Source organism: Sinohyriopsis cumingii, unplaced genomic scaffold (genome assembly GCF_028554795.1).
Source record: "Sinohyriopsis cumingii isolate HCF-2022 unplaced genomic scaffold, ASM2855479v2 utg001505l, whole genome shotgun sequence".
Classification (NCBI taxonomy): domain Eukaryota; kingdom Metazoa; phylum Mollusca; class Bivalvia; order Unionida; family Unionidae; genus Sinohyriopsis; species Sinohyriopsis cumingii.
This window is the reverse complement of record NW_028316006.1, coordinates 160,787-304,965: the sequence shown is the minus strand read 5'-3', so window position 1 is coordinate 304,965 and position 144,179 is coordinate 160,787. Positions and strand designations below refer to the sequence as shown.

At 35.6% G+C, this 144,179-nt stretch overlaps 3 protein-coding genes across 4 annotated transcripts; 2 read left to right on the top strand and 1 right to left on the bottom strand.

Annotated features, from left to right (window-relative positions):
* Positions 1 to 15,917: 15,917 nt before the first annotated feature.
* LOC149772432 (N-acyl-phosphatidylethanolamine-hydrolyzing phospholipase D-like) lies at positions 15,918 to 43,621 on the top strand. Its single transcript, XM_089947827.1, has 6 exons — positions 15,918 to 16,061; positions 24,423 to 24,597; positions 31,943 to 32,458; positions 38,769 to 38,920; positions 40,365 to 40,479; positions 42,742 to 43,621. The coding sequence occupies exons 1-6, from the start codon at positions 16,012 to 16,014 to the stop codon at positions 42,853 to 42,855; spliced, it is 1,122 nt and encodes a 373-aa protein (XP_089803953.1). The 5' UTR covers positions 15,918 to 16,011; the 3' UTR covers positions 42,856 to 43,621.
* Positions 43,622 to 45,833: 2,212 nt separating this feature from the next.
* LOC149772431 (uncharacterized) lies at positions 45,834 to 92,358 on the bottom strand. Of its 2 annotated transcripts, none has more exons than XM_089947824.1 (12): positions 92,200 to 92,358; positions 90,299 to 90,408; positions 86,470 to 86,542; positions 80,942 to 81,030; positions 74,850 to 74,903; positions 72,177 to 72,391; positions 69,144 to 69,251; positions 65,309 to 65,431; positions 62,390 to 62,691; positions 55,618 to 57,985; positions 53,509 to 53,639; positions 45,834 to 49,157 (listed from the first exon to the last, which is right to left on the bottom strand). In XM_089947824.1, the coding sequence occupies exons 1-12, from the start codon at positions 92,320 to 92,322 to the stop codon at positions 49,041 to 49,043; spliced, it is 3,813 nt and encodes a 1,270-aa protein (XP_089803950.1). In that variant the 5' UTR covers positions 92,323 to 92,358; the 3' UTR covers positions 45,834 to 49,040. The 2 variants fall into 2 exon arrangements, with proteins under 2 accessions (XP_089803950.1, XP_089803951.1); XM_089947825.1 differs by having other exon boundaries at positions 92,220 to 92,340.
* A 237-nt stretch (positions 92,359 to 92,595) lies between these two features.
* LOC149772430 (partitioning defective protein 6-like) lies at positions 92,596 to 134,087 on the top strand. Its single transcript, XM_089947806.1, has 3 exons — positions 92,596 to 92,753; positions 110,561 to 110,783; positions 133,060 to 134,087. The coding sequence occupies exons 1-3, from the start codon at positions 92,691 to 92,693 to the stop codon at positions 133,872 to 133,874; spliced, it is 1,101 nt and encodes a 366-aa protein (XP_089803932.1). The 5' UTR covers positions 92,596 to 92,690; the 3' UTR covers positions 133,875 to 134,087.
* The last annotated feature ends 10,092 nt before the right edge of the window (positions 134,088 to 144,179 follow it).

Genomic DNA, 144,179 nt, shown 5'->3' with positions numbered 1-144,179 from the left:
ACCAGGTGCGGTAAGATGTCGATGTACTTGAGAGTGCGTAGAATATTTCCACATGCGTTCTTTCAATGTGCGTTGAAAACGTTCTTCGATGCTAGCTTTTGTTTCTGGAATCTCGCTTGTGAAAAAATAAATGCCTAGTTTCTTTGATTCTGTTTGGAAGCCTTGGTTCAGAAATTCGGTGCCTTTGTCGGTTTGTCATCGAAGTAGGTGACGACCACTTTGTTTGAACACCAGTTTTAGGGCTCGCACTAACTCAGTGCTCGATTTGGAAGTCAATGGCACGTCCCAGGCAAATTTAGAAAAGACGTCCATGACACAAAACAAATATTTATAGTCACGATTGTAGGTGACCAAATGAGAGAAATCTGCTAAATCAGCTTGCCATTGATGATCGATGCCCTCCACTAGGGTGCGACTTCTGGAAAACTTTCGTCGAATGGGTTTGTGTAAAGTTTACGTGGCTTGTTATTGTAACCATCGTTGCACTTGAGGTAAACGGACACTTTTCAGTCGAGTTTTTGCAGAACGATACAATTTCTGAACACCTCCGTGTACCGCGGAATGGGTTGGATCGTAGTAAATGCTGGGTAACAAATTCTCCATCAAGACTATCTCTCTCTCTCTCTTCAATAAATCACACACTCTTCACTGATGATACTCCGGCTGCGGTCCGACGTGCCACTGGAGTAGAAGTCGAGGGTAGTAGCTGTGGAAATCGCATGGTTTTGTCTTGCTTTCTTTTTTCACTTCTGCTTTCGCTTCTTTCTTTTTCACTTCAGTCAAAGGAGGAGTGTACATCAACTTTTCAATCCAAACTATAAGTTATTATCGCTGAGGTGTGGGGGAAAGGGTCAACAAGGACGCATCGATCTTACCATGGATGGTAGGCGCTGACGGTTTTGAAAGACTTCTCGGGCCTCGTCTTCCACAGGCACCCGTGTTGCTGCATCTGTCATGGTTACTGGGGGTTGGTGGGGTGGCAATGTACTTTTCATCAAGGTCGTTAAATCGGTGGAGCTGTTTCGTCTAAAGCTTTCTGATGAAAGAGTTGAAATTGCTGCAACACTTGACCGTACCGTTGCGATTTTGTCGTATCTGACAAATCGCTGCGATCCATCAACAATTGCAATTCGTGTTGTAACCGAGACATCTTGGTAAAACGAGGATTGGGAGGTAAATGCGTGGTGCGTTGTTTTTGCCAACCATGAAATTTCATCCAAAGTTTCGAAGGCACTAATGTTAGCTGTCGTCCTTCCATCAGATTCCAAAAGTCACGTCTGAGATATTTTGACCCTAGAGGCCCCTTTTATCTTCATGGACCTTTTTACCTTGGATCCATGGGTAAAACACCTCCCAGGAGTCCTTCAAGCTTTGCTCAAACTAGTCCTTTTATAATGGGACCTATCATGGGTAAAAATCTTCCACGTTGCACCAACATCTTTTTTTTGACGAATGGGGATTTCTTTTGAACCATTTGGCGAAGAACTTAATGTTTGGCGAAACGTTTTTAATGGTGTTTAGACAAAGGAATCGTTTCTTTCAAGGCATTCAGACAACATTCTCACACGGTATTGACCACGTCTTTGGAGGCTGTTTGAATGAGTTGTTTTCGCATGGATGGAGGGGCTTTGGACAGAACGGACGACATGCCGCTATGTTTTTCATTTTCTTTCCTTTATTGGTGGTTTGCACTTCTTTTAGATGACATCTTTTTTTGTTCCGGAGCAAAAATACACTGACAGGACTAAATCGGGTCAGTCCTTGCTTGGATAAATCCAGTAAACTATGTAACATACCCGATCTCTCTTGGACTTTGATTTGGGGGAGGGAACATTGTTAGCAGCTACCTCAGCAGCAAAAGCGGAGGAGGGTGTGACCGCTGAAGGAGAAGTTCATGGAGACATGTGTTTCCATTTTTATCATCAAATTAGAAATGACTTTTGTAAAATTGGGTTTGGCTGACATCACTAGGAACGGAGAAGTTAAAGAACCTGAGGATACTGGAGACGCGGTCACCGTCGCTGCAGGTCGTGGCTTTTGCATGTAAAGTTGCGTCCTGGCAGCATTGCCTTCTTGCGAGTAGAAGCTGACTTCTGGGGTCTTGTCTTGGAACTTTTCTTTTTCTGCGGCTGTGACCTGGTCTTGACACCACAGTTGTTTTTCTTCGAGGTACGTTTGGGTCGAGGAGTGGCTTTTTTCTTGGTGATGACTTTTGGTGCATTGGGATCCCATTTGAAGAGGGAGTGAATGATGACACCTCCTAGAGAACCGCTGACTCCAGGTTTCAAATTGATATACATTTTGGGTTGAGTGTAAGTGAGGAGATGTGCCAATTGCGTCACGGCTACTTTGTTTCTGTCAAAAAAGCGTTTGGTTTGATAAGGGACGTGAATGATACCTTGAAGTAGTTGACGTGCTGTCACCGTAAATCAGCACATGACTTCTTTGAGAATGCTTCTGAGACACGATCACATATTTGTGGATTTTTGCTGCGACTGATGCTGTACAAGGCACGAATGAGTTTGACGAGATGATACTGAAGGGACGTCATGTTGACGATGTGTGAGACAGACCAAAAGCGTCCGAGGTTTCTATAGATTTTTTTAAGTCGACGGTGACGTGTACAAGACAAGGCTCTCCGTCATGGCACCAGTGGTGAAACAGATGGGTACGATATTGCAAATAAATTGAGGGTATTGTGTTTCAAATCAACTAGTAAATAAGCGTGAGGGGTTTGAGTGGCATCATTGATCGCATGAGTCAGCCAAGGAGTTCCTAACTGTTTGGCTAACATTTGCACTTGCAATTAATCTCTAAGACGTTTATACAGGACCACGTAATGAACTGATGGTGCAAAGGGCTTTACTTCTTTGAAACATATTTTCGGTCATGTAAATAAAACAGTGCATCACAATGATGCCTTTTGTGCGCGAACCACTGTTTAATTTCTTCCTTGTCTTCTCCTAACATGTCGTCGAAGATGACCAGATGGGTTTAACTGGGATCAGACACGATCCCGTCGTCTTCGCTAGGAATGCCTTCCACAAACACAGGAGACTGTGTTGGTCGATAAGTTTGAAAGTAGAGGAAGAGGGAGCAGAGGTAGCCATCATGAAGATGATATCAATTCTGAAACGAACACAAACAAGACAAAGAGTTTGTATACTTTTGCAGGACACGTTTATTTCAAATTTGTTAAAATGAACATGAAAGACAAAAGTACATAAGAGGCAAATGGTTAAGTACATCGACAAAATACACATTAACATGATAAAAGTGGAATATAAACAAGTCACTGTACAACATTTTTTGTGACGAAGGTGTGGTGACACTTGGTAATGATCTTATAGTCTTTACACCACTTGGCAGTCTCAAAGTACCGGAAAGACCTGTCTGTGGTATCCATGTCAGTGACAGTCTCGTCCTGAATGGGCTGATTTTCTTCAGTGTTGGGTTCTTCTTCTGGCACCGTGGCTAACATATGTTTAAAAGTTACTTTTTTCACTGGACCTCTAAAGTCATGTTCTCAGTTCTTTGGCATACTGAACCACTTCTTTTGTCCAAGCATCGAAACCAAGATTTTTCCAGTCACGTACATCTTGCCAGTGAGGATGTAAGTCACAAGCTATACACACATCTTCGTAAACATCCTAAAAGTTCATAAATCACCTTCTCCCAGGGAGGTAGAGTAGTATCGTGATGACAGCCCAAGGCGTTTAACAGAATGAGTCTCTCGTGTATATTTAAAAGTATCACCCTCATGTTTTGGTGGTAGGTACTAATCGTAAAGAGCCCACAAAGAATCGGCTGGTAAACGGAATGCCATAAAGGAAGTCACTAAGAAAGACACCACACGACGACCCCAATTCCAAGGACACAGCTCTCGTAATAGGTGTTGGTAATCCTCCACAGTCTGAATAGTGTCATTGACTGCCTTCCACGGTATTTGCTGTGTCACGGCTGATATAGGTCGTGGTATGTAGCAATTTTTTATACCCTCTTTTGTTGAAGGTAATACATGTACTTTTTGAACAGAAGAGGTTTGATTTTAGTACCGAACCAAAATTGTTTAGTCACTAACTCACACACCACACGTTGCACAGAAGTTTCCTCTTGAACCAAGAAATGTTCGCGTAAACGATTTTGGTAATCCTCTGTCTCTTTGTCTGGAATTCGGTGTAATATTGCCACCTTGTAAGTGGAATTTGTAGCATCCAAAGAATTTTGAATCTCGTGTGATTCATCAATGTCTGACCATTGGAACACTTTTACATGAACCAATCCTCTTATACCATTCAAGTACCAGTGGTTCCAACATCTGTGATGTAAATAAAGCAATTGTTTTTTGCGTTTCACTTATATTTTGACAAACGCGTGCTAAATGCGTTCTCTCAGCTCCAGAGGTAGATTCTGAATGTACTCTTCTAAATTAAACATTCATATCAATATCTTGTTGGAGGCAATCATTGTACGTTCTGCGCAGAGCTGATCATACTCCAGTGTCGATTCTGAATTGTTCAGTCACTACCTTACACACCACACACCATACAAAAGTTTTCCTCTTCAGCCCAAATAAGATTGTGTACACGATTTTGGTAATCCTCTAACTCTTCCTGTGGAATTCCTTGCAGTAAGTCTACCTTATAGTAAACAGAATCATTAATGAACGAATCCTTCTCGTCCTTGGGTAGTTGACCAATGTCTGACCACTGGAACGCTCCCATCAGAATCAGTCCTCTTATAGCATTCAGGTACCAGTGGTTTAAACATTGGTGACATAACAGATGCAATTGTTCTTTGCATTTCACTTGTATTTTGACGAATTGTCTGTAAATACGTTATCTCGACTCCATAGGCAAACCACGCGCGTTCTCTTGTAAAGTATCAGTCCAGAGATTACTGAGGTCCCACTAAAGGTTGGTAGTGACAGTGCAGAGACCATCGAGCATGTTTCATGCAAGCTGAATCTTTCCGCTCCCACTCGTGAAGTGATACAGCGCAGCTGAAGCAGTTGACTTTATCACCTTCGTCCAAGTAGATAAATCCGGCTGTAACTAATTCTTCAAGGGGTAGGTCCTTCCAGATATTTATGCCACTTTTCATGGAAATTTTGGAATCGACTTTCAATGTCACATTATTCAGAAAAACGCACAGGAAACGAATTTTCTTCTTTCACATGTTCATATCGAGGAGAGTACGGTGAAAACTGAAATAGTTTGCTCATGCATGGGCGGCATCCATATGGTTGTAGCCGCATGGTTTCACGTTGAGGATGCAAACCAATAAAGAGTCCACTATAAAGAACAACGTCACTTTTCACGGTAGGCGTTGTAGTGGTAGTCATAGCCAAGTTCCCATGATGTCCTGCTGAATCGCGTCACAGCGTACGGCATCGCTGAAGTCGCAAGGCATAGCATCGCATTTCACTTGAGAATCACCGAACTTGAACCATATCTGTCTGAAAGGGATTCATCTTTTTATCTTGGTAAGTGTAGTCACAAAGACCTATCGGTCTTGGACGTTTTCCCGATTTATATGCTTAACAATATCGCCGTAGCGGTAAGGTAATGTGAAATTTGGTGTGTGGCTAAACGTACAATTTTGTGAGGCTCGTAGGTGGTCACATTAAAATGTCGATCCCCTCTTGACTGGTGCGATAATTTAGAGTCGATGTACAGTTTTCATTGTTGTTTCCGGTATTCGCACCCGTACATTTTTGGACCGCCACTAGCAAACCTTAGAATCTTGTCGTCGGGTATTCGTCCGTCCAGTCTCCTACACGATCTGCTTCGATGTCAGGGTGACGGTGACCAAGGCGATGAAACTGTCTGTGTCAAAGTACAGACACGATCTCCTAGCTGCTGCAAGGCTTCTTGCAATTGTTAGCAAGCATGGGCTGCCACTTAGGCTGCTATGAAGATACTTCCAAATTCGTTGGCCTGTACAAAGTCCAGTTCTTCGTAATTGAGCAGAATTAAGTCTTCACGAAGGACATGCACATGTTTCATGTATTTGGTTTTGTCGTGAATCATCTGGAAGTAGCGGGAAGATTCTGGCAAATACTCTGTCTTGGGTAAACACGATTTGTTGTACCATTTTGCCCCACAAACAATTCACCATCCCACGCAATGTATTTCTCTTTGAATTACTCTTGGTCTTCAGAAGTCTGGCGCCAGGAAGGATAGCCGCTGTGTTCTTGTTTCAGTTTTAAAAAGGCATCCACGTTGTCTGCAAAAATACCTGTCTCGTCGCCTTTGTGATACTGTTCTGTCTTGGGAAAGTGGTAAATATCATACACTTCTTTCAACTCGTATCCCAGGTCCAGAACTTTGAACGAGTCTACGTTGACATACGTCCCTGTCAATGAGCCTTCTTCCAAGGTGTGATGAAAAGGTTGGTCTTGATTGCATGTTTCGGCACAAGTACGGCACCAGGGAAATATCAGTTTTCTTTGGCAATAGTGAGGTCTTCCTTGTCGCACAAGTAATGTAGCCAGCTTAGAGCTTTGAGCGAGTATTGACGTTTGACAAAATTGGTCGTCTGAGGGCGTGTGACAGCCAGGGAATCTCAGCATGAATCGTTTGCGGTACATTAACGAACACGCTATGGCGCAGGCTTTCTTCGATGGATCTATCCCTTCGTGTTCCTTGAACAATTTTCGAAATTTTCCACAACATTGCCGTAAAATGTCCACGTCGGAACGACATTTCTTTCTGAAAGTCGAAGGGGTTCGAAGCAGAAGTTTGGTCCAAGCGCAGAAAGCTTTTAGTTGTTATGTGTGCATGTTGTCGAGGTCGTAGCAGTGAGCATCAGGAAAATGTGACAACACGGTGTGTATTCCTATAATTCCAAATGTTTTAGGCATTCGACGCAAAGGGATGACCGGGTAACTCATCGAATCTTTAAATTGCACTTGTTTCACTTGCATGGAAATTAGGTTGGCTCCATTCAAAGTCACTTTAGGACGTTCGGTGCATTGTTCCGTATAGTATCTGAGAAGAAACTGTCATTGTATCCTGAGAAATTGTGAGCCATCACCGTGGTATAGCGATGGCAATCTCCGTAACGTTCGATGTCTTCTTGAGTCCACATTTCGTCGATAGGGTCTAAGATCCATTGGGCAAGATCGATCAGCGTATTAGGTCCCCGAAAGATTTTTTTCACGTCCTTCAGGAATCTAGCTACAATGAAGGGAATGACAAAAGATCGTTTCTTGGATGCAATTCTCGCATGATCGATGAGCCACGCAGAAATTATGAATGTTAATGTCGGCATGTATTTGAAATCGAAAAAGATGAAATCGCCTTTCTTCTTGTGGTCATCGTCTACCTCCTGTTGGGGTTGTTATTTTTTAATGAAGCATTCATGTTCCAAGTCCACGATTTTGTGACAAATGTGACATCGTTTCTTTTCTGATCATACGTGCGCCTTGGTACGTATCACACTTGTTCACAAGTTGAACACAATATCAGCAGTTGGCAAATACTTTTCTGCAGTGAACTTTGCGTGATCAGATGTTGCTGGTAACATGTTGGACTGAGAAATGTTCGTTGACAAGCTGGGCAATGCACTCGTTCATGCCCTTCATCAAGACAGGGTTTAGAGGCCAAACATAACTCATATTTAGATCCACATTGCTTGTGTTGCTCTCCATTGTTATAGCCAGTTACAGTTCTCACAATAATAACTGTATCCCAGGAATCCAATGATACTGGTAATGGCATCGAAATGTCCATCGTGATCATGGACGTGAATGTGTTTTCCGTCTTGGAAATCTTTGCCTCGAAACAACAGAGGACGCGCACTTCTTGAGTCTGCACTTTCAAGGTGTAGCGTGGAGATAAGACGTCTTGCAATTTTCGGATTTCAGGACTGCCACAAGTGGTGTCTTTGGATAGGCCGGCTTGCTGTAACAGGAGCTCTACTTCACTTCGTTGTTTGGCTCGGTCCGATCGTTGAATAGTTTTCCAGGCTCCTTTCCATCCTATTGTGTAGTTCTTGTCTGCATTCGATAATCCTACCACGATAGCCAGGGCTACACACATATTGTCCTGAGTGTTGTAAATTCGGACGAGGCTTGTTTTTGATGCTTCAAAGGTCGTCTACCAATAATACCTTTTTGGTTCAGGTCCATTTGGTTAACAAAAGATCCCCCAAATCAGCGATGAACCCCTCTGTTTTCTTCAACGGTACGTCTGACTTGAAGTCTTTAAATTTCACCGTGTACGTACAGGCCGTGATTCAAAATTTTCTAGAGAAACGTTTACCCGTCTCTCGAATGTGGTAGTAGTTTCAGGCATCACTGGTGGTGGACTTTGGTTTGATATAGACTCTCTGGGTCTGGATTCTGGCTCACTCATGTAATCTTCAAAATCGATGACATAAATCTGAGCCAAGACTAGCTACTGTGAGAGGCGATATCTCACGTTTCTGCCTCTTATTTTCTTCTTCTTTCTCCACGAAATGGCGCGATCGTTTCATCTTGATTGCAGAATGTCAAATGGCTACATTTTAAACGCCACGGACCCCTATATATCAATGTAAGGCCAGTGTATTCCTTATATAAAGGGTCAGTGTCTTCGCTCAAAGTATTCATTTCACTTTCAGTCCTACCAGAAAGAGGGATAGGCCAATACAGATCGAACTTCTGATCAAAGCTTTGCGAGATGTCATACAAAGGTTTTATTCAGAGAAGCCGACGGATTATTTTCCCTCCTTTTGAGATGAAAGTCAAAATACTTACTGTGCCTGTCAGAAGAAAGGGCATTGGTCTTCAGAATGTCCACAATGTCAAAGCAAGACAGTCATTAAGAGGGACAATGGTCGAGATAACTGTTATTGCTGTCAAGAGAAAGGACATTGGTCTTCAGAAAGCCTTAAGAAAAAAGAGAACCGAACAAAGAAACAACAGGAGGAGGAGGAGAGGACTTCCGAACAGGAAGAAAAGGTACTCTCCGAAAAGGAAGAAGAACCTTTTCACGTGAAGAAAGAGACGAAGATGAGAAGAAGGTGATGGAAAAGATTATAAATTATAATACCCAAGAACCATCTGAAAAATTGTAATGACAGAGGAATGTAAAACTGTTACATTATGGACCATTCTAAACACTGTTGCAGATTCGGGTACCAGCTCTGAGTCACATAACTAACACATGTTGAGCAGCAGACTGGATACTGTGTGAGGTTTGATGATGTCAGAATAGCTGGCAAGGAATTGTAATATGACTTACTGACTAGAAAAATAAAAATAGTGAAATGCTTTTTTTTAAACACTCATTTGAGGAGGGGGAGGGAAGCATATGGAAAAGATTAATAAGAACACAATTACTGTCAGTGGTCACTAACCTAATACCACCATTATTCTGCCTGTGTTATGCAAAGGACCTGTTGGTAATAAGCACGATATACATGTATAAATTGATATTGCAAAGTCATTACTTGCAAATCCAAGTTTTGGTAGGACTTCAGGACATTTATTTTAGCTGAAAACAAATTATTAAAGACTGCATTCGAGTTGGACAGCAATGGGGTGTTCCAGTTTCACTCCACAGTGTATGATCTTGCCAACGACAGGGACATATCCCAGTTTACTCTGTGAATTGTCCACCATTTTTGTGCCAGATTTCATGGAAAATCTTCGTACACTGTAATCGTTTAGCAGAATGAACTTATTGAATGTACTGATATGTTTTCTTACAGTTGTCATTATAATGGAATATACTAAAATTAAAGGTTTGTACTTTTGATTTCCAAACTAGTATTATGGGTTCCAATAATAATATATAAAAACTGGCATAAGCTCATATTGCACTTAATATAGACAGGTTTTAAGATGACCTATTAGCTTTGTGGTGGCTGAGTGTTTATTTCAAATGACGCCAATAGGGGAGATCATTGGAAACGTATTAGCCAATACATTACATGAATCAAGTGAAGCAAGGAAGATTTATATACCGTTATCGTCTATAAGATTGTGTTATTATCATGTAACTCAACTGTAACTCATCCAATCATTTTAACACTTGACAATTTTATCTGGATACAGACTTTCCCTAGCAATAATAATTCTTCTTAAATGACGACTAAAGCTCTTCGCAAACTCTTCCAATACTCTTCTGGAGTTAAGAGCATTTCAAGAGCATTTCAAAAGCTGTAGAATAAGAAACAACGTTCGTCATATGCCTGAAGAGTTTTGAAGTAATATGTCAACTGACCAGAATTGGGAAGAGAATTGGAATACTTTTGTAATAAATACTAAAGTGCATTTAGGGATTGTTGTTGCTCTGCTATAATTCTTTCAGTGCAATATCTCTTGAAGATGTAAAGAAATATTGGAATTTTACTTCTTGTAACCTTTTGGCAAATGCTCTGCAACAATTATACAAATGCTCTTCAAGATTTACGACCGTTAGGGAATTTTCGAAGAAAATTAAGGTTAATTCTAACTTTTCTCACATACCTGGACTGCTTTGATCTGATATTTCTAATGTCTCTAAATGGGGAGATCATTGGAGATGTATTAGCCAATACGTTACAAGAATTAAGCGAAGCAAGCAAGATTTATATACCGTTATCGTCTTTAATGGTTGGCTATTATGCTGTAACTGCAATATAACTCTTCCAATCATTATAACACTTAAAAATATTAACGGGATACAGATTATCCATAGGAATAAGAATTATTCTTAAATGACGACTGAAGCTTCTCGGAAACTCATCCAATGCTCTCCTGGTGGTAATGTCATTTCAAGTGCATTTCAAAACCTTTGGCATAATAACCAGCGTTCGTCTTTTCCCTGATCAGTTTTTCATGTAATATGTCAACTCTCACGATTTGGAAAAAGAATCGGAAGATTTTAACAAGAATTACCAAAGGGTATTTTAGGATTTCTGTTGCTGTGCAATAATTATTACATTGCATTTATCTCTTAAATACGTAACTGAGATACATATCTTCCCTTGGAATCTTACTTCTTGTAATCTATAGTCAAATGCTCTTAGCTAACTATACAGATGCTCCTCAAGATTTACGACCGTTAGGGAACTTTGGAAGAATATTAGGATCAGTCAAAACTTTTGTCACATACCTGAATTGTTTTGATTTGATATTTCAACTGACGACAATAGGGGAGATCACTGGAAACGTGTTAGCCAATACGTTACAAGAATTAAGTGAAGCAAGGGAGATTTATATACCGTTATCGTTTTTAATGGTTTGCTATTATGTTGTAGCTGCACTGTAACTCTTCCAATCATTATAACACTTGAAAATATTAACGGTATACAGGTCTTTGTTAGGAATAATAATTCTTCTTAAATGACGTCTTAAACTATTCGCAAACTCTTCCAATGCTCTTTTGGAGTTAAGATCATTTCAAGAGCATTTCAAGAGCATTAGCGTAAGAACCGACGTCTTATGCCTAAAGAGTTTTTAGGTAATATGTCAACTGTCCCGATTTGGTAATAGAATAGGAATACTTTAGCAAGAATTACCAAAGGGCATTTGAGGATTGCTGTTGCTCTGCTATAATTATTCCGGTGCATTAACTGTTAAAGACGTAAACGAGATACATATCTTCCTTTGGAATCTTACTTCTTGTAACCTATTGGCAAATGCTCTTCGCAAACTATATAAATACTCTTCAAGATTTAAGAGCGTTATGTAATTTTGGAAGAAAATTAGGATAAGTCCAAACTTTTGTCACATACGTGGACTGCTTTGATCTGATATTTCTAATGTCTCCAATAGGGAAGATCACTGGAGACGTATTAGTCAATACGTTACAAGAATTAAGCGAAGCAAGCAAGATTTATATACCATTATCATCTTTAATGGTTAGTTATTATGAAGTAGTCCACGATAATTCTTCAAATCATTTTAACACTTGAAAGATTTATATCGTGGTTAATGGTAAACATATTATGCTGTACCTCGACTATATCTATGCCAATCATTTAAACACTGGAAATGACTTTGTCTTATATACGGACGATTCTGACAGGGGTGTGGTGCAGTTTTAATTCAGGAACATGATGGGAACTTATTTCCGATTGCTCATGGTAGGAGGAAGTTGTCGCCAGCAGAACGTAATTATTCTGTTACCGAAAGAGAATGCTAGCGATTATCTTTGGGATCTCTAAATTTCAGTGTTATGTGTATGGGCGAAAGTTTATTCTGGAAGCTGATCACCAACCACTTGCTTATTTGGCCCAAACTAAATTGACAAATGGACGTTTAATGAGATGGTCATTATTTTTCAGCAATATCAAATTCAATTGCATTATATTAAGGAAAGCGCCAATGTAGAAGCAGATTGTCTGAGTAGACTGATTGATTCTGAGGTTATGGGTCACTTCGGAACATGTAAACAATAACTTGAAATGCAGCTTCAAAATTCGGAGAGCAAAATCCCTGATTTTACTCTTTAAGGAGGATCTATGTAAAGTGTCGAATTCTGAATAGTATTGAACCTGAAAGTTGAATGCATTGAGCATTACAATGTTATCACATTTAAGCCAGAAAAGTCTTTGTAAAGAGTCACTTCGACCTTTCTCCCCCCCCCCCCATGTCTGCATTAAACTTGAAAGGCCAACATCTACGACTCGTTGAGATTTGACCAAGGTATCGCAACGCTGTCCTGAGAAAGCAGACATCTGAGCTACCAACTAGAACCGCTTGATAGGAACTCATGTCACATAGTCATTTTCAAAGGGAAGTTGATTGCATCCTAGTTCTGAGATTCTAGGCTGTCCAAAATTTGACGAAATAAATGATTATGTTGGGAAAAATTTAGGAACCGCTGCGCACGATAGATCAGAGTAAATTAAGGCGTACACTTTGGAAGTAATGTAAATTTAAAGTGACGACCTTGGTCGAAATTCTTTAGTCCAAAATGTCCTGAGAGAGGAGTTTTTTCTTCACGGAGGCCTAAAAAGAATAGTGCTTTCTTCGTTCAACAAGAAAAGGAGACCAGGTGGCTGTCTTGTAAGAAAAAACAGGTTTTAGTGCAATGACGCACAATTTTTGAAAGAGAACAGCATTTAATTTTACAGTTACTAGTTCATTGGTAGAATTGACGGATTGCATGCGATCCAAATTTCTATATGTGTAGTATTTCATAGGGTTTATGAAATAATTTCCTTTGTCTGTTAGGACGATACTGGTTATCGTGAGTTAACGATAATCCCATGTTTATACCTGATTTTGTAATATTTAAATAATCTTGTAGGTTAGGGATTGCTGTGAGCTAGAATTTTGTGAATTTTATGCATAAGTAATCGAGCATGTGGTAGCGTAGGTAGAAATACGGTAATGTTAAATACACCGCTCACATGTTAATTTATGGTCGATCGCTGTGAAGCGAGAGTGATGATCTATCGAATTAGATCCGAATTTAAGCAGTGTTTGGATAGCTATTTATGCTTACGAGTAACGTAAGTGATTGAATTTTATGTACGTATAGCAAGTGATACGTATAGAGATTTAGGGGTAATTTTGTCCTTTAAGAAATTAGCTTTCTGGGAGAGACAGGACAGTCCGAAGACGGAAGTCGGAAGTCCAGAAATAGACGACGTGTTCAGAATAAAAGACTAGGAAGACCAGGAAGAGATGAAGCGTTCAGAACAGGAAGACTAGAGAATAGGAAGACGTGATACACAGGTCAAGAGAAGAAGGTGATGCAATGAGCCGTGGAACTTGCGCTCTTGTCATCGCTCGTTATTATGATGAAATAAATCCAAATTAGACACTGCTATTAAATTCTGTTGACATAACTTAGATTGATTTGAAGTTGCCGATACTAATTGTTATTGATTAAATTTTGTTATTTTTCTTGTCTAAGGGGGCTCGTATTGCATTATTTCATCCCAATAGCCTTGCTCATTTTTCTGTTGATATTCTATCTATCCACTCCCACCGGGCTATAAAATCGAGGGAGGTCATTTCCTAGATAACGCCAAAATCCAAATAAATCACACCTCTTATTAAGAGGGCAACGTTACAATCAAGGACGCAGAATTTGAAATAACTTAGGAATGATTCTGATTTTTGCTAGATAATGCCTTTAATTATTTTGGTTCCTGGTGAGAATGCTATGATCGCTGATGTAAGTGCTCGTATTCGACATATTATGGGTACTAGATTAAAAAATAAATTAAAAAAACAGTCGTGAATTTGTATAGGGCTATAGGGATCTTATACCTTGACATTTTTTTCTGAGGTATGTATTCGAGAGTTATAAAAAAATTAAACATTCTGAAACCAGTGGGCTTAGTTCGAGGTGAGGATGGTGTAAGGAAGCCTGCAATACGAAATATAATTACGTCTTTTGTACTAGGATTTGTTTGTTCGATGTCAGAGTTTACCCATATTAATCGATGATTCCAAAAGGTCCATTACTGAATTTTGTGCAGGCATAATACGCTCTGTAAGGTACTGTAGCTCGTGTGATTATTTAATTCCTATCGCGCATCTATCTAAATGAGAGAGAGAGAGAGAGAGAGAGAGAGAGAGAGAGAGAGAGAGAGAGAGGGAGGGTGGGTGGGTTATAAGATTCACTGTTGCTCTGTGTGTGCGTGCGTGACATGTGAGTGTGTGTGTGTGTGTGTGTGTGTGTGAGAGAGAGAGAGAGAGAGAGAGAGAGAGAGAGAGAGAGAGAGAGAGTCACTGTTGATGTCATATTTAGTAGTAGAAATAAGCTTTTATTTACTAATGGAAAATTTAACATGAACAATGATAGTTCCAAACTGAGGTTTAATGTTTTGCAAACAAATTTTCTCTGCAAAAGTAAATAATAACGTATGTGATGATTTTGTCATGTTGCATTGAGATATCAAAAGTGAGAGAGAGAGAGAGAGAGAGAGAGAGAGAGAGAGAGAGATGTGTGTGTGTGTGTGTGTTTTCATATGCCTTCGCTTTAGCCATGAGAAGGAAAAAATGAAAATCACTTTACATTACAGCACTCCGTGCGCAAAGAAATATTGTGATTATTTCACTTTACTTGAATAGAGAGAGGTAACCGATTTATTAGCTCTTTTGTTGTTGTTGTTATTATTTGTGTCATTGTTAATAATGGAAAATTACTCTTAAATTGGTTCCCATTGTGAATGTTTGGTAGCGGGAATCAGATCACAATTAATAGTTCCGGTTCATTACCCACGAATGTAGTTCTAGTCTATTTTTAGAACATTTTTCCTTTCTCATTTTGATGGTGATAGAAGAGTTAGATTTATGCATTTTCGGTAGGGATTTAAAGGTAATTGTTTATTCTTAAGAATATGAGCTCAGGGTCTGGTTGTCCGTATGTATTTCAGAAACAGTACACAATGAATAATACGGCATTGGTGATGACCCGGAAGTGAGATCTGTGTTCTGTTTACATGCTGCTCTGTTTACGGTCTAGCCTTTCCAAAAAAAATGCAGGTGAACCTTTGACAAGAACTTCAGTATGAAGTCATCTTTGAAAGCATTTTAGATTAACATATGACTTGTATTTATTCTCACACAGTGGAAAGTGCAGTACTGAGAAACAAATGTAGAGAATATATAATAACATTAATTGTGTTATATGTCCTGTCAGTGCAGGATTTGAGAAAAGTTTAAATTGGTATAAAGTCTTTATTATTAATGATAGACACATGAAATTTGAATATGTTATGTATATCGACTTTGAAGATATATGAATGAACCTAAAAATAAAAAATTTAAATGAAATTTTAAAAAAATAAAAAAATAAACATTTTCACCCCAAATGCACATACGTAATATTTTTTGTGTGAATGACATTAAATGATATGAACATGTATATATTCCCACACCATATGCAAGTGCTGGTGATGGATATTTGTCAAATTTTATCAGAGAAAATATCTTTGTAAATCAAAACGAAAATTGTGTTCTATATCCAGTGGTTCTCGCTGTGGACTTCCGGTTCCGGATTTGCACGTTGTTGCTACACAGTGGCAGTGCAAGTCAATCGACAACCAGTACCACAGTATCTCGTAATAGGGCTCATGGCTTCAGCCGGTGGAACGAATGACTATCTACTTGAGGAGTCTTTGCGGTATGATTTCTACATTAATACAAGCAACGACGTATTGATTTTAGCCATGCACGATGTAGACAAATAATTATAGTCAGGGAAAGATTCCAGTCATAAAATTTACGGGGTTTTAAGCATTGGTGATGCCACTTCATGCAATTTTCTTGCAAGTCGTTTATAACGAGGGGTGGGAGGTTGGGGTTAGGTTTGTGATTGGGTTTTATAACCAACTGAAAAATGACGCACGAATCAGTATCAAAATATAAAATAATAGGATGGACCTATGAAAAGTAATTTAAAAATAACCCCAAAAAACGAAAAAAACGAAACTACACTAAAATCTGATGTAAATGATTATTGGGGGTGGGGTGGGGAGTGGGTGCAATATTTATTGAAGTGATTTTTATATATGAGAAATATCTGTTCAATGCAGCAGAACTTGATTTCTACTTAGAAGCTGTGCAGATTGTAAATTTATCAATAATTCATTTTCTACTTTCACTTTTGGTTTCATTTGGAAATTTCCTAGTGTCTTTCAATATTAAATTTTAATTTTACATGTAGTTTGTTACTTATCAGTGAAATATGAGCGGATAGCCAAATTAACGAGCGCTTTGACAAGCTAACAAATTCAACCAATTAAGGAATCTCTGAGAGGAAACTTCACCATATACATCCCCAGTGATTCAGTGAAGGTCCTTTTTAATTATTCTTGTACTATGACAGAAACGTTTTGGTGATTTCATCCCCATCTCTCAGTGTCCTGCAAGCATCTACTCTGACATCTGTACTTTTGTTTTGTAACATTAACACTGCCTGGAACTTAAAGCAGTGATTCAGCACTGCTGGAATGTTTTACTTTGGATCCAGCACATGGCTCAGATCTTTGGACATTTCTTTCTTTATTGAATCAATGCAATATTATCAATTGTCTCAACATTTAAATTGATTGGTCCAGTGATAAGGTCAGTTAGGTACACATAAAATACACAGTTAACTTCAGAATGCAATTTGCGGATGCAAAAGAAACACACATAAAATTAATGCATAATGTAAGTTGTATACGTGTTTTGAGGAAAGCAATTTGAAAATGTTATCTAAGAAAAAAACAACCTGATAATTGTAGTAATACAGTGTATAGTTAAAAGCTTAAGACCTCACAGAATATTTCTTTATTTTCATAATGTTTTTCCTGTAATGAATCTTTGAGATTTGGAAAATGCTAGAAATCACATGAGCTAAATCTGGGGTTGGGATGGGAGGACACCTTGTCCTAGTATAGAAAGAAGGCACCGCTCAAATAAGTCAGGACACTTTTGCCAATAGCCTCACATAAATTATACCTGATTACTGTGGTATAGTACTGTCCATTCACTAGTTTTCTGTTATGATGTGGTTAAAAATTATTGCTTGTGTGTTGAATACCATATTTGGGAAGACATGCTTATATATGATGGTGAACTTGAGCACTTTACACTGCTTTGTTTCTTACTCAAAATAATGTATCCAAGTTTCATCATGCATAATGATCTTATTCAAGAAATTATAGCCTTCTCCAGTATACCTGTATAATAATTCCACATGAATTATATAGTCTTCTCCAGTATAACTACCTGTATAATAATTCCCCGTGGATCTTATGGCCTTCTCCTTTATACCTGTATAATAATTCCCCATGGACCTTACAGCCTTCTCCAGTATACCTGTATAATAATTCACCATGGATCTTATGGCCTTCTCCTTTATACCTGTATAATAATTCCCCATGGATCTTATGGCCTTCTCCTTTAAACCTGTATAATAATTTCCCATGGATCTTATGGCCTTCTCCGTTATACCTGTATAATATTTCCCCATGGATCTTATGGCCTTCTCCATTATACCTGTATAATATTTCCCCATGGATCTTATGGCCTTCTCCTTTATACCTGTATAATAATTCACCATGGATCTTATGGCCTTCTCCTTTATACCTGTATAATAATTCCCCATGGATCTTATAGCCTTCTCCAGTATACCTGTATAATAATTCCCCGTGGATCATATTGTCTTCTCCAGTATACCTGTATAATAATTCCCCGTGGATCATATAGTCTTCTCCAGCATACCTGTATAATAATTCCACATGGATCATATAGCCTTCTCCAGTATACCTGTATAATATTTCCCCATGGATCTTATGGCCTTCTCCTTTATACCTGTATAATAATTCCCCATGGATCTTATGGCCTTCTCCTTTATACCTGTATAATAATTCCCCATGGATCTTATAGCCTTCTTCAGTATACCTGTATAATAATTCCCCGTGGATCATATTGTCTTCTCCAGTATACCTGTATAATAATTCCCCGTGGATCATATAGTCTTCTCCAGTATACCTGTATAATAATTCCACATGGATCATATAGCCTTCTCCAGTATACCTGTATAATAATTCCCCGTGGATCATATTGTCTTCTCCAGTATACCTGTATAATAATTCCCCGTGGATCATATAGTCTTCTCCTTTATACCTGTATAATAATTCCCCGTGGATCATATAGCCTTCTCCAGTATACCTGTATGATAATTCCCCGTGGATCATATTGTCTTCTCCAGTATACCTGTATAATATTTCCCCATGGATCTTATGGCCTTCTCCGTTATACCTGTATAATATTTCCGCATGGATCTTATGGCCTTCTCCTTTATACCTGTATAGGTATAACGATACCAATTGCGCAAGTCGAGGTGGGCGGAGCTTAAGGTGTATGGAACATTGTATTCAGAATTAAAGAACAACACTAGCTGTGATTGGTGCATTATGTAAGAGTTGTACTTTCTGTTTGGCTTAAAAATAAGTTGAGCCTCTTGGCAACATGTGAGTTTGTGTTAATTTCTATCTAGATCATATTTTGTATTTTTTATGATTTTTTTAAAATATGGTACACATGGCTGAAAATGTGCTTGTTGTGACTAGATAACTCTTACCCCTGTCTAGTTCCAGTAGAGTTATCTCTCTTAAATGCAATGGAGTACCTGGTTATGTCATTGTCAAATTGACAATCTAGCATTGTTCTATATGACAGTGTGTGACATGCATGCCCAAGTAGGACAGAAAGTATATTTATTTCACAAAACATTAGCATTGAGGTATATGGAAAAACAATTGGTACCGTGATAGCTATAATAATTCACCATGGATCTTATGGCCTTCTCCTTTATACCTGTATAATAATTCCCCATGGATCTTATAGCCTTCTCCAGTATACCTGTATAATAATTCCCCGTGGATCATATTGTCTTCTCCAGTATACCTGTATAATAATTCCCCGTGGATCATATAGTCTTCTCCAGTATACCTGTATAATAATTCCCCATGGATCTTATGGTCTTCTCCTTTATATCTGTATAATAATTCCCGGTGGATCTTATGGCCTTCTCCTTTATACCTGTATAATAATTCCCCATGGATCTTATGGTCTTCTCCTTTATACCTGTATAATAATTCCCCGTGGATCTTATGGCCTTCTCCAGTATACCTGTATAATAATTCCCCATGGACCTTACAGCCTTCTCCTTTATACCTGTATAATAATTCCCCATGGACCTTACAGCCTTCTCCAGTAAACCTGTATAATAATTCCACATGGATCTTATGGCTTTCTCCTTTATACTTGTATAATAATTCCACATGGATCTTATGGCCTTCTCCTTTATACCTGTATAATAATTCCCCATGGATCTTATGGCCTTCTCCTTTATACCTGTATAATAATTCACCATGGATCTTATGGCCTTCTCCTTTATACCTGTATAATAATTCCACATGGATCTTATAGCCTTCTCCTTTATACCTGTATAATAATTCCCCATGGATCTTATGGCCTTCTCCTTTTACCTGTATAATATTTCCATGTGGATCTTATGGCCTTCTCCAGTATACCTGTATAATAATTCCACATGGATCTTATGGCCTTCTCCTTTATATCTGTATAATAATTCCCCATGGACCTTACAGCCTTCTCCAGTATACCTGTATAATAATTCCACATGGATCTTATGGCCTTCTCCTTTATACCTGTATAATAATTCCCCATGGATCTTATGGCCTTCTCCTTTATATCTGTATAATAATTCCATGTGGATCTTATAGCCTTCTCCAGTATACCTGTATAATACCTTCCCTGTGGATCTTTACCTTAATACCATATAATTATCATACTTTTCTCGTACTCAGAACATAAATATTAGAGTTTGAAACTTTTGGCAGTATCATACTGCCATCATCAGCAGTTACTATTGAAAACATGACTTGTAATTATCACGTGATACAAGGAGACTGTTGTAAGATGGGTGGTAATTCAGGCCTCTTGTCCCCCTAGTGTTGGCCTCAGCTATTGTATTTCAACTGCCTTCTCCACCTTCCTTTTGTAAGTGTTGTCCTCAGATGTGTTGACGTTGGGAACTATGGATTGTCCCATATTGCGATGTATTACAGATGACTGAATCTCTTTTGATGTGTTCCTTAATCCTTGTTTCTAATACTCTGCCTGTTTCACCAATATACTCATTCTCACAAATACTACATTTGATGTGATAAACCATGACCCATTTTTTTCAATTTTCTGTTTTGTGTAAGTTGTTAGAATTCTATGATATACATGAATCACATATTGTCTGAATACTCTTGTTAGGACTTCAGATGTGTGACAAACTCGTGTTGGTTTTATTCTGGGCCACAGCTGCTTTTATTTGTTTTTTGTTTGTTTTTTTTGGCTTTGGTTGTTGAAAATTCATCAGGATAACCATTTACTCATAGTACAGCTTTCATGTGCTCTACTTCTTCACTTTGATCTATCTCTTCAGTAACTAGTGAGTTAGCTTGGTGCAAGACCTCACTGCCTCACTACTGACCTCTTATGTTCTAGATGATAACTGGAAAAAAGTTAAGGAACTGGTCAGTGTGGTTGGTTTTCTATGCACAGTTAAGGAACTGATCAGTGTGGGTTGGTTTTCTGTACACAGTTAAGGAACTGGTCAGTGTGGGTTGGTATTCTATACACAGTGACTTTGGCTGATCCATCATCATTTATGTGTATACACATGTTGAATAATGGCAGTTTGCCTATTTCTGTTTGTTCAAAAGTGAATTGAATATGCAAGTCAATGGAGTTGGAATGATTGGAGAACTCCTGCACATGCTACTCATATAGTTCACCAAAGTCTCATCCACAGATCTGAACCACACAGATGGTGGATTCTTGGCTGATTCCAAGGTCTTTTTCTTAAAAACTGCATAAATTGGCAATTATTGGTGAGACTGGGGACCCCATTGCTGCTCCCTGTTTCTGTCAGGAAAACTGCCCATTATAGATAAAGTATGTGGTGTCCAAACATAGTCTTAATAAGGTGCAGATATGTTCAGTAAAGATGTTACATCTAGATTTCAGAGTGTTGTCTGCCTCTAATTTTCCTCTGATCGCACTCATAACTTTATCCACCAGTCTCCTCATGTCACTCAACTATTATAAGTCATGTGAGGCCCCAAAAAAATATGTGTGCGTCCTACTGCGCTGGTTTTAAAATTAGGGTGGGTAGGTATATATTATAATGATTAGTATATATAATTAGGGTGGGTAGGTATATATTATAACGATTAGTATATATAATTAGGGTGGGTAGGTATATATTATAATGATTAGTATATATAATTAGGGTAAGTAGGTATATATATTATAATGATTAGTATATATAATTAGGGTAAGTAGGTATATATATTATAATGATTAGTATATATAATTAGGGTAAGTAGGTATATATATTATAATGATTAGTATATATAATTAGGGTAGGTAGGTATATATTATAATGATTAGTATATATAATGTACTAAGCACTTCAAGTACTGGGCTGAACTGGTTCGTATAGATGCACAAATCAATTTCAGGAGTTTTCACCATTATGCTAATCTAAGATCAGTATATTTGCCAATGGATCACCAAGATCCCAGTCATAACAGGTCTGTTGAATCAGTCAGATTTCTTCCATTAGCTGTTAGGAATTACTGAGTAGTTTTGTTTCAGATGTATGTAATGAAACATAGGATGGCGTTCTTTTTCATTGTTATTTAATCATTTCATTGTGTTAATTGAGTAATTGCTGTGACTGTGCACTTGATGAAGTATAAATGAAAATTTTCAGAGTGGAAATAGACATGTGTTCTTCCATGCATCCAGTGAAGAAGTGTACTGAGTGCCAAAACAGTCAGAATGCACATCGGTCTAGCTGGTTATTCAGTACCGATGATACAAAATGATGCATAATAGGGTACACTAGTCTAGCTGGTTATTCAGTAAAGATGATACAAAATGATGTACAGTAGGGTACACTGGTCTAGCTGGTTATTCAGTACAGATGGTACAAAATGATGTACAATAGGGTACACCAGTCTAACTGGTTATTCAGTACAGATGATACAAAATGATGTACGATAGGGTACACCTGTCTAGCTGGTTATTCAGTACAGATGGTACAAAATGCTGTACAGTAGGGTACCAGGGTAGTATCATAGTCGCAAGTGGTGAAATTTGCCAACACGTGACTCTAATGCAAATATAGAAAGAAAGGTCAAGATCTTGACAGTTCAGAAAATGTCGTATCGGCCATTTTAGTGAATGTATAATGCAAGTTGTATACATGTTTTGAGGAAAGCAATTTGAAAATTATCTTACAAAAGAAAAACTAATAATAACACTTAAGTCTAACAAACATATTTTATAACATCTGCCATCTGATATATCGCTGGCTGAAAATGTTATCTCAAGAAACTGCAGAACAAAAGTTAAGCAACTTAGTCACAAAGCATATGAGCACTGGAGAAATAATGCTAATATGCCTTCAAATATAGATGAAGTGACAAAGGTAGAGAAATATTGAAACACTTGTTTTCATTATATATACAAAGAACAAGAAATTTCAGCAGAAAGCAGACTACTGACTGATTTTTTTGGGTCAGCTGCTGATTCATTTGATTTTTAAGGCAGAGTGATCTTTAGACACTCATCACTGGTAGACAGGTTAGAAGTTAAGGTCACAATGTCTTCTCCATTTTATATCAACAACATTAGCAAATAGATTGCCATTTGGGCAAGGAGGAAACCTTTTGTTTAGCATGTCAAAGTCATGGTCACTGATAACCATTTGTCAGTAATGGGACCTGATTTTTGTAAAGAAAATCCCTGAGGCCCCCACTCACACCAGAATAAACAGTTAGTTCCAAATGTACCACTCTCTGTACTCTTGACTGCGAACAGTAGCTGACAAAGAGTTATTGATTTATCTACATGTAGTCAGAGTCTTAATATTGAATGTTTGACTACACTGTTATACATCTCTTTATTATTTTTATTATCATACATAATTATAGTTTGTCAGAGTTATTTAGTTAATATTATAATACTGGTTTTCTTATTGAATGGATTTTAAGGTTGAGTTTTCCAAGTAAACTTCAAGTCCTGTGAATGAAGGTAATGGGGTTTTTGTCAAGGCTATGTGGACCTATTGTAATTCTTGATTAGCTAGTATAACCATTGTGACCCTGTTTACCTGTTCGATATACAATGAAATTGAGTCATTGAACTGTCACTGTTTTAGTCATTGTGTAAAAGTTATCTGTATAAGAGAATTGTTTCATGGAATTTGGGCATTCTTATTAGTACTACCAGTCTTGGAAGTTATTCAGTTATATTGAGAGGATTAATTCATTTATTAATTAAATCATTTGTTGTAATTATTGTGCTTGAAAATATTCAGGTTAATTGGAATAAAAGCTGTAAAGAATTACTGTCAATGCATTTAAAGAATCTTTGGATATATAGCTGTCATGGGATTACTGTGAATTCATTTAAAGACATTTTGGGATTGTATCATCTTGATTCTTCTGTACTGTTTATTCATCATTACATTCCTGACCATCATTCAGAAATTAAGTTATTTTTACTTTTTGACTCTTTATTTTAGGGAAAAGTAATATTTTCAAGTTTACACATTTTGTTGGTTTTCACTTTTTCTCCTTGCTTATTTTAAGACAAATAGATATGATTAAGTCATAACACCAGCTTAATGTGTGATTACGAATATTAAATTATAACGGATGTAATTGTATCAAGAATTTACTGTATTCTAACATTTTTGTTTCTTCTATGCATGGGGAAAATTAATTATCAGTTAGGAATAATAATTTCAGGAGAAAACTGCAAAATTGAGGACTTTTACTTGATTTTGAAATATTTTTAAATTTATATTGGGGTTGGGGTATGTGCCTATTTTTGACACCCCAAGGACCCTTTAATAAATCCCTGATTCTTGTAAATCAAATACTATATATCATTTTTTCTACAGTGACTTGAAACTCAAAGATGCAGAAGATGCTAACCCCGTACCAGAAAAATTCAAAGCTCATAAAGGTGTCAGTCAATGGAAAAGTTTGTGGAATCCATGGGAACGTCCTGGTATTGCGAAGTTATGGGCATGGTATCTAGAAAAGGATAACAGCAATATACCTAAAAATGAAGAGGTGAAAATATATGTTTTTTCATCAGGTTTAATAAATACATGTATGATTATTGAATTATCGAGAAAACTTGGGAAAATATGCAATGTAAAAGCAAGCATATGCATCAGAGATATTTTCATTTTGTTTCTTAATTATTTAGATGGATTATAAATATATAGATTATAGTATTAATAATGTTGTATATATTAAATTCATCGTGTGTGATTGTACCAATATGATGTGTTTGCTTTGTTGATTCGTATCTAAAAGTTTGCATTGGCTCTATGACTATTGGAAGCAAACTTTGTCAGGAGGCAGTGGTGATGTGTGATCTTCCCCCCTCTGTATGGGTTTTGGTTATGGTTAAGTAGGAGATAATGAACCACTGTGTTGTTGCTTGGATCGAGTAATTAATTACATAAAATATCAAATTAATATATGGAATAACAGAATTCTGAGCAGAGATATAAAACAGAACAACAGGAGCTCCTGTATGTAAAACATAATTTAGTCAGTTATGTAAACAAAATAAAATCGAACATGACCTGTAAATAATTCACTTTCTCTCAGAAATAGAGTTACAAAATTATATGAAATTCAGTTAGCCATTCTGTTATACTGATCGAATGAATTTCATCACATATTAAAGTGACTGATCAAACTCAGATTGTTGGCATGACTGCATCACCTAGTGCTTTCGGTCTTTTCCAAATCAGTGTTGTATTTCTTTCTTTCTCTGCCTCTCTCTCTTCAGGTCATGAACGCCTTTGTTTGCAGTCTGTGCTCTTCCCACTCTGCAACCAATATTCTTCTCGTCTGTGTCAAATATTGTCTATCAAAATTCAATAAAACTAGTCAGTTCACCGTCTAATACACGACCTTATTATCATAAACTGACATCTTAACATCTTACTCGCATTCTTAACTAAGAACATATTGTGTTACTGCCTCGCTATGGCTATAAAGTTACCAGTTGAACTTGGCCAGTCAGCACACATTACTCAGTTCTCAGTTGAAGAGAATTCACAACTTAATTACACATGAACTAGTAGACTTCACTAATTGTCCTATGTTACTTTGCTAATTAGCAATTTCCGGACATAGATAATTCAGTGCACATTATAAATCATACAAAATATTTAAGCCAGATAACTTACGAATTCACTGAATTTGCATTAGTAGAAATGCATGGCATCTTACATGACATAGTTTCTATTATATACATAAAAGCTGAATCTGAACTCATTCATATGACCTTCTTACAGTACATGAATCATATAACACACATGATTGTTTCTGAACTCGAGGAAAAATTAAAGCATGATGTAAAATGAATAAATTAGACAGTAATTACAAACTTACATCAATGAACAGATTGTAATTGAGGCTAACCTTTTTGCTTTCCCAAGCTCTCACTCGCTTATCCGAGAGTTCCTTCTGTCTCTTCTCTTGATATGAGTCTCACAAATTTCCAGACCCCTTTGTCAGCAAAACATGCATATACACCATAATAATCATAAAATATATCTGGTCTCTAAAGCACAAAGTGCAGTGATCTCATATCATTGGATGGAGAAGGGAGAGGGTGACAGCATAAAGTTAGTGAAAGACCATTTTGTTTAATCCTTTTCCTAACATTGATGTTAATAACTGAAGCGTCATTTTGTTATTGCTGATTTGTTGTTATTGTCGGGTTTAACACCATTTGTCAGCACACAATAGGCTATACATGGCAGCCAGTATTAATGGTGGAGGAAGAACACAGGAACACCCAGGAAAGAACCACCGACCCACGAGAAGCTACTGGCAAGCTTTCTCAAATCCCTACATTGGCCAATTCCGAGACTCGAACCCATGCAGACAGAGGTGAGATGGCAGTAATCCGTATCGGAGAGAGCTTTAGACCACTCTGCCACTCTGGGTTATTGCTAATTGATTCATCTTACAAAATGATTTTGACACAAAATGAAAATTCATGTGCATCACTTACGGTATGTATTTTCAAATAATAAACTGCTAATTACAGTTTAAAGTAAATTGAATTACTACATTTTGCATAATAATTACCAAAATATAATTTGGTAGTGATATGAAAAGAACAGTGAATAATTTTGGAACAGTTTTTTTTATTGCATCTCTAATATGACAAGACGTAGACTTGCACTGGTATAAATGTACCACTTTTTTTGTTTGAGAGTTTGCTTCAAAAAGGAGCTTGTATCACACCTTAGTGTAGTTTTTTTTATTAAAAAATGAGAAATGAGACAAAATACATTATAATTCCATTTTTATTGTTTAGTATACTAGTCAGAACCAAGTGTGTGACTTCAGAATATGTGATTACCTAGGTAATAATTTTATATAACGATAGTAGTTCTTCTAACCCACTGTGGCCATTGATTCACACATCGATGTGAACAGCAAAAAGAAAAATGAACTAATTAAAAAACTGGATGTTTGTCTCAGGTTATGCACTTACTGTGCATGAAAAGATAAATTCTGATATCAACTGTCCAAGTGATATTGGCCCCATGATTTAGACTTCACATCTGAGTCGGAATTGGGAAACTATTGAAAAACCCACCCGATATCTATATATGCGTATATTGGATGTGAAAAGATGAATTCAGTTATGCATAATGCATTGACACCAGGGTATGCATAATGCATTGACACCAGGGTATGCACTTACCCACAGGGCATTAGTCTTTGGTTTGTAACTTTGAATAAATTGAGATCCCCATACTATAAAAAATATACACATGCACACTTACTTAAAATGAAACTGGATGCATATGTACAGGTTACATAAGTCCCAGGATCATTTTTATGCCCTCACTTAGAGGCTGAAATTTATTGGGGAGGATCAGACAAATAAGATATGTGTTGTTCTTCAAGTGGGAGAACTGTTTTTATTCGCAAGATTTTAAAAAAGGCATCGGGAATATTGTAATCGACTATCTGTCCCATCATATTACCTCCTCCTACATTTCCAGTTCTGAAAACAGATTCCCTCTGTGACAGCTGACACTGCTGTCCCTGGATTTGGCCTGCCAGTTTAAAAAATGTGGAAGTGATAAAACAGATAAACAGAATGTTACCCTCAATTTAATCATTCTAAATCAAAAGCAGAAATTTGAATGAATCCTTTTAAGACTTGGAGTCCATCAGCTATTCATGAAAATTTTTGACCATTAGTCATAAGGCCTCAGCTGAGTGAATAGATCTTGGCCAATAGACACCATATTGACACTTTGATTGCATAATTCTTTGCTTGTTTGCAGTAAATTTCCATTCACTTAAACCATATACATTATATTTAGACACTTAACTGGACATGATTAAACCAAAATGCAAGAGATATCATATTCCACCCCCACCCCATCTCTGGTACTTGCGTACCTGTGTCAGTACAGTACTATCAAACTATCAAGACTCCGCTTTATATATATATTTTTTTTCAGAAATAAATTCATGTATAATCATCACTAGAAACATGAGACATAGTTTACAACAGATACAAAAATGCCCCATTTTGAGATAGACTCAAATAAATGACATAATTAGATAGCCCTTTATTGCCCCACGTTATGCCAGTGCTTTGAATTTAAAATTTTTTTTATTTCTTATATTCATGGAAACATGATCTCATGCATTGTGCTGAATGAAATGTGGCACTAATGAGTTCATGCTAAATTTGTTCATTTTGCCTAACTTTTCTGAAACACAACATGAGGTTGGCACTCAGTCACTATGTGAAACTAATTATACTGCTGTTTTATATTCTATAAACCCCATGAGCAGTTGGATGTATTTAAATATATTTTGTGGCAAATTTTACCTTTGACCATTAAATCTGGCATGTTACTTCAAAATAAAATTTAGCAGTAAGGTTTCAGGTTTTTAATGTGACCTCTGTAGGGACCAGGAGGGATCCAAGGGGTTATAAAGTAGGACATTACCAAAGTAAGTATCAAATCAGAGTTTATGTACTTGGGTATCAAGTAGATTTTCTCCTCATCTTCCTGACACTGGGTTCTCTACGTCAGGGGTTTGAAGGGTAAAAACAAAGTGGAAATGATTTTATAAGTTACATCATTTTGAAGTTTAATGAGGGTAATTAATAAAAACTGACTTTTATTCCTCATGACAGTATTCCAGCCAGAATTTGAAAGGTACAGGAGGCAATGCAGTTATCAAAGGATAAAGTGCAATTACTGTATAATCCTTTATTGTGTCATTGTACAGGAGACGAGGCATCCAGCTATAAAAATGTAACATTTAAAAAGTATAAAAAGCAGATGCTTATAATTAAATTGAAACTGCTTTGATATTCGAGTATTTTTAATATGTTGAGACTTTCCAACAAACCTAGTCCATTATATTACCTGACTTCAGTTGGCTTCAGAGATTTGTCGCGATCGAATAACCTTTGCATTCAACCATTTGATTGCCAATCTCATCGACTAGTTTCTATATGCTGTGAATAAGTTATGGTTCAAAACATGTAACATGTATTACTTGAGTTCTTATCTAACCTAAAACAGTACATTCTTTCAATTTCAGTTTTGATAAGTAAAGCCACTTCTTGTTTGCAAAGTATTTTTTATTCTGGGTTTTAGCCTGTACCGGTACTTGGGGTACAGACTGAAAGCTTATTCCAGATTGTGTGCTGTATGTAACATGGTACAGAGGCAACCAGCCAATGCAGATGAGGCATAGAACTCGAATAAAGATGGGATGGAAATCTAGCAAATTAAATAAGGGGCAGTTAGGTTACAAATTGATGATCATGAGTAAGGACTGGGCATGCAGATTTGGGGCCATGTGTCATGCTAATCTGTAGCTGGAACACTAATACCATGAATCAGTGAACCCCATCAGCTTGTTCCTAATAGTCACAAAGAAAATTATTCATGTGTGTTAGTTAAATCAGGAAATGACCACATGCGTGTTAGTTACATCAGAAAATGACCACATGCATGTTAGTCAAATCAGGAAATGACCACATGCATGTTAGTTAAATCAGGAAATCACTACATGCATGTTAATTACATCAGGAAATGACCACGTGCATGTTAGTTACATCAGAAAATGACCACATGCATGTTAGTTAAATCAGGAAATGACCACATGCGTGTTAGTTAACTCTGGAAATCACCACATGCATGTACACGAAATGACCACATACATGTTAGTTAACTCGGGAAATAATTATATGCATGTTACATGTACTTGAGTCAGAAATGACCACATGCATGTTAGTTAAATCAAGAAATGACCACATGCATGTTAAATCAGCAAATGATTATATGCATGTTACATGTACATAGTCACAAATGACCAAATGCATGCTCACTAAATCAAGAAATGACCACATGCATGTTAAATCAGGAAATTATTATATGCATGTTACATGTACTTAAGTCAGAAATGACCACATGCATGTTAGTAAATCAAGAAGTGACCACATGCATGTTACATGTACTTAAGTCAGAAATGACTACATGCATGTTAGTTAAATGAAGAAATGACCACATGCATGTTACATGTACTTAAGTCAGAAATGACCACATGCATACTAGTTAAATCAGGAAATGGCCACATGCATGTTAAATCAGGAAATGATTATATGCATGTTACATGTACTTAAGTAAGAAATGACCACATGCATGTATGTTACATCAGGAAATTTCCATACGCATGTTAGTTAAATCAGGAAATGAACACATATGTGTTACTTAAATCAGGAAATGACCACATGCATGTTACATGTACTTAAGTCAGAAATGACCACATTCATGTTAGTTAAATCAGGAAATAACCACATGAATGTTACATGTACTTAAGTCAGAAATGACCACATGCATGTTAGTAAAACCAAGAAATGACCACATGCATGTTAGTTAAATCAGGAAATGACCACATGCGTATTAGTTGACTCAGGAAATCACATGACTGTATATGAAATGACCGCATGAATGGTGGATAACTCAGGAAATGATTATATGCATGTTACATGTACTTAAGTTGTTACGGATCACTGCCATCTTACCTCTGTCTGCGGCGGTTCGAGTCTAAGATTGAGCCAATGTGGGTATGTGAGAAAGCTTGTCAGTAGCTTCTCGTGGGTTGGTGGTTCTTTCCGGGGTTTTCTCGGGTTCTTCCTCCACCATTAATACTGGTCGCCATGTATAGCCTATCGTGTGCTGCAAAATGGCGTTAAACCCCACAATAACAACAGTAACATGTACTTAAGTCAGTTAACCACATGCATATTAGTTAAATCAAGAAATGACCACATGCATGTTAGTTAAATCAGGAAATGACCACAAGCATGTTAGTTAAATCAAGAAATTTCTACATGCATGTTAGTTAAATCAAGGGATGTCCACATGCATGTTAAATCAGGAAATGACCACATGCATGTTAGTTAAATCAGGAAATGACCGCATGCATGTTAGCTAAATCAAGAAATGACCACATGCATGTTAGTTAAATCAGGAAATGACCACATGCATGTTAGTTACGTCAGGAAATGACCACATGCATGTTAGTCAAATCAGGAAATTTCCATATGAATGTTAGTTAAATCAGGAAATGACCACATATATGTTACTTAAATCAGGAAATGACCACATGCATTTTACATGTACTTAAGTCAGAAATGACCACATGCATGTTAGATAAATCAGGAAATGACCACATGCATGTTAGTTAAATCAAGAAATGACCACAAGCATGTTACATGTACTTAAGTCAGAAATGACCACTTGCATGTTAGTTAAATCAAGAAATGACCACATGAATGTTGCATTTGCTTAAGTCAGGAAATGACCACATGCATGTTAATGGGTGTATTTTGATGAGGTCACTAAATTTGAATATTCCTTGTGTATTTAATCACTTGTGCATCAAAATTGCACATAAATTACAGCCATTCCTTGACAATTTGTAAATGTTACATGTACATAAGTCAGGAAATAGCTACGTTCGTGTTGGTTAAATCAGGAAATGACCACATGCATGTTACATGTACTTAAGTCTGGAAATAGCTACATGCATGTTAGTTAAATCAGGAAATGACCACATGTAAGTTAAATCAGGAAATGACCACATGCATGTTACATGCACTTAAGTCTGGAAATAGCTACATGCATGTTAGTTAAAAAAAAGAATGGACCAGATGCATGTTACATCAATCAGGAAATGAACACTTGCATACTAATTAAATTGGAAAATTAACATATGCATGTTAGTTAAGTTAGGAAATTAACAAATGCTGGTTTGATTAACTTTGATTATTAACAGTAGTGTTCATGATAACAATATTGACAATAAATTTCTGTTTGTATTACTTTTTAAGGATTTGGACAAAGAATTGCCATTGTTAACACCAAATAAAAACCCTGCCAACTATGACAAGTTACACAAAACCATCACAGATGGGGTCCAGGTAATGTGGATTGGACATGCCACAGTTCTAGTCCGCTTTGATGGACTGACGATCCTTACTGATCCCATCTTTGCAGACAGATGTAACCCTATTCATCCCAACTTTCCAGTGGGAACCAAACGCTACCGTAAAGCCCCCTGTACTGTGAAAGACCTGCCTGATATTGATGCTGTCATCATAAGCCATGACCATTTTGACCATTTGTGTTATTACACTGTGAAGCAGTTGAATTACAAATATGGGAATAAGCTAACATGGTTTGTACCAATGGACTTGAAGACATGGTTTACAAACAGTGGATGTGGAAAGGTTGAAGAATTAAAGTGGTGGCATGATAAAACACTGGATGTGAATGGAAAGAAATTCCAGTTCATTAGTACCCCTTGTCAGCATTGGTGTATGCGAGGACCTTTCGATGAAAATAAAGTTAGTATACTTTTTGTTTGAGACTTGATTAAATGCCCAGTTGGGATATAATATCTCTTGAAAGCTGTATGCAAAAATGTATTTTTACACAATCCGAATATCTGGAGTGACTCTGCATTAAGTAGCCATGAAATTTGATTGGTACAACAATACAAACTGAATAGTTTTGTACATTTTCTATTTTACTAAGTAAAAATGCTTGTGAACGTGAATATAATTTGCACACAATTATTGGAACAAGATTGGAGTTTTATAAAGACTGTTTTAGGATGGTAATACACTATATAATTTAGGATGCTGATACACTGAATTTTATAGTCAACATTTCAAAGCTGTCATTCATGTTTATTTTTTTCATCATAAATGTTCATTATTTTAGGTTGAAATGATAAAGAACAGAATAACAACTCCAAATATGTCCTATCAGCAATTCTAGTACCTGCGGATGTTGCATAGCCAGCCATTATAGGTTGGAAATTACCCTCATCTTTATGAGAATTCACCCTTCCAAAGGGTGATTTCTTGGAAATATTCAAGAAGTCTGCTCTATTAGGTGGTGCATGCCCTATAATCTTTTTCCTATAGTTGCTGTCTTTATGGCTGGAAAATGTACTGTTTTTTAAAAAAAAACTGCTTTTGTTTCACATCTGTTACCATGAATTGGCACTTTTCTTATGTGTATCATATTTTTGATGTGTATTTACCCTCCATTCAATTGTTGTTTATAGCATGGAATTAGGCTCTCCTGAGAGTTCTTTCCATATTTGGTTATGGTTTTTCTTAACCTTTTCATTAGGTTACACCACACACACACACACAAACACACACAGTTAGGCTAATCTTTTGTTGTCTTTTTCCAGTTAAGCTATTTGATTTCGTTGTTTTCATGATCATTTCGGTTGGTATTAGTCTCACTATCACTACCATACTGATTTATGGCCTCCATTGCCTTCATATTATTGAGATTCAAATTTCCAAAAGTTTACATTATATATTCATTATTTTCATAGTTCTACTCATGGAAGGTCTCACACCATATGTATATATTGTGTTTTTAGCTTTAAATGGTCATTTAAATGATAGCATTCTTTTTTAATTCCAGTTATTTTACCATGCTAGTTTTTGCCAGTACTCAGATAATTACATATTACTAACAGCTTTAGATTAAAACTTAAGTTGTTGTTGTTTTGATTCATAAGGAATAGAGACTCACTGGACAGGTGATTAACTTGCATTCAATCAAGTTTCCACTCAAATTCATCTACATAATTTGTATTATACAATATTTATTCTCATTTTCAGAGTCTTTCTTTACAGCAGTGTCTAAGAGGCAGAGTGCTGTCTTAAGAAAGCCCTCTGGGATTTGCATCCCACCTGCCTGGCATGTACTAGTTGTGCAAGGACAGATGGTTGTTCATTTTGCTCACAAGGAAGTTGGTCCAGGAGGACTAGATTAGTCTCTATGGAGACTCATAAGGCCAATAGTGGTCATCCCATGGGATTTAGTAAGGTATCCATGACTAAGTTCCTTGGGGCACCGAACAGGATTCGATCAGTCTTTTCAGAGAAAATTAAGACCCATGGAAGGGAACAAGTTATCCCTGATTGAGGCATTTGGGTACTAGAGCAAGATTAGATAATTTTTCCAAATTTTTTTAAAAGCCCATGGTGTCCCTTCTAAAGGAGGAAAGAAGTGGTCAGAGAGTGAGTCATCCCCCTCCCATCTGTGAGGGAGGAGCAACACCCTCTCCACTCTTGAAGAGTAGAAACAGAGTTACAGCCTCTAATGAGACAGGAGCAGGGCTATCTGAGTAAGCCTATTTTTGGTGACTGGAGTAAGCCATACAGCAGGGGAAGTGCAGTGACCACTCGTTATGATCTGAAGAAGGGTTTTACTATGGATCAAAGATGTCTGATAAATCACAGTCAACACAGTTATGGGATGAGTGGACCCCTCCACTTACATCCATGCCCCTTCTATCTGTCAAATGTCATCCCAGGTGGTTGTGGAGGAAGATATTTGTCTTGCAACAGGGTGGGTATTCAGGTTTACCATCTCCTTTGCCAGATTTGTACCTAAAATCTTTGGGCTCAGAGGACAATTTTGAGAAACTCTCCCATACAGATCTTTTGTTCCCCCCATTTAGCCCAGATAAGAAGCTATCTCAAAGGTTTCATAAAGGCCAGGTGTTCGCTAGACAGCATAGAGGGTTGTCTGACCCCTATCTGTATTGAGACCTCTGGCATCTCTTTCTAGCTGTAATGTCCATACTACAGCCTGGCTCCTTAAGCCTCCAACTCTAGATGCTGGGTCATTGCAAGAAGGCATTTCCTCTGATATACATGTATGTGGCCACCTGTAATCATGATATTGGAGGTTAGGGCACTGATGACCGTAGCCTCACATGCCAGTTGTTGACCTGTATCCTTCAGCAGTGGCCAAGACATCTAAACATGCCTTTTCCATAGTCCTATCAATGGAGTTTCTCCACCCATGCAGGTATACTGCTTTGACACTTCCAAGGTCTTACTGTACAAAACATGAACACCTGTCCCTAAAATGTGCTCCTGTCCTGTCGAGACTGGCTAGTAAGCTAAGTTTTCAGATCCATGCAGCGATAGTCCAAAAAGCAACCCTAGTTCTGACCACCTTGGCAATCACATCATATTATTGTCACCAAAAAGACCGAGGGGAGGAAGTATGTGGCCCTTTTCCCTTTTTCATAGATGGGGGGTGTGTGCCCTAGGGATGTACTCCACTTTTGTGGCATGTCTCTTCCATTATTTCCAGTAGGTGCCAAATTTTCTCAGTGGCTTGACCAAGCATGACGGCCAATAATTGGGTCCACTCAATGATATAAGGAGGATACCTGCTTCATTTCCAGAAACTTCCTCTTGTAAGGACCCCAATGTAGTTTCACCAGTTGAATCTGGTACAGTTAAAAAAAGAGGTGTACTCCATTCTACAGAATGTTCAATGACCAGTTGCTGGCTTTCCACTCCCCGATTTTCATTGTTCCTAACTTGAATTGGAAGTACCTTGTTAATATTGACCTTTCCACCCAAAAATAATTTTCAAAGGAGGAGCCTTTTAAGATGTAGACCACTGCCTGTCAGGAATGCCATACGGTCTGGTAACTGGGCAGTCTCCATTGACCTTCAGGATGTGGACTTCCACATCTCAATCTTTCCTCCTAACAGGACACACTACTTGTATTTCCCTGGAGAGAGAGATGCTCCAAATTTGTGTTCTGCTGTTTGGTCTACCTTCCACCCTTCCACACCCAGATTGTCTGCCAGAGACATGGGAGTAGTTGCCATCCACCTTAGGTCATAGGGGTTCCCTATCCTCTAGTATTTTGACTGACTGTGTGATCCACAGTGATCAATTACAGTCCCTCAGGCAAGCTTTGGCTTTTGGTTGCTTCATGGGTACCAGACTGGGCCTTTTACCCAACCTTGAGAAATTGGTGATGGTTCTATCTCAGATTCCAGATTCATGGGATTGAATTTCCTCATGAACAGAGGATTAGTCTGTGTCCTAAGGGGCAGGGTAGACAAGATCCTGATCCTAATAGAGCTGCTGAGAGCCAAAACTATGTTATCAGCTCATCTGTTTTTTTATACCTTGAACTCTGCAATGGACCAGTTTCCCAAGGCAGAATTTACTTACACCTACTCCAGTTTCTCCTTCTGGAAACCACACAGGACTCTAACCACTAGGTCACTAGATTTATCCATGACAATGGCAATCTTGAACATCTTGTTACCAATACTCCTTGAATGGTTGCTTATATCAGCATGGAGTTTTCACTGAAAGACTTCTTATAATATCTGTAGTTGGTGGTAAATGGAAATGATATAAAGTTGCCCTCATTATGGTCACCATGGGGTCATCTTGTAAATATTGCTATCTCTACTCCTCCCATATGGATGGCTACATCAACATGAGGTTTTTAACAATAGACTTTTTATGAGACCCACCTGATCCTACATGAAATTGGTATTGCTGCCATGACAGTGATCTTGAAAATCTTATTGTCACTCTGTAACTCCCTATGACTGGATGGTCATATTAATGTGACTTTTTAAGACTGATAATGAAGTCTGCTTGGTCATTAATGGAAATGTGGCAACAGTGTCAGATATGGCCACCATAGTAGCTACTGGTAATTGAAAACAAAAGTAATTGGTGAAGAATATCAGAGCTACTTTCAACACTCAGTGGTTAAAACAAAGAAATGGTCTATTTTAAATTCATGGAAATTCCATTTGGTCAGTAGAGCATCAACCCATTTGAGGGAATCTTGTTATTGATTCCCATGCACCTAGAATTAACCTGTCTTTGGCAGTTGTTACATTGTGTGGCCCTATCCTTTTTCAGACCTGCTTTGAACATAATCTGCAATGGTTATTACTGGGACCATAAGTGAGTTTAATATCAGGAACAATGTCAGTAAAAAGAAATAGTATCCTTGTGTTCAGTGTATTAAGAATTAAGTTTTACTTGGATTGCCAAGTTTGCTGACATGAGCAGAATATTGAAGCTGGCAGGAAGCCTAGACTATGGATGCCAAAAATGTCCTTCTACACTTTGAGTACATAAAGGGCTTCCTTCTACACTCTGAGAACATAAAGGGCTTCCTTCTACACTATGAGTACATAAAGGGCTTCCTTCTATACTCTGAGTTCATAAAGGGCTTCCTTCTACACTCTGAGTACATAATGGGCATCCTTCTACACTCTGAGTACAGAAAGGACTTCCTTCTACACTCTGAGTATTTAAAGGGCTAAAACAAGCAAAAATAGATGATGTTGACTCTGCAATATTATCAATGTGAAGAGCAGTAAGGATAGGTTTCACCAGATATGAATTATTATAAAGGGGCGAATTTGGATGCAAAACCAATATCACCGAGTTTAGTTACCAGTTAAAATTTGTGCAAAATGATGTTCTTGAAATGGTGTCACTTGGCCATCTTGAAAAACATTTAATCACTATTCACCATAATGGACAGTCATATCAAGATGGGGTTTTCACCAAAGTACTTCTTCTGATGTCTAGTTGGTCCTAAGTGAAAATGGTACCAATCTGTTGTCTAATGTGGCCAGTAAAACAGTCTTGAAAATCTTGTAATCACTACTCATCATAAATGGAAAGTCATATTCATGTGGGGTTTTAGCAGAAGACTTATGATTTGTAGTTGGTCCTAAATCATAATGGTGTCAATCTGATGTCCATTATGACTGCCACAGCAGCAAACTTGAAAATCTTGTTGTCGCTACTGAATGGATTGCCGCCGTATCATCATGTGGTATTCACCAGAAGACATCTTATGATGTATATTTGGTTCTAAAGGACAATGACATCGGTTGGTTTCAAATATGGCTGCAACATTGGCCATCTTGAAAATGTTATTATTTTTTCTAAACCTGAATGGGAAATAATACATGTATCACCATGGCATTTTGACCAGAAGAATTCTTATGATGTTGGTCCTAAGTGGAAACGGTGCCAATCTCATGTCCAGTTTGGCCACCATCAGATACATCTCGAAAATATTGTTATAATTACTCTTTCAAAATAGAAAGTCACATTATGGGTTTTCCACCAGTAGACTTCATATTATGTCTGTTGATCCTAAATAAATGCTGTGCCAATTATACATCAGATATGAGCACCATAGTATTTATTTTGAAAATTTTGTTACCACTGAAGAATACTAGATATTTCAATACTCAGTAGTTAAAGAGAAGAAATTGTCCTGAATTCTTGTAAAATTTCTTTACAGACAGTAGAGCATCCCACCTTTCCATGGACTCTTGTCTGTGTAGACACTAATTATAATGCCCATAACTGATGGGAGTATGCATCACTAACCAGATTTTTATATTTTTATTCCTTAAAACAATAGGTAGGAAGAGCTGACTGCAATATTTTGACTCAAAGGCATTATCAGATATTGTACTGTCATGAGAGTGTATTGTGGGGTGGTGATGCTTAAAAGAAATAGTATATTTCATGTATTTACCTTAAAATGCATTTTTTATATTCCCTGGGATTTATTACAACTTAATAGTGATAACAGCTTTTTTTCAAAATTTGTTTACTTAAATGGATTGTATGAAAAATGTTGCAGTGATGAATCACTATGTATAATTATGTTCATGTGTTTGGTGTGCTTCTTGATGTGCTAATATACCTAGGTATCATCATTCTCAATGTCCATATATTCAGCATATTCTAAGACTGCATGATTTTTTATCATATTCATTTATTCTTAAAGTTTAGACTTTCTTCTTTTTTTAGGCACTTTGGTGTAGCTGGGTAATCAAGGGTCCAGAGCATAGTTTCTTCTTTGCTGGGGACACGGGATACCATAAGCCACTGTTCCAATACATTGGAGAACGTTATGGCCCTTTCTCCTGTGCTGCAATCCCTATTGGAGCCTATGAACCAAGGTTGTTTTTTTCAAATTTATTTTTTGATGACAAAGTGTCAGTCCACCAAGAAATGGATTACTATGCATGTGAAATCTTAGGTTTTTGTTTGTTTTACATATGTCTTACATGAGATATGATTGTCTTAATTCTTTGAGGTAATAAAAGTTAAGTGTTACTAGTAGTGCACGTTTCTGCATGTGTACTTACAATACATTGTATCTATCAAGAGAGAGAGACTGTTAATGTTTCCATACCTTTAAATGTACTGTGAATCCACTGTTTTATCTTTTATTTCCCCGTTATATAATTCTTACAAGACAAAACCAGTGTGCAAAGCTAGTTAGTGTTGTTTTGCAGTTGGATGCATTTTTTTCACAGCATTTTTGAAAAAAATTATGCCTTTTTAGTGCCTATTAATGTCACTTGATATGTCAAAAGTAGCATTTATTGGTGACATAGAATGCAGAGATGCCAGTAATTGTCACATGTAGATATTATGACATTTACTGTTAGTGCATCACTTCAGATTTTTGCAGTGTGTGCTGTTGACCCAGTAAATGTCATAAAAGGTAATGTATGTCACAGGTGACATTGAAGAAAATACCTTAAACTCAAAGACATTTTTTAAATAGTGTCACCCTTTTCACTGGAAACAAATAAATATTAAATATTTGCTGACTGTCCATTAGTCCATACTAAAGACTTTTAATCATTTCATGACCAGCAATTACAACTCTGTATTACATAATTCAATAAAAACCTTCTTTTTCAGGAAATTTCAGATGGTTATAATGATGAGCAGAATTGAATTCATCCATGATGTTCCAAATTATTGATAAACTTTGGTTATGCCTTTATTAAGCATGTACATGTAAGGTTATGCCTTTATTAAGCATGTACATGTAAGGTTATGCCTTTATTAAGCATGTACATGTAACATTAATGTTGTAAATATGATCTTAAGAATTTCTGGACTTTTGTAGTTGATGCAATCAATTGATGAATAACTCTGCAAAGGAGTAGACATGATGACAAATCCCTTAGACAAAGATATATTGTTTATCTAAAAAAATAACATTTATCATTAAAGCTGAACTTGCTCAACAACTTGTGACAGCATGTAGTCAATGTTACAACAACAGTAAATGTTGCAAATTATTCCTTTTACAGCTTTAGAACCAATGGTAAATGCAATTGGCAAATATGTGTGCAGTGTCACTGAAGAATGTCACTCGTGACACTCACTAGCATTTGTCATCCACAGTGCATTGCCAAGTTATCATGGAATCAATTTTTTTTATCTTCAAATTAATACTTTTAGATTTCCAATTTAAGCACAGTTAGACCAGGTCTTGTGCATCAATGCTTGGCCTATGTTTGTTGTGCTTATTTATTTGTGCATATGAGGGGCAGATTCATTGTTCTGTGACAAATATTTAAGATTTAATGTTTTAAACTGCAGATGGATGATGCAGTATCAGCATGTGAACCCAGAGGAGGCTGTTGATATTCACAATGATATCAAGGCTAAATATTCTGTTGGAATTCATTGGGGAACATTTCATCAAACCAACGAGGTAACACATTTGCCAAGACCAAAATTTAATATAAATTATAATGAAATTGATATCCCATACAACTCACAGTACAAAGAGACTGAAATATACATGCAATTTTCCTCAGCCTTTTTCTTTTTATGTTAGATGACAGGCTAAGCACAGTGCTTTGGACTAATATAAACATGCTTAAGATAACCAGGACCTCTTTTGAAGTCAGTTCCATGTTGATCCATTGATGTATTCAATAAATATATCAATATAGTGATTAAACCTGTCACTTACAACATTAAACCTACTAGTCAGATTCAAATTCTCACATGCTCTTTTATGCCATGCATGAGGTCTTAATTTTATCAGATGTAAAAATCAAAATACTCAATTTCTATAAAGTAGATTCAATGAGGAATCCTTTTTACTACTGCAAACATGTAGGACAAAAATGAATTTTGCTTTAGGTATGACATGAATTTGTTGCCAACTGTTGCTATTGATGTAGGCATCAGCATTAAGTTTTTTAAAATTTAGCTCACTCTCTCTGATACGGCCATCATCAAAATTGATGGCCTATTTTTCTTGGAGGGTACTAATAACCTTACATAGAAAGTAGTTCACTGTGACCATTGAGTACATTAAATATCTGCTCAGTTTCCTTGATACTGGTGTATGTGCAGTCCAGAAAACTTGTCTAAATGGATATTACTTGCCAAATAGGTCACAGTGACTTAAAATGCATTGCCTTATCATATCATCTTCCAAGAAAAATGTTAGCTCAGAGGCCATGTGACATATATTGCTTCTGATATATATGGTGTAAATTTAAACTGCGAATATTCCATTTAGTAGCAGTCTTTTATTCCATCTTTAATTAAACTGACTTGATGTCTGTTGAAAATTCTTTGAGGTTAATAGCATATACAGGAACCTTGCTAGAAAAAAACCAACAGTTGGAACTTCAAAGGTACAAACCTTGCTAGAAATGGGGGAAAAAAACCAACAGTTGGAACTTCAAAGGTACAAACCTTGCTAGAAATGGGGGAAAAAAACCAACAGTTGGAACCTCAAAGGTACAAACCTTGCTAGAAATGGGGGAAAAAAACCAACAGTTGGAACTTCAAAGGTACAAACCTTGCTAGAAATGGGGGAAAAAAACCAACAGTTGGAACTTCAAAGGTACAAACCTTGCTAGAAATGGGGGAAAAAAAACCAACAGTTGGAACTTCAAAGGTACAAACCTTGCTAGAAATGGGGGAAAAAAAACCAACAGTTGGAACCTCAAAGGTACAAACCTTGCTAGAAATGGGGGAAAAAAACCAACAGTTGGAACCTCAAAGGTACAAACCTTGCTAGAAATGGGGGAAAAAAACCAACAGTTGGAACCTCAAAGGTACAAACCTTGCTAGAAATGGGGGAAAAAAACCAACAGTTGGAACCTCAAAGGTACAAACCTTGCTAGAAATGGGGGAAAAAAACCAGCAGTTGGAACTTCAAAGGTACAAACCTTGCTAGAAATGGGGGAAAAAAACCAACAGTTGGAACTTCAAAGGTACAAACCTTGCTAGAAATGGGAGAAAAAAACCAACAGTTGGAACTTCAAAGGTACAAACCTTGCTAGAAATGGGGGGAAAAAACCAACAGTTGGAACTTCAAAGGTACAAACCTTGCTAGAAATGGGTGAAAAAAACCAACAGTTGGAACTTCAAAGGTACTAACCTTGCTAGAAATGGGTGAAAAAAACCAACAGTTGGAACTTCAAGGTACAAACCTTGCTAGAAATGGGTGAAAAAAAACCAACAGTTGGAACTTCAAAGGTACAAACCTTGCTAGAAATGGGGGAAAAAAACCAACAGTTGGAACTTCAAAGGTACAAACCTTGCTAGAAATGGGGGAAAAAAAACCAACAGTTGGAACTTCAAAGGTACAAACCTTGCTAGAAATGGGGGAAAAAAACCAACAGTTGGAACTTCAAAGGTACAAACCTTCATAATGAATACCAATAGACCATTTATGATTAAGATTCTTGAAACTTCAAAAAAAATCCAATGTTGGTTATCTAGCTGATAAGGCTACCAGGAAAAGAAAAACATTTTAGATCAGCTTCAGTTCAGTAGAATTAAACATTGGTCTTGAATCTGGCATGCTGGTGCAGCTTCTCATTGCATTAAGAACAAGATATAAAATTGTAGATGTGTATGATTCCTCAGTTTGTCTTGAGTTCAATACAACAAGAAAGTATCTAAGTTTATTTTTATGTAATACTCTATCCTTTTATCTCTATTTTAGTACTACCTTGAGCCCAAAGAAAAGATAGAGGAAATGAAACCGAAGCACAAAGGCAGATTTGTGACCTTAAAACATGGAGAGGTCAGACTGTTTGCAGACAATGCACAAACTTAAGCAGCTAGCTGTGGTAATTCATCTCAGCAAGAGATTCGAGTCAGTCAACACAACAGCGGGAAAACATAGGAAAGAGTTATGCCCCTTGTTGATAGAAAACTGTACATAACTTAAAAGGTCATGCATGAGGGGTACTTGCATTGATCCAACCTGAATATGAAAGTTTAATAGAAGGAAGAAAGGATATTATCTTCCAGGATTATTTCAGTAAACAGTTTTTCCACTGCTTTGTAATATAGAACAGGTGAAAATACATATTGTTTATGTCTTTCAGTTTTTATTGTGTAGATTAGTACTTTTTCAGATATGCATGTAAAACTAAAATTATTTGTTAATATGTAATTGTCATCAAAAAGGTAAAGCTAATATGAAGATAATGAAGCCTCATTTTGAAACAAAACTGTTTTTTGTTGACAATTAATATTTGGGGTTAATTTTTTACCCCATCCCAAATGATAGATTGTCATATAATCATAGGACAGCTACTGATAAATTTATCAGGAGTTGACAAATCAGATGAGAATCAGAGTTTTAAGCCATCCCATGTTTGTGCCAAAGATTAATCACTCAGAAAATAAGAAAAATTAGGGAACCTGTGGAATCATGCTTTAATACCGTAGACAAACTAATTATTAATTTCAGATAGTAAAAATGATTTTCTTTGTCCTCCTCATATTTGTAAGCATTATTTCAGTGTAATTTTGGCCTTTGTAACATTTAGATGTGATTTTTAAAAATCTATAAAAGGTTTTGTACTTGGCATAAATTAACACTACATTATTTCATCTGTTACTTGTCCATACAATACTCATGGAAGAAACTTTAAGGAAATCATAAATATATATAGTTTCATTCATGAAAATTGAAAAGAAGAAATGATAAACAGTGCATAGTGTTATGCATATAGAACCACAGGAAGTAATGATGAGTGCTTAATGGTAAAATCTTTAAAAACTGAAGTTTCCTTCACTTTATATTTACACACACACACACGTACACAATTTTGTTTAATCCAATATGTACACCGTGGTAACCTTACAGTTGATATCCTTAATAATGATAGTCTAATAGTCATGTTAATAAGACTGGTCTTTTCAACAATCAGAACAAAGGGGTGCAAACAGAAATAAGAATTTCAGAATTGAAGATAAATTGTGCTTGAGTCATAGCACTTGAAATGACAGATAAAACTGTGATCCATTCACTCAAGACCAGAGCAACTTATTGCACTCTTTTTTAATAGCATTGCATAGGCAATCATCATTAGGCCCTTATGTAATTAACTAGATCATTGACAATTGTAATTAGCCAGTTTTCTAATACCATTTGCAATCGTCATTACGCCCTTTTGTAATGGATACCATTGACAATTGTCGTTGGGCCTTTTTCTAATAGATACAATTAGCAATCATAATTAGGAACTTTCCATAGATACCATTGACTATCATCATAAGGCCTTTTTCTAATTGACACCATCATTAGGCTTTTTTCTAATAGATGCAATTGGCAATCATTATTAGGTGCTTTCCATAGATACCATTGGTAATCATCATTAGGCCTGTTTCTAATATATAGCATTGACAGTCATCAGTTTGCCTTTTTCTAATTGATACCATTGGCAATCATCATTAGGCCTTTTTCTAAAGCAATTGGCAATCATCATTAGGCCCTCTTCTAACAGATCACATTGGCAATCATCATTACCAGTAGGCCTTTTTTTAATGGATACCTTTTGCAATTATCTTTGGGGCCCCGAGTGTCCGAGTGGTCTAAAGCGCTTTCTGTTGCGGATCACTGCCATCTCACCTCTGTCTGCGTGGGTTTGAGTCTAGGATTCGGCCAATGTGGGTATGTGAGAAAGCTTGCTAGTAGCTTCTCGTGGGTCGGTGGTTCTTCCCGGGTTCTTCCTCCACCATTAATACTGGCCGCCATACATAGCCTATCACGTGCTGAAAAATGGTGTTAAACCCAACAACAACAGCAGCAATCATCTTTAGGCCTTTTTCTAATAGATGTAATTGGCAATCATCATTAGGCTTTTTTCAAATGCCACTGGCAATCATCATTAGGCCCTTTTCTAATAGACAGTATTGATGATCATAATTCTGCCCATTTCTAATATAGCTTTTGCAATCATCATTTAGGCCATTTTCAAATAGATAGCATTGTCAATAATCATTACCAGTAGGCACTTTTTCTAATAGATATTACTGGCAATCATTAGGCCTTTTTCCAGTGAATACCATTTGCAATCTTCATTAGGCCCTATTCTATTAGATGGCACTGTCTGTCATCATTATCGTTAGGCCCTTTTCTAATAGATGTCATTGGCAATCCTTACAAATATGCAGTAATGTTGGCATTCAAGCACTTATGCATACTTGAAAAAGGGCACGTGTGTTCGGTTGCATGTTTGAGAGAAAGTAAAACTTGGAAGTTGCATAAATGTAACAGAACCAGGATTTCAAGCCAGTTAGATTTACACATTTTTAATCAGCCGATTGGCTCCTAAACAAGCAGATTTTTTAGTAGCATACATTTTAAAGGCTTTGAAAAAACCTAATTGCATTCTTTTTTGCCATCATGTGTATTTTCTTTATACTATAAAAACACTGCAAGTTTTAAACATGAATCAGATTTGGTTACTGATGGTGGAAAATATTAGAGTCAGTATATTGTCAATCAATGCAAAGAGGAAGAGTTCTTTATCTTGTGGTTCACTGATCTTTTAGCATTTTTAGTTTCCTTCAGAAGATCACTGAAAATTGGACGTCATTGTGATTATTAAGCTTTTAATACACTTAAGTCTGATAAAAAAATACACACTTGAATATTGACAACTTACATTTGTGTAGTACAATCCATAATCCAATAAGTACTGTACATGTATTGAATAAATCCATGAATTAGTATAGAACACATGTTATAAACTTCATGTTTAGCTCACATTCCATTAGAAAGCACAATAAACACATGTATAAAAAATGGTATTCCTCGTTTTTATTTATATCCAATTGTCACTAAACCACAACAATTGTCTCATGTGTTGTTTATATGCTACATCTACTTAAACTGGTCTTGATTTTAGTCAACTGGAGACCGCTATCATCTTGCCAAGGCTACCCATTGGAAAAAGCTATTCACTGGGAAAAGAAAACATATCAATAAATTAAAAAGTTTAACAAACATCTTTCCAAGATATGCCATCTTCAATTAACTTGACAGCCAGATATCTACGGTTTCAAAAGATTGGAAACTTAATTTGTGTTTTAAGCCATGGTTGGTAGCAACCAGAAGAATAATTGTTTCCTGCCAAAATGAAACTTTCATGGCACAATAAATGTGTTCCAGTCACTATGGAAAATGCAACAATCCATAGATTCTATTGCTTTTATTTAAGTTTGTTGCTGACTTCCTATGAAAGATTCTTTGTTTTTATCAAAGACTAGTTGGCTTGCTTTGTACATGTGTTATTGAAGTTACCACTAAAAGACAGCTTTGAAGGACCAGACAGATGTCCATTTCTTATTGTGACAGCAACATCAAAATAACTGTAGAACACTGAGACTTATTTTCTTCATTTGTTTAGTATTTATATAGAATGATCAGTGCTTCAGAGGTAATCAGATTTCTTTAAAATTTCAGCAAAAGTATTTTTTGTGGGTACATTTTAAAAACAAAAGGAATTAGCCGTCATTTGGTCAGTTGTAGTAGTTACTGTTCCTGCCTTCAAAAGTTGGATGATTGTTGCTTGTCCCTGTCATGTGTCTACTGGATAGACCATCAAGTAGAAGAAGAAGAAGACTGACAGATGATGAATATGCAGTTGTTCTCTTCTGTCAGGGATTATTAGAGAAAATGTGAGTGTTCTGAAGAATTTAATTCTATGAGTGAAAATAAGAGGAATTTTTCTTACCATCCACAAGAAAGGCAGTCTAAATAAATATATTAATTACTAGTGAGTGACCAATACTCCTACACTATTTCATCAAAAAAATCCATTATGAGATAGTGTTTCATCCAGTTGTTCTCCGCTAAAATGCAGAGATCTCACAGCATACGGTACTCCGGTCAGAGATCTCACAGCAAACAGCACTCAGCATACATAGATCTCACAGCATACAGTACTTGGGTCAGCTGTCAGAATAAGTGGATTATGATATAACAATGCACTGTTAAGATAGTTTGTCAATATGAACAGAGAATTTGTTTTTCTAACAATAGATAAATTCCAGTGCATTTTATATTAGGTTTGCAGCTTCCTTTCATGATTCCTCTGAATTTCTTCACTCCAAACCCAAGGTTGTATATACCAATATAAACTGCTTGTTGCAACAACAACAACAAAAATTGACATATGGTATATTTAGTCACCAGTAAGAAAATAAATCATAGCACGATCCCTTTTAACAAAAAGAAGAAAAAAATGGGTATAAGAGAAATATGTGTACATGAAATTTCGGAAGCCATGCCACAATCTTGTTATATCTAAATTCATATTATAACAGAGCGTGCTATAGCACACGTCACACTGTATATACATACATATATATATGCCAGCTGCCTTCATTGTAATGGAGCACAGTTCTTTAAAGTTCAAAGTGACCAATAGAAAACTAACTTGATGCAAATTTACAGGTCCTAAAACCACAAAATTTTATGAATATAACCTACTTTCTTTATTACAGTATTCTTAGTATTCATGGCACCTAGTAGGCTCAAACATTTCATTGCATTAACATTGATGCATACTTAAGTTTTTTATCCTAAGCTGAAGTCACACTTGATTGATTTTACTGCTATCTTCTATTTTAAGTGCTCATCATGAAAATAATAAGCCCTGCACATTCACACCCTTTAGATCCACTGTGAAATACACCTTTCTTTCATTACAGTGATCACTGCCAGCAATGAGTCATTAAAGCACAGAAAATATCATTTCTGTTTATGACATTACCATTCTTGGGTGACAATTGCTTACTTAAAACAACCCCATCTCTTAACATTTTCACATATTTTTATACCAGATTAAAGTTAAAAAACCAGTGTGGTTGGTGAGAGAAATTTTATTTTGAAAAACACTGTTCAAAACTAAAACTGAAACCATTCACAAACTCTGGTCTACCCATCAATATTTTTTTATTTAGAAAAAGTTTCGCTTTACATCTGAAGATTTATTATGTGCATTTCACCCCATTTAAAAAAAATTTATGTTTCCTAATACTTCCTTTGTTGTAAAATCTATTGTAAACAGGTTCAACTGAACATATTGGTAATGTCCATTGTAAGTAGGTTCTGCTGAGCAATTCCATTATAAGTAGGTTTTGCTGAGCTTTTCTGTAAAGACTATTGTAAACAGGTTTCAATGAGCACTGTTGTCATGTCTATTGTAAACAGGCTGTGCTGAGCACTGCTGTCATGTCTACTGTAAGCAGGCTGTGCTGAACACTGCTGTCATGTCTATTGTTAGCAGACTATTGTTATAATGTCTACTATAAACAGCTTGTGTTGAGCACTGTTGTCATGTCTATTGTTAGCAGACTATTGTTATAATGTCTATTGTAAGCAGGCTGTGCTGAGCACTGTTGTCATGTCTATTGTTAACAGATTATTGTTATAATGTCTCAGCGCTGTTGAGTTACTCTTGCACATATGCATCTTTGACAGCCATACTGAAGACCATAGAAAATTTCATAACAATAATATGATTATAATACCATGCTTCACATTGTACAAAAATTTGTAACTTTTCAACAGGAAAGACTGGGTTATATTAGCTATCAATAAACATTAACACCAGAGATGTTTGTAATAAAATCTTTTAACAGTCAAGGACCAAATATAGATGTCATTGTGTTCGGACTTTTTCTCCTCAATAGCATTTCTCTTAAGCTGAAAACTGAGTTCTTCATTAATGATAACTAAGCTGGAAAACAATAGCCAATGTCTAACCTGGCACTCTTTATATGCCTATGTTGAAAAAACAATAGCCATGGCCTAACTTTGGCACTCTTTATATGATTACTATGCTGGAAAACAATGGCCTAGGCATAACTTGGTACTTTTTCATCAATTCATATTGCTGTCACTTCACTACCCTGACTGGGCTGCTCAATGCATGAGTCACAAGTGTTTCATTCCAATGACTGTTTTTCTAGAAGCCATACTATAACTATGGAAGAAAGTCAAGTTTCTTCTAAAAGATACTGCACTGCTGCTGTTCGTATGTGGTCTGGAAAGTGAAGATGTAGCAGCTGTTTTCCGATGTCAGAGACCTCTGGAGGTTCCAACTCTCTGAGGATCTGAAATTAGAGTTACAGTAAGGATTGTAAGGACATACAAACCATATATATATATATATATATATATATATATATATATATATATATATATATATATATATATATATATGAATGATCTGAAATCTGAAACACACAGCAGTAAACTGAACTGAACTGTTAGGGATACTTGCATACTGTACTGGTATAGATAGATGTGCAAATAAATACTGGAATTAATGATATGCATGTACATACATTATACACCAGTGTTTGCTGAGCCATTTATGATTGTAATCTTGATATGCTATCATTTAAATCTGAGATGCTTTTCAATCTGATCATACATTTCCTACTGCTATTAAAACATTTTACACTGCAACCTTTTTCCCCCAAGTCATATCCCTCAAATAACATCTCTTTTCACTGTTCATGTGTGATATACAGTGGCCCCCCTCTCTTATATGGCCACCCCTTCTGCACTGGGAAAGTGGCCTTATAAGACAGGTGGCCTTTCCAGAGGGGGACTATATTTTTTGTGAGAAATATATGTTGTTGTTGCTGTTGTAATAGGATTTAATGCCATTTTCAGCACACGATAGACTATACATGGCGGTCAGTTTTAATGGTGGAGGAAGAACCCGGGAAAACCCTGAGAAAAAAACCCACCAAACCATGCGAAGCTACTTGCAAGCTTTCTTACATACCCACAATTGTCGAATCCGAGACTCGAACCCATGCAGACAGGTGAGATGGCAATGATCTGTAACGGTGTGCGCTTTAGACCACTTGGCCACCCAGAAATATATGTAATGTACATAGTAAGAATGCTACATGCTTACATGCATTAAATCTTGGTACATACATAATTTGTAACTTTCCATTTGCTCTATTTTCCCACTGCTGCTGCATAATCTCGGTTATTCGAGTCTTTTCAGCTTATTATTGTCTTATTCAAGTCTTTTCTACATAAAATTGTTTGGCAAGTCCCCCTCTTCCTAGATGTCATTGAGTAGAATAACTGAATTTCTTCTAAAGTAATACATCTCTGTTTATGTGATGACATGTTAATGTTTGGAAAAGATTTATTTGGATGTTGCCAGCTATATGCGATTTAATTATGCAGAGAAAAAGTTTGTAAAGTGGACAAAATGCCTTCTTCATAAAGGAAGCGATAAATGTATTACTTTCCTTGATTCATGAACTTAATAATGGTAGGTCTTGGGAGAGATAAAAATTCATTATTTTAAACCCCATGACTTATAATCATGGAAAAATATAGCATTTCTGGTATTCCAACACTTATATACAAATAAAATGTCAAGACAAAATTGGCAAGATCGCCATATATCACTGAGCAAGGACCAATAATTAATCAATTAACACATCAATCAATTGTTATAAACTACTTGGACTATTTTTATCTTATGATATGCATGTTCATATTTTCTGATTTCTTTCTCATGAAAAAAGGTCTATAAAAAAATTTCACAATTCATGGGCCACTTAGAGCTTACTGGGAGATCTGTACCAGAGTGCAGGTCAATAAAGACTTCACAATTCAAGGGCCACTTAGAATTTACTGGGAGATCTGTGCTAGAGTGCAGGTCAATAAAGACTTCAGAATTCAAGGGCCACTTAGAGTTTACTGGGAGATCTGTACTAAGTGCAGGTCAATAAAGACTTCATAATTCAAGGGCCACTTAGAATTTACTGGGCGATCTGTACTAGGGTGCAGGTCAATAAAGACTTCATAATTCAAGGGCCACTTAGAATTTACCGGGCGATCTGTACTATCAAACTTATCATGCATATTGCAATAATGTCACTTATAATCTTTGTTTATTCCCAAAAATTTCTGATACAGATATTTCTTTCTTCATGGATTTTACCAAGTCTCATTCTTCCAAATATTTCTTTCTTCATGGATTTTACCATTCTTCCAGATCAAATTTTAGATATACATCTATTATTGTTTTATTTGCATTTTTTGACACACTGAAGAGTTATCTTTTTCAGTGACATATGAAAAACTATCAAATGATGTAACTGATATGAAATAAACATGTTAATGAATATTTATAAATATATTAGGCACATAACCATCATATATTCACATAACTGTCACATAGTCATTGAAGAAGGACCATATAGTAGGTTAAATTTCTGATTACAGATCAACTAGATCATTTTCAATCCATTTTAGTTTTGTTTTGGGTAATACAAAATCATAATGTTTTATTAATTATTCATTCCACTTTTGATTTTGGCAGGCTAGTTGTTTCAGCATCCTCTTTTCATTATGAATTGTAGATTTGTCTTTTGTTTTCCAATAAATATCCAGGCCCTGAAAGTGCCTTCAGTAAAGGGAATTTTGCCCAAAGTCAATGCCAGTACCTGTTTGTTCTACAACATTAATTCATTACCTTTATCACATAATATTAGGATGATTACTATAGCAGAGTAAATATGCTTATTTAATGTCCCTTACATCAAAAGCATGCTACCACTGCAATTATTTTCAAAGCATTATTTCAGAAACTTCTTTAATCTAGAGACATTGTTGAAGTTTAATGCAGTGCCTTCTATAATCTGAATCAAAATTTACTTCATTCCAGCACAAGTTATAATCTTAAATATACATAGGCAATGCCTAGATGTAAACAATGTCACTACAAATGCAAGCAATGTAACAAATATTTTTGTTGTTTTAATACTGGTACCACATTTTAAGGTTGTTGTTGTGTTGTTTGTTGTTGTGGGGTCTAATGCCATTTTTCAGCACACAATAGGCTATGCATGGCGGCCAGTACTAATGGTGGAGGAAGAACCCGGGAAAACCCCAGAAAGAACCACCGACCCACGAGAAGCTACTGGCAAGCTTTCTCACATACCCACATGGATGAATCCGAGACTTGAACTGCCACAGACAGAGGTGAGATGGCAGTGATCTGTAACGGAGAGAGCTTTAGACCACTCAGCCACTCAGGGCCCCCTGTTGTGGGGTTTAACACCATTTTTCAGCACACAATAGGCTATACATGGCAGCCAGTATTAATGGTGGAGGAATAACCCAGGAAAACCCCGGAAAGAACCACCGATCCACAAGAAGCTACTGGCAAGCTTTCTCACATATCCACATTGGCCAAATCAGAGACTCGAACCAACGCAAACAGAGGTGAGATGGCAGTGATCCATAATGGTGAGCGCTTTAGACCACTCGGGGCCCCTGAGCAATCAGTAGAAACAATAATGTGTAAGGTGTTCCAAGGCTTGTAGTGCATGAAAAATTTGTTGTAATTTTATGTCTTAACTTATAGGTAAAAGAAAAATTATTTTTGAACCGAATTATGGGTGTCCCAAGACTTAGAGTATCCCAAGAGTTTTACAGTCATTAGGGAAATAAATTGTATTATTCCATCTTTTTTCAGATTTTGAAGAGGACCTTTTCTACAATGACAAGGATAAAAATTGTGCCGAGTAACAGACTTTCAGTTTGTTAATTAAACTCCGAGACAATCAGTCAGTTTTGGGATAGTGACCATGATGCAAATTAGATAAATAATTAACACTGTGTAAACATATTTATTTTCTTTAAATATTTGATTGATATTTTTCAACTTCATGATGATATTGCTGCAATCCCTTTAGTTGATGCTAGACAAATACCTGGGCAGAATGCTACATACAAACATATATACATACACACCTCTAGCTAGATAGGTAGATGGGTCAGTAGGTAGACAGACAGCCTCCTCACACCATATTTGGCTATCAAACATTTGGCTATCACAACAAAATATTCTACAAAATTGGACTTGAGCCATTAAAATGACTCATATATTGCTCTATCGATTAGACTCCTAGAAATTACTAGGTGCTGTTCCCTTAACTTACGTGGAACATGACAGTTTTAAATTCAACCTATTTTCGCTAAAAGAAATATAGGCAATGTCCTTCAATTCAAATTCAATTGTTGATTTGGTATATGTATGACATAGTACCAGGAAACCTTGTGACATGCCAAACGAAAAGATGTTACATCAGGGACTCATTTTATTTTTAATTTGGTATAACTCATTTGAGATTTAATATAACTTTAAATTTAGTATAACTCACTTGAGATCTAATAGAAATTTGGTATAACTCACTTGAGGTCAAATACACAGAACAATGTATTTAGCTCTATGTTTTATGAATTTGAATCTGATTGGGTGACTTTTAAACATCTGTTTAACTTTATTAAAACATCAAACAATTATTTCTAAAGGTAAGCAAATCATTTCTACAATATGGTGAGAAAATGATGAGTAACAAAAAGAATCTGATTTCTGAAGAAGAAAAAAATGAAAGAGGAAATTTAAAATATTCTTACCGCATCTCTTTTGCAGATTTCTTTCTGATAATGCTTTTTGGAGGTCTTCTCTTGTGATTTTATCTTAACATTTTGTCTGTCTGTCTGTGTTGGCAGTGACAGATTGCTAGACAGCTCCTCCACAAAGTCTGCTGAAAAAAGAAAGCACTAGAAATTTTTTAAACAGTATACAGTATTTAATGCTAAATTGTATTAATTAAGTAGTACCCACAGTATTTAATGCTAAATTATATTAATGAAGTAGTACCCACATTGTTTAATGCTAAATTGTGTTAATGAAGTAGTACCCACAGTATTTAATGCTAAATTGTATTAATGAAGTAGTACCCACAGTATTTAATGCAAAATTGTATTAATGAAGTAGTACCCACAGTATTTAATGCTAAATTGTATTAATGAAGTAGTACCCACAGTATTTAATGCTAAGTTGTATTAATGAAGTAGTACCCACAGTATTTAATGCTAAATTGTATTAATGAAGTAGTACCCACAGTATTTAATGCTTAATTGTATTAATGAAGTAGTACCCACAGAATCCATGATCTGCATAAAGATAAATCCAAACCTGGATTTTCAACTGTCGATGTTTAAATAGAACTGTTCCACAAATTCATGTTTTCAATACTTTAATCTATCTGAATTTAGAATTTACTTTATTGTCTAGCTTGCTATGAACATCTACAACCGAAAGCATTTAGCTGTCTGTGCTATTTGATAAGATACTTAATGAAAACAAATTTGTTTTAAAACTTTCTATATGTATTGTGCATCTTAAAGTAACATACTCATTTAAGTTTTGAATAGATTGTGTCTTTGATAAACTTATTTTATTTTGTTTTTAGCAAAATCCCTCATCAATATTATATATTTTATTTCTGTATGCATATATATATCCCCTGTGCCATGTGATATCATCTTCATGTGCTACAATGATCATTCAGAATGAAATAAAATCTTGAAATGTTTAAGAAGCTTTATCCTACTTGAATAATCTCCAACAAAATGTATTTATGTCTGATAGTTTCATTTGCTTTTTTGTAAAATCAACCTAATTAACAAGAGTGGGCATGAGATACACAACCTAATTAACAAGCATAGGTATGAGATACACAACCTAATTAACAAGAGTGGCCACCAGATAAACAACCTAATTAACAAGAGTGGGCACAAGACACACAACCTAATTAGCAAGAGTGGGCACAAGATACACAACCTAATTAACAAGAATAGGTATGAGATACACAACCTTATTAACAAGAGTGGGCATGAGATACACAATCTAATTAACAAGAGTAGGCACCAGATATGCAACCTAATTAACAAGAGTATTGATTACACACTTGTGCTTGCAGGTGTGTAAGAGACAGCCTTAGCATTGATTAAACAATTGTGTAACATTAGTTAGAGCCCTAATGTGAACCACAGTATTTGTCATAGATGTTAAACTTACACACACACACACACACACACACACATATATATATATATATATATATATATATATATATATATATATATATATATATATATATATATATATATATACACACACAAATAACTTTTACTCCAAAGATATTCAGTACAAGGGAATATATCCGATTTGTCTCACACAGCTGAGTCACCTCCCTTTACAATACTCTTTGAAGTGTGTGATGACTGTGATAAATATGGTAAATGGTAAATTGTACTTTTGAAAGGGAATATCCAGTTTCCAACTTCAACTCAATTTCCCAACAACAAAAACATGCATAGCTTCTTTTATAACTGTTCTGTCCAACAACATTCCATGTTATTCCTTTGGATTTTAATTTAATGGCAATGTCAGAGGACAGAATGCTGATATTTTATTTAGGGAAATTGAGGTTTAAAGGCCGTAAAAAAAAAAACGTATGAAATCTTTAAAATATTATTATGATATTATCAGTTACAAAATAAAGATTTGCACTCATCCTTTTCAGGAATGCAAGCTATTTTGATAATAAGACAAGGGAAATAACTCTTCTGAATTTACAGGTTCATTACTACAACATCATGGCTCACATCGCATTTTAAGCAAAAAAACTATTTTAGATTGTAAAATAATAAGGTGTTTATAACCATAATCCTTACCACCAATCAAGTTCTTGGTTTGGTCCTCCTTTAACATATCTTTCCCATCACCTGCCACATAAGATCTAGGTTTTACTGTCAATGAAGATATGGGTTTTACTGTTGCTTCCAAACCTTGTTTTAATATACGTGTATTGTCAAATTTCACTTTGCCACACATATTGTCACTCTGAGTTTTACAATATTGAACACAACTGCTTTTAATCTTATCCAATTCCTTATCATAATCAACACTATTTCCTTGATTCTTTGGACCTTCTCTTGGAAGAGCTCCATCCAAAGCTTTATCATGGCACTTTCCTCTGTCCCATACAAATATCAAATTCCCTGCAACCCAGCGACGTACCAACTCTTTTCTACCAGTGCTGCCATCAGAACTACTAGCACAATTGGTTTTACGTAGACAAGTCTCCCCTGCATTTTGTATTGTCTCCCTTTGTAAACTACTATCACCTTTTATCATCCCATTATCAGCCAAACCTAACATCACATTATCCTTGTACACAGTTTGTCTTTTGGATTTTCCTGGGGAAAGACTCTGTTCAAAATCTTCTACAGACCTATTATCAGTCTCCTTATTTTTGCTGGATTTCATAAAGGTACAACTTCTAGTCTTCCTTGTGTCCCACACATGTTTCTGGTCTGTACTTCTTACATCTGTCTGAGAAGATTTTTCCAGCACATCAGAGTCACCTCCCTTTACAGTACTCTTTGAAGTGTGGGATGAATTACCAGGTGCTGACAAGTTATCTCCCTTCACTAAGATGTCATTCACAAACCCCGTTTTTGCTGGACTGATTCTGTCTGTCTTCACTTTCTTTTTCACATGAAGTGATTTTTTCTCTTCCTGAATGTCCAAGACTAATTTTCTTTTCACTGTTTGAGATGGTGTATGAGTTGAATGGATCTGATCCAACTGACCAACATGAATTCCATCAGACACTCTACAATTTAATTTAGGTACATTTTTCATTACTGACGCAGACAGATTGTCATTAATAATGTCACACTCTCTGGTAGGTACATCAACATTTTCTTCACTTTTTAACTGTTTGCCACCTGATGATAAACCACTGACTAATTTATTGTTGGTTTCTATTTCCATGGAACTAAATGTTTTTAAGTTACTGGTAAAATCAGCAAACCTTTTTCCTCCATCAAAGTCTAGTCTTGCTAGAGAGATCAATCGCTCATTCTCATGTCTCTCTTCATTAATAACATCTTTTTCTTGCCTGTGTGACTCTCTTTCATGAGATTTTTTTATTTTGTTCACAGATTCATTTGCATTCATCTGTTGCAGCATAAGGGTTGCATAATTATTTTTTGTTTCAAAAGACGATCTTGTTTCTTTGTGTGAGGCTGTCTCAGAATACGTATGAGACCCATGATGATCCTTTACAAAAGTTTGCTCCTTAGAACAATTTAGATCCGATGATGCCAGGATGCTTAATCTCTCTTCTTCCAACTTGTCTCTACTGATAACAATTTCTGGTGAAAGTGTGGGATTAAATGGCTGGGTCTCAGGATAAATATTGGGTTGGAAGGGTAATGTTGCTGGGATAGAGTCCCAAGAAGTATTCTGAAAATTTTGTTCTGCTGTCAGAGCTGCTCCAGTAACTGATTTTCTGCAATCCACAGCCTGGGTTTCAAAGTCAACACTTGAATTAAGATGTTCATCATCCGTCTCTTGTTCTGCATCTGAATGTACAGAACTATTGGAATAACTAAGTTTGTTTGAAAATGTCTTGTGCTGTACATTTTGATCCAAAAACATTATATCTGCAAGAGGTCGTGTTTCACTTGCTGCATCCTTTCCAAATCTTGATGACCTTCTCAACTTCATATCTACTTTCTGAGCGCAATGGCTTCTTGATTTTTCCCTATGCTCATTTGATACAAATGACTGAAATTCATCTAACCATGAATTGCCTGTCAATGATGTTATTTTATCAGTGTTTCCTGTCAATGATGTTATTTTATCAGTGTTTCCAGTCAATAATGTTATTTTATCAGTGTTTCCTGTCAATGATGTTTTTTCATCAGTGTTTCCTGTCAATGATGTTATTTTATCAGTGTTTCCTGTCAATGATGTTATTTTATCGGTGTCTGTGTCAATCTGATATAAAGGAGCAGGAGAGAGATGATTTTCTTGTAAACTGTTCTGACTAAAGTTGTCTTTACAAACCAGTGGCTCCCTCTGTGTGCTATGTGCAGAAGGTGAAGCAAGCTGCGAGTCCAGATGAATACTAGTAGTGTCCAAATGAGGACCGTGATGACTAATTTGATGATCTAGAGATTCAAGTAATGACTCACTACATGATAATCTCACGGACTCTATCTCATTTTGCCACATGGATGTCTCTGAAGTCTGAAACAAACAAAAAATCATGACCAACATAAAGCATTTTAATTACATTCAATATCAATAAACAAAAGTATGGCACTTTGCTGTTCTGAGAAATAATGCAGGCTTATGATGTATTGTAGAACATAAGCCTACATAATCTACAGACCAGCCACCATGAGTGGAATAAAAATCAAGGTGCCAATGGAACAAAAATCAGGATTTGAATTTTAAAAAAACAGGATTAGTGTTTGTGACCACAAATTTACAAAAACTTCACAAAGGAATTGTCATTTCAGCTGACTCATTATTTACTTTTCATTTTCATCTTTCATGCTGATAGGTAACATTAATTCAATTAGCACACAAAATGAAAGATGAAAATGAAAAAATGATTTTCACAGTATTACCATAATGTATTCCTCGCGGATTTCTGCATCACTTTTGCTCTTGTTGAAGGAGACGCAGCATTTTGAATCAAAAGGTTTTCAGGTTTATTTTAGTTTTCAAAAATTTAGATTTGGGGTAAAAAGTCAGAAAATCAGAATATTTGGATTTTTTTTAAAAAATCAGAAAAATTCCAAATAAATCAAGATAAGTGGCAGTTTAAATATCTTTCAATCTATGTATCATGATGACTTGTATATTTCACTGTTGCCTATTATAAATTATTCCAAAGATACAGGCATAATTAACATACACAAAAATTGCTCATAACCAAACTTAACAAAATACTTAATGATATATATATACACAGTGGAGCCTCATTAATCCGGACACATTCGTTCCCAGTGAATATGTCCGGATTAACGAGCTTTCCGGATAATTGAATCATGCACATTTTTATTTTACAATGTCATCACAACGTATACATGTACATGTATATGCTAGCTGTAATTGTACTGTATATTCAATAATGGTTGAAATAAATTAATGAATACTTCTACTGACGTGTGTTTATTTCATATTATTATAACATGCGATTGTACATACATGTACAGTAAATATAAGTTTAGACAATGAATACTTTGTTCATGTCGACACTCTCTGCTTCTTCCTCATACAATTTGCCTTTGATGCCCCGCTGATTCTTGGAATTTTGTAGCCAACCACGAGAATAGGCAAAGTCAGTGATGCCGAGTTGGTCTCCGAGTATCTTTGCCTTGACAATGAGCATTTCATCGGTGACGGCGGCGTGGTGGGTCCACATGTCTAAGAACCACAAGAAGACGGGCATCATCGACTTGTTGATATTTGGCGTGGCGAGCGTGAGTTAGGTCTGCTGAGTCGGCAGGTATGGAAAATCATTTGCCCGTGTTTTTTTTTATGATGTCCGCAACTGTCGACATGCCAATGACTAAGGATGAATAAGCCATAATATGCTGGTGTATATCTTGAATGGTAGGTTTTGGGTTATCTTTGTGCTGGCAAATCTTTTTTTATGCTGGCCGGTATCTCTACTCATCTACGCTTGCTTGATGGTGTCGCCATAATATATGTAAAATGTACAATGAATACAAACTGATATCTCACGTTACGGTAAACTAATGAAATGCAGTCATTTCTATTAGTCATATTTTACAGCTGTTATTGTTGCTAATGAGCTGATAATTGACGTCCACATTTTATTCTGATATGAAGCCCTATACTGTCCACAGCTTAAATCAATTAACTGTATTTGTACAGCCATGAGTAAACTATGATTGTTACATACAATTGGTAAACAACAAAGAGGCTTAATAACACACTTAATTTATTTACCGTATGTTATGTCAAAAAGCGTGGACAATTTGATCCCAGTGTGATTATTTAATTATTAACACCCCCGTCGGCGACTAGCTAAAACATTGTTTATACAATCGCTGGTTACAACATGGTCACACTACCTAGTTTTTCCACACACATGATCACGTGATTAATGGATAACTTTAACATTCCACTAGAATTTTAACAATCAGAGACTGATACATTGGCACACCTCCAAATTTGCATAGGTGAATCTGTATTATCCGACTGACTGTATTTTCATATACGATTTTTCATTTTTCTTATGTTTGGACAGATTATTTCCGGATTATCGATACAAGTTTTAAAGTAATTTTACACTTTGGTCCCCGATTTTGATTTCTGGATCCGGAACGCAGATTTCTTGATTAACAGAGCAAATTAATGTTTAGGAATTCCGTTCCTGTTGAATTATGTCTGGATAGCGAGGTTTCCGGATAAAAAGAGTCCGGATTAACGAGGCTCCACTGTATATATATATATATATATATATATATATATATATATATATATATATATATATATATATATATATATATTCACCAGGTTTTACTGATGCTGAATGAAAAATACAGGGATCGTCCTGGACTTCGCTAATGTTGCAAATTGTGGTTTTTTCCTTATTGGTGACAAAATATACCAAATATACCATCTGGTGATTTTTTTGGCGACAACCTTTTTGGCTGTTTAATATGTACATACAATCATGGATTTGTAGTGGAGACATTCAAAGGGACCACAAAAGGAAGCCACAAACTTGGATACACAATGTACTGGAATCTATCTGTTACATAAACAAATCCTTTGTTCGTATTGAGAAATCCATCTTTACAGTGCACTGTTATACCATAATCCACTTATGTTGACATCTGGCCTGAGTATTGTATGCTGTGATACACTCAGTCATGCTACTGAACTGTAACTACAATCAACTGACCTCTGAAGACACAAACAGAAACAGCTACAATTAAATGAATGACAGCTTATTCTTCTGTTGTTTTTTTATAAAATTTACCAATAAAATAGTTTGCGGAAACTTCAGAGAAAACTGATTACTCTTGAAGTACCGATTGCTGTGTATAAATACAAAGCAAATGGAAAAAAATCTCAATCAAAATTATATACTGTCAACAATGCAACTTTATCATGGGTAAATAAAAGTTTACCATTGCTTGTTCATCATCTCATCCTAAGAGTAAGTTAACAAAATTAACAGCATTTGGATTTAGTGCAAATTCATCAGACACCAGTCACTGAACCTGATGGTATATCTTAAAGTCCTACATCATCTACATGTAGTGATGGTAGCAGTGCTTCAAATGCAACACCACATCATGATGAACAGGTCAAAAGTTCCCGAGTATGCTCTGTGATATGTTTCTTCATTCCTTCTTTTAATTTAATGATGGTAATTAATGCTTATACATATGGTACAATAATGCCAGGTGTTGACTCATATAAGTTTCATTGGTGAGAATGGAGATACTATTTTGTTTGTTGAGAAAAAATAATTACTGCATTTAGTAATCATTCTTGGGATTTAGGAAGCAATTCACTACAAGCAAAGCATGTAAAGCGCAGCAAAAATAAATTTCTGAACTCTTGGTTGACGGAGATGTACTTAGTGAAGCTAGCCACACAAAGAAAAGAAGGGGGGGGGGATTTTATTCCTGAATGCACGAAATCAACGGTCACATTAAACATCACTTATCTTACATTGCAAAGAATGATCATAGGGTTTTAGTATTAAAATGACATTAACTAAAGTTCCCTTACAAAACCATTATTTGGAAAATAATATACATAATATAGCTTTACTTAATACCTGATGTTTCTATTTTTAAAAAATGAGAGAGACTGTAGATGTCAGGAAAGTAGATATTTTACATTTGATAATGCATTTATTTCAGGTGACAACAGTCATACCAATGCACTAACGGTGATGCAGGATGCAAAGACCATGAAAGTAGTGCAAAACGGTCATGTAATGATTTATTTTGTAACATTATGGCTGTATTGCTTGTTGTCAATAAAGTATTAACTATCCCACCTTTTTCAATTTTCATTGCCTATTACATTAATAGACTTGGAAAAATATTCACTATTTGTTCTGGTGACATTTTTGAAAATTGATGACAAAATATTGAGGTTGGCGATTTGTTTGGTGACAACTTTTTAAAAACCAGGACCATCCCTGTGATGGATGAAAAATACTGTTGATAGATAACAAGCTGTGGCATACAGATACAAATAACCTCATCAAAAGGTAAAGCTCTATCGTATTACAGATCCTGTTAAAGACAATGATGATACCCAGTGGAAGTTAAATCCAACTTGAATTCTGAATTTCCAGGACCTCCTTAAAAGACAGGAGAGTACGAGAACCCTGCATTATGGAAAAGATAGCTTTAAAGTTGGCAGTGGACTTAAAATTTCTATATTTGCATTCAGAGATTTTCTCAAAGATGAGAAGAAGTTAATTGCAATAAAAATACAGCATCAATATTTTACTAAGAGAGCAATAAACAAAAAGTGAGCTTCGACGATGATGGTTCTTTCAATAAATAAATGTCCCCTGTGACTGAAAAAAAGGATTCTTGTTTTGTTAAAAAAATTAAACTACTTTTGTCACAAGAAAATTACCTGAGACTGAAACTGTTCTCTTGGTCCAGAATCAACATGAATACCAGTCACTATTTTCCAATTTGATGATGCTTGGGACAAAGCATCAAATTTCTGTCTGTCTGTACTCTCTACTTCAACATTCATTTTCTGAGCAGTTCTATTTGATGAAGTTGGTATGTTTTTACAAGATTCTAGTTTTGGAGAAATAACCATCAAACCAGTTGTTTTGGATGGAGAGATAATGCTCTGAACATCTGATGTCTTTTGACAGGTCACCAGTACGGAACTGTTGTTACAAATTGCCTCCCTTTCCTGAATACCTGGAAAAGAATATATTCATACAAGCAATAATATATAAGGTTGTAAACTTGTTATTTTAGATTCCCAGCTTTTTTCCAATCTCATCAAGGAAAGAATTATTTATCTTCAGAAAAAGTATGAAGATTTGTTATTTGATTCATTCAAAGCATTTATTAAATTTTCTAAATAAAATATAAACCCACTGTTTTATTTTATTTTAAAGGCCTGCAGTGTGTATGCTTTCCGAATGAATCAGTGTTTACGTTAGTTACTTTGCACATGACTCTATTTATAGGAGTATAGTAGTTATCCATACAGTTTATACAGAAATAAATGCAACTCGGTCTATCACATGGTTATGCTCTGACCAATGGTCAACTGATGCAAGTGCAATTATTCATGGTTCTGACTCCGTCATTTCTCTACTTAAATTTCAATAAAATCTAAATTAGTCAAGTGAAAAAACCCTATACTCTTAAAAGTAAAATGGAAAATTTTTGGTTTTTATTAATAGCACAGGCTGATACAACAAATAATCCAGAATTATACCAAATGTTGTGTTTTAATAATTATAGCATTGTTGACAACCATCTGATGTATTGTGCAGTGACAAATGGAAAGAGGTGTTAAGTTTATGCTTGGTGCAAACATGTCAAGCAGAAATCAGATGATGACAAAAGAAAGCCTCATTGTAAATATGATTAAGAGAATAGAGTACAAATGTGCCAGAAATGCTGGCAAAATGCTTATTATTACTGAAGGCTGATCCGGGAAAGGCTATGTACTATTTGGAAAAAGACAAAAGTCTGCAGGGTACTTCATTTGTTTCAACTTACAATTAATCTTGTTTGTGAAATACAGTTGTTACTGTTCTGAGTTCAATGTTAATGAATTATAAATGTTGAATTAGAAAAAGAAATGGTTTTTATTTGAGTGTAGCAAAGCAGTGAAATTTAAGCAGGGTCATTAAAATTAAAATCAATGGGTTAGTGAACAATAATCCGATTTTAAATCATCTGGTGATGGATGGAGAAAGCAAAATCATGATCAGACATAATTTTGGTCTTCCATAAAAAAAGCTGAACAAATGTTAAGGGGGGTTTGGGGGGTCCTCCCCTAACCAGGTCTCGAGGGGCAGCACCCCCAATCCAGGGATCCATATTTTACACTCATAAAAAAACTGCTCCTGGTGCAACATATGATCATAAAATAAACCAAAATAATCATTTGAAAAACTAATAAACTTACCAAAAATGTTCAACTTTACTTCAATAATTTCACAATATTTATAGTCACATGGATTTGTTCTCCAATACTATTTATTTCATGTGCATGTCAGTGTTCACATCCTAATTAAGTCACAATAATTTGTCAATTTTTTCAGCAAATATATTATACTTCTCTCTCTTTCTAACAAATCTGTAAAATAAACACCCAAGTACATCAACTATATACAAATAATCCCATACATTCACTTGTTTTTTTCTCCAATGGACAAAACCTGTTGATATAACAGTCGAGCTCTTTTTGCGGCTTTGGCAAAGATTTCTTTAATCTTCCTTTTTTGTCACCACTGACTTTTTAAGCTCAATGAGCAATCGTTTCTTTTCCTTCTGAATGAAAGCCTTTTTCTTTTCAAGCTGGTGCTTGCATTGGCGACATAGAGTGCGCATATTCCGACAGAGGGCTACATCTATTCTCTCATGCAAGAAATCTTTCTTCTTAAGGTAAATAATTGCACTTTTTCCAGATGCATTCTGAGCTTTGATTTTTTCGTATGCAGCTTCTTTTTGTAGGTGCTGTTCCAAACTCTTCCAACCGTGATGAGCGTAATTCAGATTTTTCTTGCAGACATCACAAAATGCCAGTCCTCTAGCATTCAGTTTTCTTATAAACTGACCAACTAAATTTCCATACGTTTTTTTTAAACCTTTATCAAAATGTTCTGTGTCATGCTCTCTCTCTACAACTTGGAATGCCATGTTTTACAAGCATGCTTCTTCTTTCTATTGCCATGAGTTTCCATTACACAAAGATCCATTGGATGAATTTAAAACTTTGACCAATCAGAATACTCTTTATAAGAGTCATGTGCTAACTAATATATATGGAATGAATAATTTACAAGTGTCGTTGTGGAATCGAACCAGGCAGACTGTTTTAAAAGATGAAATAAAAAACGGACTATATCAAGAAAAGTCTGACTCAAGTCAGGAGAAAAGCGAAATTTAAAACGAAGAAAAATCATGTCTGCATGACGTCCCTGTTGCAAACAGTGTGTCATAATAACTTTTAAAAACCCTTTTTGAAATTTTGGCAAAAATGGTCAGGTACAAACATTACAATAGTGGACAAAGCAAAATGTACAACAAGGTCCAACATCCCAAAAAATTTTTTCAATTCACAAGTTCCGACTCCATTTCACTACCTCTGTCCTCTAATCCTGTTTCCTGAGTCCTAATTAATTTTTTAAAACTTTTGTTTATATCCACAAATTACCCAAACAGTATCCACTGAACACGACATTGAACATGTATGCATACATGCACTAAAAGTACATGCAAGAATGGATGGTAAAAGTCCTATAATGACCATAATTTGATCTAAATAGTACAATAACAAAAAACATCAACTGACCTCTGTCTTCTTTTCTTTTCCTCTCTTCCTCTGCCATGGTTTTCATGGAAACTGCAACCTCAAGATTTTCTGAGCTCATAGCCTCACACAAGAAAGATCTTGGACGATAGTCATCTCTCCATTCTAGATAAAAAAAAGTTTATCAAATAAACTCATATATTGTGTCAATAAAATTCAGAGCATTTATTTTCAATTAGCATCAAATTTTGCTGAGTATAATATGCACCCAACTTCATTATAATCTGCACCATAGCATAATGTATTCATGACCCAAGTATAATGTACAGCTGACATGAGTATAATGTACATCTGACTTGAGTATAATGTACACCTGACTTGAGTATAATGTACAGCTGACATGAGTATAATGTACACCTGACTTGAGTATAACGTGTACCTGACTGAAGAGTAATGTGCACCTGACCTGAGAATAGTATGCAGCACCTGACAAGTATAATGTGCAAAAAAATCTGAATTAAAAAAAAAAAAAACACACCTGTTTCATCATGTGCATGCTATATCCTATGTTTCAAAAGCTTCTTTACTGAACTCCATTTTTTTCTTGCAACATTAGCAGACCTGCCAGCCCTTATGATTTTGCCATAAGTCTTATGAAAATGACTCTTAAAATATGGACTTATGGAATAAAAGCAAAAACTTTGGAAAAATGATTGTTGCCAACAAAATCCAGATAAATGGTTCATCTGTTTTTGATCTGGATCCAGGTTTCATATTAGAATTAGTCGAGTCTGAGAACCAGTCTAACTTTACAGCAGTAACTCAGACTCTTTAAATTGCACATATTTTTTCATGCAAAGCATCTGCATGATCAAACTGCTATATTTTTTAATGGTATCCAGCATGCAATGCATGTTGATGATGACAGAGAAAATAAGCCTCTTAAAAAGTGTTATTAATCAGCAAAGAAAAATGGAAAGGACTATTCCGATTCTTGTAAAGAAAGGCAGGAAAAACACAACTACATTTATTTGACATCACGTCAATATGAGTATGTTTCGTGGCAGGATACATGATTGCAGTCATTATGAGAAATTGAAAAAATAAGGTCTATGTGAACTTTATGAACTTTTCTGTTGAACACTGTTGCTGCACGTTTCAAATACCAACCTTTTAAATACACTGTCCAGCTTTACAATAGATATTTTGGTACACCTTACTGAAAACTGGTCCAACTTATGGGAAAAAATCAACTGCCTTTACTGAGATGGTCTCGTTGGGGTTGACAGGTCTAACATTAGGATTTGCTTATGGAAGACAATGCTGAATGTACAGACTTCCAGGAATATCCAATATTTTGACAAAACAAATGCCTATCATGGAAAACAATTTGAGTTCCCTCTGGTGACTATTGAATGTACTTGGAATACACATACACTGTTAAAATTTTGTTTCCTTATGTTTATGTATGTAAAAAATTTACATAAATGTGCCTTACATATGAAAACAGCAAATTTTGAGTAAATAAAATGTTTGTCTGATAATTAATGTCTACCCAGTCAAACTAACATTCGGGTTTGGTCTCTACTTTCTCCAAATCCAGCCATCCCTATTAAACAAAAAATGTCTTTCCACCTATATAACAGATAAAGTACAGCATCTCTGTTGGGTTATCTCCCCACTGTTCCTGAAACCAGCTTAAGCTTGCATGAACTCTTGAACAGAATACCTCTGTGCATGGTTCTTTCAGCAGGCACAGAGACTGATGGATTTTTGAGAGAATCTCTGTCACTATATTCAAGAACTTATTTATACAAGATTTTAGTGACTCAACCAAATGTTTGAAGTAATGTAGTCTCTTAAGTTAAAATGTTTACTGATGCTGGAATCCTAAAGGTGACACTGATGGGGACAGAACTTTTGGGGGTAATTGCCAGAAAACTTATTCAATGGAAGAGCAGAAGGGCAAATCTTCCCTAAATAGTGTAGGATCAAGTAAAGAACAAGGGACCTGAGAGCATTCATCTTTAATTTCAGACAAGTATGGTAACAACAACAACTCCTATGATGGTAGTGATGAATAAAAGAAGCAGGTTGTACAGGACAGTAAATAAAAATGGGATTCAGTCTAGGTTGTGAAATTACATTTTTCAGTGAATTATGTTTCTCTGAGAATATATACCTCATCACATTAATGTTAGGGTAATAAGCTAGCTGTTTCCCAAAACCAGCTCTCCCCAAAAGACAAAAACAATCATCTTTTCCTTGTATATATATGTATATAGAGCTCACGTGAACCCCAGGTGGCTGAGTGATCTAAAGTGCTTGACATTGCAGATTATGGACATCTCACATCTGGCTGTATTGTTTTGAGTCTTGGCTTGGCTAACATGGTTATATCATATAGATGAAAGGCAGCAACTTTTCCCAATAACCTCCCCTTGCTGCTGACATGTGTCACTACTTATATAAGCTGAGTGATATATCAACAAGGATACTCACATGGCAGGACAGTTGGGAGGTTTTAAAAGTAAGATGATCAGGTTAGTATTCTCAGACAATGATTTACTGAAAACAATTCTTTCTCCTTCAAATACGTTCCCCAATCACATTAACATTAGGAGAATAGGTAACAGGAGGAGGGAATGGTAGGCATATTACCTTCATCCTCCACCCCCCCATCATTTAAAGGATGAAAGACTGAATTCCTTATACGAAAGACAACCCACTCTCATAGCCTGAAAACAGCACAGCTGATGGTCAGATAATTTCCCTAAAGCAAAAGCTCTCAACTCCGTTAATAAAGAGACTGTGCAGATTTCAAATGGATCAGGTGGTCATCTGGTCAGCAGCAACTGAAGCTAAATTGCTAAGAAAAACACTGAAGGCTGACTGTGCATGCCAGCCAACAGCTTCTATTAATCTCAGACTGAAGTGTTGTGTTCAAAAGCAAGCATCGCAGAGATAGCTCTAAATTCACGCGTTGAAATTTTAATGAGAAGACTACTGGGTATATTGAGAATAAAATACATGTCAGCCACAATAATGGGGCTTATGGGCGATATCTTTTCCAGGATTCACTGAGAGAAAAAAGTCATTTTGTTGTTCAATGGCCTTTTTCTGTGTACTTCCAGTAATGCTTATGGGCACTGACAAGACCTTGCATGGTAACTTCCCTTGATATATCTATCAACGAGAAACACAGAACAAGATTCAATGCCTGCCCACTGATGGTAGTTTATTATTGGCTACCAAGCCTGAATGCACCATTAGGATCAAGGAACTATCCGATCCAATCTGAACTTGAGATAGTTTGTGTCCACAGAAAGGGAACTTAACTTGCCCCTGCATGCCAAAGCTAACACAATCAGGAAATCTACTTTGTGTGATAGAAGATTCAGTGAAATTCAGTAAGGTTAAAATGTTATTTGAGGTTTCTGAGGTCTGCTGCAGTCTCTGGATACAGTCAAGTACATGGGTCTAAGACTCTGTACAGAGGGAGGATGGGCGCACCATGGCCAATAACATTTAGACTGAGACAATCCCAACACTAAGGTGGATGGTGTAAAAGGCCATCTAATATGGCAATATAAAATAAAGGACACAAACAATAACACTGACATACACTTAAGACAACATAGGTAAACATAACCTGAAAACTATATTGCTCAAAATAACAACACTGGGGAGCAAACCAATGATCAACACACACACACGTTAGACTTATTAATACAAAACCAAAGCAAAACTATAACTGACAAAACTAGAGAGGCAACCATGTGGTTCATTTTGTAGATATTTTAATTTCTTTTATACTTAGTATGTAGTAAGAAACTATATATATATATATATATTATATATATATATATATACAAACCCTTGATATTTTTTAACTGCTCTGACTCCTGTGTTGAGATCAGGAATTCTTGTACATCAAAGGGGGCCACCAGTAGCTCTTTCAAACATCTTCTTGCTTCAGTAATTCCTATAAATATAGGTATGAATAAATAACTTTTCTACAATGCTTGACAAAAATCTTAACAATTGCTCTCAAAGGATATGCTTAAAGTGGTCTCCGAAAGAACTAAAAAGTCAATGAAGGATGACCAAACCTTTTTTGTGTACTGCGCTGGTAAAGGGTTGTCAATGAACATGGGAGTGGCATGACCAGAACCAAGCATACATTGTGTATTGTGGACATCCATGCTAATTATCATTTCTCAATGAACACAGAAGTAGCATAACAAAGTTCCAAGTTTACATTGTATAGATGTCGATGATGACTATAAGTTCTTGATGAATATGGGAGTGGCATCAACAAGTACCAAGCACCTGCTATATATCATATGCTATCAGTTTTTATGGAAGATGGGAGTGGCATCAACAAGTACCAAGCATCTGCTATATATCATATGCTATCAGTTTTTATGGAAGATGGGAGTGGCATAACAAGTACCAAGCATCTGCTGTATATCATATGCTATCAGTTTTTATGGAAGATGGGAGTGGCATCAACAAGTACCAAGCATCTGCTATATATCATATGCTATCAGTTTTTATGGAAGATGGGAGTGGCATCAACAAGTACCAAGCATCTGCTATATATCATATGCTATCAGTTTTTATGGAAGATGGGAGTGGCATCAACAAGTACCAAGCATCTGCTATATATCATATGCTATCAGTTTTTATGGAAGATGGGAGTGGCATCAACAAGTACCAAGCATCTGCTGTATATCATATGCTATCAGTTTTTATGGAAGATGGTAGTGGCATCAACAAGTACCAAGCATCTACTATATATCATATGCTATCAGTTTTTATGGAAGATGGGAGTGGCATCAACAAGTACCAAGCATCTGCTATATATCATATGCTATCAGTTTTTATGGAAGATGGGAGTGGCATCAACAAGTACCAAGCATCTGCTATATATCATATGCTATCAGTTTTTATGGAAGATGGGAGTGGCATCAACAAGTACCAAGCATCTGCTATATATCATATGCTATCAGTTTTTATGGAAGATGGGAGTGGCATCAACAAGTACCAAGCATCTGCTGTATATCATATGCTATCAGTTTTTATGGAAGATGGGAGTGGCATCAACAAGTACCAAGCATCTGCTGTATATCATATGCTATCAGTTTTTATGGAAGATGGGAGTGGCATCAACAAGTACCAAGCATCTGCTGTATATCATATGCTATCAGTTTTTATGGAAGATGGGAGTGGCATCAACAAGTACCAAGCATCTGCTATATATCATATGCTATCAGTTTTAATGGAAGATGGGAGTGGCATCAACAAGTACCAAGCATCTGCTGTATATCATATGCTATCAGTTTTTATGGAAGATGGGAGTGGCATCAACAAGTACCAAGCATCTGCTATATATCATATGCTATCAGTTTTTATGGAAGATGGGAGTGGCATCAACAAGTACCAAGCATCTACTATATATCATATACTATCAGTTTTTATGGAAGATGGGAGTGGCATCAACAAGTACCAAGCATCTGCTATATATCATATGCTATCAGTTTTTATGGAAGATGGGAGTGGCATCAACAAGTACCAAGCACCTGCTATATATCATATGCTATCAGTTTTTATGGAAGATGGGAGTGGCATCAACAAGTACCAAGCATCTGCTATATATCATATGCTATCAGTTTTTATGGAAGATGGGAGTGGCATCAACAAGTACCAAGCATCTGCTATATATCATATGCTATCAGTTTTTATGGAAGATGGGAGTGGCATCAACAAGTACCAAGCATCTGCTATATATCATATGCTATCAGTTTTTATGGAAGATGGGAGTGGCATAACAAGTACCAAGCATCTGCTGTATATCATATGCTATCAGTTTTTATGGAAGATGGGAGTGGCATCAACAAGTACCAAGCATCTGCTATATATCATATACTATCAGTTTTTATGGAAGACGGGAGTGGCATAACAAGTACCAAGCATCTGCTGTATATCATATGCTATCCGTTTTTATGGAAGATGGGAGTGGCATAACAAGTACCAAACATATGTTATATATCATGGATATACTTGCTATCAGTTTTAATGGAAGATGGGAGTGGCATAACCAAGTGTCAAGCATACATAGTGATCCTGAAATGGAGCACTTATTGTTGTCCATCCAAAAAAAAAGTAAATCGCGTATTGTTTGGGGTCATCTCACCCTCTTCTGCTAATTAGGCATAACTGGTCATGGGTATTTTGTCTCAAATTTAACACTGGATTATTTTCAATGTTTTTCATGTCTGATTACAAAAACAGGGCTTATTTTGTGTGGGGTGTAATCCCAAAAGTTGACGGCACTATTTTGGTCAGTTGCCCCAACCCCCTTCTGCTGCTAAGTAAATGGATTTCAGTTTTGGTTACAAGTATACATACTTGCAGTACATAGTGGCAGAGGCAGAAACTCATGCAAAACTGGTGAGATTTTTGCATATTATTGTGGGCGATTTTCTGCAATGCATTTTGCAAATGAATGACATAACAGGTACCAGTATCATCCAAAATCCTGTGCAGAGCATTACCCACAATGACTTGCAACAATAATGCAAACTGCACATCTGCTGTCAGTTATTCTCCTCACAGAAATTAAACTTGAAATACCTCAAAATAATTGGGCCTTAATGATGTCAACATTTGTAATTATTACTGCCAATCTGGCAATATAGTCCTGTTCATAAAACTGCACAACAGTCCTGATTTTTCCTTTATATTTCATGAAAATGTCTGTGAAAACAACTTTTTAAAAATTCTTTCACAACCAAGTTTTGATGCTTTTCCAGGTTTAGTATAGGTTGCATGACAAAATTTCACCCATAAATCCAGATGTAGTTCAACTGATCATATCCAAGCACAGGAAAAAAATCTACCAAACCTGCAGTCTCTCCTGATGGCAACATTGGTACATCATCTGTTGTTTCTTGTTCTTTTATTTGGGGCAACCCTGTTGTCCTTGAAGTGATCTCCCCTGATGGTCCAACAGAGACTGGGGATTCCTGGGAGGCCTGCCCCATCTCTTCCAAAAGCTGTGTAAGCCTCAAACTTTCTTCTAGGGTGTTATCTGCTCTTGCTACCTGCTCTTGCTCCTTTCTGTAGCACAAGTAAGCAAACTTAATTCATTAATAAACTAGTTGGAGTTGATTAATTTTTCAATACAAACATCACTTTTAACACAAACTGACAAACTGAATGCAATGCATGAAACTGCATGCATCAACCTGAGTAATTTTTTCTGACAATTATTTGAAAACCCATGTGATGTTTTAGCTACGCCAATCATATGAGGATGAATAAACAATGGAAACAGAGAGAGAGAAAAAAGAGAGAGAATGAGATTATTCAATGAATATCTTCTAATTTCAATTTGTTACTGAACAAGAGCCATGTGAATGGCACATTATTCATCATATTTATTAGTCCTCTGAACAACCTACTTGTTTTGCTGTGCCATAAAAACACCATAACACTGTAGTAGGATATAGCTGATTCTAGACTACTGACTAATGGGTTTTAATGACTCTTGACTAAGGATTAATGGGTTTCAATGGTTCAACCTATAACCCTAACCCTATGTACACATTGGTATGGTACAGTTGGCTACTGACCAATGAGATATAGCTGACTCTAGACTACTGACTAATGGGATATGGTTTACTGTAGACCAATGACTAATGGGTTATGGCTGAATCTAGACTAACAACTAACAGGTTATGGTTAACTCTAGACTACTGACTAATGGCTGACTCTAGATTATTGACTAATGGGATGTGGTTGACACTAAACTATTGACACATGGGTTTCAATGACCTCAAACTTTGGTGAGGGTATGGGATCTTAACTAAACCTAATTTGCAGAAAGCATTATTTTCTTAGTTAACTTGTCATGAATTATGATATCAGACCTTAATTTGTAGAAAGCACTATTGTCTTATTTAACGTGTCATGAATATGACCTATGACCTTAAGACCCACAAATTTAAAGGTTTCTTTATTGTTCTAAATCCAAGCCATCCAAAAAGTTTGGTCAAGGATCTTACTCTAAAACAAAGGTTATTCTGTCAAACCCATTTTTCTCTAAGCCACAATGGCACTGACCTTTGAACTTTTGACCCCAAAATCAATTTGTCTCTTCCATATTTGGACAAGGTCTGTGGTCCAGGACTAAAGATATAATAGATTTCTGAGGAATACAATTTCAATGTGGACCAATCAGACATAGGGAAGAATATATGTGTAGTTTCATGGCAATCCTACAAGCAGTTCAGAAACAATAACAACAAACTTGTGCAAATGGACAGTTGACAAACAACAAACTATCAAAAAATCTTTCTGGTCTATGACCATTTGAGCTAAAACCCCCGAGACTTGACAGCATAACTAGAACCATGTTGTGTTTTGACATTTCCTCTGAGCAAGATAAACATTTAGGATCATCTCTAAGAAAATTGGGGGGGGGGGGGGAGAGGGGTATTCATGCTTTATGAACTTCAAGGCATTTTGTATCTAAGACTGTACAGTCATTTTGCTTCACTTTGGTTTAATGTTAATAAAATAAAAATCATAGGTCTGCTTTGAAAATGCACCTTGGGTGGTCAGTTAGTAAATGATTTTGATAGGTCAACACAGATGTATTAGAGGATTGATAAAATGAAAGTTCTGGTGTGACTATCTTCCACAAGATTATTAACTTAAGGTAAATTAAAAAAAATCCATTTAAATAGTGCAGAGGTTGAAAATTCATTTGCCCAACACAAAATGATGACTGAAAAAATCACAGCTGTCAAGTAAATTTTCCAAATCACTCACCTCATCATGCAAGTGCAGAGTCAAGACTGTCAAGTAAATTTTTCAATCACTCACCCGTTCACGCAAGTTCTGAGTCAAGGCTGACTAGTGTTACTCTTTAATAAAATGGTTATTTTCTTGAGAACACTGCCAGCTTTGTACAATGAAAATCCATAGTTTTTACACAATGTTTCTTTCTCATTTGTTTTGGTCAAGCTTGTAAAAGCACTTAACTCTCACTCTTAGTACAGCCTTACCTGAGAGACAGCAGACTGGTCTCTTTTTATACTTATTTACAACTACTGTTACAACACAGAATAAGTTCTAGAAAACAACTTTTCACACAAACTGAATTTCGTCTGGTAACAGCTTTGTTAAATTCAAAAGTAGCTAGCTGAATAAGAGTTTATTCTGGGTGAATACAAATTTTAGTATTTGACTGCGAGTGATTTTTAGGGATTTTTCAAACCCCTGTAGTGATATTCTGAAAGTGATTATAACTCCATGATAAGACCAAATGTGAATGTAATTTACACATTGTATAGAACAAATGTTCAGCTATCTTGCTTAGGTAACTTGTCACATCTTTTCTGTCAAATAATTTAATAATTATTTTAAAAGCATCATCATAGTTTGTGATTATCATTTAAACATTTAGATGTCTTAATAAACTGTCAATCTACACGATTTCTATGCACCAGTCATGTGAAATGTTGAAGATGTGATTATGTCCTATTTACAGGAGGGTCAATTAACTGCGTACCTTTTGAATCCCTCTTCCTCCAGCATTTTTTTATGCACCCTATGATCTTGCATGCTACAAATAAAAGAAAATAACAGTAACATTATGATGATGATAACTAATGTGGCATACCATTTTTAATTTCATTTCTGACATGCACCTTCTTTTTCGCAATTTGATTTTTTTAATTGATTTTTAGTTCCACCTATTCAAAAAAGTTTAAAAACAAGAAAATCTGTCCCGTTTTCACATGTAAACAAGATCATTTGTTTTAGTCCCATAAATATTCACTACCATCCATTTAAACAATAAACACAAAAAAAAGGCCAAATGTTTCTGTATCCCAGTCTGATCCAAAATGTTAAGAAGTAAGCAAAGCAAATGATCACCAGTTTTCGAAGTGTACTGTAATTGTTGATGCTGGAAAGCTGTATGTAACCTATGCTCTGCAGAAAATTCCTACATTAGGGCTGATGACCAACCGGCTGAAACATATACACAAATCTCTTGGAAGTGAGCATGCAACCTCTGGCAAAAACAACAGCCAATTACGGCATTTAGATCAACAGTGGTATCCACAATGTCCGAGTGAAATGGCAGCAGTCAAGCTGAATGTGAAGAACTGAAAAGGTTTCATGCCAAATTTAACTCTTTGTACAAAGTGCCAGGAAAAAACAAAACAATTTCCAAATATGTTTCTGTCCATTGTGAAAAAGGATGTCATTCATATTACTTTTGCGTTAGTTGTAATATTAGCCAACTCCTATATATCTTAACTGTTCATGAATAATGAAACAAAATTAATGTCTGTGATTGTAAATTCTATTTAACTGAATCTGCACACTTCTGTATTCTGTCTATGAGCTAATACTGTGGTGAGCATAACCTTTAACAGTAAAGTCATCAAATATACATTCTGTAATTTTTGGTCTGCATGTATAGATAACGTTTAAGAAAATCTTTGTACCAGGACTGAGTCAATACTCCTGAATACAGAAGTTGAAGGAAATCTACATACCAGGACAGAGTCAACACTACTGAACACAGAAGTTGAAGGAAATCTACATACCAGGACAGGGTCAACATTACTGAATACAGAAACTGAAGGAAATATACATACCAGGACAAAGTCAATACTGCTTGATACAGAAGATGAAGAAAATCTACATACCAAGACAGAGTCAATACTGCTGGATACAGAAGTTGAAGGAAATCTACATACCAGGACAGAGTCAACACTACTGAATACAGAAGTTGAAGGAAATCTACATACCAGGACAGAGTCAATACTGATGGATACAGAAGTTGAAGGAAATCTACATACCAGGACAGGGTCAACACTACTGAATACAGAAGCTGAAGGAAATATACATACCAGGACAAAGTCAATACTGCTGGATACAGAAGTTGAAGGAAATCTACATACCAAGACAGAGTCAATACTGCTGGATACAGAAGTTGAAGGAAATCTACATACCAGGACAGAGTCAACACTACTGAATACAGAAGTTGAAGGAAATCTACATACCAGGACAGAGTCAATACTGATGGATACAGAAGTTGAAGGAAATCTACATATTTACAGAGTCAATACTGCTGGATATAGAAGTTGAAGGAAATCTACATACCAGGACAGAGCCAATACTGATGGATACAGAAGTTGAAGGATATCTACATATTTACAGAGTCAATACTGCTGGATATAGAAGCTGAAGGAAATCTACATACCAGGGCAGAGTCAACACTACTGACTACAGAAGTTGAAGGAAATCTACAAATCAGAACAGAGTCAACACTGCTGGATATAGAAGCTAAAGGAAATCTACATACCAAGACAGAGTCAATACTGCTGGATACAGAAGTTGAAGAAAACATTTGTAATAGAACAGAGATAACACTGCAGAATTCAGAAGTTTAAGAAAATCTTTGTACCGGACAGAGTCAACACTGCTGGATATAGAAATTTAAGAAAATCTTTGTAACAGGACAGAGTAAACACTGCTGGATATAGAAGCTTAACTTTGATTCTTGCTTTAATCCTGATAACATTAATGACATCCATGGAATCATTAAAGCATCAGAACAATGAATCAGTCCCAATTCCATGATAAACCCCAGCTTTCTTAAGAATTCTGATACATATAGTAGCCATTGTTGAGTCAAAATCTGAGCAGAACTTAGGTAATCTCAATTACCATCAAAAATACTTATTGTCAGGCTTAATCAATAATGCTTTACTTTTCCTATCAAAATCCCTTAATGAAAACAACTCACACTGACACAAAATGCTAGTTCTTACATGCAAGTGGATTAATCAGATTTAAGCAATTGTTTTTTTCCACCAATTGTTGTGTAAAAGTTTACACTTTTTGGAAACAAGACAGCCTTAAAAAGAACTGCTAAAAGACAGTTCAATCAGAAATCCCTCAAAGGAACTCTACTGTCTAAACAGAATTTCCTGGAATTCAAGAGACAACCATTTCTTTATTAACTTCCAAGCACTGAAACCATCTCTGATATTCTTGAGTGAAAAAACTGTCAAATTAGTCACTGTGGCAGCCACAACAAACCTAAAATCAGCATCATTTTCCTTTCAAACTAGACACCAATAGAAGATTCGATGCTGATTGACCATCCATTCAGGATAATTAGATTTTCAACATCTTCATTGTGACAGCAATATGAGGTCAGATCAGCACAATTTTCATTCAGGACCAACTGGATATCATAATTAGTCTTCAGGTGAAACTGGATATCATAATTAGTCTTCAGGACCAACTGAATATCATAATTAGTCCTCAGGACCAACTGGATATCATAATTTGTCTTCAGGACCAACTGGATATCATAATTAGTTTTCAGGACCAAATGGATATCATAATTAGTCTTTAGGACCAACTGGATATCATAATTAGTTTTCAGGACCAAATGGGTATCATAATTAGTTTTCAGGACCAACTGGATATCATAATTAGTCTTCAGGACCAACTGGATATCATAATTAGTCTTCAGGTGAAACTTTATGTCAATATGACTTTCCATTTAGAAGGAGTAGAATAACAAGACTGCAAGATGGCTGCCTTGGTGGTCATACTGGATGACAGATCGTCACCATTTTCATTTAATGAGAGCTTGACATAAGAAGTCTTCTGATGAAAACCCAATGATGATATGGCTTTCCACCTAGAAGGAATAGCATTATGATTTTGGCCATTGTGATGGCCATATTTGACAACAGACTGTCATCATCTATAATTAAGACCAACTAGACATAAGTCTCAGGATGAAAATCATACGATGTGTGTGAATTAACTGTTCTGGAGAAGTAACAATAATAAGATTTTCAAGATGTCTGCTGTGGTGGCCATAATGGACACCATATGACACCATTTTAATTTAGGACCAACTAGACATTATAAAATGTCTTCTGGGTAGAAAACCAAGCTAATACAACTTTCTGTTTAGGAAGAGTAGTGATAACAAATTTTCAAGATGGCTGCCATACTGGACTCAGTATCAGCACCATTTTCATTTATGACTAACTAAATATCATGAAATATCTTTTAGTGAAACCCACATCTATCCAATCAGAAGGAGCACTGATAACATGACTTTTTATGTGACTGCCATACTGGATTTCTAAGTGAGTTTATTTCATTTAGGACTAACTATACATTATGAGTCTTCTAGTGAAAACCAACAGCTGACATGACTTTTGCTCAGGAAAAGAAGTGATAAGATTTTCAAACTGACTGCCATAATAGCCAAACTGAAGATCAGATTAGGAAGCATGCTCTAAATGATAACATGAAAATACTTTAAATTCCTACTCATCTAAGGTTTAAAATAAATACAGCTATAGCTGTGAATGATAAAGTCACTTGAAATCTACCATTGCTTATTAAAGTTGTGCTGCAAAAACCAAAGGAATACAGACAATCAGGTGCCATAACTCTTCTAAATGACAGTGTAAAATACTGGAACTTGAACTCCAGCAGTCCTTGGTTAAGGTGGCGCTATACAGTTTCGAATTTTGCATAGGGTTAGGAATTTAAAGAAAAAGAATGTCCCCGGCTCTCCTCACTGGTTATACTGGCTATTTAAAAAAGACCTTGTATATCTTAGGTATAATGCAAAGAACCTTTAATTCCCTTTATTTTGGTGTATGATTGATGGGTGTACTATGGGTTATAGAGTATACAGCTTGGCCTTACTTCAAATGTGCACCTTTCAAAAAAATGCTAGCTCTACTTGGTCATTTTCACTTCCTGAACTTCAGAGGTCAATTGTATAAAAAAGAGCCGATAACTTTTTTTACATTTTATATATTTGGTAATTCATTCATTGCACTTTCAGAAGCTGGTATTGTCTAGTCTGGCAAAATTCATTTTCCCTATTTTAATAGCTGCTATGTATAGTGTACTTTAGACTAATTCAGACTGATTTTTTAACACAAGGGAGCAGTCATTTTAGTTAGCAGTGTACTTAAATCATGTAAAATTTCCAAAAGTACAATATCCAAAAGAAATATCATCCACATTACATTAATGTAGCATAGAGGTATGCAAACGTTCTCTCCACTGTGCATGTTTTAAATGCGAACTACTTCACCTTACATACGTCACTCTCTCAAAAGTACATATTATCTGGTGAGCGCCACCTAAGTATTACTGCTGAAACCAAAGTCAGGATGGGTAAACTAAGGAGGAATAACTCCTGTAAAAGATGTAATAGAAATCTGGAAATCAAACCCATTCAAGCTTTCATCAATATAAAGTTCCATACTAAATTTGGTTGAAAACAAACAGACTGTTTAAGTTTTATTGCACAAATCAAAGTAAGGGGAAATAACTCTCATAAATGATGTCATGAGCACAAGAAATCAAACTAATTCAAGGTGTCATAATGTAAAGACACATACACAATTTGGTTCAAACTGAACACACCTTTGCAAAGTTTTCCAACAGAAACTCAAGTCAGGATGGCTAGAAATCATGGGGCAATACTCCAACAACTGACACTGAGGAAAACTGGAAATCAAGCTCACTCAAGGTCCATCAAAACAAAACCACATACCAAGTTCAACTGAATCCATCAAAACAGTACAATTTTGCTGCAGAAACCAAGAAACCAAACTCCTGAGGATGAGTAATTTCTTGTAAAAGGTGTCATGGAATACTTAAAATTCAACTCCGATAAAGTCTTATCAATATAAAACTGCATACCAAATTAGACTCAAATTTGCCAAACCTTGGTAAATTATGCTGTGGAAGCCAGGGAAGCAACTAGGGAACATAACTCCTGTAATTGAGGACATGGAATGCTGAAAATTCAATCCAATTAAGATATCATCAATATTAAACTGCATACCAAATTAGACTGAAATCCACCAAACCTTGAAAAAGGTATGCTGTGTAAGTCAGGGAGGCAACTAGGGGACATAACTCCTGTAAACAAGGTCATGGAATGCTAGAAACTGAACTTGTTCAAGAAATCAACAATATACCCATGCCAACTGAAATGCATACAAATTTGGTAAAATTATACTGCTAAAGCAAGCCAGGGTGGTTGGCAACCTGGGAGAAGCAAATGTCATTGAACACTGGTAAGTTAGCTCATTGTCTTGTCAGTCTTGAGCTGTATGATAGATTTGCTTGTCTGACAATCCTTTTGGTACAATAAACTGCAGAGTTGCCTGAGGTAGGGGTAGGCAATCAGGGGCCTTAACTCCTGTAAATGAGAAAGTTATAAATTGAATTTGTTTGAGATCTCATCAACATAAACTTGTATTCTGCATTTGGTCACAAACCAAACCATTCCCATTAGTATTCTAACAGAAACCAAACTCTAAACTAGAGGGACTATTCTAGGAAGGACAGACATAATATTATAATAAATATAGTACCGGTGGAAATTGCCACAATGTCAGTGTTTAGCCTTTCCTAATTTTGAAAAATTCCCATACATGCTGGACAATTCATTTACATAGATCATATAATACAGTAAATGATTTAGATTTTTGCAAGGTCACATTTTTGTGATCTATGACCCAATCAGAAAGGTCTAAAAATATTTTCCCATGACAGCATAAAGGAATAAACTGTTACTCATACCAATGGATGAGTGTATTCTTTCTTCTAAAACCTTCTTGCAGGTCCCATAAGCGAAAATAGTCAACCTGAAGGACATACTCTTTATCATGCTGCAATATAAAAAAGTGTAAGCATAATGAGTAACAAGGAATCAAGTTCTAATCAAGCTGTTACAAGGAAAATTATGAACAAAAGCATCAGAGAACTCAGGAATATAGTGTAGTCACGCCAATACTAGGGAGCTTTATTCCCTTGCAGACAGCCAATGATATTCTAAAAATAATCTTGGCCTGATAAAATTTCTCATCACCTGTCCAGAATTTTACATGAAAGAGTCCGTAAAAGGGACTAATGCCCTACTATCCAAAATGCTGGCTTAGGGTTAGCGACTAAAGCAATAGTATCCAAAATGCTGGCTTAGGGTTAGCGACTAAAGCAATAGTATCCAAAATGCTGGCTTAGGGTTAGGCACTAATGCCCTACTATCCAAAATGCTGGCTTAGGGTTAGAGACTAATGCAATAGTATCCAAAATGCTGGCTTAGGTTTAGGCACTAATGCCCTACTATCCAAAATGCTGGCTTAGGGTTAGAGACTAATGCAATAGTATCCAAAATGCTGGCTTAGGGTTAGGCACTAATGATCTACTATCCAAAATGCTGGCTTAGGGTTAGAGACTAATGCAACAGTATCCAAATGCTGGCTTAGGGTTAGGTACTAATGCCCGACTATCCAAAATGCTGGCTTAGGGTTAGGGTTAGGGGCTAGTGCCCTAGTATCCAAAATGCTGGCTCAGCCAATGTGGGCACGTGAGAAAACTTACCAGTGGCTTCCTGTGTATCCATGGTTCTTACCGGGCTTATCTTGGGTTCTTCTTCTACCAGTTTTACATGCCACAATGTACAGCCTATTTTACACCGAGAAATGGCGTTAATCCCAAAACAACAATTTCTAGGAATTTAGGATAAGACCATTTCTCCTTTGTAACTGCTGACTGTTGAAACAAGCTGACATTCTTAAGCATTAAAAATTTTTAATCAGTCACTGAGGCAAAAATGTACAGCCTATTTTACACTGAGAAATGGTGTTAATCCCAAAACAACAATTTCTAGGAATTTAGGATAAGACCATTTCTCCTTTGTAACTGCTGACTGTTGAAACAAGCTGATATTCTTAAGCATTAAAAATTTTTAATCAGTCACTGAGGCAAAAATGTACAGCCTATTTTACACTGAGAAATGGTGTTAATCCCAAAACAACAATTTCTAGGAATTTAGGATAAGACCATTTCACCTTTGTAACTGCTTACTGTTGAAACAAGCTGACATTCTTAAGCATTAAAAATTTTTAATCAGTCACTGAGGCAACCATATTAGATGAAAGATCAGCACGTTTTTTTGTTAGGACAAGCTAGACACTACTCAAGGTTTTTAGTTTTAATAAAATGTGCATTTTAAAAATCAAAAGCCATTTCTATTCTGAGACTCTCAAATAACATCGGAATTAGGCATACGATCATGTAACAAAACATAGGATGTATCACTAGAAATAAGTCTATTTAAATTTGTATAAATTTGCATGGAACACTAGAAATAAGTCTATTTAAATCTGTTTAAATTTGCATGGAACACTAGAAATAAGTCTATTTAAATTTGTATAAATCTGCATGGAACACTAGAAATAAGTCTATTTAAATTTGTATAAATCTGCATGGAACTCGTTTTAACTTACAGAAAGATATTAATTTTGTTCTGCTTAACTGCATATGCTGTATGAAGAAAGTCTTTTAGGAAAAGATTATTTTATATCTGGACAAAAACCCATAAAAATTATACAATGTTTTATAAAATGAAGGACTCCTTTTTTAAATTCACTTATTTAAAGATGGTGAGTTTACAATTTACTTTCAATGTAATTTGAATATGGACTTAGCCCATAGCAGGTTATTAGCCCATAGCATATGACTTAGGTCATAGTACATGATTTAGCTCATAGCACATGATTTAGCTCATAGCACATGATTTAGCTCATAGCAAATGACTTGGTTTACACCAAATGGCTTAGCTCATAGCACATGATTTAGCCCATAGCACATGATTTAGCTCATAGCACATGATTTAGCTCATAGCAAATGACTTGGTTTACGCCAAATGGCTTAGCTCATAACACATGATTTAGCTCATAGCACATGATTTAGCCCATAGCACATGATTTAGCCCATATCACATGATTTAGCCCATAGCACATGACTTAGCTCATATCACATGATTTAGCCCATAGCACATTTACATGCTACACATGCCTTGCATAAAGCAAATAACTCATACCTTTCATAACACATGTCACACAAAGAAACTTTATTTTTTTTTACTTCCAAATGCTCTGACAAAGTTTTGTTTCAAAAAACAATTTTCGTGAATATCTGGAGAAGAAAAAAAAAACTCTTTAGTATATCCCCGCAACATGTGTAAACGGTAATTTTTTTTTACTCCGGCTTGATGGAGTTTTACTTTGTCAAGCACAGAGGCAAGGCCTCTTTGCCTCAAAAATACATATACACATAAGTCTTCCTGAGTGTATGATGCCCGTTGAAATAAGAGCACCAACTGGATGCAACATTTTCAACACACTAAATGGAACATTCAGATTAGTTCTCTTAATTAATATTTGTTATCTTAATCCTGTTAAAATACTAACTATTGAAACATGCTTTACATGATAATTTTAGCCACGGAATAGATTGATTTCATGAATGACAATAATAATCAGATACTCATGTTTGCACGGCTGATTTGTTTTGATAAAGCATTAACACCCAAACTAGACAGGTGTTTTTTTAACTGCTATGTTACCTATAAAGCGCCTATTAAATGTGAAAACATTATGTCCCTTCCCCCACTACCCCCAATGAAATTGTCAGTCCCAAATATGATCTATATTCATTTTTCTTTAGAGACAAGCATATTACGCGGTCAAACTACAAAGTCTAATACCGATTTCATTTTTTGCAAGTGTATGAAATGATTCTTGAAACCTCAAAACACACATTGTGAGTCTCAAAAAAACCAACATTCTCTGGGAACATGGCAGATATGATAAACACCTGCTAAAGGGTGGAGCAGATCACTGATGAAAAATATGATGCTGAAGCAGTAATGGCAGCCAGCCCGAGCCACACTGTTGGATAATGACTTTGAGGAAATAGTTGCCATGACTGAAACTAAGACTAAAGAGTGACTGGAAATATTTATGAGCAAATACTTAGGCTGGAGGCTAGACAGGTAAAATTAGGTAAACCTATACATCTCACAGCACTGCCTGTTTCAAGGAAAAGGGTATGTACCACACTCAAGTGGATCGCATAAAGGCAGACCTGCAAACCCTGACGAGTCCATCTCAGTAAGGCAGTCGATTGTTTTCCGTAGGATTGAGCAGTTTTCAGTAAGGTGTAACAAAATATCAATATCTGCCATTGTAAAGCTGGAAAACATAATTAAAAGTTCGACACAGCGACAATAAACATTATGTTTAACTGAAAATGTTTCAAAGTACATGTAGACTTTATTTACCACTAGTACAGTTGCACAAACTTTAGTTCCCAACCCTATGCAGCTCAATGGCTTGTTGCTATCTCTCAGCTTGATGTAATTCTTGGAATTTCGTTCTCCATTTCACATGGAGATGGCAATCATATCTCCTGCCACGAGACATACTCAAATTGGCATGTGATGTCCAATAAACGTAATTGTGTCCTTTCCAGCTTTTATTCACAAGAATCTGAATACTCCATTTTATTCCTCTGTGTTGGTTATTAACACTTTTCTGGAAGCTTATTTTCCCTTTCGTCTTTAACGTGCATCACTTTCTGGATGCCATTTAATTTTTTTTATATATAATCAACAGCTTGATCATGCAGACACTTCACATGAACAAATAGGTGCAGTTTAAAGCATCTGGGGTGCTGCTGTAAACTTAGTCTGGTTAGCTGACTAATTTCACTAATTCTAATATGAAACCCAGATCCAAATCAAATGCGAATGAACCAATTATCCGGATTTTTCGGCAACGATCATTTTTCTGTAGTTTTTGCTTGCATCCTGTAAGTCCGTATTTTATGGGTAATTTTCGTAAGACAGCAAAATCATAAGAATTGGCAGGTCTGAGTGCGCTATTTTTCTAAGAAATTAAATAAGCACCAAAGAAATTATTCCACAATCGAGAAGGAATGTTTGCTTTGGTATTGGCATTACAACACTTTGAAGTCTACATTAATTCAGCTCCTCCGATTGTGTTTAGTTATCACAACTACCTTACTTTCATCGGCAAGATGAAAAACAAAAATCAGTGATTATCCAGGTGGAGTTTGTTGCTGCAGGAATATAATACTGACATCAGGCAGATCAAGGGAAAAGACATATTAATAGCAGATGCACTTTCATATGTATAGAAATATATTCTTTCATATATACTTTGTGTCATTCATAAGATTTAATTATTTTTTTTTACATGTACATTTGACTTATAGTAAAAATAAAGCTTTACAGTGTAAATATTTCTTTTTCTGTTTGAGAAGTGTTACGTAAATTTACTTTAATTTTTCATTTGCAAGTTCAATTTTTTTATATTTCATAACATGCTATTGTAATGTAACTTTGTATGCTGGACTTGACCTTGTCCAAAATTGAGTTCATTTCTGCTTGACCTGATTGACTTCTTTTTATATAAAAAATTCATTTTATGTAAACAACTAACAACAGCTTCATTATTCTCTATGCATATGAACTTAATATCACGATTTTTATTCAGGTAAACTAGAAGTAAATATGTTAATATGGGTCAGGGTTTTGGAGTTTCTTAAGTGAATTTTACAGGTTACTGTGTTGTAAATAAACAAGGCTGATTAGATCATTCGAGAAGGTTATTTTCCATTAGGTAATGTTTTGTTTTTAGAAAATGCTAATCATGACCTGAGGTCAAGTAGAGAACTATATATATTGTGATTGTGAGGATTTGGTCAATCATGCTTTAACATCTAGCACCTTCAAGTTATATTATGCTGTGACCAGTTTGGGCTGAATTTTATTTTCTTCAAATTATTGAATTCAAGTGATTATTTCTCTGGAAATACAAAAGTTCTCTGATAAAATTCTTGGATAAGGACATTCACTTGAGTTTATACTGGATTCCAACTTGGAATCATATTTCTGTGATTCAACAAAAGACTGTTGATACATCAACACTTTATTAGCTATAACAGACACATCATCACCTTCAATTTTGGATATCTTCGTGACTTTACTGAATTTTATTCCGGACTTTATATTATTAGGACTTGTGTCTGTAATTCTTGAATTATTCTGGGATTTAATTCACAATACCATAAGTTCTTTTTTTCTCATTTTTACTTTGTATTCTAGGGAAATAAAATTTTTGTTAAATTTTACAAAACTTGCTGTCTTTCACTCTTTTCTGTTACTTATTTTAAGAGCATAGACTCGTAACAATAACAGATATATATATATCTGGTGCTAATTAAACTCTTAAACTCACCAAATGGACAGTGTAATCCTGCAAGATTAGCAAGGCATTCCCCCAGTCTAATTGACTGTCTGCATCATCCAAGCTGAAAATCAGATACAATCCGCATCAAGTATGGCATAAATCGTGATTTTATAGATTCAGGCTGTACTTTTCTTAAACACTGCAAACTTTTATCACCAAAAGTAACACCAATAATGCTTAATGAACAGTTAACCAATCACATCAATATTAGAAATAAACTCTGCTACCTCCAGAAAACAAGCCTTTCTTTCTTTTCCAACTATGTGATTCAGAATGCAAATGGCTAGACTATTGTTTATCCTGGACTAAGTATAACAATGGTACACAATGAAGACGAACACAAAGAAGACTTCATGACTTAATTGTTGATGTTCAATAATAATAACTGGATCAAGAATTTTAGGGTCGTTATAAAGCCAACATCTTTCACAGCAAAGATCAAAGTGCAGTGAAGAACTTCTTAAAAAAATTAAACGAACTTTCACAATTAGAAACTTAAAATCTTTTATACATATAAACAGAGATGCAGTGATATGACACGTGTTTGTTCAAGTATATGCCAAATTATTAAACTGAACTCATTTATTTTAGCATTAAAACTTGGTAATACCTCAGTTAAGTAAGTGTTAAAATTGTTTCAAAAGATTTTGAGTCAAAATGCAAATCATGTTATATCAAACTTTTGTGCTATAAGAAAGTGTATGATAGTGGGTTTGCACTGTAATATGATCAGGTAAGTATTACAATAAACTTTCTAGACTGAATTTCTTACCCATCACAATAATGTTAGAAGAATAGGTAATAGGAGGTGGAAATGCAAGAGCAACTGAACCCTGCCATGGATACCCTTCAAGGGAAATATGTCTGCCGTCCCTATGTGAAGGATAAAACCACTCTCCTAACATGACAGCAGGACCTCTGAAGGTCACATTACATATGACAGCTACATATTGGTAACAAAAAAATGGTAGCATTTGCGTACCAAGTAAACATCAGACAAAACTAATAAACCCACACCAGTGACATTGTGCTATTGTTTTGAGGGCATAGTGGTCATCTAGGCCACAGCCACAGGATCCACAAATTCAATACCCTTCTCTGCAATTCAAGATCTCAAACATACAAGCTTGAGAAGGTTAGCCAACCACTTCAATAATGTCTCAAACAGCCATTGTTACACCATCATTATCACACCCACTAATGTACTAAAAGATAGGCAACTGACACTGTTGATTCTTGATGCAGAAAATTTGTGGTTGTATGGGTCAACATAATATACTAAGCCAGATCACTCAGCAAGGTTTGTAAAGCTGGCAATGCTGATGGACCAGAAGTACAGTTAAGGTAATATCCCATATAAGAGAGGATGGTCAGCCATTCTGTGGCCCAGAAATAATAACTATTCTAGCAGCAATGGATGCCTGGTTTGCCAGGTGGACAGACTGGTCAGATGCCTGGTAGGCAGCAGATATTAAAGATGACAAGGAACCAAACACACTGGAGGTAATCAGAATTACTGGCACTCTGACCCTATTCAGGTATGGAGGTAAGTTTATGAGCAAATGACTGCCATGCCAAAAGGAGGGAATACTATCCCGTCCCACTCGGCAAGCTGGACAGTCTGGTTGGGAGCCATGGAGGCAGCAGACAGCATAGATAACTGGTGTAGTGGGCAGAAAACAAACCCATGTACAGGTACTCATGTCCAGTATGTCTGGAAACTTGCATACACTGCATTGCCAAAGGAGAGCAATAACTCCTGTGATGTCCATTGGTATGAGTAACAGTTTATTCCTTTATGCTGGTTAATTGATATGGGAAAATATTTTTGTTACTTTAATTTTTCTGTACCAATGCTTCAAAAGAACTGTTCAAAACAATTTCTGACCAACTTGTGCAGGCAATACAAATTTTACATGAATTACACTCAGTACACAAATGGCATATGATATTGGGGGTGCTAACCAGTTATTATGTACTTTTGTGAGAGTGATGTATGTAAGGTGAAGTCATTTGCATTTAAAACATGCATAGTGGAGAGAATGTTGGCATACCTCTAAGCTACTTTAATGTAATGTGGCTGACATTTCTTTGGATAGTGTACTTTTGGAAATTGTACATGATCTAAGCACACTGCTAACTAAAATGATTGCTCCCTTGTGCTAAAAAAAATCAGCCTGAATTAGTCTAAATTACATTATCCGTAGCAGCTATTAAAAAAGGGAAAATGAATTTTGCCAGACTAGACAAACAGACAAAACCAGCTTCTGAAAGTGCAAAGAATGAATTACCAAATATATAAAATGTAAAAAAAAAAAGTTATCAGCTATTTTTTATACAACTTACCTCTGAAGTTCAGGAAGTGAAAATGACCAAGTGGAGCTAGCACTTTTTTGCAAGGTGCACATCTTGATTAAGGCCAAGCTGTATACTCTACAACCCATATTACACCCATCAATCATGCACCAAAATAAAGGGAATCAAAGGTTCTTTTCAAATATACCTAAGATATACAAGATCTTTTCTACATAGCCAGTATAACCAGCGAGGAAAGCCGGGGAAATTCTTTTTCTTTAAAACTCTAACCCTATGCAAAATACGAAACTGTTGAGCGCCACCATTAGTGCTCCCTGACCTTGAACTTTATACACTTGGAGCATCTAACTGACTTTGTGTACCTGTAATGACAATGAAAAACAACTGAGTCATATAATGAACCAGTGTACACCAGTTACTGCAATGAAGAAGCAGCAGCGCTGTCTTAAGGCATATTACAGTACATGCCCATTGGATATGCTATCAAAATCAGGCATGCCAACTGAACTGGCAGACTGGCAGAAGAGCAACAGGCCTACAGTACAACTGGCTAGATGGGTGCCCAGATGGCAATGGAGCCTGACAAACTGCAAGGGTCCCTGTAACTGTCATAAATAATAATGTCAGCAGGTTTGAGGCATACCTCATCAATATGACTTCTGGTCACTATCTGTTATGGCCAGCTGGCTAGACTGGCTGGTTAGCAACTGGGATAACAGCAAATGATTGGTAATACTGTACTAAGTTTACAGGGGGATGGGTAGAAATAATGATGAATTCTGATGAATATCAATAGGTAACGTGATTCAATATTGACCACATTGCAAACAACACTTAAAACTGAATAATATCCACTACATGGATGGCCATCTAACAGCTGCTAGGGCAGGTCACCAAAATGATATCTGGCAGAATTTCTTTGCACAGTTGCTAATTTCATTGTTTATTTTATATATATATATATATATATATATATATATATATATATATATATATATATATATATATGTTAATGTTATAAACTGACTATGAACAGTGCAAAACTAGTATCAAGCTAGTCTAAGCGCATTCGACTCTTAATTAGTCTTTATCAAAGGCAAATACAAAACATAGACAAGACAAACAAATAAAACAGACAAACTGTTGTCGTTGTAAAACTTTGTAAAACATTTGTAAGACGACATTGAATACTGTAGTGAATTTTTTTCATATCAGGATGTGACGATGCAATATTTTCTTGTGGATTTTATTACACAAAGGTAATCAAAATGTAACTTGTCCATATACAAGCGTATTTCACACTGGTTTTGTCTTCATGTACAAAATTTCCATTGTTTGTTTTCTCAAAGTGTAAATGCTACTCAATGACGATTGGTCACCTCTAACTGACGAATTTAACTTGTATCTTTTTTCAGACCCCCCACAACACTTATCTCGACATCCACCTATATCGACAATATTTCCTTTCAACATATAATCAGAGCTTGAATTTTCCACTCACTCAGCAAAGAAACATCTCATAGCTTCAGCAGTAAACTGTGTCCTAATAAAGACCTCTCCATCTGTGCAATGTTTGATAATGGTTCCATCTCCTCCAGGTCCTGAGATATGCTCAAATGGAAAAAATTTGAAATCTGATATAATTTCAACAATTTCCTCAATTGGCAACACTTATCTCATAATGGTTAATTAGAAATCTGACAAAAATGAGTAAATGGTAGCGGTAGCAACTACAATATCTGGCATTTTATCAATAAAGTACTAGATCTGTAACAACACATACCCACCCTGTCTATACAATAAATATACATATATTTATAGAACAGACGATTGATTTATTGTGAAGTCCTTTACTGACAAAACATCAGACTCCTTTGGTAGCAACTAAATATTCAATGAATATAAATATCGTTGCTACCGCTACCAGTAACCAGCTCAGTTTGTTTTTGTTATTTCTGCTAAAATACAGCATTGAACTTGCTTGATCCATTTGGATATGAAATTAATGCAGTAGTAAAAAAGATTAATATAAATTTTTAGTTATATTTTCTACAAATGATACGTGATTGTTTTCTATTAAAAGAATAAGACCCCCCTCTGTTTTGTCAGACAAGGCTGTTTTAGATTCAACCCACCTACTGCACAAAAATATAATCAAAATACAACTGTGCAATAAATAAAAACAATTATACAAATTTTTAACAAGTAAATACTGTACTGTATTTAACTTTTCAAAGGAAATAATAGAGAAAAATAAATATTTATGTAAACTGCATTCATAAAAACACTCTTTAGTATAAAAAAAATCTCATACAGGTAGGCATTTATAAGAACCAATACCTGATTGTCTTGTTACATTGTCCTTAAAGATTTATTTGAAATTAAGGAGGTGGATGTTACCAACTCCTTTTGTTTTTAACTTTCACATCAATAAATCATAAATAAAGACAAGCTTTTCACATAATTTGGCTTCTGGATTGAAGATACATTCACAATTGCAGATTCTGAGTAATTAAAACCACAAATTCTGGATTGGCACATTTCCCCAAAATTTCCTTTTATATACCATATACATATGTAAATCATGCCTCAAGAACAGTCTGTTTATATTCACTAGTGACTGTTTGAAGAATTCACCCCACCCCTACCTCCAAAAAAAACAATTCCATTACCGGGTGTGTATTCAATATATACACTGTACACAAAAATGCTCACTTTTTGAGTGTGTGTGTGTGTGTGATTCGGATTTTTAACGTAGCTTTAACAATTCTTCAGTCATATTGCTACGATGTCTACAGTGTGACAATTTATAGTGATGTCTAGCACTGGGGCATCATGCTGCAGACATGTAGCATGATGTCCCACCCAGTCACATTATCCTGACACCAGGCCAACCAGTCCTAACACTAACCTCTTAATGCTGAGCGCCAAGCGAGGCAGCTGTTAGTCTTTGGTATGACTCGGCCGGGGATCGAACCCACGACCTCCCGCTTCCGAGGCGGACGCTCTAGCTCACTTTTTGAAGAAAACGTTATGTTAGCAGCCAATATGACAAGTTGTTTTTGCACTTGCTGTGTGCAAATTCCATGAAAAGGATTATAGTTTTTGTTAATATATGGTTTCTGATGCTATGATCTTCACAAAATACCAGATTTATGAGCGCGTGATGAAATTTTTAATTTGACCAGTTATCTCTAAATAATCGAAAACACATGACCAGATTTGAAACGTCAACATAGCTTCATCGAAGTCACTAAAGATCAATCGAGCATTAAATACATAGATATTATTATATATCTTCACTGGCATTAGTTATCAAAAAGGTTTTTTTCGGGGTGGTGGGAGCACACAAGAATATATTGTACAACAATCGGGCTGTGACATAAGTAGGTTTACACATACACGAATAACTTTCAATGCACGCGATTGTTTTCCTTTTTTCCTTGAAAATGTGCTATCTGTATTAATTATATATGCAACAATCCACTGCTTGAGCTGACGTGCGCTAGCTCTTTTCTTATACATTTTAAAATTTAATTTTGCTATTAGTCGTTTCTTTCACCCGCCATCTAAATTATAATCTCTAAACCAAAACATACAGTTTTTAAAGATTTTCACCTATTATTCATCAATCAATTATTTTTAGGCTACATTTTCATTATATTTATATAAAGCATATTTTAATATAGTATCACTATTCTCAGTAATAAGCAAAAACAGATTTTGTTTAAATAGTTGACAAGAAATTGAGATTATAAAGACACCAGATGTGATGACGTCATCAGTATGTGTATTCTAGCACTGTTTTGACTAAACAGGGAACGAAAGAAGGAATTTGGGATAAAAGCAAATGTGTTGTGGCCGCCCTGAATTAGGGCTAGATGTAACTCAAAATGTCCAAGAATTCCAAAAGTTCACTTCGATTGGATAATGGGATTATAGAAGTGAAAAGCAAGGTAAGATGGAGACTAAGAGTGGTCAGGTGTAGCGTTGCAGACTGAAGCCAGGTGATAGGTGTCCCATATTTTAGGTCGTCCTCCCAAACATAGCACAGCAAGCTGCCTACAGACTGCATGATGAAGAAAGTTTGGCTGACACATCTTTAGTTAAATTACTGTGTGGACAATGGTCAGCTTAGCACGCTTCGATGCTTTTTAGATTAATGAGTAAAACAGCATTTACAGACTTGCGATCACGTTCAATATTTGCTACATACATGACTCTATCAGACTGTAACCAGTCCGCTTTAGTAGACTACGAATAATGGGTTAATGCGAATGAATCATGTACCTGTGGATGGATTGGATTACATACAAGATCAAATATATAATGTTTGTAGCATGACATCACAATTCATAAGAATAAACCATATAATTTGACTATCTGTTCACTAAATGATCAACTTTAAAAACTAAGATTCTTAAATATTTGACCCCACTAATGACAGCCATCCACACTTAAAGATGAGATACTGGTTAGTTTGTACCCATCAGCATTCAGCAAGTCAGTTTGTATGACATAATGCTGTTTTGGTTTGTCATTTTCTTTAATATGAATGCCTGACACTTGTGAATTTTGAACCACTGGAATAGTATGCTTTCATAATGTGCCTACTATAATTTTAAATGAAAAACAAAACAAAATGAAACAATCATATTCCTTAAATGTCTCTGGAATTTGAATATTAAAATAGTTATTTGGTTACAATGCACAAATTTAAAAATCCTATTCAAACTCCGGAACATCATTACATAATTTGCATATAAAACTGCTACATTGGATAGGCTACATTAAATTCATACAGAACGGTTGTCATAAATGTGCTCAAAGATGAACATCACTTTATCATTCATTATAAAAGTTATCTTCTGCTTGGAATTTAATTGATTGCCAATTTTGGGTTAGGCTAAATACAATATGTACAGATTCATCAGATGATTAAACTGATAGCATAGTCTTGTAGGCAGAAATCTATGTAATCTTACATGCAGAGCATTTATCTTGAGGTCAGATTTAATGAATCCATGTCAGTATAACTGCTAATACATTGTAAATTTAAACTGGATTTTTAACATGACAGAACTTGAGAAAAGAATTCGATTTACTGGGTATTTAATCCAGTTTGGAACAAATGCATTTATGAAAATTTTGTTGTGTATTTTTTCAAGATAAAAAAAATTACACTAAGAGTCGCATTCTTAATCATTAAGATTTTTAAACATGACTTTGTGAATATGTAAATGAGTTAGTAACCCAACAAAAAGTTTCAGCACCCCCAAAAAAGTGTTTCTTAATGCACTGGTTTTAAAATTAGGATAGTTATAAAAAAAATATATTATAATAATTAGTATAATATAATGTACTATATTATGCCTCAAGTACTGTGCAAAAACTGACTCAGTTAGACATACAGATACATTTCTGGATATTTTTTTTTACAATTTCTTTTATGGGAAGGGGAGTATTAAGGTTAGCAGTGGAAAACATAAATGGTTGGCTGATCCAGAACATATATTTTTGGCCTTATTATGTTTTTGGTTACTTGGCTGCATTTGAGTGAATATTTTCATGGTGATCATTTAGTATCATTTCAAATTGCACAGAACAACTGAAATGTAAACCAGTTGCTTTGTTTAAATTGAGAGAAAACACCTTAAAAAACATGGACTGTGCTTACATCAGGCACAATCCACTGAGAACTTTTTACTAAATCCATAAAATTAAACTGTTTTGTGTAAATTTATTATATTTAAAATTTGAGCGCTGTTCGTATGTCATTGAGACAAGGTGAGCACACAACTTGAATGGACTGATAAATAAGGAATTTTCCAGTGCCGGTCCGTGTTTGCACAAATATCTTTAACTCAAATACACCTGTAATGGCTTCCCTCTGGTACATAGTCATACTTTCAATGTTAAACTTACAAAGTATCCTTTTTAGGTCAATTGTAACCACGGTTTTTGGCAGATGTACAATGCATCACGCTATTGGTTACTTAGCATTATATACTGAGGGAGGCAATAGATGAAATCCAATTGATGTTGCTAGGTCAAAGCACTGATGTAGCTGTTCGACCTGTCAAGTTGTAGATAGGGTTATCAGAACCTTGGCTAGCAAAGATGCAGTTTTGTGACATTCTCAAAATGAGCTTGTGAAAGATTTGCTTTCATGTCTGTCACTGATTTCAAGGAGACTATATGATAATTATTAATAATATGACTTGTGAGATAATTTTATATTGGAAATAAAATGTAATCATCTCAAATGATTAGCCACCAGGAAATCTTGCACACACAGGTGATATTTATCATCTGTTAGTTATATGATTATTACATGAACCCAATAATATTCACCATTTTAAATCATTTAACAAATAATTAAATAAATGTAAATGTTGTCAAATCATTCTCATAAATCAGCATGTCAAATATTGTTTGGATGCATCTGACAGATTTAAAGGTAACAATTGGATGATATGGAAGTGAAAGTAGACTTGTGAGTGGACACAACACTCCCCAGGGGAAAAGCAAAGGTTGAATTCATGCATATTGGAATATTTGTATGAAGGACTTATTTTGTTTTGTTCCTGCTGGATGGATACTTAAAGCTGCTTGAATAATTGATATTTAAGTGGACACATAGATAAAAGGAATTTTTTTTCTCTCAGTATATTGTGACATATTTAAAATTAAGTTAGTATGGTTCTGTTCTTGGCTGATTAATTTTTAAGATTATTGTCTTTTTTCCACATATCTCTCTCTCTCTCCTTAAAACTTTCCAAAACCCTTTTCCACTTATCCATTCATCTACCTATTTGCATACCTGTATGTATCTTCTTACTATATCTGCATTAAAATGTGTTCTTTTTTCTGCCTCTTCATATCTGTATGCATTTACTATTTTGATATACCGTATATCTTTTTGGATAACTTCAATTATCAAAATATGGTTCTAAGGTGCACACAAAGGTAAATTTAAAGAAAAGTTCTCTTTTTGTAAAATAAATGTACTGTGACTTCCTTTAAACATTCTATATTTTATTTTACCATATTTTTTCACATTAGCTGTGATATTTGTTATACTTAACTCATTCAGCCCTAATCCTGCCTGTAGGCGTGATGAGGCTGTACCCTACTTCCGAGCTCTGCAGCATCATGGTCATTTAAGATACACCAAAGTGGGTGGTATTACAAAAAAGCAGACAGATATAGCTCTACAATAATACCAAACAATCTGGATGTTCTAGTTGCACTACAAAATACAGAGGAGAAAACCTAATTTTTATGACCCTGGTTTTTTTTCCACTCAAAATTTGATTGTGGTCCTAGTAAGATTTTGTGCCCGGATTTGAGACCTTTTGGCCTCAGATCCAAGGCAGACTGGTCTGAACTGCACACAGACAGGTAACCTTTGCAAAAACTAGGATAAGGTGGGCATTTGGAATGAAGTCTGGTCTCCATATGAAAATGATGGGTCCATTGATCAAAGAAAAAAGAAAAAAAGAACTCCAACTTTTACCCTTCTGCTCATGCGCAAAGAAAATAACCAATGGAAAATGATGTTTCTAATACAACTAGGCATTAGTCTAATGGAAAATCTGTTGAAAGTCAGTGTATTACTATGTATTCAGAAATAGCCCCCAAAATGTCTTTCCTACTCGCATTTCAAGCGAAAACAAGAAAAACCTCCAGGGTAAAATGAGTTAAGGCATATTTGAAGAAGAAAAAAACCCAAGGATGAGTTTAATTTCCAAGTGAGCTTGCTTGAGGCAGTCTGACTTTTTATAAAATTTGTAAAGCCATGAACAGTGGAAGGCATGTACTGTTAAGGGAAATCGGTAACTCCTGAAGGGCAGGATTAACGTTTGCAACATGGTCAGTTTTGATGAAAAATGCTGCTAGAATGAAATATTTATAGATATGGTGGATATCTTAAAATTGATAATCAACATACATTTCTCATGTTTGAGAGTTTGTATGAAAATCCGCTTTCTGCAGTACTTAAAAATGTGTGCTTGACTTTGGTTGCAGTTTACAAGTGAATTCTTTGCTTGAAAAATGAATTGGATGGCATATTACTTGCCCATATTTGTTTTTGAAAAACAAAATCTTACACCTTGTTTGGTCTGTATTAAACCTCATTATATGCATGTGTGTTTTAACCAGCTTTTAATTTTTTTTACATTAAATCTTGCACAATGGAACATGCCCTATCAAGGTTCCACAACAACTACATGTATAATGTACACCATATGGTCAGTAGTACAAATTAAGGTAATAAACATAAACATGGTCAGCAGTACAAATTAAGGTACTGTACATAATAAATATCAGTAGTACAAATTAAGGTACTGTTTATAATCTGGGCACTCAGACAAATTAAGATATGAGTATCATTTACCTAAGCCTGTTTGAACGAGAAATTATCCAAACTCACCTGAACGTGTCATGTTATCACATAATTGGTGAATTCATTATACAGTACTATATTGGTGCTTGCGATCATCAGAATCAACAAAGAGCAATGAAAAGTGCAAGATGCCTGTTAATTTCAAGGAAGTGATTCAGATTTGGGGGACAGTTCACAGACTTATGGATGACTACTAGTGGTATGCATTTTTCACATCAAAACAAATGATAAGAGACAGTCTGAATTATCATATGACAGAAATGTTCAGTTTTACCATTGAATCAGATATTTAAATTTTAAAGAAAACAAAGACATAGGCAGCTTCAGATATTTCAGTGGTGTGGAGAACAGTTTATGAACAAGATCTAGCGTGCGAAATTCCATAATGCATCCTTTTTTTCTGGAACGCCAAAAATAAAATATGTGAATTGCTCGGAAAATTGTAGTCCCAACCGAGTCACACATACTGGCCATTTCAATGTGTTGATATTTCCTTTAAAAAAAATCATTTGGTTCTGTACTAGTCTATACCCAAATAAAACTGTGTTCTACTTTGTGGGAAATAAACATCACATGCGATCCAGTTTAATTCCTATTTTGTAAGTAATACATTATTCAGAACTTGTACAGTACATGTATGTACAAGACACATTTTTTTCTTCAAGTTACATCTATCTGCTAATGTTATGCTGTAATTAGTTATGGTTGCCGACTTTATGCGTCACTGCTTACAAATTTGATATTAAATTAACAGTTATTAGGGTTAGGGCCCCAAATTAAAATGCAGGGAGCCCCATAGCAGTCTCTCTTTTCTGTAGATGCATTCACACATATTGTAATCAGTAGAGTTCTGCAAGCTTTACGTGTGAATGGATGCCATTTGATGGGTGAGTTGCTCATTACATGTAAAGGTACCTTTTAAATGTTGTATTATTTTAAATCTAATTTCAGAGGAATTATTGCTTTGTTTCATCCTTGTTAAATCAATACTACAGCATATCCATGTAACCATGATAGCTCAAGAACACTACAAAATATTCTGATGCAACTTTGTGTTCCACTTTGTATCACAGAAATGACTTTTATGGATTTTCTCAGTTCTGCAGCCATTACACATAATTGGATGCCATTTAATAGATGATTTGCATATTGCATATATAAACTAACTTGTTAAAGTTTTTGTCTTTTGAGTTCCAATAAAAATGTTGCTCATTTTTTATCAGTATGACGTCGCTACTACAGCTGAACCTTGTAACCAGCATACACATGGGCTCTGACTGACCAGAACCATTCAAAATTTTCTAATACAATTTGATATTTTCATGTCTCATGTCCCTAGAGTTATCTTTTATGGGTTTTCTTTCATCAACTCCATTTTGGATAGAGTTATGGCCCTTGATATTTAACTTTCATATTTTCTCATCAGCTTTTGCTTGCATCCAGCATAGTTAAATAAAACATTCAATATATTCTGAAGCAATTTGGTATGAACATTTTCTTATATATTTAAATGTATGTTGTTTGGGGATAGTCTCATTTATATTTAAATGTACTTTATCTGGGGATACTATCATTAATAGTTAAATGTACATTATTTGGGGATAGTGTCAGTTATATCTAAATGTACATTATCTGGGGATAGTCTCGCTTGGAACAGCTATGGCCTGCTAATTACTTGTTTTCCTATCGTTTTCCTCTTGGGGGCCCCAGTAGCAAAGTGGTAAACAGAACTCACCTTTACAGATCACTCATACATCTCACTTACGTCCATGCAAGTTCGAGTCTCAGTTTGACCAAAGTGGTTGTGTGAGAAGGTTTGCCAGTAGCTGTCAGTGGTTCTTCCGGCACCAAATATATTGTCTGCCATGTATTGCTTACGATGAGCAGAAAAATGTAATTAAACCCTACAAAACCAAACAAAATCTTGTCTTACTCAAGATAACTTCACCAAATGAAGATGTTACCAGACTGAGGTCCAAGATGAATGCCGTGACAACCATCTATGAAATCTTGTTATTCTTTTTTCTCCTAAATGGAACGTCATATTGACATGAGGTTTTTACCAGTAGACTTCCTAGTTGAATCTAAATGGAAAGTCATATTGACATGAGGTTTTTACCAGTAGACTTCCAAGTTGAATCTAAATGGAAAGTCATATTGACATGAGGTTTTTACCAGTAGACTTCCTAGTTGAATCTAAATGGAAAGTCATATTGACTTGAGGTTTTTACCAGTAGACTTCCTAGTTGAATCTAAATGGAAAGTCATATTGACGTGAGGTTTTTACCAGTAGACTTCCTAGTTGAATCTAAATGAAAATGGTTCTGCCTGGACATCCAGTATGGCCACTGCAGCCATCTTGAAAATCTTATTTGAGCTAATCCTCCTGAGTGGATAGTCATAGTGGTTCACTACAGATGTTGTGAACTTTTGAGAGAGTGACAAGTGTACGGTGAAAATGTTTATATTGGCAACATGCACAGTGCAGTGAACATTGGTATACCTCTTTGATACTTTTGTGGCAAAATTATGTTAGATATTGTATTTGTGTATATTGAATATGATCTGAACACACAGCTAAAGAAAATGAATGCTCCCATATGTTAAACAAATCAGCTTGAATTAGTCTAAAGTATGCCACCATTTTTTTATTTGACTCGCCAAAGACGAATCGGGGAAGAATGGTCTTGTCTGTTTCAGTATTGCCAATTTACCCCACAGGGGTTTGTTATGTCATGTATAACATATCATAACATGAAAAATGGCAAAAACCCCAGGACAAGAACAATGACAGCAAGTAAGACTACTGGTGTTGCTGAGATTATATCGAGGGTGGGGATGGAGGGGCAATATATCTGGAGCATGGAATCAACCCTATATACAAGCTTGGTTTAAATGTGAACTTACTGAAGTAAATAAACTCACCTTTGTTCGCAGAAGAATGTAGACATAAACCAGTCTCCCCAACTGACAGAACTTTATCCAACCACAGCATATCTATGCGGTAAATATGTGATGCACGTCCGACTCAAAAAGAGATTTGTTTACGTCTTCTGTACAGTCAAATGTTCCAAATCAAATACTGTAAATAGCCAGTCACAAATACATTACAGTAAATATGTGTATTTCTGCATCCAGTAATATTCTTTTCTCAAAAATATCGCAACAGTGTGATGTTCAGTTGTGGTGTGGAATTTCAACGTAAACACTGGCACTGTTGTGTAGACCAACTGAAACCTGTACTGTGCACCATATCAAACAATGTGGCATCACACGCATTGGACATTTTGTGTTGACAAATGTTTTGTCTTTTGTAAAATGTTCTGTTTATTTGGATGGCTGCTTATTCTTTAATTTATAGTTAGCAAACTGTATAATATACTTTTACTATTTCAACTTTTTTGGGGACTATTTTTTATGTACATTAAATGAAAGGTACAGTGTCTGTTGGAATGAACAAAATTATTCATCCTTCTTTTGATCTAAATAATTTCTACAGAAATAAAACTGATCTCAAATGGGTAATGATTTAATAGTAAATGTATAAAACTCATTAAATAATGTCCAGCTTTTGCTCACATAGGCTCGCAAAAGCTGGTCATTATTCAACTCATTTCATAAATTCAGTATTAAATCATTACCCATTTGAGATCCTCTATGGGTTGTTTTCACAGACGTCACAATTGAGTATGCAAATACTCACAATGCAACGTGCACGCACCTTGTGCCACCATCTTGAGTCTCTAACAAACCTTTGTCAACAATAGTCATCATGTATATTCAAGATAATAATCTGATTTAACTGTCGATACATAGATTATACTTAAAATTAAGTGCCATATAGCACGAAAATAAAAATGAAGCTGGAAGTTCCCTTGCTTATATCGAAAGACAGAATAGTGAAGTTTAACTGTAATCGTCCATATTGCTATGAAATAGAAATGCGGTTATTTTTTTTTTACAAACAGACAATATTGACATTTTTAAAGTGTTTTGTATCATATCTCTAAGCTTGTCATCTTGAAAGAGTATTTCCGGACAATGATTTTGGGGATACAGTATCAGTTACAAATTAAAATTTCATAGCATGTGTTTTATGCCAGAACTTTTACGTACAAATACTTTTCGCGTCAACAGGTGTTTGTGCCACAGACAGTTGACAAACCAATTTAATTAGTATGGTCAGATATTGTATTTGTGGTGGAGATGATGGACGTAGGATGATAATGAATGAAAGCGATAACCATTCAAAGAAGTTTCATCTTCAGTGTGTTCAAACGAAACACGTGCCTAACAGAACATGACTTTGTGTTGAATGTCAAAACGAAGTTTTCCTGAAATGCTTTTAGAAATATGAAATTATATATTAACAATTAGCTTTTTAACTTAACGATAACCAAATTGATTTCAGCCCACGAAAATTGAAAATCATTACATGTTTCTACTTGTTTGTGTATCCATTAGTGTATGTGTTTGTTTATTGATCGATCTATTTGTTTATGAAAGAATAACAAAGATAGTTGAAATTTAAATGTTTTACTTGAAGAAAGCAAGTAGAAAAGTCACGCATTCGGTCTCGTGCGGTTGACAGGCACAACAGAATGAGTTATATTATTATATTCTTACTCACAAAATGAGACGTGCCTTCTTAATTATGCGGGAAGAACAATGTTATTAGGTGCTGGTTTGCGGGGCTAGGTACTCAAAATATTGTACATACTTTGATTCATACACTTCATTGACTTGGTATGCTTGTAGATTTTTGGTAATACACATACATACATAATAACATTGGTTCATACATTTCAGGTTATAGAGGAAAAAAGGGTATGCCTGTTGTTTATACATTCCTAAACCTTATTTTGGAAGTCAGGTAATCCTTCCTCATGCTCAGGTGTTTTAAGTTCTAGCCAAGGGATTTGTCTGCAGGGCATAGAACAAAAGAAATCTTTATTGATAACAATCTGCACCATGTCTTTGTGTAGTCATTACATCTATAGGACATGTGCCTGTAGGACATGTACAAAATATTTGGTATGTTTTACATGTCTTCATGCAGTACTTGATAATGTAGGATGTGTACTAAATATTTGCTACTCATTACAAGAGCTGTAGAAGGACTGAACACCACATAACATATTTGTGTTATTCATTCTTTGATATACTGTGTAATAAAGAGGCAACAGAAATATTTGATCTCACCTTAAGACAAAGCTCAAAATAGGATGGAATATATGAATTCTGTGAATTTGATATGTCTAAATACCTCACATGGACGTTGTATTGACCCCAACAGATAGGCTAAAATGCCTAAATACCCCACATGGATGTTGTATTGACCCCGACAGATGGGCTGAAATTCCTAAAGAGCCCACCACGTGGACATTATATTTTCCCCTACAGATAGACTGAAAGACATCATGAATGTTCAGAGGGACTAAATTAAGATATGTATATATACTCACATGTATGGAAAAGCTATTTTACACCATGTGAAAAATAGTTTTTTATATGTGAAATAATGGCTTATTGGAAATACTTTTTTACTAAGTAAAAGCAAATTAAATGCATGATCAACAATGGTTATCTTTCCCATTTTGTAGTTATTGTCTAAATTCATTTGATATTATTAATGCTATTCTTTTGTTTTTATTGTATGGAGTATTCAAGCAATACATATTTGTCATTCAATCCCACATCATTCCCATCCCCAATACAGAGTTCCTTCCTGGCATAAAGTGCATAAGACTTTGTAACAATTAAACATTGTAACATGATTCCACCACAGATTGTAAAACTCAATAAGATATTTCCATACTTGATTTGTCATCTTGATCTAAGATTCAACTGCTTCTATAGAACCCACATACCATATATATATATATATATATATATATATATATATATATATATATATATATATATATATGTATATGCTCATAGTTTAAATGAACTGCACAGATGCAGATCCGCCATTGTATAATGCTTAGGCAGGTGGGTTCTATGCAGATTGTTAGGATTAATCCTGTAGAACAAGAAAAACAATATATACCCTGACCTTCCATCACATTATGCTTGGTAACTTAGGGTCTATGTTGTTTGTAGTTGGACTGAACTTACAAGCAGGTGTATATGGTATATCAATGTGTGAAATGCTTCCTTTACCTGATACACAATGTACCTAATACTGTTTGAGCTGTATAAAACAAAATTAATGATGGAAAGAACTATATATGGATAAATAGATGTATGGGTCCATATAATCTCTTTTACCTCTTTTAACAATTATGAAAACATTACCCCAGGTGGCAAAATGGTCTAAGGTGCTCGCCTTTGCAGGTCACCAACATCTCACTTAATGCCTGCATGGGTTCAATTCAAAGGCTTGGCCAGCATGGGTATGTGAGGAATTTTGCTAGTAGCTTCCCTGTTGGTCACTGATTCATCCAGGTGCTTCCTCTAACAGATATACTTGACAACATGTATAGTCTTTCATGTGCTGAAAAATGATGTTAAGCCCAAAACAACGACAACAATAGTGAAAACTGTCTACATTTAAAGGTAGTCATACGTGTATTATTCCCACAACAAATACCATAATAAAGATACTTCACAGCTGTTTCCATAGTGGAAATACAGAGAATATCAACAAAATTTAGTGTAAGCTTTTACTTCTGCTTTCAGTTTCATCTTGTTCTATTTGTCCAAAAACAGGGCCCCAGGTGATCAAGTTGTTTAAAGCTCTCGCCTTTACAAATCACTGACATCTCAGTTCTATTCATGTGGGTTAGAGTCTTGGGCTCAGCCAACTTTGAGTGTGCTATAAAGTTTGCCAGTAGCTTCCAGTGGGTCAGTGGTTCTTCCAAGTGTTATTCCCAGGTTCTTCCTTCAGCAGAAATACTGGCCACCATATATATATCACATGCTGAAAAAATATCATTAAAACCACAGTTGCCCCAAAAATTAAAGCAGTGTTGTAGCTAAATTATGTCATTTCTATTTAAAGCAACATGGTTGTTTCCTAACTTAGCATACTATGTGTCATAATTTAGAACGTGGACAAGAAGAGATATAAATTTTAGACATTTGTTTGGCTACTAGATAAAATTCAGACAAAGTTAACTTATTTTCAGTCATATTTATAGCAAAGTAAATTAAAGGTTTTATAAGAATAGTAATCTCCCTTTACCTTCAGGAGCAAAAATCAGGAAATTTATTTCCGTCTTTGGTAGCTACAGCAACAAAAAAAGACTTAGTAAAGAGTTTATTCCAAAAGAATGAATTTGTAACATGCCATAAATAATGTATAGTAATTCAATTTAAAGTATAATAATTTTTAAAATTACTTTGTAGTTTAGAAGCAGTTGTTGTCAAGTAATTAGAACTCACATGCAGTAATTATCACTTACATCAAATAATTACCACTTACATCAAATAATTACCACTTACATCAAATAATTGTTGAGACTTGGCAGTTCTTTTTTTTTAAAATAAAAAATGTAAGATGTTGTTACTTGTAAATTAATTAGTAATTTTCTTCCGCTTCTGTAAATAAGTATACATGTCTTAATTAGTAACTACATAGAAATTTTTAAATCCTAATATATTAATTTTCAATACATATCCAGTAAGTATCAATCAGGACTAGTATTCTTACTTTTGATTATTGATTGTTTTAAAAAAAAAAGTAAAATCTTATTACTAGTAAATGACTTACTTGAATTTTTTTTCTGGTTGACTTTATATGTAGCTTGTAGATATGGTTTGTTGAGGAAACAAAAAGAGTATGTTATTATGTCAGTTCTTTATATAAATTAAACACATTCCTGTAAGATAATATTTCCCAAACTTATAACATTCATGTATCCCATTTGCGACATTGGTCTTATCAAGGTACTGCTTCTCCCAGTGCTGTAGCATTTTGTATTTTTAGTGCAGATTTTTAGTGATTTCTTTTCTGTCGCTTACCACCTGAAACCATTTTTTATTTACCATCGGATATACAAGTGGCACACTTTGAGAAACACTCCTGTAAATCATAAATTGAAGTCTATATTTTTCAATCACATGTCCATGACCTGATGTTCTTTAAGGTCACTCAAAAAGGTTTGTCTGCAGGACATAGAATAAAGACATAGAATAAAGAAATCTATATTGTCTTCAAGCCATAGAACAAAGAAAACTATATTGTCTGCAGGACACTGAACAAAGAAAAATATATTGATAACATACTGCAGCCATAGAGCAAAGAAATCAGCATTATTTGTATATGAGGATTTAACAGAGCTGTTAATGTGTTATTTGCTAGATGATGTTGAGGTAATGAAAGTTAAGAGCCATTCCTAAGGTCACTCTGATGCAGTCCACCAAGGTTGACTTTGGCTTGTATTGCACATGCAAGCCTTAAATTACAAACTGAACTACTTGGCTCCCAGCCAACAGAAACCTGATATTTATATTAGTGAAAACAATACACACAAAATGCCCTGAATTACTGTAAGGATGAAAAAAGGCACACATTATTTCGGTTTCGAATTTTGAAGGCTAGGACTTCAAATTATAGTGAAAACCCTAAGGAGAGATTTTTCATTTAATGTCTAATAATGTATGTTTGGTTGTTATCGAGATACACCCTGAAAACCTAATAATGTTTCACAATTTGTAGTTAAGTACTTTTGCAAGAAAGATTGTATGATGCCTAAGATAATCTTGATCATTTCTAGGCTGTTTTAATCAGAATTCTTCTAGTCCCAGATATATTTAGTCATTCCATTCTCTTTTCACCAAGTTCCTGAATCATCTAGGGCTTATTTCAAATTATTTATATGGTACATATGAGCAAGAGATAACTTTGTATCATGGGTGTTGTATCATCAGAATAGTGTGTGTGATCTGGATTTTTAATGTAGCTTTAACAATTTTTCAAGTTGAGCATTGTATAATATTGTTACAGATATCTGTATTATATACTAATTATAATGTAGTTTTATTTAAGTCATTTGGGTTTATGATATAATTTCATTCTTTAAATTCAGTGGCTGGCTTGTGTTAGAGTAAAAGTACATGCTTATTCTAAAACAGACATTGACCTGTTGGATTATGTGAAATTATTCAAGGACTTGAACATTTAAATAATTCTGTTGGATTATGTGAAATTATTCAAGGACTTGAACATTTGAATAATTCTGTTGGATTATGTGAAATGTTTAAGGACTTCTGTGGTATTCTACTTCCATGAAATTTACCTTGAAGTAAAAGCTTTTGGATTTAGAACTGTGATTCTTCATTGGTGCTAGCACATAAACACATTAGAATCTTCACTGGGAATACATTTGGACAGTTTCCAGGTTAATGTGAAATTGATAGTACAATTTAAGATAATATTCTAGGAATTCATACACTGTAAGTTATTTTTAATTTTTTCACTTTCTTTGATTTTATCTTTTAGGGAAACACATTTATAGTTTGGAAAATTGTATGCTTGTTGGGTTTTACCTTATTTTGTTACTTAGTTTAAAGCCCCTAGTTGTAACAGTATATACATTGTCTGTAGCATTGATACAGATGTACAGTATACACATTGTCTGTAGCATTGATACAGATGTACAGTATACACATTGTCTGTAGCATTGATACAGATGTACAGTATATGCATTGTCTGTAGCATTGATACAAATGTACAGTATATGCATTGACTGTAGCATTGATACAGATGTACAGTATATGCATTGTCTGTAGCATTGATACAGATGTACAGTATATACATTGACTGTAGCATTGATACACATGTACAGTATACGCATTGACTGTAGCATTGATACACATGTACAGTATACACATTGTAACATTGATACAAATGTAGTGGCTTATATACAAATTAAACAATGACATGTTGATCAATGTGCACTATGCAAAATCATTTTCTAGAATTTCCTTGTCTGCTAAAATAACTGCCACCCCTTATGAACCTTTATAATCTGTTCAAGTTTAGAAATTGTACAAAATGTGGTGGTTGCTATGCAGTCATGACCTTTTGTGTTTTTGATAAGAAAGTGTTAACCAACTACATCAAAGAGAACTTTACGTATCCAGAGAATCATCTGACACACTGTGGTACTAATTCCAAATCATATAGGACCAATATTTGGTGCAGAGATGTTTAATACTTTCTCAAGAATATATATATATATATATATATATATATATATATATATATATGTGTGTGTGTGTGTGTGTGTGTGTGTGTGTGTGTGTGTGTGTGTGTGCATGGTCAAGAAGAATTACTGAGGGACCTGTGATTTTTGTCAGATCCCTGTCTACATGATATAATCCAAAATCCCCATAAAATCTAACCAATTGCTTTGGACTAGCACCTTAAGTAAATCTTGACTGAAATCTAGGAAGTTCCATAATTTTAGTTGACACCTCATCATTGAGAGTTTCAGACTTGGCTTTCCACTCTCATTAAGATTGAAAATTTCTGTAAATAATAATAATAGTAATAATAATAATAATAATAATAATAACACTTTATTTATAGAAGGTAGCACATTTAATCAAAAACTATTCCCCAATGATGCCATCTTAAAAGTATAACGGAATGGTCTGATGTTTGTCAACATAGTTTCAAAACAAGCGGCCTTTGAATCAATAGTCTGTGTATAAATATTGTAACTTATGTCCTAAAACATACAAATATTACTCTGCCCATAGAATAGATGGACTTTTAATTTTGAGCATTGGCTTTTCATTTTTCGTAAATTTTATTAAAGGGCCCAAGTATCATGATCTACCATATTTAAGTCAGTTTCCTTTTAAATCTACACTGACTACAGAATTAACAGTTGTATTACCATATTTAAGTCAGTTTCCTTTTAAATCTACACTGGCTACAGAATTAACTGTTGTATTACCATATTTAAGTCAGTTTCCTTTTAAATCTACACTGGCTACAGAATTAACTGTTGTATTACCATATTTAAGTCAGTTTCCTTTTAAATCTACACTGGCTACAGAATTAACAGTTGTATTACCATATTTAAGTCAGTTTCCTTTTAAAATTACACTGACTACAGAATTAACAGTTGTATTACCATATTTAAGTCAGTTTCCTTTTAAATCTACACTGGCTACAGAATTAACAGCTGTATTACCATATTTAAGTCAGTTTTCTTTTAAATCTACACTGGCTACAGAATTAACAGTTGTATTACCATATTTAAGTCAGTTTCCTTTTAAATCTACACTGGCTACAGAATTAACAGTTGTATTACCATATTTAAGTCAGTTTCCTTTTAAATCTACACTGGCTACAGAATTAACAGTTGTATTACCATATTTCTCATGATAAGTTCAAGTAGCAAACCAAATGCAATTTTTTCAGTGAAAGAGATATGGATATTGCCTTATCATGTTAGAGTTAAATCATAAAAAATTAGGTTGCGAGCAGTGATAGCAAAGTGATTCATTTTTACAAACCACAATATTCTTACCATTTAGATGAAAATGTCATTTTATAATAAAAGCACTGAAAGAGCATATTACCTGTTATTTAAAGAAAAATCCTTTAACTTTCCAAACCATCATAGGAAATCATCTTAATTTGCATTGTGGTTACTGGGTAATAAAATTCATACCTTCACAGGTAAGGGTTGTCGATCTTGGAATGAATTTCACTTAAAAAAATATTTATTTTGAAGAATAACTTGGCATTCAGAATAATCTCAGTTAATGTATATTTACATAATAGGTTAGGAACTTTCAAGCACTGCAGTTTATTCCATGCAAGTTTTCAGTACCAAACTTCACAACCAAGATTGGTTGATTTCTTCAGCTGCAAAGATTTTAAATTAAAAGCAGTATTTTCAGAGTTGTTGCACTTGAATAATTTTTCTGTTCATTCTGACATTTCAAATAATTATTTTGCAAGAATATATTTGATTTACCTTTTCAAAAAGTACATAAACTTCAACACAAATAGTGATGTTGGAAAATATTACATATTTACCCTTGCATCATAAACCCTACATGTGTATAGCATATGCCACGTTCTTGTTATATTCCTAATTGACCAGTGTGTGCAAGCTAATTTCAGTATGTACAGAAACATTATGTTATTAGTCCTGGCCCATTGTATTTGATATCAGACACTCTCCTGTTGCCCTTATCTGACAACACTTGCAGAGAAGAGACTAAGCAGGATAGTCACCTGTTATGTAGGAATTTACACTTAGTGTAAGAATGTAGTATGTTCCACAACAAGGCATTGGTATACACTGCAATAAAGATATCTTAAGTAACAACATTAAAAGATGAGAGATTTGTTTCTCACCTCACCTTCTACAACCCTTCTTCTTTGAAAGAACCAGTAAATATCTGTATCCAGTGTGTGCATGCCAATAAAAGAAGAAAAAGAAATAGGCATTTTTGTCACAGAATATAATAGGTATTTTTTGTACATATGGATTGTGTCATTTTGTCCCATCACTTTCCAAAAAAGGTGCATGGATAATAAGGCTGGTTGGTGCTATAACTTCCTTAGTATTTGACACATTTGACCTGAAAGATAGACTTCATTTATCTCATGGATTTTAAAAAAAAGCTGCACTATTAGCAAATTTTTCTGTTCTGGATCAGACTTGTAATCAGGTATTTTTGTTCTTAATACATGTACCTTCCTTTCTCAGAAATTTTTCTTTTCAAATTTACACAAGTTTGATTTGATGCCATATACTCACGTACAAGTTGGGTCCAACTGCACACAACATAGACCCTGATTTCTGCCATGATGCACTGGCAGAGCAGGTTCTGTTTTGTTTACTGGTATTTACAGATATTGCATAGCAAACTATATAGTTTTGCATCTGTCAGCACATTATGAGATCTGGGTCTCTGGAGTTTGCAAAATGTGATTTTATTTAGAATAAAATATAAACATTACTTGGGCTTTTCTGCATTGAGTTGTCATCTTTTTATTGAACTCTAGTTCATTGATATGTGGTATCTTTAAATCCTAAAGAGAACTTATGAAATGTCAAGTCTTCTAGATGTTGTGAAATGTCAAGTCTTCTAGATGTTGTGAAATGTCAAGTCTTCTAGATCTTATGAAATGTCAAGTCTTCTAGATCTTATGAAATGTCAAGTCTTCTAGATCTTAGGAAATGTGAAGTCTTTTAGATCTTAGGAAATGTGAAGTCTTTTAGATGTTATGAAATCTCAAGCCTTCTAGATATACATTGATGTCTACATCACTTGTCCATCATTAACCATTTTTCTTCTTCTTATCATTCATTCATTTTGTACTGGATATTAATAATGTATATATTTTCTGACTGATCATATCTCTTCTTTCAGTTTGATGCTGAATTTAGAAGGTTTGCTTGGGACAGAACAAAAGACAGCCCGTTTGAAAACTTCAGCATTACAGTGTGCAAGTTACATCACCTAGAAATCATTCCTTTTGTTATAACCTACACCGATGTTCATGGAGACCTATTACCAATCAATAATGATGACAATTTCCACCATGCTCTCGACACGACCAAAACAATACTCAGGATTATCATACAGAAAAAAGGTACAAGGATATGCTTTTTACATGATGATAGTCAACACACTTCAGGGTTTAATCTTTGGTTGCATTTTTGCACCAAGCATGCAAACATAGTTTATTGCAGGCCCACTCAAATATGAAAGACATGACCATCAAGCACTATGTGAAATTAATTGGCACAAATTTCATACTTCTCTCTGCTGGTCATGTTACTGGTTGTGTATATGTGCCCTTGACTTACAGAGACTGATGGTTTAGCAAGACTGGTTACACTTCCTTATGCTAGAGAATTCAAATTTGACATAATGATAAATGATATCCATTCACCCCACATATGAATGTTCTCTTAGGTTGACAACAATTTGTATAAAATCACCAAAATATGAATTTAAATTTAATGAGTACCATTTTGGTACCCTGGTCTGTAAATTCCTGTCCAAAATGCTAGTGGTAACCCACTCCCATCCCCTCATCTGCTGAACATACATCTATAGAGAAGTGATAAATTCTGCCAGATTAGTGTTTTTAGCTCACCAATCATTAAGGTCAAGTGAGTCTATTACATGGTACAGCATCAGTCACCTGTCACCACTTGCCACTTATGACTGACTGCCATTACTAAAAATAGAAGTACCATCACATGAACTTTTCTCAGACAGCACTTAACAGAATTTGACCAAAATTTGACCAAAAACATTTTACTTGAAATCCTTTCAATTTTCATACACCCACCATAAGGCATAGCATCATATGTTATGTCCATTAGTCTGCCTGTCAGGTTTTCCAGTTGTTACCATTTTTGTTTCCACACAGTAACTTGACTGGCTTGCAGTAGGGGTAAGGAAGAAACCCAGTGATTATGGTGTCAAAAGGTCATAGGTCATTGTCACTGACCAAAAGAAGAAATTGTTTGATGCAGAATAATGAGTTCTGCATTGTCTTCATTTACCAGCCAGCACTTGGGGTAAGGAAAAAGCTTATCGATTTGGGGGTGGCAAAATTAAAGATCAAGGTACCTTTGACTGAAAGAAGAAAAATGATTTCTGCACATTAACATTAGTTCTGCATCACATACTTGGACCAGACATTGCAAATGACTTGCACTTGGGACAAGAGAAAAGCTTATCTACGTTGATGTCAAATGGTCAAAGGTTGAGGTTAACCGAATGAAGAAAAGGTTTTCAACTCAGTAACATTGGTTCAACATCACAAGTGTATACCAGACATTATGAATGGCTTGTGCTCATGTTATGAAGAAACTTATTGAATTTGAGGTCAAAGGGTCGAAGGTCAGGGGCACAATGAAAGAAAGAAAGTTGTTCTGCAAAAATATTTAAGTTATATAGAGGACTATTAAATATGGATTAGATGTATACTGTGACAATTATGCTTCTCATATTTACAATTGATGCTGATCCATCACCAAATATGGTTGATGTTGCTGCAAATAAAAAAAAAATCATTGAACCATCTTAATCTGCTAAACAGAATTTGGCAGAATTTGACAAAAAAGTATCCAGGCACAAAGGCCCTTAAATTATGTTAAATGGTGCTGATCCACACTCAAACGTAGTTTCTTTTACCAACAAGAGTTCCAGGTGGACCTGCTAGTGCTCAACTGGATTATGCAACTCGACAATTACCATTTCTGTAGACAGTTATCTAGCATTGTAAGAACACAACTCTATGAGAACTGTGAACCAGACTTTATACAATGTTGATTTTACCCATTTTACTATACAGTCTGGTAAAAATTATTTTCAAAGATAATGTCATAAATATTGTATATAGTCTCTTGGTCATAACCGATGATATAAACCTATTTACCAGGTTTTCTAGACAATAGGATGAGAAATATAGTCTCTTAATCAAGAGAGGTAATGATCTTACCCACTCTGATGTAAGATTTTCTCTTTATACCACACCCCCCCCCCCCCAAGAGGATAGAGGTATACTGGAGTCAGGAGAAAGAATAGGTTTGTTCCAGACTGGACAGAGTAATTATATTTTGCAAATATTGCTGAAACTTGCAGGAACACTTGAAATATTCTGCCATCACTTGGTGACAGAAAAAAAATATGTAATTGAATTGATTCTGAGTTAAATTTATTGAGTTAATGCCGGAATTTTGGAGATTGTGGAACTCTTCAGTCAGTTGAGACTTAATTGCTGTATGAATCACCCAGGAGCTTGCTCTAAATATATTTGTTTAGTCAATTCACACACTCAGGTGATTGAATTAGTCAAATAGAATGGTTATCCCACAGTCCACTACAAATCGGTATCTTTAATTATCTTGAAGATAAAGACACCAGTCAAGCATCAAATTGTACCAGCTCATCGTCTGCAATATGTGATCTCAGTAAATGCTAAAATAAAATATTAAAGCATATCTTTGCTTTGTTATGTAAATATAATGAAAATGTTTTATGACAGATCTTTGCTTATTATTTGATAGATCACACTGGGAACACATCATTAAACATTACTGAGAATAGTAACCATTGACATTACCAGCTTTGTTGTAAACTTTGCTATCAAACCTTGTTAAAAATACAGAAATCTATCTGCCAGGTCAATTTTTAATGCAGAATCTCACATTCCCATGACATTGACTTTATTTAATATACAGTCCATAGTCAGTTTACAATGAAAGCATATGTCAAGCAAGACATAAGCAGGAATCAGAGAACCGCTCATCCTCTCATCCTGACCATGTAAAAAAAAATTGTGCCAAGGAAAATGTGACAAAATAATTTGTCCCCAGGTTGATTAGATGCATATTGAGATCATTAGACTATCTGTGTGCATTTTGTAAACATAAAAAGTTCTGAAGTTCACTTGCTTAACATCTGACGTATGTCAATTACAGATTACGTTTGCTTATTTTGCCTACTGTCAACCCAGAACATGTTACAAAGGAAGCTGACTTTGGTTTTTATACAGGCCCCTGATGCAAACTGATTAAAAAAAAAGAACTATGGCCATTTCCTCCCCACCCTTTTCTATGGATGGATTTCATTGGATAGAAGTAGATAGTTTTCTGTGGATGGATTTCATTTTGGATAGAAGTAGATAGTTTTCTATGGATTGATTTCATTGGGATAGAAGTAGATAGTTTTCTATGGATGGATTTCATTGGGATAAAGTAGATAGTTTTCTATGGATGGATTTCATTGGATAGAAGTAGATAGTTTTCTATGGATGGATTCCATTGGGATAGAAGTAGATAGTTTTCTATGGATGGATTTCATTGGATAGAAGTAGATAGTTTTCTATGGATGGATTCCATTGGGATAGAAGTAGATAGTTTTCTATGGATGGATTCCATTGGGATAGAAGTAGATAGTTTTCTATGGATGGATTTCATTGGGATAGAAGTAGATAGTTTTCTATAGATGGATTTCATTGGATAGAAGTAGATAGTTGTCTATGGATGGATTTCATTGGATAGAAGTAGATAGTTTTCTATGGATGGATTTCATTGGGATAGAAGTAGATAGTTTTCTATGGAAGGATTTCATTGGGATTGAAATCTGTAGAGTTTTCTATGGATGGTATTCAATCGATAGCAACATCTAGGAGTTTTCAATGGATGGATTTCATTGGCATAGAAACATATTTATCATTATTTAAATTTTTGCAAAATTAATTATTAGTTTAAGATGCCACCGAGGTAGCTCATCCAAGATCAAAGATTAAAAATGATTCAGTTTTGATTGGAAACATTTTGCTGTGTTTAAACTTTTTAATCATTTATTAGGAAGACATATTATAATGAGATTTGAAAGAGGAGATTGTCAGAAAGTGCAGACTTTGGGGGAGGCACAGGTAAACAAATATGGATTGGAATCTAATTATAGCCACTGATAACAGATGTAAAAGTCCTGACACCTTGGGAGTTCACCTCTACCTGGCTTGAAAGGTGTGGTACTTAAGTAGATCTAAATCACCAATATTATGGCTCCAACATACATTTATATATCAAAGTTTTTATTATTGTTAAAGCCAGTTGTTTTTATTTCTCCTGTGGAAATTAAAAGATGATTAGAAACTTGATGAAATATAAGTGATGAATTGTAGTGGATGATAATCATAAAACTGTATAGGACAGGTGATAAGAGCTTAATATTGGTTCACAGGTGGGGGTTGCCTTTTCACCTAGGTCTTGGATAAATTAATCTGGCTACAGGATATAGACCATAAAGCGGTGCTAGGCTGTAAGATGGCAGCATGATAGGTGTATTATAATTATTCTGGAATACCTTGGATCAGCTAAGGATATCAATTAGTGGTGATATAATTGATGAATCAATTAAATTTATAATGACTAACATTACGATTGGTATAGATATAGATCTTCCTGGTCTTCTTGACTTTTGCAGTATGGGTCACTTGAACAAGTCTGGAAATCATTTTTATATTATGATTCTTATGCAAAACATACTGAAGATTTTTTATTTAATAATATTGCATGGGTTTTATGGAAGTTATATAATCCTTGCAATTAAAGGAAGCCTTCTAATAGTTGATTATATTTTGTTTTTAATTGGTCATTTATCTATGCAGCAGTGTGCATTCTATTTTTCACTTGCTCTCTCTCTTGTGATAGGGTTTTGGTAGTTCTGTTATTAGTAGAATGCACATACATATTTTGGTCACATCATGTATCAGGATTCATACAGCCTGAACACAAACACAGCTAATAGTGGAAGAAAGAATTTTGCCATAAAGTTCATAATCTTATCTTCATTTTTTTATGATGCAATTGATATTTTGGTAGAGCATTGAACTTGTAATTCAAGGGTCATGGGTCCAACACCCACACAGATAAGGTTGGCTGACTGTTTTATTTTTTGGAAAGACGCTTAGCTTTCATTTCCTAGGCATGATATAACCAATGATGTGTTACAAGTGTGATAATAACACCAACAAAAACAAAACTTATGTGATCATACATGTAAAATTTCACCATTCTGAAGTACATTGAGTGCTTTGGTTTCTTCACTTCTTTGATAGCGTGGGAAACATGGGGATCTTCTCCCATTTGATTGCAAGGAGGGATGGGGTTTTTCTCCATTTGACAGCATGGAGACATAAGGATCTTCTCCCGTTTTATAGCATGGGAGATAGGGATCTTTGTCGGTAACATCATCACTGGCAGTGACATATCCCCTTTTATAGCATTGGAGACATGGAAATTATTTTATTTGCAATATCAACATTGACACTGGCATTGCGTCTTTGATAGCATGGGAAACATAACTTATTAGCTTTGTACGACTCAGTCTCAGGTCTACTCCCAGCTTCCTGTAAGTGCAAGATTGTATGATCCTACATTTTGTATATATTTTGTATTTTTATGTCTTGCCACATTGATATTGTTGCCCTGGCTTTATTTTTCCTTCCTTTCAAATGTCCATCTGTCTGACATTTAGGTTAAGTTTTGAATTGATATCATATTCTTCAGTAATTTGGGCCATGGAGTCATGCTTGGTATGTAGATGAGTCTTGCTAAGAACAATACTATTCTGCCAAAAGTATGTCACTCTGACTTGCATTTCAAGCTTTGGTGATTGTGTGGAATTTATGTCAGTTTCACAGGCATTGTTGGCCACAGTTGTGCATGTTATACAGATCTGTCTTGTGTGCAGTATATCTGATGAAAAGTAGGTCACTGTGACCTGCTTTTCAGATTTCACTGATGCTCATTACCTTTTGCGGAGATGCTGCCATTTTGCATAGTTGTGTGAATTGTTCAAAATTTGTACAAATTCTCACACTTGGAGACCAGTGATGCATGAGAACTCCTGGAAATTCGTTTTAAACTGTGCATATGAAACTGTACAATGCACAGTATATAACTTTATTCTGCCATTCACCAATAATGTGTTTAAATCTCTTTGGTAAAGGTATAATAGCATTAACTGTTTAAACATATCGGTGCTATGGCTTGACATAAATGGTTGTTAAACTAAATTTGATTGGCACATTGAGCCCTGAATGGTTCATCTTTAGATGACAAATTTTCTTCTGCAAACACTGGTTGATGAGAATAATGAAGACAGTTTTACATTTAAAGGTAAGAAGTATATCATTAAAGAAGTTGGGATAATAGTGTTAATAGCATTGAGTGATTTTAAACCCTAAAATGGTGTTAAATACAAGTCTGATAAACATGATGGACAAAAACAGACTCCATGCCAGTCATCCCCAAATTTCAGAGGTATTTCTTAAATGTAGAAAAGGCAGACAAGCAATCCAGATTAAAATATGGACAATTCAAAAGCAAAGTGCAACTTTTGTTTCTTATCACACTTTAGCCCTGAAGGACCTTGTGCTTCTGAACCATATAGCCATAGTATAAGGGTTAGGGTTATATCTAACCCTAGTATAAGGGTTAAGAGAAACGTAATAAATAAGAATCTAAGAATGCAATTAAAAAGTAAAGCTATTAATTTAATCAAATTGCCTCTGCCTGAACAAGTGGACTATAGCATTAATGGACTTAAAATCCTAATACAGCATTATGGAACAGATAGTAAAACTAGCATTGTAGTCATTAAAGCACTGATTCAGCGAAGTGAAACTTTGGCATAGCTTATATTAGTGAAAAATCTTATTTTGGAGCAGAAGTATCCAAAAAACAATACATGTACCTATGAGCTGTGGAAAATTGTACATGAAAACCATAAAGAATAGTTTTCAGACCTGTTCCAGCTGACTAATTAGCTAGCAGTGTATGCCCTATCAAACAGCAGACTGTGAATGTGGGGGGGCGGGGTCACATCACATCACAGTATTCATAAACAAATAAGGAACACATTAAGCTCAGAAACAATCAACAAATTAATGCTTATGCAAGAGGTGACATCTTTTAAAGATTTTGATTTCAACATGACTCTTACAAAGTGGAGCAGGAAGAAAGATTAATATTAAAGTGTTAGATAATTATTAAACAATGGAAATTTTCTCTTCCCCCTCCTTTTTGTTCTACACCCCTCCCCCCTTAATTCTGGTGATAAGGATGAAGTTCCTCCATTTAGATAAAATACTTTCTGTGTCACTGCTTTTGCATATAGGTCTATTTCTCTGGCTTATAGACCCCAATTAATGCCATTTTGTATATAGATAAGCCTTGATGTAAAGTGTCACCCTAGCCAAAATTAGCTATTGTGATCTTCATTTCACAGTTTGACCAGTGCTAAATTTGACATTTAGGGTCACTTCTAGGGCATGTTTTATTGCAGGGTCATAAAGAGTGGAGGACTTGAATCGTAAACACATTTCTAGTTTTCATGTCCATACAGGTTTCATAATTATAAAGACAACCTTATGAAAACTTCTAAACTCTTAAAAGTGGATACAGACAAAATCTGCCCCCCCCCCCCCAATCCCCCTAGGACAAAATCTCCCCGGCAAAATGAAAGATACACCGTAATCCCCACCCCCAGGATTTATGTTTAGCCCTTTTAAACTTTTTAAACCATCACAAATCTATACATCCTTGTATTTCAGCTTGGGTCAGTTTCAGTTTCAGTTTTGTGTCAGTTTCCCTTTAGTACATCAAAAATGTGTAGTGGGCAGGCTAGACATTAGAGCTTCACAAACAAGGAGATTAAGATGCCTAATGATCATTTTTATCTAAGGACTAATTGCATGTGCGTTGTCACCTTGCTTTCATAAGTACTGAGTTTACTATATTTGACCATTATTGTTATATTTTGGGAAGTACGCTGTACTTAAAAGCTAAGCTATTATTTTATTGGATAAACATGAAATTCAATAATTAAATATGAGGCATGTTGATGATATGTCACAGTTCTTTTTATCTCCCTATCCCATTTTAAAATAGGCCAGTATATTTATGACGGTTTAAAAAGTTTAAAAACTGAGGCTGGTGAGAGGGATTATGTCCTATGTTTCATTTTTCTGGGGGAATTTGTCCTACACCCATAAAAGATACATGGCTTGGATCTCTTGAGGGGCTTCTTCAAAGAGAGGTCGTTTTAAGTACAGTTGTATACTGGGGTCGTAGCATCAATGCCCGTATATGGAAAAGTTTATAGTTGGTCTTTTGTTAACATACAGGTACTTTAATATCAGGACATTTAGGTCATGCTGAATGCTTGAGCAGCATTGATTTCATTTGCGTTACACTATACCCGAGACCAAATTTTCATGATAACTAATTTGAAATTAGACATAATACCATGATTTTAAAGATTTATGCCTTGACAGCTATGTGAAATAATGGAAGGATTCCTTTTTTAGGCATATCTATATAAATATGTCAAGTTTCCTACCATCCAATAGCTGTGGCAATGGTTTAGAGGTCACATGCTAACAGCCAGGCAAACAAAAGAAGCAAAATAAGTTGAATCCACCAGTATCATAATAAAACTATTTTACATGAAATGAAATGACTGGCATTTCATGTGAAGAGATTTTTTTTCATGTTCAAAAAGTCCACAAAAAGGCATGCATTAAACCCCAGGGATAATGTGTGGCATGATTTTTTAAATAAAAAGTTTGTAAATTCTTTAAATCTAATTGCAGCCATAAATTACACTATTTATACAGTCATGTAGTAGTGTATGACTGTTATAGCTAAGCTCCCATGGTCAGGCCATATGTAAACTGCAAATACAGGATGACTGAATACATGTTGGTGAAATTGAATCTGCACAGATCACACACAATGGTCCAGTCTGTTGTACATCTGCTTGACATGTGCCCTATTGTTTTATGTATCAGGGGAATTTACTATTATCATCCAGTCAGGCTGGCACTTACTGCCAGTTCCACCACCAGGCACTGACTGACTTTATTAAATAATTCACTTATCTCCTTTTACATGTTGCATGAATGGTTACAATACTGCAAGCTGCATTAACCATGTACATAAGACAGAACATTTTTAGTCCCAAAGTGTATGATATATGTACATGTGAATGTATGACAAGATTGCCTTTCACATAAGCACTGCTTAGCTGTATAAATGTACAAGAGAGTGTGTGTGTGTGTGTGTGTGTGTGTGTGTGTTGACCATATACAATGGATAGCATGTATTACAGGGGATACATGGTACAAATACAGTATTTTGGTCTTTGGCAAGATGACCTGTGACCAGCAGAGAGTCGCTCTTGTGGAGGACAAAGTGGTAAAATTACACTATTTTGGTGTTGGGCAAGATGTGTGTGATTAGTGGATAACCTTGCTGGTGAGAGACAAAATGGTAATACTTCACTATTTTGGTGTCAGGCAAGATGACCTGTGATTAGTGGATGACCTCATTTGTGAGAGACAGCATGGTAAGTATACTAATTTGGTGTTGGGCAACATGGCCTGTGATAAGGGGATGGTCTCTCCTGAAGGGTACCCTTATATTAGTAAAGCATCTAGTCAGACATAACATAACATAATAACACCGGCAGATTATTAATGAAATAAAAAGTGCCAAGAAGGAAATAATAGAAATAAAATGAGGTCATTAGAAAAACAATCAATGTAATCACTGAAAACGATAAGAGCAAGGGTTAGATTCTAGAGCTAATTTTATATGGATTACTTTTTCCTTCACAAATGACACACTATACTATATATTTAATTTTTTGCTCGGGTAAAACAAAATGCCTTATTGTGCTTTTCATCCATAAGTACAGTTTATTTTTCATTCATTTACAGTTTAATTTTCATCAGTATGTACAGTTTATTTTTTGTGCATGTGTGTACAGTTTATTTTTCATCTGTGTGTACAGTTTTTTCCATCCATATGTACAGTTTTTTAAATAATCCATGTGTACATAGTTATATTTCATCCAAATGGGAAAAGCTGGAGACCAACCGCAAAGGGTTGGTAATGTCAGTGTGCATACGGCAGACCCCATAACGACTGATAAATATGGAACTGCCTCCCCACGCAACACTGCAGTCATGGGAAACCAGCTTAACCTAGCAATGACAGTATAAATGCATGGGGGTGGGGGTGGGCTCCAAATTACACAGAAAAACCAGAAACAAACTAACATCAAATTAATACCAGTTGAAAATGGAGGGAATTTTTTTTAATTGATTAAAAATTCTATGTATAGAAACCATTAGCATAAAACATAACAGTGTTAAGAAATGAAGCTGTAGCTAATTAATAGAAGGCGGTTGAATGTGACTCTAGGGCCTTGTCATGGGGGCAGACCAAACATATCTAGAGTTATGGGAAAAGCTGGAGATCAACTGCTTAGGTTGGTATTGCTGGTGTACATACGGCAGACCCCATAATGACTTATAAAGATGGACCTGCCTCCCAACGCCATACAATGGTCATGGGAAATCAGCCTAATCTAGCAATGTCAGTAGCAACAAATAACAGTCATAATCCAAACTCATAAAACAATGTAACAATCCTATCCAAAAATCAAACAGAAGCAATACAAATAAGCAATAAGAACAAAATGACACAATATACCCGTATTAGTAATGCAACAGCAATAAGTCTAAACAGAATAGGATACTAACATCTTTTATACCACAAAGATGACTGCAGATTGTTATTAGGAAGTCAAGTGAAACTATACCAACAGATATATACAAATTACTATTAAGAAACATATGTATATCCCAAAAATTTATTAGATACATAAGATGGTCTAATACCCAGGACCTCCAGGTCCAGCTGCACAATGTGGCACTAACAAACCTAGGAATTTATATAAGACCTACAACTTAGAAAATATGAGGTGGTCTAATACCCAAGACCATCAGGCCCAGCTGCACAACGTAGAACAATAAATAGTTAAGAATTTCGTAAGAATACTATACAAGACCCAAAACATTAAGACATATTCGGTGATCCAACACCCAGGATCATCAGGCCCAGCTACACAAGGCAGCAACCAAGTAAGATAATCTTGACTAGATAATCACTAGGCAATCACTGATGTGGTACTAACTTCTTACAAAGCAGGACAGAATAATCTTCATAAACTTCAAAATTGTGTCAAGACGATAGTTTATCTTTCAATAGTCGGGGTCAAAATTACACCCTGGAAAACAATGGTGCTTTCCATGTGTGTGGGCCCCTCCTGTCCCACCCACCTGCCTTGCCACTTCCGGACATTATAATTAATCAGTGTGCCATGCACACATAAATAAGTAATGCGTGAGGCTATATTTCCACCACTCCAACCAACTAAATATCCCACTTTGTCGGAATTAACCAGTCATGCATGCTCTCAGGGTGAATGCAACTTTAATTTAAGCAAGAAGAAGTACATGGAGTCATTATGAAGAACTAGAGGTATTAGAGCTCCATTTAATGTAGAAAAGAAAATCCCTCATGATTGTGACTAATTCTCCATAGCGCAGTTACTTCAAATTAGGCGCTGCTACACTTCACTGGTCATGCACTGTTCATCATGCAATATCCATTCACAACTGCTGTTTAGAACTTCTCATAAGCACCTTGATCAATTTGCATTGCGTATGATTTTACAAGGAGCATTCTTGACCACTAATGCTAAATGTTAACAAACCTTTAAACAACGTCTCAGAAACCACTAAAATGATTTCAACCAAGTTTTAAAGAAAGCATCATGAATGATTTCATATATATTCTGTTGATGCTGATCCACTATCAAATGTGGCAACTGTTACCAAACATAAAATTTATAAATGACCTCTAAAATGTCTTATCAGAATTTGACTAAATTTGACAGAGAATATCCTGGTATATGTCTTTTCTGTTATGACTTTTTGGTCTTAAATATCTAACAGAAAAAGCAAAACCAACAAGTTTAGTAAGCGCCAATAAAAAATTGATTTCACTTGAATACAAAGTGAAAATTTAAGAAGAACTTGCAGTGTTGTGAATTAAATCCAAATAGTCCTAAATGTCCTATCAGAAGTCCAAAAGTTATAGAATGTTTTGAATGAATTCCATTAGTCTTGAATGTTTTGATATATCACAATGATATAATCCAGAATGTTTTTGAATGAGTCCTCAATAATCCCCTGGTAGTGTTTTAGTCCAAAAATGTCAAGGACCACTTTGTAATTCCAATGAATAATTTGAATAAATAATTTGTCTAAAATTGTATATAAACTCAACAGTAAATGATTCCACAGACTGAACATAAGATAGGATTGAAGGCTTTGTTTATAATAGCCTCTTTATAAATAACTCACTTGACCTATGTCAGTATTTTCTGAAAAGCTAATGGAAAGTTCCAAAATATTGTCAACAAGTTTGCTTCTGGAACATTCTAAGGTGATAAAAGAGGCTAGGCCTTGAATACAAATTCAAGTAAACAGGTTTTAAAAAAACGTGACAATATTCAGTGTTATTGGGTGGTGATTCTGGTTATCATTATCTAGAGGATGATCAACCTGGTGTTATTGCCCAGACTGAGTGAAAATAAAAATATGAAATTAATGGATGAAATAAATAGAGATCTGTGCAGAGATATAGAATATGACAATTTAATCAATTGCATAAACAAAATGAATTTTACAAGATAATTGAAGGGTACACGTCTACTAAAAAAATAATTACCAAAAGTTACTTAGAAATGCAATTAGCAGTTACGTTTACACAGATATGACAAATTTCATCATAAAATCAAGTGTGAGTGCTCAAACTCAACTCCAGCATGGGGCCCCGAGTTGCTGAGTGGTCTAAAGCGCTCTCCGTTATGGATCACTGCCATCTCACCTCTGTCTGCGTGGATTCGAGTCTAGGATTCGACCAATGTGGGTATGTGAGAAAGCTTGTCAGTAGCTTCTCGTGGGTCGGTGGTTCTTCCCGGGGGTTTTCCGGGTTCTTCCTCCACCATTGATACTGGCCGCCATACATAGCCTATCGTGTGCTGAAAAATGGCGTTAAACCCAACAACAACAACAACAACTCCAGCATGACTGCATAATCTGCTTACTGTTTTTACACTGGTAGTAGGTTGGGGTTGATTGATCCTCTGTATCTCCAGCCTAACTGCAATATGGATTTCTTCCACATCTCCTGCTGCATTGTTGTGTGGAGTTATCTCCTTGTTAAAACAGATAAATAGGTAACCTAAATGTTTTATTGGTTTTTACTACTTAGAGCATTATCTCCTCTTGTTATGTCAGATATTGTCATATCATAATTCAAACAGACACTAACTGCTGATATGATTCTCAGGTCACATCCTGGCATTTCATAACTGTATAATTCTTTGCTTGGTTCTTTTTATTCAAACATAGTGCAGGAAAATTATGTATTTCTCTAACGAGACTGTTTAGCATCACTAATTGATTTTTAGCATAGTTTAGTCTTGTAATAAGCCAATACATATATAATATTTGTAATATCTACAATATTTGCTAATTAACAACTCATTGGCATTGCATCCTACCAACATAAGGATACCATCAGTTCCTAGCATACTTGATTTATATGATGTATAAATGAATAAATTCAAACCATTATCTCAAGAACCTTATCAAGAAAATGATGCATGAAATTCTTAAAATACATGAGTCATATAACATTCAGGACAAATGAATTCAGATAGTTATCTTCCGACTCCTATGAACAAAACAATGTATGAAATTAGTATTGTCTCTCATGACTTCCAATACACAGCCTTTGGACTTTATTTAATGAGAAAAAGTAATTCTACTTCTTCCTTGGAGTCAAGACTTTCACCATTTGACTAATTTAATTGTGTGGAACATTTATAAAACACTTAATCTTGCCTGAGAAACACACACCCAAGCTGCTACTTATCTAGTCAGGATCTAAGTTTATTAACCACCAAAATTTACACACACCTATCAAGGTTTGAAAAATTACCCACACATGTATTTTGTGCTTCTTTTAATAAACTTATCTCTGCAAAGTTTCAACTTGTTACATATTTTTCAGCCAGTATAAATGCTGTTACTGTTACATTTCAGTCCTTGGCATTTTTTTAGTACTTAGAACCAAATTTACCTGGTCTTGACCAAATTGTCTGTTATCAGCTGGAACCTCATTAAAAATCAACCGTGCCCACACAAAGGACATTAAAATACCATATTGTAGCACAAGCCCTAGACTTATTATGGTACCTAAACAAATTGATCAGCTTCAACTGACCACTCCAGTGGCCTGTTGGTTAGAGCGTCTGTCTCAGATGCGGGAGGTCATGGGTTCGATCCCCAGCCAAGTCATACCAAAGACTTACCAAAATGGTACTAACAGCTGCCTTGCATGTCGCTCAGCATCAAGAGGTTAGTGTTAGGGCTGGTCAGCCTGGTGTCAGGATAATGTGACTGGGTGGGACATCATGCTACATGCCTGCGGCATGATGCCCCACTGCTAGACATCACTATAAACTGCCACACTGTAGACATCATAGCGATATGACTGAATTTATTTTAAAGCTACATTAAAAATCCAAATCACACACACACACACACACACACACCTCATTAAAAATCAACCATGCCCACACAAAGAACATTAAAACACCATGTTGTAGCACAAGCCCTAGATTTATTATGATACCTAAACACATTAATCAACTTCATTGGCTGTTTGTCATACTGACAGCTGCACTGTTGAGTCAGTTATATGCTGCTATAATATATACAACCTTTTATGCTGTTTCAGTCAGATAAGCCAAAACTCTACCTTCAATCATGGACAAAGGTCAAGCACACAGTATTAATTAAATATGCATCACAATTCATACATATAATGTTGATCGGGCATTAAATATGAGCACTGTTCCTAAAAACAGAAAATCTTGGAATAACATCTAAAAAAATCCCTTGAGTAACAGAAGTACATACTTTTCACTAGTGCCTTGCTTACCTTCTGGGACGGGGCCCTGAGTGGCCAAGTGGTCTGCAGCGCTTACCTCTGTCTGCGTGGGTTCGAGTCTCGGATTCGGCCAATGTGGGTATGTGAGAAAGCTTGCCAGAAGCTTCTCGAGGGTCGATGGTTCTTTCCGGGGATTTCCCAGGTTCTTCCTCCACCAATAATACTGGCCACCATGTATAGCCTATCGTGTGCTGAAAAATGGCGTTAAACCCTACAACAACAACAACAACAACCTTCTCTGACGGGGCCCCCGAGTGTCCAAGTGGTCTAAAGTGCTCACCATTACAGGTCACTACCATATCTCCTCTGTCTGTGTGGGATCTAGTTTTGGGTTTGACAAATGTGGCTATGTAAGAAAGCTGGCCAGCAGCTTCTCATGGGTCAGTGGTTCTTTCCAGGGTTTTCCCAGGTTCTTCCTCCACCATTACTACTGGCCGCTATGTATAGCCTGTGTTGTGCTGAAAAATGACGTTAAACCCTACAAGAACAACAACAAGAGGTTAATGTTGGGACTGGTCAACCTGGTGTCAGTATAATGTGACTGGGTGGGGACATCATGCTACATGTCTGCGGCATGATGCCCCAGTGCTATACATCATTATAAACTGCCACACTGCAGACATCGTAGCAATATGACTGCAGAATTGTTAAAGCTACTTTAATTCTCTAAATCACACACACATACTCTTCTCTTTTAGTCCCTTTTCCCCTAATATTGGATTTGAGTAAATATTAATATTAATAATAATAATAATAATAATAATAATAATAATAATAACTTGATTTAGTGAGGGTGACACAATTAATTCCACAGAAATAATCCTCCTTTTGGCCCACTTTATATGCATATTTACATGCTGGTTGCATAGTTACACACTCACTAAAGAAAGGAACATACAACTCGTAATTCATTTTATAGATAGAAAGAGAAAAAATAACCAGATTTACACATGTTCAGCAGACAAAAATATTTTTATCAAGTTAAATTTATGTATTGACATAAGAAACAAATCTTTTTAAGAACATGCTCTAACTTGATACAGTGTACACTATCTATGTATAGCACAAAATAGTAAGGGATGGTTGAGAATTTATACTTTAAGTTATAATGTATTTGTCAATCAGTCAGGTTCCACTTTCATCTATTGAATTTGATTATAATTAAATGCATATGCATTTGCTCTTTCTCTAATTTCATTAGGAATTCTATTCCAAATTTGTGGTCCCAGATAAGGAAAGCACTTCTTAAGGAGTTATTATTTGGTTTTGGAATGGAATGATGATTAGCTGGAATTGATCTTAAATTGGGAGTGCATTGCATTATTTTCTTGCATGAAACAGTTCCCAGAGATCTAATGGGACCATGTTGTTTAAAACTTTATTTGCAAGTTTAGCATTTTGAAAATTCATTTTCTGTTAACACATTAACCCCACTAGGTTTTTGTTGGTTTCATCTGAAATTCGAGTAGGAAACACATTTTGAAAGCTATTTCCGAATACATCCGAAAACAACTAATTCCAGGTGATCTTCCAATAACATACTGCATAGTTGTGTTAGAAACATCGTTTTTCATTGGCTATTTGGCTTGCGCATGAGCAGAAGGGTACAAGTTGGATTTATTTATTTATTTATTTATTTATTTTTTTGCTTAACAGACCCATTATTTTTGTATTGAGACCACTCATTATTCCAAATGCTCATCTTATCCTACTTTTTACACAAGTTCATCTGTCTGTTTGCAATTCATACTGATTTGCCTTAGATCAGAGACCAAAAAGTCTAAAATCCAGACACAAAATCAGTTTCTGACCACGGGCGAATGTTGGGTAGAAAAATCGGGTCCAAAAAATGAGGTTTTTCTCTCTCTATTTTATAGTACAACTAGAAAATCCAGATTATTTGGTATCATTGTGGAGCTACATCTGTCTGTCTTTCTATAATACCACCCAATTTAGTGTATCATACATGACCTTGACGCTACAGAGCTCGGCAGTAGGCTAAACTTGTCACCAGGGGTTAATGTGTTAACATTTAAAAATCAGTCACTGTATTTTAGCGGTTTTCAGCATTATGCACAATTCTATAAGCTCTCTTTTAAGTTCATTAATTTGCAAACATTATTGTCAGAAGTGTTCTCCCAGATAACATTATATTAGTATAGATAATGGTTGTGTATGGCTTTTGCAATAATAGTAACCGATCTGTAGTTGATAGGTATGGCCTTGTAATGCTTAATAACCACAGACCCGAATTGACTTTATGACTTGACTTCAGTATGTTCATTCCATTGTAGATTGTTGTCAACAATCACCGAAGGATTTTGCCATGGGTAACCACTTGTACACAAATTTTATTCCACTTAGATTTCAAATTGTTATTTTCCAATTTCTGTCTTCTTTGTTGGGTATTATTCATTAATTCTTTTAAGTCCTGTGTGTGTTTACTTTTATGACATTTTCCTTACACCAGGAATCTAATCTAAGTACAAGTAAGTCTGTCTGAAGGGATACCTCTAGGTCTGATATTAGATTTTTGAAATCGAATAAAGTGGTGTCATCTTCATTACAAGTCAGTAGGTGAAATGCAGTTGCTTCATTTCAGTGGCAAACCCTTTATGGAAAAGAAAAAAAGGAGTCGGTCCCACGGTCCCAGAATTCCTCCTTTGCTGTCATTTCTGACTTCTATTTTTGTACTACTGTAGCTTCCATGTTATTTTTTATATTTTGCACACAGTAAGCAATACTACCCTTTAATGTTTCGGGAATCTTAATTCCCTTTTTGTATTAATTTGGAATTTATGAATAATAGCACTTGCTTACCCAATGCCTTAATTGTTTTTTCCCCTATTATGGAAATTAAATAATAAGTCATTACATGAACATTACACAACATTGAAATAATCATATAGCACTGCTAGATCAGTAAATGTATTTTGAATAATTACTAGCTATCCTACATTGAAATAATCATATGGCACTGCTTTATCAGTATTTTGAATAATTACTAGCTTAGGCAATACAGATATATTTGTTGCATCAATAATTTTATTGCACTGCTTCAAATAAGTTCATAATAAAGCAGTATGATTTTGATTAATGCATTACATCTATTGGGCAAATAGGTATTCACATAGGTAGCATGATTTTAATTTCGGTGTTAAAATAACTTTGCTTTTGATGTTTGGGCATTAATAGTTCTGAATTAAAAAAATAATTTGACATAATGTTATTTCTTTCAGTGGTACTAGCTTCAGAAGTACATACATTTCTTTCTTTTCAGGAATGTCACAAAATGGGGAGAAATGTGGTTACAATAGATCACCTTGGGATTCATACCCAACATGTTAATTTTGCACAAAGGGCACACAAGCAGACCATTGTTTGTGTCCCAGTGTTGTTTGAGACTTAGTTGAGTGTCAGCAGCAGACCTTTATTTGCCCCTATACTCCTTGATATCAAGATGGTATTTATTGCATTGTTTCCAGGAGTGTATGTAGTCTTCCCCTTCATGAGACAAGAGTACTGCCCCAATGAGACAGTTATCTGTCTCTCTTGAAGTCAGTAGCGATAATGCTTCTGAAGAGTAGAAGAACCTCAGGGTTTGATAGATAGTGTATGGGATCTGTCTCTCGTGGAGTAGAGAGATGTAATTCCCCTGCACTGCAGTTTTTTTTATCGGGGTTGACAACCCGGTGAAGGTGCCTGAGTATCACTCTGGATTCACTGGCTGATACTAGGGGAGCAGGCACCAGTCTTTGAGCACCAGGCACTGGTCAAAGGAGTTGAATCATCAGTATGGTGGCAGTGATCAGGTTGATTACCCCAACCCACCCCCAGTTCCACCAGTCAGTCGTTTTGGAGATAGTGAGTCAGCATATAATCATCCAACTAGGTAAGGGTATTGAATCAACACATACCTCCCCTTTCCGATGTTCCCTTTCAACATCCATTCAGGTAAGTAAAATCTTTGGATGCCCATGTCTTGGCAGCTCATATGTGACAGGTTACAGACCTATATTTTCTGCTTATGTGGTCAAGTAAAAAGGAGGTCCACTCCCACTAGACAATCAAGGAGGGAAAGAAAGCATTCGCAGCCCAGTAAAATGTCTGCAAGGGTAGCCCCTCCAGTTGCAAGATGTAGATACCCTTTTAAGAGGAACAAAGTTGGTTTTCTGTTCTCACTGCTAGCAGAAAGAATCCTACCACTATCAATGTGGAGTTGCTGGATGAGAATACCCATACTCCCTTGTCTCCCTCTTATCAAAGAGACTATTGGTTGGGAAGTCCCTACTCCCCTCAGGAGCTGGACAGTGTGGTCCTCTTGACTTTGGTGGACTAAAATCAGTTCATTAAAGAACCAGCTAAAACAGACCCACTGCCTTCCTTTGAGACATCTCCTTCCACCTGTCAGTTCAGGTTGAATCCTAGAAAGACGTCTGGATTTTTTAGGCAGTTTACCACCATCAACCCCCAAATCAATGTTCCAAGCCTTCAGCTGTAGAGAACAAGAAAATCCAATCTAGTTTGGAGAGATTCTTAAGTACCAAAACACAGACAGATCTCCTTTTACTTCCTCCTTTGACCATACATGTAGTTAGGGAGTTTTCCCAAAGGTTTACAAAATGCCTGAAGCTTTCCTAGCAGTATATGTGGGTTTTTGGCCTCTTGCCTGAGGCATTGCAAGTGGGGATTATGATGAAGACCTGGGCTTTTTGTCAGGTTGAGATGCTGAAGCTTAAAGTTTATATATTTCTTAACACATGTCAGTCTGTTGTCAGCTGCCTCTTTCAGTTTTCTGAAGGAGGACTCTTTCTACAACCATGTTGCAATACTAGCTTGATGCTTGCTTTGTCAGAGTTTATAGTGCAGTTGGCATAGTTGTTTCACCTTTGCAGGGACGTTGCTCATGACACATGAAATGTCTTACTGGATCACAGTAAGAACCTTCATTAGGGCTGTTCTTTTGAAGCCAAAGACTCTTTTCAGAGGCCTCATTTCCTCCATGGCATCTCAGGATTTGAGAGACCAAAGCAGATAATTGGCAGAACGTCTAACAAAGAGAGGCATAGTGGTTCTGACAGAATGGTTTCTGCACCAATCCTTGTTCAGTGTCCCTGTTTAGTGGACTTGAGACTCAACAGCAAGTTCCCCTACAGTGTTGCCCCAGTCCAAACTTAGAGAGCTTGGGCTGTAGACACCTTCAGTGTGAGGTAGGATCGTCTATTTGCTTATGCCTTTCAAACTTTTAGCATGCTTCCGCTAGCGTTCCACAGAGTCAGAACCTCCACTGCTCAGTTCATTCTGATAGCCACATTGTGGCCCCAATAATCATTGGTCAGCAATCTATTCAGCCTGTTTGTAGACCAGCCCAGGACATTACCTCAGAAGAGGGACCTACTGTCACAACACTGGGGGGGTTCTCCATTACAGTTACAAATCTTTCACCTTAACTTTGGCTCATCTCAAGCAATATATATGCCCAGAGCAAGAGTGCCAACTGCATCATCCAGGCCAGGAAACTTGTCTAATCTTTTGCAGCTTGTGCAGTAGGAAAGACATTAATTCAAGCCATCCCTTTCTGAGCTCAGTAACAGACTTTTTCTCTTACTATTCAGAGACATAGTAAATTTGGTTTCTACTATTAAAAGCTATAGGGTAACCCTGTCCAACACACTCAGGTTATCTAAGGGTCTGGCTATTGGTTCCGACTCTCTCCTTAGAGTCTAATCAAATTTGAGCTGCAGATACCAATATCTTGATCACTAATGTCCAAATGGAATCTCTTGTGCATGATGTTGGCCTGGTCAAAACTCCTTATAAACCACTGGGTGAAGCTTCTTTCAAGAATCTTACCCTTAATGTTTTTTTCTTCTGCTCTTGTCTGCCAGAAGAAGGCTGCTTAAGGTAATATGATTCTTATGATATTGTTTCTATCATTTGTCTAATGTTGTTCTTTGAGTGTGTGTCAAAATACTGGCTTTCTTTGGTCGATCCACTCTTTATAGAGATTCCTGTTTTTGGTTGCACATGTGTTGGGGTTGATGTAGATAGACTGCTGCCATTTAGGATTTTACAGTCTGATTTGGCACATCAGAATGGCTGCTAAGAAGAGACACCGGTAGAAAGCGTCTACCTACCTAATAAGGCTTGAGCTGATAAATCAGCATCCACCATGTCCATGCCCTTTTACCTTTGGTCATTGACCCACAAGAGGAAAGGCATTTTTTTCTTAGTCCCAAAAAGTACCTGAATCTGCTGCAAACTTGCAGTAGTGCACGCTCCTGATGGAGACTGCTCCAGTGGCCTAAGTGTTTAGAGTGTCTGCCATTGATAAGGGTGGTCACAGGGTTCGAGTCATACCAAAGACTTCTAAAAATTGTATTCGCAATTGCCTCGCTAGGCACTCAGCATTAAGAGGTTAATGCTAGGACTGGTCGGCCTTGTGTCAGGATAATGTGATTGGGTGGGACATGATGCTACATGTCTTAGGCATGATGCCTGAATACTAGACATCACTATAAACTCCCACACTGCAGACATCGTACAAATATGACTAAAATTATTAAAGCTACGTCAAGAATCCAAAAATACACATACACCCCTCATGGAAGGGTAAGTATATCATTTTTTTATTAAAATTATTATTATTTTTGAGGATCTCAGCCTCTCTGAAATGGCACATTCATCAGAGCAAAAGTGACAAGTAATGCTATATTACTGGTATTTTAAAGTGGTAAACAATAATGCAACGCTTAAATGTCACTACTGGAGGATTCCTACCTCCCATCCCACATTGATGGACATAGTTTGTGTCCAGTTCAGAGAAGTAGAGTAGCATGAGCCAGAGACTTGCTACCATTTTTCACAGGTTAGCTGATCATCCAAAAAATAAGAGAAATAATATTAATGATTTTCTTGGGTAGAAACAGGAGAATGCAATGACAGCTGATTGGCTCAAATTGATGTAGTGATCTGCTGATTGGCTCAAATTGATGTAGTGATACCTTGAATCTGTCTTTCTCATAACATGTAATCAACAGCATTGCATGACATTTCTACAGAAAGCATCTTCCTGACCCAGATTTTTTGACCAACTGCATTTGAGTAATTGCCAGAGTTCAACCAGGCAAGCAGTCTTGATCCATCTTAGGTCTCTTCTTCATCTAACTATTAGTGCCCATAAGCTGTTACTAGTTCAAAGCGATTTGGCTTTGGCTGTGCATCTGGTGATTGATAAAGAAGAATAACCTTGATATTTTAGTTGGGCTAATCAGAAAACGGAAAACGGATATATTGGAGTCACCTGGCAGGTGATAACATTCATATTGTTTAAAATTGTGGACATGTATTTACAATAGTAGTTTGAAAATTCAAGTCATTGTATAAAGTACTTTGTATGCCTTAATATCAGAACTTTTTTCCTTGTAACAGTACTTAACAGCTTTCGTTAAATTTCAGGAGAGAGCTCTGGAGAGATTAATGGCTATGGGACCCTGAATGTGAAAAAACGCAACCCAATAAGCAAGCTCATTAGCAATGACTTACCACACAAGCCACGCATCAATATCAGCCTTCCTGAGGACTTTAGGCGGGTCTCGGCCATTATAGACGTGGACATTGTTCCTGAGACACATCGTAGGGTGAAGCTGATGAAAAATGGGTCGGACAAACCATTGGGATTTTATATAAGAGATGGCACTAGTGTGCGTGTCACACCACAAGGCCTTGAGAAGGTACCTGGTATATTCATATCACGATTAGTGCCAGGAGGCTTGGCAGAAAGCACGGGTCTTTTAGCTGTAAATGATGAGGTTTTGGAGGTCAATGGAATTGAAGTTGCTGGAAAAACTCTTGACCAAGTCACAGACATGATGGTTGCAAATAGTGCAAACTTGATTATTACTGTAAAACCTGTGAATCAGAGGTTGACGTTAGCTCCATTAAAGGGTGCAGTTGGACGGTATTCCCAGATTTCCCAAGCATCCTCAGCATCAGGACATTCTCGGCAATCATCCAAGTCATATGATAGTGATATTATTGTTAATGAGCAGGATGAGGAAGATGAGATACAGGATCATCTAAACAAGAGCAACAAGAGTAGCCGAAGTGATGGCGGAACCAGCAAGAGTGATAAAGTCAGTAGTGGATCTGAAAAAAGCAACAAAAGTGATGAAGGAAAGAGTAACCATACCCTTGACAAGAACACCAAGACAAAGGAAAGTCCAGCAGATGACACTGTGCCAGTTAAAGAGGGTCCTGGGATGACTGTCTGATAAAACAAAAAATGTATTGTCATCTTACTGATAATTCCATATCTTTTGTGCTTTTTGTGCCTTCATAGCTGTTCACAGCACATTTTCTTGAATTAACATTTTTATATACATTATTATACAAACTACATAATTAGAACTTGTATGTTGTTGCTAAATCAAGTAATAGTTTGTGAAAATATGATATACACTGGATCACTGGAATCAGTTTTATTGGTGTATATCAAGCAAATAAGTATTCTAGATTGAATTACCAGTGAATGTTTTTGGTTTTTAAAAAGACATTTCTCCTGTTAAACTTAGCTTTGGTAGGATAGTGTGGTTTTTTTTACGTGATTCAGTAAATGTACACCTGTAGATGTTGTATTTGAATTCACTATGCTAATCCAGCACACTTTGGGTTGCATTTATTGAGAGGTGGACTGGTGGACTTAATGGTCCTGGTGGACTTAATGGTACTTATGGACTTCTAAGTTCAATTTCTTTTCAGAAAAAGTATAGAAAATTCCTATCAAGAATATTGTTGACCCTTTGTATGTGAAATTTACTTTCCGTGGAAAAATGTAATGAACAATTTGTCAGATTACTCGTAGCTAAATGTTCTCATAATTATTCAAATTCATTTCATCTTTAATCAGAAATTTGTGATTCCACCCCTCAGCAAGTCATTCCTATAATTCAGAGCTTGTTCTCTGTATCTTATTTCAATGAAATTAATTAAGGGGACACCTGATGATTGTTGCTTGGCCGTGTGTTTGATAAGACATGACAGAATCATAGCTGAAAATAAGTTCCTCATTGCCGTTTTTTAAATATGGAGACTGTGTGATCCAGTCTGCCCATGCTTGCTGGCATGCATCATTCATTCATTTATCATTGCTAGTCAGGGGTCATTGATCCATTTGTTCTGCATCAAACCTTTTCTTATGTAAAATGTTTGAATTTTTTACATCATAGAAAATAGTGTGTGGCATATGTAGTTGAATGCAGAGATAGTTGTGACTAATACTATCTTCCAAGGAAATGTATTGAGTTATCTCATGATGTCAGTTGCCTTCTGCATCTGGTCCTGTAATGCATGTGTAGATGAGTTTTGACAGCTATATATCCAAGTGGTCAGCATGGGACAAAATGGGTCAGTGACCCTTGGCTAGGCATGGGAAGAAGGCATACCTTATGTCATGCAGCTATTCATACAAGATTTTTTCCAACCTTCACATACTCCCAGTGGTTTGAGGGAGGGTGGGAGCACATAACTGAACATAAGACAAGGCTGTTTTGCTGTCTATTTCTAGGTTGACTATTGTATATTTTGTGTTATTATCAACACTGAAATATTAACATTACAGACTAAGATCTTTAATTACATAATGAGATTACCAGAGATGAAGGTTGAGAGGGTCTGCACAAGTTGCTGCATGGAATAGTTCTCACATGTTTCTGATTTAGTCTTGGTTCAGTGTTGTAATTGTTGTGGTAGCATAAAAGAATACACATTAAAAGATAAGATTTGTCTCATGAAAGATTGAAAATTTCCCACAGAATTAAAAAGAATTGTCATTTGACAACATTTTCTTTGTGTTGTGCAGACCTCTTATGTTGTTCCTTTTATTTGTGATTTTAATCAGTGTTTTCCTATGGTTGAGTGCTTTATATTTCAACAGGTCTTGGTCTGTTCTGTCTCAGTTGGGTGCATGGTTTTAACATGCAAATATGATATGTTGTAATATTCACAGATCTAACTGACACAAAAGGTCAGTTTGAGCATTTTACCATGTCATATTTGAAAATGTCAGACATTTATCCTGCTTGTCCGTGCTGGTAGATTAGGGTTTATGTTGAATGTTGACCTGATTACCCCTAGCAATCTCAATAGACCCAGACGTGCTGCCACATTATGCAATCTCATATCCTGTCATCTGTCTTAGTCAAAGGCAGAAAAACATAGTATGGCTCTGTGATTGTTTTCTATTACCATATATACTCACTTATAAGTCGAGCCCAAATGCAAACTGCCCAGATCAAGCTCAGCTGTCATATAATGCACTAGCAGATCTGAGTCTTGACAGTTTGTAAAGGAGTAATCAGTAGAACAAACAGCATAGACCATGATCTACCAATGCATTATGTAATGACAGGTCTGGGTCAGTAGAACAAACAGCATAGACCCTGATCTACCAATGCATTATGTGGTGGCAGTTCTGGGTCAGTGTTGTTTGCAATTGGACTGGACTTTCATGTGAGTATATAGTATTTGTCATGCACTTCCATAAGTTGCTTTTCAACATTGTGTCTAAGACTATCATTTGGTTGAAATTTCCTTCTTTGTTTTTTCATCTTAGCAAGATCTTTCAAGTTTAATGGAGCTTTGCCAGTCTGCTCACAGTGTTGATATGGAGAAAAGATATAATTTTATGGTTTTGAATTGTTTTACTGACTCAACCCTAACCATTTTGGGTCAAATTTAGATGTACATTCTTTGCAAAAATTGGCATAGTATTTGTTATTTAAGCACAGAGACTTAGGTTGTCACATTTACATATGTGCATAACATTGTTTCATACTTGTCACGTCACACTTACATGTGTGAAAGACATCGTTTCATGCTTGGCGTGTCACATTTACATGTGTAGCAACAAAGTGAAACCAAGCAAATAATAAACTTTTATAGCAGTTACCTAGCAACAAGGTGAAACCATGCAAATTATATTATTCCATTGAAGTTATTGAGATGGATCTGTATGCAAATGATGTATGTCAAATAACATGTAAAACAAAAAAACAGTTATAAACTATTTTTTTCATTTGAACAAAATTCTTAGATATACTTTTGTAAAATATATGATTTTTTAACATCAGTGATAATCGGACTGAATCCAACTTTATTATAGTGTTCTGTGATCACATCTAATTGGAATCATTTCATTTTTCTTTGTAAACATTTGTAAAATAAATGTAAATGTGACAGCCCTAATAATGACATGCTTGATAGGGTATTTATGGTAGTCACTGCCAATACTGAAGTGCTGTGGGTTGAAATCCTTCATCTAAGTATAGGATTACCTCTTCTGTTCAAGATTACTTGGATTGGAAGCTAACTTAAAAATGTAGAGCCTTTTCTACTGTATTTGCATGAGGTTTTCTTTTTTTAATATAGCCATCAAATGATTATCGTATTAATTTATTTTTCTGTCTTATAAAGAAAAATTCATCGTGGTACCTTTTTTGACACCATAAAAGTAACCATGTTTTGAGGAAGGGGAATAAGTCTTACATCTGTTTAGTAAATATGTATAGTTTCTAGAAAATACAGATGGGAAATTTGTTTTAAAGAATGTTTTATTAAATATTTTAAGTTATTTATGCAGGTACTTTTTAAAGGCCTAAGTTTGTAGGATCTATGATTGTTAGGTCACCAAATCAAAGGGAAGAATACTTTGTACCACCCCCATCATCGGCATTTGAATAGGTATTGACATCTATGAAAGCATATACATATATACAGCTTCACTGCATCTCAACCAGTTTTCTTCCTAGGTTCTGGAGAGCCATTTGGAGTGCGGTTAAGTTTATTTCTAAAGCTTTGATGATGCTAGAGTTATCAAACTTGAAAAATTGTATGCATGTCAGTCTGTATGTATTACAGTCTTATGTTGTATACATACACTCTAGTCTTCACAGAGGGTCCTTTCTGTCCAATGGAAATAGGAATAACAGTGTTATTAATATCCATAAATTGGTTATATTTTTATACAAACTGCTTTCATGGTAGTGAAAATAAGCTGTCTGTAGTATTCCTTGATAGGGAAAGATAGATTGTAGGTTTTAAATACCATAGAAAGACATACCAATTTTTTAAATTGTACACAAATGAGGAAATAAGGGAGATCCCAAGAAATCTTCCTGCAAACTATATAGATGTGATTCATTTTGTACAAGCATTTTATATCTGGCAGATGTTGATTTGAATTTGTTTTGTATTCTCATCTCATATGTCACAATTTGTCATGGGAAGTTGGTTATGTAGATGTGAATCACATTGTGTTCACATTTCATATTTGTCACAGGTTTGTCAAGAAAAGTTGGTTATGTAGATGTGAATCACATTGTGTTCACATTTCATATTTGTCACAGGTTTGTCAAGAAAAGTTGGTTATGTAGATGTGAATCACATTGTGTTCACATTTCATATCTGTCACAGGTTTGTCAAGAAAAGTTGGTTATATAGATGTGAATCATATTGTGTTCACATTTCATATCTGTCACAGATTTGTCAAGAAAAGTTGGTTATGTAGATGTGAATCATATTGTGTTCACATTTCATATCTGTCACAGATTTGACAAGTCATGTTGGAGATGTGAATCTTTTTGTATTAACATTTCATATCTGTCACAGGTTTGACAAGACAAGTTGGAGATGTGAATTATTTTATGTTCACATTTTATATCTGTCACAGGTTTGACCAGAGAAGTTAGACGTATTTAGTTTGCAGATTTTTAACACCTGCAAATTCTGATTATTGTAAGCAATTTAATTCCATTTATGGCAAATTTTTGAGAATATAATGAAAACTGAATTTGAACTGTGCATGGAAATTTTACAGGATGATCTCTGGTTGTATAGGAAATTATATATGATTCTAAATATGATGAGTAAATCAGTGCTGTCCAAATAAATAGCTGTCTTTTATGAGGAAGATGGTCAGTAAATCAGTGATGTCCAAATAATAGCTGTCTTTTATGAGGAACATGGTCAGTAAATCTGTGCTGTCCAAATAATAGCTGTCTTTTATGAGGAACATGGTCAGTAAATCAGTGCTGTCCAAATAAATAGCTGTCTTTTATGAAGAACATGGTCAGTAAATATGTAAAGTCCATTTGTGGCTGCGTTTTATGAGAAACATGGTCAGTATATCCAAGTCCATGAATGGCTTTCTCTATGAGGAACACAGTAAATCTGTGAAGTCCATGAATGGCTGTCTTTTATGAGCAACACACAGTAAATCTGTGAAGTCCATGAATGACTTTTATGAGAAACATGGTCAGTATATCTGTGAAGTCCATGAATGGCTGTGTTTTATGAGAAACATGGTCAGTAAATCTGTGATGTCCAAATGAATGGCTGTGTTTTATGAGAAACATGGTCAGTAAATCTGTGATGTCCAAATGAATGGCTGTGTTTTATGAGGGATATGGCTCATAAATCTGTGATGTCCAAATGAATGGCCGTGTTTTATGAGGGATATGGCTCATAAATCTGTGATGTCCAAATGAATGGCCGTGTTTTATGAGGGATATGGCTCATAAATCTGTGATGTCCAAATGAATAGTCGTGTTTTATGAGGGATATGGTCAGTAAATCTGTGATGTCCAAATGAATGGCCGTGTTTTATGAGGGATATGGCTCATAAATCTGTGATGTCCAAATGAATGGCCGTGTTTTATGAGGGATATGGTCAGTAAATCTGTGATGTCCAAATGAATGGCTGTGTTTTATGAGGGATATGGCTCATAAATCTGTGATGTCCAAATGAATGGCCGTGTTTTATGAGGGATATGGCTCATAAATCTGTGATGTCCAAATGAATGGCCGTGTTTTATGAGGGATATGGTCAGTAAATCTGTGAAATCCTAATCAGTGTTTTTGTTGCAGATTCATATTTCAGAATGAATCATTGAAAATAAGTTTTTGTATTTGTTCATCAGGAGAATTTGACAAGAAAAAAGCAAAATTCATTCTACTTATTAAAAAGCTGACTTACTTAGGAGATTGGATTGATGTTTATTCATTTAGATTTTTTAAAATTTAAACCTGTAATAAAATGTTTTGGACATTGTGCCAACAATACCCTATGGTATTTTTCCAACCTCAATTTTCTGCTATTGAGATTTTGACTCTACTGGTCATAGATCAGAAAAACTTATGGGCTAACCTGTTGTCTGATGTCCATTGTCCATATCAAATGTCCACTGTTAATCTGACCAATCCTAAGATGTTGGTATGTTGGACTTTATCAGGAATTTTATAAAGGGTTTCAGTAATCAGCAGTTAAAAAGTAGAAACAGCAATATCTTCGATTCCTAGAAAGAAAATATCCAGCAAAGCATGAGTTCCTAAGTTTTGTGTGTGGGTTTTTTTGGTATGTTCTTCCTTTTTTAGAGCAGTAAGTTGTGACATTTGTGAAAAGATTAATAGATTAATGAAGGGTGTAATGAAGTGTATGACATGTAATTAGTTGACCTAAACGTTAAACTGAGATCTAATGAGGTCCTGTCTATTCTCTTTAGTAATGTGCCATGTTAAAAATTAAACTAAGTTTTAGTGAGGTCCTATATCATTCTCTCTTTAGTACCATGTAAGGTGTTGACTGAGTTTTAATGAGGTCCTATCTGTTGTCTCTTTAATACCATATTAAGTGTTAAATTTTAGTTTTAATGTGGTCCTATCTTTTCTCACTTTAGTACCATGTTCCCTTAAAATTTCTAACCATTTGTTACCCCAAAAATGCTCATTATCTCTATAGAGTCAATAGATAGTAATTACAGCTGTTTAAGATTGCTAGACCTGTAGTCTGCAAAAATGTTTATCTTGTCAGACGTTGAACCCAAGTTAAGTATCTGACATTAAATATTGATCCACTTTATATGAATTCTGATGAAGAATTTGGCAATGAATAAGGTGAAAGGTCACCATTGGACAAAATACTATGAGCATTTAAATCTCAGTATTTGATGCTAGTAGGTTGGAATCAAAATTCCCCAATTTCTTTGGATAACTCCAGAATTATTAGATACTAGTTGGTTGGAATAAAAAATTATCCCGTTTCTTTAGATAATAGTAGTTTCACATTCCTTCAGTGAGACATATTGGCCATTGTACATCAGGTACACATAATGTGGCTGCCAAACTTGACTACATTAGAAACTTCTTTGGTTTCTCAATTCCTTTCTTTTCTTTTTTTTTTCTTTTAGTTTTCAACACACTTTGGTTGGAGGTGAAACAATAGATTAGAAGAATTTTATCCTGAATTTTTTATATAAACATAATTTCATTTAAGTTTTAAAGCCTAGTTACCATTAAAACATTTGCATGTCTTTGACTTATGGATTTTTTTGTTATTTGTACAATATTTTGAGTACATATCTAAGTCAGTTTTTGAATTGTAGCTTTTGTTTCAGGCACAATGGGTATTATTTTATTTTAGGTGCTGACTTTTTTATAGATAGTGCTTGTATAGGTTTAGTATGTGTACACTTTTGAATTTAACTGGTTATGGGGTTACTCTTAATTATCCAAATTGATTTAAAGAATGAGTATTTTGGGGTTTAAAGACATATCAATACAGAAAAGGTTACAGTTTGCTAAGGCAATTACTGTATAGTGTTCTGCCTAAAGATGTACCATGGCATTTGATCCAGCATGGTACCATGGCAGCTGATTCGGCATGGTCTGGGCAGAATCTGAACTTGTTCCTTTTGTTTGCAGGTTCACTATATGAATCACAAAGCCACCATGGTTCCTGTATTTAAAAGAAAATTTTATCTTTTGTCATGGTCACACATCTTTGAAAAAGAGATCAGTCAGTATTGAAAATGTTATATCTAGTGAATTTGGTCATAATAATGCTTGAGTATTGTATAAGACCATTTTTCCCATGATGGAATCTGAGACATGATATTTGAAATATGCTGCTTTGCATTAACCATACTTGGAATGCAAAATTGTTTGAATACAGTGGGACAAAATTTTATTTTATTTCCATAGATGTGTAATTGAAATCCATTTTAACTTATTAGGATTGCTTTGCTTAGCTACAGTACATCTGAATATTGCAAATTAACTGGAGTATCTTATCAATAACTAGGAAATATTGGTTTTGTGTGGAGACCATGCTTATCTGGAATGTGCTGGACTTTTTTGTCACAATACATGTCTAAATAACAAATGAAAGATGACCAACACAGGGTCAACTATTGTTCTTTCCGTCATTGACATAGACAAGGCCAGCTGATGTTCTTTCCATCAGTGACATAGACAAGGTCAGCTGTTGTTCTTTCCATCAGAGACATGGAAAAAGCCAGCTATTGTGTTCTTTCCATCAGTGACATAGACAAGGTCAGCTGTTGTTCTTTCCATCAGAGACATGGAAAAAGCCAGCTATTGTGTTCTTTCTATCAGTCGCATAGACAGTGCCAGCTATTTTTCTTTCCATCATTGACCTAGATGAGGTCAGCTGTCATTCGTTTCATCAGTGACATAGCCAAGTCCAGCTGTTGTTCTTTTGTCCATCAATGATACAGAGAAGGCTAGCTAGTATTTTTTTTCCATCACTGACATAGATAAGGCCAGCTGCTAAAGACAAAAAAAAAATCAAAGCATGGTAATTAAATAGGTAATTATTAATCATGATATTTATTTGCAGAATTGGTTTATGTGATACAGTTACCATTATATGTAATCGATTTTTACTAATTCATTGTACACAGTAGTGATGTAGATAAATAGCTGGTCCATGTTGGAGGACATACTTTATGTAGGTCATGTACATTTGAGTGTTTCTTATTTTTATCATCATTTAATCTTAAAGAATAATTGTCCATATATTTGTACTTTTGTTTCAGTTGTTCATTTGCAATTTTACTGTTTTCATGTGTGTACAAACTGACAGACTTTACTATTTTCTGAAACAATGTTGATGGCTTATATAACAATATTGTATGCTAAGGTACTTTATTACATTGGCCATTGGCAGCCACTAATTCCATTGTGTAACAGCTTCATTAACACCAAAGTACAATTACCAGTAAATAATTGGTTTGGATTGGTCTTTTATGGTACAGCAACTCAAGTAGGTTATTAAGTGCCAAGGCAACTGAAGTTAAGTGATGTGCCCAAGGACATACTACAGTAGCCGAGCCCGACTTAATCGATGATATGATTCTAACATGCACCTTCTCAGTCACAAGCCAGATATGCCCGACTTAGTTGATGATATGATTCTAACATGCACCCTCACAGTCACAAGCCTGATATGCCAGACTTGGTCGATGATATGATTCTAACATGCACCCTCTCAGTCACAAGCCTGATATGCCAGACTTAGTCGATGATATGATTCTAACATGCACCCTCTCAGTCACAAGCCTGATATGCCAGACTTAATCGATGATTTGATTCTAACATGCACCCTCTCAGTCACAAGCCTGATATGCCGGACTTAGTCGATGATATGATTCTAACATGCACCCTCTCAGTCACAAGCCAGATATGCCCGACTTAGTTGATGATATGATTCTAACATGCACCCTCTCAGTCACAAGCCTTAAATGCCAGACTTAATCGATGATATGATTCTAACATGCACCCTCTCAGTCACAAGCCTGATATGCCAAACTTAGTCGATGATATGATTTTAACATGCACCCTCTCAGTCACAAGCCTGATGTGCCAGACTTAATCAATGATATGATTCTAACATGCACCCTCTCAGTCACAAGCCAGATATGCCCGACTTAGTTGATGATATGATTCTAACATGCACCCTCTCAGTCACAAGCATTATATGCCAGACTTAATCGATGATATGATTCTAACATGCACCCTCTCAGTCACAAGCCTGATATGCCAAACTTAGTCGATGATATGATTTTAACATGCACCCTCTCAGTCACAAGCCTGATGTGCCAGACTTAATCGATGATATGATTCTAACATGCACCCTCTCAGTCACAAGCCAGATATGCCAAACTTAGTCGATGATATGATCTTAACATGCACCCTCTCAGTCACAAGCCTGATGTGCCAAATTTAGTCGATGATATGATTCTAACATGCACCCTCTCAGTCACAAGCCTAAAATGCTACTGCAGCTCCTTGTAAATGAAAGATCAGTAATATTTAAATGTAATTCTCATTAGAATTTATCTTATCACAGATATTGTAAAGAAAATCACGATGGGACTAAATTATATCAGGTTATGAATTAGTTATCTTTGTGGTTTCTTGGTTTTGTGAAAAAATAAAAAAAAATTATTTTTTCTTAAATGTTTGGTTTTGAGGTGGCAGCATTTTGGATTACAAAAGAATAATTTCCTGGGTCTTTACATTTGTTGTTTGTAACAACCATGAAATTTGTTACTCAATAAAAGAAAGTTGTTTGTACTAATTTATGCCCAGGCTATGCACCATAATTTGCAACTACCATCTCATGCATAAAAAGTTTTAATTTATGCCATACATATGCCTATGCTTACTACAGATCTGAAAATTAAAAAACTATTGAGGAAAAAACACTAAATTTTTAAGTT

What these genes read in the sequence shown, in the direction of transcription:
- LOC149772431 (XM_089947824.1), bottom strand. Translation starts at nt 92,322, where the DNA reads ATGTATAAGAAAAGAGCTAGCGCACGTCAGCTCAAGCAGTGGATTGTT. An exon ending in GAGAACAGTTTCAGTCTCAG is followed by an intron (nt 57,986 to 62,389) that starts GTAATTTTCTTG and finishes TGTTTGTTTCAG; the next exon opens with ACTTCAGAGACATCCATGTG. An exon ending in AAATCTGCAAAAGAGATGCG is followed by an intron (nt 49,158 to 53,508) that starts GTAAGAATATTT and finishes CTCTAATTTCAG; the next exon opens with ATCCTCAGAGAGTTGGAACC.
- LOC149772432 (XM_089947827.1), top strand. Translation starts at nt 16,012, where the DNA reads ATGGCTTCAGCCGGTGGAACGAATGACTATCTACTTGAGGAGTCTTTG. An exon ending in CTACTTGAGGAGTCTTTGCG is followed by an intron (nt 16,062 to 24,422) that starts GTATGATTTCTA and finishes TTTTTTCTACAG; the next exon opens with TGACTTGAAACTCAAAGATG. An exon ending in ATATACCTAAAAATGAAGAG is followed by an intron (nt 24,598 to 31,942) that starts GTGAAAATATAT and finishes TTACTTTTTAAG; the next exon opens with GATTTGGACAAAGAATTGCC.
- LOC149772430 (XM_089947806.1), top strand. Translation starts at nt 92,691, where the DNA reads ATGTCCAAGAATTCCAAAAGTTCACTTCGATTGGATAATGGGATTATA. An exon ending in TTATAGAAGTGAAAAGCAAG is followed by an intron (nt 92,754 to 110,560) that starts GTAAGATGGAGA and finishes CTCTTCTTTCAG; the next exon opens with TTTGATGCTGAATTTAGAAG. An exon ending in GATTATCATACAGAAAAAAG is followed by an intron (nt 110,784 to 133,059) that starts GTACAAGGATAT and finishes GTTAAATTTCAG; the next exon opens with GAGAGAGCTCTGGAGAGATT.